The sequence below is a fragment of the Lethenteron reissneri genome, chromosome 50, assembly GCF_015708825.2.
Source record: "Lethenteron reissneri isolate LAM-NWPU_2019-01 chromosome 50, ASM1570882v1, whole genome shotgun sequence".
NCBI classification, from domain to species: Eukaryota; Metazoa; Chordata; class Hyperoartia; order Petromyzontiformes; family Petromyzontidae; genus Lethenteron; species Lethenteron reissneri.
Window position 1 is genome coordinate 4716058 of NC_083828.1, and position 128430 is coordinate 4844487.

Below are 128430 nucleotides of genomic sequence, written 5' to 3' on the forward strand. Positions count from 1 at the left end.
CCAGGCGAGGTAGTTAACATCTCACCTCTGGGAGTGCATGAGCAGGCGTGGAATCAGTACAAGCAAACTCTGGACCGATTTCGAACATTCATAGTCTCAGCGGGGCAGTGATAAAACCTAAAATCATGATCACTGTCATCATTCATATTGTTTTATTTTATTTATAGTATTACTTTTAGTAATTTTTAATTTTATTTTTTACCTACGTGACTTTACCGAAAAAAACCCAAGAGTATCATATTGTTTTGACGGAGTGCCATTGTGGGAGGTTGGCCCTCCTCCACTCTGCACGCAGAGAGCGTGCGATGATCTCACCACCACCACTCACGAGGCTGTACGCATCCGGACGCATGGGGTTGAGGGGTTGGGCCGCTTGCTGATGATGGGTTCAGAATAGTGGCCTTGCGTGACCTCTCCGAGCTTTAGAATTCACACAAAGAAGGAGGGGAGGGGGGTGGGTGGGGAGACGGTGGGCGGCGGGTTACTTAGACTGCAACCTCACGAGCCACGGTGGCGTTTTGTGTGCGGCTGTCACCGTGAAGAGTTTGCTGGCGAACGATTACGAATGACAAAACAGCCCCCCGCCCCCCCCGCCCCCCCGCCAGCCACAGCGAACCAGGGATGTTCCGCCGACGTCGGTGATGTCTCGCGCGGAACAAAACCAGGAACGGATCTCCGCTCGGTTGTCATTTCGTCCGATGCGAGAACCCTCGGCGGGTTCTTTTCTTTCTTTCTTTCTCTCTGTCGCGTCTCGCAGGGATTTCTCCACCATGACTCTGCCGAAGCACGCCGAGGAGGTGAACGCGTGCGAGGAGGACCGCCACCCCAAGCGGCCAGAGCGCATCCTGGGCTCCTGGCGTCATCGCAGGAGAGGGATTTGCTACTGCAAAAACACATTGCTCACGTTCACCATCGCCGGTGAGTCCTCCATACTCCATCCTCAAGTCCTCCATCCTCCTGGGAGTGAGTGCTCCAATTCTCCATCCTCATGAGAGTGAGTGTTCCATCCTTCTGGGAGTGAGTGCTCCATTCTCCATCCTCCTGGGGGTGAGTCCTCCAATCTCCATCCTCCTGGGAGTGAGTGCTCCAATTCTCCATCCTCATGAGAGTGAGTGTTCCATCCTTCTGGGAGTGAGTGCTCAATCCTTCTGGGAGTGAGTGCTCCATCCTTCTGGGAGTGAGTGCTCCATTCTCCATCCTCCTGAGAGTGAGTGCTCCATCCTCCTTCGAGTGAGTGCTCCATCATCCATCCTCCTGAGAGTGAGTGCTCCATCCTCCTGGGAGTGAGTCCTCCAATCTCCATCCTCCTGGGGGTGAGTGCTCCAATCCTCCATCCTCCTGAGAGTGAGTGCTCCATCCTCCTGGGAGTGAGTCCTCCAATCTCCATCCTCCTGGGAGTGAGTCCTCCAATCTCCATCCTCCTGGGAGTGAGTGCTCCATCCTTCTGGGAGTGAGTGCTCCATCCTTCTGGGAGTGAGTGCTCCATTCTCCATCCTCCTGAGAGTGAGTGCTCCATCCTCCTTCGAGTGAGTGCTCCATCATCCATCCTCCTGAGAGTGAGTGCTCCATCCTCCTGGGAGTGAGTCCTCCAATCTCCATCCTCCTGGGGGTGAGTGCTCCAATCCTCCATCCTCCTGAGAGTGAGTGCTCCATCCTCCTGGGAGTGAGTCCTCCAATCTCCATCCTCCTGGGAGTGAGTCCTCCAATCTCCATCCTCCTGGGAGTGAGTGCTCCATCCTTCTGGGAGTGAGTGCTCCATCCTTCTGGGAGTGAGTGCTCCATTCTCCATCCTCCTGAGAGTGAGTGCTCCATCCTCCTTCGAGTGAGTGCTCCATCATCCATCCTCCTGAGAGTGAGTGCTCCATCCTCCTGGGAGTGAGTCCTCCAATCTCCATCCTCCTGGGGGTGAGTGTTCCAATCCTCCATCCTCCTGAGAGTGAGTGCTCCATCCTTCTGGGAGTGAGTGCTTCAATCCTCCATCCTCCTGAGAGTGAGTGCTCCATCCTTCTGGGAGTGAGTGCTCCATTCTCCATCCTCCTTCGAGTGAGTGCTCCATCATCCAACCTCCTGGGGGTGACTCCTCCATCCTCCTGGAGTCCTGGGAGGATAATCGGAGGGTGCGGGGATATGACTACTAACTAAACACACCAAAACCAGCTTTAAAGAAATTCGTTTTCAATCTAAAGTGACCAGCCTCCTCTTGGCAACCCCTCCCTCCGCCCTCTGTTACTTACTCTGACTAATATATATATTTTTACGTGACCACCATCATCATTATAGTTTTTTTGTACGAAGTATTTTTGTTTAGAACAATAAATGTATAGGCGTGTAGAGTAATATCGTGTTTATATAGAGAGCGCGGTTTCACAAACTCCAAGCCTCGCCACCCACCGTACCATCAAATGTACAAATACAGGTTAACTCGTTCCACGCTGCACGCGCCCGATGATTGTTAACACGACCCACGTGACGCGCCCATCACTTAACTCCCTCTCTGCGTGAATAGAGCCGATGTACATTAGCATTTAGATGCCAGTGAGTGTGTCAACACGTGTTACACGCGGAGGAGCGGTAGTGTAGTAGCGATTAGAGCGCTGCGCGACGAACCTCACAGCGAACACCAGTGACGATTATCTGAATCGGTCATGGGCCTCACCTAGGTCGACTCAGCCTCAAATTAGTACCTTTTGCGGCGTGTAAACATCGCCACCCACCCCCTCGCGTGCCGTGTCGGCCTTCATAGGTGCTCGCTAACAGCACTTGCCCCAGCAGTCTGCTAAGGCTATATGGGGGGATCTTTGTCTTTGTTACACGTGCACACGCGATGTTTTACACACCGCGCCAGGTACTCATTTTAGGCTGAGTCGACCTAGGGCCAGGCCCAGCACCACGGTTCAGGTAATCGTCACGGGTGTTGGTGGCCGTGAGCGGGAATCAAATATCGTAGCGCGCTAACCGCTGCGCCACCGTTCCCCGCGTGCAGCAAACATCAGCGCACCTGGGGCGGCCTTCAGACTGACACTCGTCGAGACAGAGACGAAGACATCTTCTTGATTCTTTCGGTAAAGTCACGTAGAAGGGAAATAATAAAATAACAAAAGTAAAAAAAAAATTCTTATGTTTTATTTTTATTATTTTATCATTTCCCTTCTACGTGACTTTACCGAAAGAACCAAGAAGATTTGGCTCAAAAGTTTATTTCGCGGGGCTTCTTTGAAAGCGCGCGTTCGGCAAAGGCGGCGATGCCTCGCTAGGGGGCCACTGACCCCCGCGTCTCGCGAGGACTTCTCCTGATCGAGCCTGGGACTACTCCCACCACGGCCCCATTCACGTCCCGGTGCCGCTGCTGCTGCTGTAGGTATGGAGCGGTAGCGCAGCGGTTCCTAGCAGCGCTACGCCACCAACCCCCGGCGAACCGAGCTCACGATTGCCGCTCGCGGCTCAACGACAACCGGTGACCATTCATCTGCACCGGTCCTGACACTCGCCAAGGATTAGGTTGACTCAAACCCCAAATGAGTATCCGGTGTGCGATGTGTGAAAAAACATCGCGACGAGGGAGACAAAGGCGACCGAGTGTGGTGTTGGCCACCCACCACTTCGTGTGCCGTACCAACCTTCATAGGTGCTACTCGCTAACCGGCAATCTGCCCCCCCCCCGAAAAACACATGTTCAGGCTATACGGGGGGGGGGGGGTCTTTGTTTTGTCTGTGCTACATTTGACGTTCCAAGCATCGCCTCGTGAAACTAAATGAGGAGCGCTTAGATCGAAAACTGCGGTGACAACATCGGAGAAGCTCCCCGTGCCCACGTGAGACGAATGGGAATAATCCTCGCCCATTCACAGACGAGGTGGCGGGTGGGGGTTTCTCACGATGAGAGCCTCCCCTGTTACGTGATCTTACCCAATGGCTTTGCACCCCCCCACCACCACCCCCACCACCCTCCTACAGGCCTGGTTCTGCCCGATGTGACCGATTACCTTTGCCTCCACTCAGCAGCTTCTTGAGAGAGCGAGCGAGGCTTTCGCATTGATCGCTGCTGCTGCGCTGGCAGCTGAATCGGCGGTGACTCCGCTGTGCCGATGAGTCCGATTTTCGGGGACGCGAGCACTGCCCGCCGTTGTCTGTCACGTAGCAACATCACCCCGCCGCTGCGCGCTGTCAAATGGGATCGGTCACATTCGGCTCGGAGTTATTTTTGACGGCGACGCCGTGGGCACAGGGGACGAGAGACGCTCCTCGTCAGCAGCCTGCCGATGGATGTCTGCGGAACGCACGGATACGGCCGTGCGCGTTGTTATACGCACGTGGTTAAACGCACGTGACGAAACGCACGTGGCGAAGCGCACGTGGCGAAACGCACGTGCTTATAACAAACATCCTCCATATAGCCTTAACAGACTGTAGGGGCAAGTGCTGTTAGCGAGCACCTATGAAGGCCAGAACGGTACACGAGGGGGTTGGGTGGCCAGCACCACGCCCGACCGCCTTGGTCTCCCCAGTGGCGATGTTTACACACCGCACCAGGTACTCATTTGAGGCTTAGTCGACCTAGGGGAGGCCCAGGACCGGTTCAGATAATCGTCACTGGTGTTGGCCGTGAGCGGGAATCGAACCCGTGTCGCCGGGTTCGTAGCGCAGCGTAGCGCTAACCGCTGCACCACCGCTCCCCATATACGCACGTGTTGAAACGCACGTGGGTTTTTTTTTGTCATCGCGATTGAGAAGCAAATATTCGCGCACACCGGTGGAGGGCGCGCACGTGCAAAGCGCAGCCGGATATTTTTTTTTCAAACTTTGAAGGCAAAGGGCCCAAAACGTCAAACGGTCACCAACGATGAACAGCACTGCGGGGGGTGGTACCGAGAGGCTTTCATCCAGCAGTAGAGATAACAGGACCGACCACGACGATGAGGATGAATGGTTGTGAGCTACCAACACTTCGTTTTGCCTTCGCTCGTTTCTTTGCGAATCGCACTTTTGTCTTCAGTGTCATTTCCCAATCGATGGTTCTCCGTCAATGTTGTAGTTGAGGCGAGGCTCAGAGACGTTGCCCTGGCAACGTGCCGCGCTACACAAGATCACCCCCTTCTCGAACGTATCTGCCTTTTTTTGAGTTCTTGAATAATGAAAAAAACTTTTTTTTTAAACACGCAATAACAAGCTGCTGAACGGCAGAGTTTGAAGACGATTGTCGAGTTGATGGCGTCAAACGCTCCATGGAATGTTACAAAACAACGGGCGTGCAATCCATCTCGTCTTCCTCCTTCTTCCCAAATGTGTCTCTGCACATTAACATTCCATCAGCCACGCGGCCTTCCGGGAGAGGTTTTCTTTTTCTTTTCAGCCAGATGAGTTCAATGCAGGAAACAACTCTGGACCGGTTTTGACGTTCGTTGTCTCATCAGCAGCAGCAGTCAGGGCCCGCTGGTGCATTGCCACGTGTCTGTAGGCAAGGACACTTCAGCCGCACCGAACCTCACAATAATAATTTCCAGGGCCTACCTTGGCTCCTCCCACCCTCAACCAGTATATATACAAGGACTGTTTTCTTGGAATTTCTCTCACTTGATACAGCTATCGTGCTGTGACGGTTCCACCTGAAGACGGAAGCTTGTGTTGCCTCCGAAACGTCGTGATTTTTATTTTACTTTTATTTTACCTACGTGACTTTACCGAAAAAAACTAAGAATAAGGACACGCCCGTCTGTTAGATAATCCCACTCGACCATCACCTATTCGTATTGTTTGACATTACATTTGAGCACTTCTTGTATCTGTTGACCCACATGCCCCCCCCTTCACCCCCCCCCCCACCACCTGTCGACAGGAGTGATCATGGGGGTGCTGTTTGGAGTTGTGTTCCGTCGAAGCGGTCAGCTGCAGCCAAACACCATTCTCATCATCTCCTTCCCCGGGGAAATTCTCATGCGAATGCTCAAGATGCTCATCCTGCCGCTCATCGTCTCCAGCCTCATCACAGGTAGCGCCGCCACCCTCGAGCGTCGCGGTGTGTCACGTGGCGGTGTGTGACGTCACGGTGTGTCACGTGGCGGTGTGTGACGTCACGGTGTGTCACGTGGCGGTGTGTGACGTCACGGTGTGTCACGTGGCGGTGTGTGACGTCACGGTGTGTCACGTGGCGGTGTGTGACGTCACGGTGTGTCACGTGGCGGTGTGTGACGTCACGGTGTGTCACGTCACGGTGTGTCACGTGGCGATGTGTGACGTCACGGTTTGTCACGTGGCGGTGTGTGACGTCACGGTGTGTCACGTCACGGTGTGTCACGTGGCGGTGTGTCACGTGGCGGTGTGTCACGTCACGGTGTGTCACGTGGCGATGTGTCACGTCACGGTGTGTCACGTGGCGGTGTGTCACGTCACGGTGTGTCACGTGGCGGTGTGTCACGTCACGGTGTGTCACGTGGCGGTGTGTCACGTGGCGGTGTCACGTGGCGGTGTGTCACGTCACGGTGTGTCACGTGGTGGTGTGTCACGTGGCGGTGTGTCACGTGGCGGTGTGTCACGTGGCGGTGTGTCACGTGGCGGTGTGTCACGTCACAGTGTGTGACGTCACGGTGTGTCACGTGGCGATGTGTCACGTGGCGGTGTGTCACGTCACGTCACAGTGTGTCACGTGGCGGTGATGCCACCCCCCCAGGCTTGTCGGGCCTGGACGCGCAGTCGAGCGGCCGCATGGGCCGCCGGGCCCTGATCTACTACTTGGCCACGTCCGTGACGGCCGCCATCCTGGGCATCGTCCTGGTGCTCGCCATCCACCCGGGAGACCCCAGCGTCAAACCGGACCACGGCCACGACGAGGAGGAACTCCAGGCGGTGTCGAGCGTCGACGCGATCTTCGACCTCATTCGAAACGTCTTCCCGGAAAACCTCGTGCAGGCGTGCATCCAACAGGTGACGGATGGTGGTTGTTGTTGTTGTTGTTTCGCTCGGTGGGCGAGAGGGCAGGGGGGCAGGTGGGACGGGGGCAGGGGGTGCCCACCCCCCACTCACCCCCCCCGGTGGCTAAAGCTACGAGTTGGAGGTCCCCCCTTGACAACCACCACGAGATAGGTTGAATGTAAAATAGCAAACAAAAGACCGCATGTAATGATGTGAGCAGGCAACAGGAGCCGCGATTTGTAGCCGAAGTGTACTCCTGACTGGGTTGTTTTTTTATTTCTCTTGATATTGTTCCGTGTTGTAACTCGCTGACTCGCGCCGCCTGGACATGTGCGAAAATGGGCTCCAGAGCTCATCGAAATTTCCTCCTGCAGCCTAAATAAATATCGCCGATTCCGCGCGAGGAGTGAACGCGACGTCCCTGACCCACCGCTGGTGTCCTTCGCCCCCCCCCCCCCGCGCAAAGATCCACACGGTGACCACGACGGTGGTGGTGCCCTCTACGCTGGCCAGAGACGTTGCCAACCTGAGTTCAAGCCAAGCTCCCGTCACGGACCTCCATGATTCCACGCCGGCTCCCGCGTACAACTCGAGCAACTCCAGCGAGGCGAACGGCTTCCAGCTCCTCACCACCAAGACGTTGGTCTACACGGACGGCATGAACGTGCTGGGTAAGCCGCTGTGCGTGGGGCTGTTACTGTCCTGTTCGGCGAACGTTCGCGTGACTTTGAGCGAACGTTCATCCCACGGGGAAAGAAAAGAGATCGACAAATCAGTTAACGGAGCAACGCGGTGGCTGGCTCCATCAGTTCGGATCGAGCGATCGGACAGTTTCCAGTTCAAATCCTGATCGGGGGGGAGGGGCGTGGCGGGAGGGGGGGTTGACTCGGCTCATCATCCCTCTCTCTCGGGGGGTCTGAAGGAAGAGCGTTCCAGACGGCCGCAGAAGCGCATCTGACAGCGCGCGATGGCGGTGAGCGTCATTGTTCGATGGCTTAGCCAAAGTCCGCCGCTGCTGGCGAGCATGTTATTGGGACGGCCACGTTGCCTCCAACGAATTGGCACACGCGGACCTGGCCCCACCAAAACGAAGCACCTGCCTGGGTATTTTGAACCATCGGTGATGGGGCAGTTGTGGAGAGAGTGGAGAGTTTCCCATACCTGGGCAGTGTGCTCATGACAGGCTCCGGTTAAACAGCAGAGGTCTCAATCCGAATCAGTCGAGCGGCATTATCTTTTTATCGGTTGCGTAACGCTGTGTGGAAGCTACCTGGTCTATCACTCCGCACGAAGCTTCAGGTCTTCTCGGCCACGGTCATTCCCTCCCTTCTCTACGCTTGCGAGCTTTTAAACCGGGGCGCAGCTGCGCATCCCTGCGCATCGTCAAGCCACCAACCTCCACCGCGTGCTTCTGCGTAGGCTTGATCTGCTTTGTCATCGCCTTCGGAGTGGTGATGGGCAAGATGGGAGATGAGGCCACGCCGATGCTCAAGTTCTTCAGCGTCCTCAACGAGGTCATCATGCGACTCGTCATCATCGTCATCTGGCGAGTGCGGCGACAGGGAGCGCGCGCCTCGACCGCCGATAGCGGTGGCTCGCGACCGGTGCCCCCTCCACGGAACTGTTGTATGTGTGTGTGTGTTTGTGTGTGTTTGTGTGTGTATGTGTGTGTATGTATGTATGTATGTGTGTGCGTGTATGTGTGTATGTGTGTGTGTATGTGTGTATGTGTGTGTGTGTATGTGTGTGTGTATGTGTGTGTATGTGTGTTTAACACGTAGTAGGCTTTCGCAACTAAAATTATCCATAATAGAGGTTTTTCGGACTAGATCGCGTAGATATATAAATGTGTCGTTAAACCCGCCACCACCCGACACAGCCAATGAGTAAGGTTTGTCACGTAAACAGAACAATGCCAATTTCCTTACGAGTACAGCACACCGGTGTGTTGGAGAGTAAACCCACCAAAAAAAGCCATTTATTAAAGACACAAAAAAAAACAACAACCGCCAATGAGATAATTGTTTTTTACCCTTCTATCTGGCAACAAAACTGACACCTTTTTTTTACAAGGAGTCATGTTTGCATAGACCACAATACCTGCAGTCATGATGCAAACAAAAAACATAACTCTGATAATGTGCACTGTCCTTGAAGTTGATTGGTCCACACCCGAGACAGCTTTCCTTAGAGCCTAGTCTCACATGGGTTGGACCAGATGACGCCAAAAGGCGCACAACTCAAAGACAATGCACCATCAGAGTATTAGAGCTCGGGGTAAGCATTTACACCATTGGACTTCAAGGACAGTGCACATTATCAGAGTTATGTTTTTTTTGTTTGCATTATGACTGCAGGTATTGTGGTCTATGCAAACATGACTCCTTGTGAAAAAAAGCGTCAGTTTTGTTGCCAGATAAAAGGGTAAAAAAAACAATTATCATATTTTTTCACTTGCAAATGAGGTTCCAACCCGCCAATGAATCGCGAACTCGCCATGCATCGTCGCTTGCGGAGTCGCGGAGCGTTGGGCGCTAAAGGCGGCGGTGCCCGCGTGTCTGTGCCCGCGTGGGACAGGTACTCTCCGATCGGCATCGCGTCGCTCATCTGCGGCAAGATCGCCGAGCTCAGCGACCTGCATGTGGTCATGCGCCAGCTGGGCATGTACATGCTCACGGTCATCGTGGGCCTCCTCATCCACGGCGCCGTCATCCTGCCGCTCGTCTACTTCGTCATCACGCGCAAGAACCCCATCAAATTCTTCGTGGGCGTCTTCCAAGCGTGGCTCATGGCTCTGGGCACCGCATCCTGGTTCGGATTCTCCTCTTCCCACGCTCGCAAAGGGCGGTGATCGATGGCGCGCTTGTCGACAACTTGCGGTGTCGTCGTCGTCGTAGATTGATAAGCTCGTTCCAATTGACAAACATACGAACATCGGTAAAATAATGTTGACAGTATAGGAGGAGGAGATGATCACTATCGTCAACAACAGCATGATAATCATCAGTAGCAGCACCATGAATCTGGATAATATTTTTGAACAGCAGCAGTGTCATTAGTATTTGTATCATCAAATCTTCTTGCTGTGGATTTCACACCTGATGATGATTGCTTGTGTTGCAGTCGAAACGTCGTGAGAATTTTTATTGTTTTCTATTATTTTATTATTTCCCTTCTACGTGACTTTACCGAAAGAACCAAGAATATGAATCCCTGCAGTCACGAAAGCTTTAAATCAAAATTTGTATCATCATCACTAGGATCATCATCCATAGCACCGTAAGTTGTCAGCATCTTTGTTTATCGAATGAGCTATGAAGCTATGAAATGTTTTTGTTTTGGCACGGATGTCAAGTAGCCGTGGGTCAGTGAGTGGCAACAACAATACAAAAACACGATGGGAGTGTAATATAGAGCTAAGATGTGTTGAGCTTATGTAACCATGCATAGCCAACCGTGCTAATCGGAGGTGCCAAAAATCGGTAGGCAAGTCTCTAAAAATAAATCAGGCATATAAATACTATTCGCAGGTGCAAATAATTTGTTACCAATTTGTCCACATCAATTGCAAGCCTTGGGGCAAGGCAGCAAGACAACAACAACAACAGCAGCAGCCTCAGACCGCACCTTTCGATATTAGGAAGCCACTTGAGCAATGCACTTTCAAACTTAGATTGAAACCTAATTTCTCTAGAACTGCCTTTTGTGTGTTGCCCTTGCCCCCGTGCCTCCGATTAGCACAGTTGGCCACGTAGGGTGCAAAAGAAGTTCAACACCCAAACATCTACATAAATCTATACGAGATAATATCCAGCTTGCAAGGAAGCCTTTGCAATGTCACCTTTGATTTGAAGCTTTCGTGACTGCAGGAATCCGTACTCTTCGGCTCTTTCGGTAAAGTCGCGTAGGTAGAAAAAATAAAATATACCTACGTGACTTTACCGAAAGAACCAAAGAGTAACGTTACCATACTCTGAGGTTTTTCGGTAAAGTCACGTAGGTAAAATTTTTTAAAAAAATATTATAGAAATAATAGAAATAAAATAATAAGTCAGGACGTTTCGGAGGCAACACAAGTCTCCATCATCAGGCGGAACCGTCACAGCTCAATTTAACAGATAGGTGAAATTCCTCCCCGTAGAGTGACTTTACCGAAAAAACCTAAGAGTATGAATCCTTGCAGTCACGAAAGCTTCAAATCTAGAATGAATACCCTCTACGTGGTGGAATTTTACCTATCTGTTAAATTGAGCTGTGACGGTCCCACCTGATGACGGAGACTTGTGTTGCCTCCGAAACGTCGTGATTTTTCATTTTATTTCTATTATTTCTATTATATTTTTATTACTTTTTACCTACGTGGCTTTACCGAAAAAAACCTAAGGGTATGAATCCTTGCGTGTCACGAAAGCTTCAAATCTAGAAGTAGCGTTACCCTTTGCAGAGCACGCTTGGCTACGTACGGTGCGAACGAAGTCCAACGGTACGTACAGAGCCTAACAACAACGCACGTGCCTTGTGGGCGCAGCGCCGGAACCCTTCCCGTCACGTTCCGCTGCCTGGAGGAGAACCTGAAGATCGACAAGCGGGTGACGCGCTTCGTGCTGCCCGTTGGTGCCACCATCAACATGGACGGCACGGCACTCTACGAGGCGGTGGCCGCCATCTTTATCGCGCAGATGAACGGCGTGGCCCTCGACGGAGGACAGATCGTGATCGTCAGGTACACCACGTGACGTGGGGTGGCTGGACCACGTCACGTGGGTGGCTGGAGGGGAGGGGGTTGACAGATCGTGATCGTCAGGGACACCACGTGACGTGGCTGGCTGGACCACGTCACGTGGGGTGGCTGGAGGGGAGGGGGTTGACAGATCGTGATCGTCAGGTACACCACGTGACGTGGGGTGGCTGGACCACGTCACGTGGGGTGGCTGGAGGGGAGGGGGTTGGCAGAGCATGATCGTCAGGTACACCACGTGACGTGGGTGGCTGGACCACGTGGGTGGGTAGCTGGAGGGGAGGGGGTTGACAGTTCGTGATCGTCAGGTACACCACGTGACGTGGCTGGACCACGTCACGTGGGTGGCTGGAGGGGAGGGGGTTGACAGATCGTGATCGTCACGTGCACCACGTCACGTGGGTGGCTGGAGGGGAGAAGGGTTGACAGATGGTGATCGTCACGTGCACCAGGTCACGTGGGTGGCTGGAGGGGAGGGGGCTGACAGATCGTGATCGTCAGGGACACCACGTGACGTGGGTGACTGGAGGGGAGAAGGGTTGACAGATCGTGATCGTCACGTGCACCAGGTCACGTGGGTGGCTGGAGGAGAGAAGGGTTGACAGTTCGTGCGTGGCCGGGCGTAGCGCAGTGCGCTAACCACTGTACCACCGTTCCCCAGTATCACGAGGTCGTCTAACGCTGCCGTGCCCTCCCCCCCCAACCCTCGCCAGCATGACGGCCACGCTGGCGAGCGTGGGTGCCGCCAGCATCCCGAGTGCCGGCCTGGTCACCATGCTCATCGTCCTCACAGCCGTGGGACTCCCTACATCTGACATCAGTCTGCTGGTGGCTGTCGACTGGTTCCTGTGAGCGTTACCCCCACCCCCCCATCCCCTCTGCAGGGCAGAGTAATACTCTTAGTTCTTTCGGTAAAGTCACGTAGGTAAAAAAAATGAAATTAATAAAAAAAATCACGACGTTTCGGAGGCAACACGAGTCTCCGTCATCAGGTGGGGGACCGTCACAGCCAGATTTGCTGCATCAAGTGTGATGAAACGTCGTGATTTTATTATTTTATTTTTTATTAATTTTAATTTCATTTTTTTTTACCTACGTGACTTCACCGAAATAACTAAGAGTATGAATTCTTGCAGTCACGAAAACTTCAAATCTAGAATTAAGGGCAGAGTTAGTTCATCTGATCTCTAGGAAATTCGCAAGCGATAGGGACGCACTACTCAACCCAAACTAGTTTGTATTTACTCTTTGGTTCTTTCGGTAAAGTCACGTAGAAAATAACTAAATTAAATAATATAGTACGACGTTTCGATTGCAACACAAGCAACCGTCATCAGGTATTATTTGACCAGGTAAGGCCCACTGAACTATGGATTTTTTGGTTGTTCATTTCAGAAACGGCCTGGCTATCACAAACGACAGCTCAACGAATTGGCTTATCGCGTGAACATTTACAGTGTAGCCAAAGAGTCTAAAAGCATGTTGCTAAATGGGGAGGGGCAGAGAAATATCCACAAGGTGTGGATTTCACAGCTGATGATGATTGCTTGTGTTGCAGTCGAAACGTCGTGAGAATGTTATTGTTTTATATTTTTATTATTTATTATTTCCCTTCTACGTGACTTTACCGAAAAAAGAACCAAGACTATGAAGCCGGTTTAGTGTAAGAGTATACCTGGCGAGGTAGTTAACATCTCGCCATCGTTCACCTGTGCGGGGGGCGGGGGGGGGGTAATGGGGGTTGATCATGCAGGGACCGACTGCGCACCTCCGTAGTCAAATTAAAAAACCGGATTAGTTTTTTGATTTAAAGCTTTCGTGACTGCAGGGATTCATATTCTTGGTTCTTTCGGTAAAGTCACGTAGAAGGGAAACAATAAAATAATATAAAATATAAAACAAACAATCATCATCAGGTGTGAAATCCACACCTTGTGTTGCAGTCGAAACGTCGTGAGAATGTTATTGTTTTATATTTTCATTATGTATTATTTCCCTTCTACGTGACTTTACCGAAAAAAGAACCAAGAACATGAAGCCGGTTTAGTGTAAGAATATACCTGGCGAGGTAGTTAACATCTCGCCATCGTTCACCTGTGCGGGGGGCGGGGGGGGGTAATGGGGGTTGATCATGCAGGGACCGACTTCGCACCTCCGTAGTCAAATTAAAAAACCGGATTAGTTTTTTGATTTAAAGCTTTCGTGACTGCAGGGATTCATATTCTTGGTTCTTTCGGTAAAGTCACGTAGAAGGGAAACAATAAAATAATATAAAATATAAAACAAGCAATCATCATCAGGTGTGAAATCCACACCTTGTGTTGCAGTCGAAACGTCGTGAGAATGTTATTGTTTTATATTTTCATTATTTATTATTTCCCTTCTACGTGACTTTACCGAAAAAAGAACCAAGAACATGAAGCCGGTTTAGTGTAAGAGTATACCTGGCGAGGTAGTTAACATCTCGCCATCGTTCACCTGTGCGGCGGGGTGATGGGGGTTGATCGTGCAGGGACCGACTGCGCACCTCCGTGAACTTGCTGGGAGACGCGTTCGGAGCCGCCATCGTGCACCACCTCTCGCTCGCCGAGCTGGAGGCCGTGGACGCGGGGCGCGGGGAGGAAGGGCGCGGGGGCCTCCACCAGGAGGACGAGGAGTGGGACGAGGTGGCCGAGCTCGTGCCGCTCAAGGGCGGCGCCTCGCGGCACGGAGACGGAGTCGGTGGCGAGGTGCGGCTGGGAGCTGCGGTCACGCTCGCTGCAGTCGCGTTACCCTCCCAACACAACCAGACCCCCCCCCCCTAACCCCCCCCACCAGACCCCTCCCCCCTAACCCCCCCACCAGACCCCTCCCCCCTAACTCCCCCCACCAGACCCCCACCAGCCCCCCCCCCCCCACCACCAGCCCCCCACCAGCCCCCCCCCCGCACCAGACCCCCACCACCAACCCCCACCAGCCCCACCCCCCACCAGACCCCCCACCACCAACCCCCACCAGCCCCCCCCACACCAGACCCCCACCACCAACCCCCCCCAGCCCCCCCCCACCAACCCCCACCAGCCTCCCCCCCACACCAGACCCCCACCAGCCCCCCCCCACCAGACCCCACCACCCCCACCTCTGCCACCGCGCGCTCGCGAGCACGGGAACACCACGAGCATCACGCGCACGACTTCTATGGCAGAGGCGTGGAACTCAACATTCTCAAGTGGGAGGGGGGGAGCAGTTTCCCACCAATTATGCCACGGCGGGGGGCTGGTGGGGGGACGTTGCCCCCCCCCCCAAATTTCTATTTCAAAAGGGCTGAACGTTAATAATGCTGTGATAATAATGATACACAAATAATCATTCTAAACAGGTTCTGCGGTATCACTCGAACACACCGGCGCCCATCGTGCAGCCCGTAGTGTGTGTGGTGGCGCTGCGCAGACGAACCCGGCGACCCGAGTTCGACTCGCCACTCTCACGGCACAGCAGCGGTGACGACGATTATACGAACCGGTCCTGGGCCTCTCTCCCCACGGCCGAAAATGGTGCGGTGCCGAAATATTGTCAACGGGGAGACAAAGGTGGCTGGGCGTGGTTCTGGCCACCCACCTCCCTTCGTGTGCCTTCATGTGTGCTCGCGAAGAGCACCTGCCCCGACACTCTGTTAAGGCTACACGGGGGATCTTTGTCTTTGTGTGTGTGCAGAGTGGCCTGGGCAGGAACGGCAGCGGCGCCGCGGAGTTCACGATCGGTGCGGAGGAGCCGTGGCGAGTCGAGAGCTGAGGGTCGCGTGCGGGAGAGAGTCGGAGAGTGTGGGAGAGAGTTCGAGAGAGAGTGCAGGAGAAAGTGGGGGAGTGGTGGAGAGAGTGGGAGAGTGGTGGAGAGAGTGGGAGAGTGGTGGAGAGAGTGGTAGAGTGTCGGAGAGTTCGAGAGAGAGTGGGAGAGTGGTGGAGAGAGTGGGAGAGTGATGGAGAGAGTGGTGGGAGAGAGCGGAAGAGAGACGCGGGCTCCGGCCAACTGGACGGACCTCCACGATCAGGGACCTGGGGTCACTCAAGCCCCTTCTGTTTGAGTGAGGCCTAATTTGGGACGATGTTTTAATTTAGTTGCTTTTTGTTTGAAATATATTAACAAAAAAATACCGTCAAACTGGCATTATATGTGTTCATAAAAAGAGCTGTTGAATAAAGTTTGTAATAAAAAAAATGAACGAGTTTAAGAGCCGCGGGTGAATTTGAGCGCACGGTTATGGACACGTGGCGCACGCAACGCACGCGCGAAATTCAAATCGTCAGTGCGGGCAAAGTTCACGCAGTAGGCGCACGCCACGCTCATCTTATATATATACATTATATATAGCGCCTTAATCCAAGGCGCTTTACAACAAAGACACAATTGTACGTGAGGTGATGGCGCTTCAAAGAAAGAGTGGGGTTATGGTGACAGCAGAACAGGTGGGAGTGGTGAAGGAGGGATAGGGGTAGTGATAGTGATACTGATAGGGGTAGTGATAGGGGTTGGGGTAGTGATAAGGGTATTGATAGGGGTAGTGATAGGGGTAGTGATAGGGGGAGTGATAGGGGTAGTGACTGAGGTAGTGATAGGGGGAGTGATAGGGGTAGTGATAAGGGTAGTGATAGGGGTTGAAGTAGTGATAGGGGTAGTGATAGGGGGAGTGATCGGGGTATTGACTGAGGTAGTGATAGGGGTAGTGATAGGGGTAGTGACTGAGGTAGTGATAGGGGGAGTGATAGGGGTAGTGATAGGGGTTGGGTACTGATAGGGGTAGTGATCGGGGTAGATGGGGAGCGGGGGCAGCATGATGGGCTCGGGAGAAGAGATGGGGGTTGTTTTAAGGGAGGGACGGAATCTGTTGTGTGTGTGTGAAGATGAGTGTTGCATCATCCCTTACTGCGAACAATTGGCAGGACTCTAAAATGTCATCAATGGGATATACGGTATGGCAAATACCGGTTATATTGGATGTGTGTGTGGGGCGCTGTAGTGTAGCGGTTAGCGCACCGCGCTAGGAACCCGGCGACCCGGGTTCGATTTCCGTTTACCCTGAACAGCAGTGACGATTATCTCCCCTAGGTCGACTCAGCCTCAAATTAGTACCTGGTGCGGTGTGTAAACATCACCACTAGGGAGACAAAGGCGGCCGGGCGTGGTGCTGGCCACCCACCCCCTCGTGTACCGTTCCGGTCTTCATCGGTGGTGCTCGCTAACAGCACTTGTCCCAACAGTCTGTTAAGGCTATACAGGGGGAGCTTTGTATTTGTGTGTGGGAGGGGCGGCAATCTCGGAGGCTTGTGTTTGATCACAATTATATTATCTTTCCCCATCAAACTCCAAAAGGCAACCATGAGACAGGTTTTGTGGATTAGATCGCGTAAATAAATATGAATGTGTCGTTAAACCCGCCACCACCCGGCACAGCCAACTAGTAAGGGTTGTCACGTAAACAGAACGTGGCCAATTCGTCACTAGTACAGCACTAGTGTGTAGTGTAGAGTATAGTGTAGTGTATAGTAGTGTGTAGTGTAGAGTAATGTAGTGTATAGTGTAGTGTATAGTGTAGTGTACTAGTACATCACTAACCGGTGTGTTGGAGAGCCAAACCACAACATTTACAATCGGAGTACGACGTTTTGCCAGCAACTACAACTAGATTCATCAGGCGACAGCCAATTTGGTGGTGGCGGGTTTAACCACACATTTATATATTTACGCGATCTAACCCAAATAAAACCCTGTATTATGGATGATATTGGTCGCGAAAGCCTACGTTCAAAAGGCAAAGCGACCGTCAAAAATGACCGCACAATCGGCAGTTCCAGACACATTCGTTGTCTAGACGGTATCCAGCAACACTTGACATTTAATTTGGGGCCGCCGCGGTGGCGAGATGTTAACTACCTCGCCTGGTATACAGGAGGTCGTGGGTTCGATCCCAACCTTGACGCCTGCTGCTGTATATTTAAAGTGTGCGTGTTGCGTCGGTGTGGTGGTCTGCATGGAGTATTCTCCGGGTTTTCCCTCCACATTTACAATCAACACCACCACGCGTTTAGAGTGTTTGGCTGCGGACATAAATACTCTTTGCTTCTTTCATACTCACAGTATGGATTCCTGCAGTCACGAAAGCTGCAAATGAAGATTGCTGCTATAAATGTCCACGTGATAAGCCACTTCGTCGGGCTATCGTTTGTGGCCAGGTCGCTTCTGGCGAATTGCCCGGATGATGCTGGATGCAATTACCAGCGAAACGTCGTACTACTCAAAAATTGTAAATGTTGTGGTTTCACGCTTCAACACACCGGTGGGCTAAAGCAGTGAACTATTTGTCTTTTGTCAACGTGACACTTTTTTTACTGATTGGCCGTGTCGGGTGGTGGAGTGTTACGACACATTTATAAATAACGCGATCTAAACCCAAAAACGTTGATTATGAAGAACAACGTTGCTCAGTGGGCTTTACCTATTTGCGTGCGTACATGCATTAATTAGAGTGCTCACGGTAACGTCAGTGGGATGTAGGGTTCGGGCTGGTGACGACGAGAAGTGACGTGGGGCTCCTTTGGAAATGCCCCCGGGGCTTTGTGACGTCAATGCAACACAGAGAGTCGCGCGCGCGGAGTCACGTGGTTCACTCTGAACGTGGGGGACATCAAACCACGCCGCGTGGTGTAACGCGTGGGGGGACATCGAGGCTCAGCAACAATAGCTCGAGGTGGGGAGTGGAGGGGGGGTTAAATATAGTCCTCCTGCACCTAATTTGAATGCTATTAGTTGGGTCTTTCGGTAAAGGCACGTAGATAGGTTCAAAGAAACTACAAATATGAATCCCTGCAGCCACGAAAGCTTTCAGGCAAGATCTAATTTGAATACTTCCACCTGTAAGAATAACATTTGAATTTAAACGTTTCAGTTCGACCGTCATGTGACACATATGTTGCTCAAAGAGGCAGGGCGGGATGGGGAAGTGCTGCCCCACTTCCCGTGTCTGGACAATCGAAAGGTCATTGGACGAGGTCGTTCCAGTCATCTTCGCAGCTGATTTTGGCTGGCCATCGAACAAAGACGGCCAATGTGTCGTGAGCTTTAAGATGTGCGTCTGCGGCCGTCTGGAACGCTCTTCCTACCGATATTAGGAAGCCACTGGAGCTATGCACGTTTACATCATCTAGATCATGAAAACGAATTTCTTCATCATTGCTTTTTGTCGTTTGTTGTCCTTGCTCCCGCATCTCCGATTAGCACGGTTGGCTACGTACGGTGCGAAAAAAGTTCAGCATGCATACATACAACTCTGTGATGTCCGCTTCTGTGGGCTGGTCTCTACCACGAAGGGTTAGGTGGGGTTCAATGACACTAATATATGTGATGCGTGAAATTTACATGCGAAATGTAACATCAAATGTTTTTGCCGTTTGATGATGTATGAAAGCATGCAATGTGACTGACCTCCTGCATAACTAGATTCACTTTGGACTATACCACGATTCACGGGGGTGTTTTCAACTTTCCGTTCATAGATTCCCAATTCAAACTCCTGTATATAATTGTTACCCCCAATATAACATGGAAATAAAAGTGCTCCTGTTAGTGTCCTTTAGCCAGATATACTTGAAATCCGAGAGAATATTTAAAAAAAACCTCACAATATATATTACCTTGACATTGTATTACATTACGAAAATATCGTATTAATTTTAGCGCTCCAAATACAGGCTTGTGAGAAGAGTGTGAAAATAAAGTCCACTTCACCACGAGATAGTTTTACAGCTGCTTATGTTTAATGGGAAAGTTTTGGTGATGGGGAGGGAGGGTCCGACACATTCAGACTCGTAGGTGGCATCATAGTCTCAAGAGGCGGTCACTACACAGGAGCTAATCGTAACGTGAAGGGTAACACGCAGACACAATTACAGGGTGGCTATTGATACGATCCATTGAATGGTTAACGCGAGGCAGGTTACAAAGCCCTTCGTCAAAGTCTGTCGTTGCCGAAACGCGTGCGTTGGAAGCGTTCACGCTTGCCTCCCTCTCTCGTTCGCTACTCAATTAGTCGACGAAGTTTGGTGGCCACGTGGCAATTCCATTGGCAGCCACGAGGAGGCGGCTGCGCTGCAGCGGTCGCGAAAAAAAATGGCGGAAGCAAAGACGAGCCTTTCGAGCAAAACGTCACGTCCGGTGGCAAAAACGCGTGGCAGAATGCGTGGGATAGCCGTCGTGTCAAAACATCTCATATAGCAATGTTCTCCATTGCAAGGCCCGTGGGCCACTGTGTGGGCCTTTGTGGCCTGTAGTGCGGCCCCCCCGACAATAACACAAATGTGAAAACATCCCCATCGTGCTGTCCAAACCCAATAGTTTCAAATGTGTGGCGGCCCTCACACCGATGATGTCTTATCGGCGAAAATGCTGCCTCCCACCACCTCTGAAAATTACTGAAGAACACTGGGGGAGAGGTATTGCAAGGATGGTGAATGGGACACTTCCTGATGACACCGGCAGCGGCAGAACCAAGAACGGTTTTAACTCCGATGTATGCACAGTGGAGTTAAACATATCCGTGAGTAATTGTAAACATAGCAGTCCCACGTTTTCATTTTTTTTTATAAGCAGAAGCAAAAGTTACTCTCGAACGAAAATATAAACATTCTTCATATCGCCACCCAGGAGAGAAATTAGTCGGCAGATTATACGATTTTGTTGGGTACATTTTCACGAAATCTGTCAGTCTCACGTGGCATGAAGACAACTGTAACTTACGCTAAATACTGCGGCGTGGTGTCAATATTTGTGCACCATGCGTCATTGCAGGTAATGCGCACCGATTGAAAACTCATATTCAGGCATGACGGTGTCGCTTTTCATGATGATATAAACAACGTACAGCATGGCTCAGAAACATGGTCACCGATCAAGAAAATGGAACATCTGAAAAGTGCGCAAATAAGCATGGACAGAGAGAAAAAGAGGAACCGCACATAGACCAGAGAACAACTGCAGATCAAACGTCATATTGACTTGTTGGCGCTTGGGTAGAACACATTACTGAAAGGGACGATGGCGGATGGCTGAGATGTTCAAAGAATGGCAGGCAAAAGGGGGGAATGGATCGTTGCATCGCAAGGGCACAAGAGATGGCAACAGCGTAAAGAGGGCTATCATCCAGCAGTGGATAGATAATGGCTGACGATGTCGACTGTAGCTGGGAACATTACAAACACAGTAGTCTAAAACTATTGTCTATACAGGTGTTTATTAATGCCACGAACCTCAATGCAGAATAATGGCACCAAACAACTTTGAATGCCGTACAGGTCTATCGCCCTCCTGTACACAACCACAGACGGAAATGGACGCACACAAACCACTGTCTAGGTCAGAATAATCTACAGGCTATAGCGGCGTTGTCACATCTGTATCATAGGCACAAAGACATTTGACGTGAATATGAAAGTCCAAGGTCACATTTTTTCACATTAGCGGTCGAACTTCAGCCAGCGAATGAGCTGTGTGTACAACATATTATTTGGGTATTTCGTTAAAGCCACGTAGATAGAAGAAAATTAATAAAAATATCACGACGTTTCGATCGCAACACAAGCAATCGTCATCAGGTGAAAAAATAGCGAGAGAGCTGCTGAGGCCGGATGTTATAAACCTTTTTTTTCACCTGATGAAGATTGCTTGTGTTGCGATCGAAATGTCGTGATATTTTAAATATTTTTTCGATCTACGTAGCTTTACCGAAAGACCCAAAGAATATGAATTCCTCTTGCGTGTACGTTACTCAGCGCAAATCTCTCAATGGCTCCGGCGGATATGCGATCGAAGCCTCGTGTAGGCCTATGCCAAGCACGTGCCAGATCCGTTTCATTGAGTTCCAAGGAGACACCACACATTCTTATATATATGCATTTTTAAAAGGGACTTTATCGAAAGTCGTGTTTAAGTGTTTTAAAAGATAACGATCGATCCTACGGAGTAAGTTTTCATGCGTAAACAAAATTGTCTGATTTTGGTTACTTTTTTGCGGAAAATTTAAACCAATCGGCACATTCGACAACTTGATTTGTTTAGCTGTGTCAGGTGGTGGAGGGTTCATAGCTCTAGATTACTTAATACCCATACCTTCTACACCCAAAAAGTATATTTTTAATCCTTATTTGTTATTTTTTTTCTTTCTGGAAGTGAGCAACTCCTACGCATCTGGCCATGTTGTTCGATTAAAAGACAACGACTGGAGTTGGGGCTCACCTGTCTTTACAACAGCCACGCTCTCCTGCAATCTCCATAATTCCAAATCGGCACTTATCGTGGGAGGACGACGACACGATGAGTCGAGTTTGTCTGAAGTTGGTGGCCAAGGGGGACTTCTGGTCTTGGGATGAGACCCATAGTTGCAGTGCAGTACAACCATCAAAAGCGAAGGCAGTCTGCAGGAGTGTAAATCACACCATAGCGGAGCGGCCAATAGCGCTGATGATACCTCACCTTACCATCACTTCTTTCCTTATGCTCGATCTCCAACATCTGCTCTCACAGTCTCATCACCGCCACGTGGTTTCAGATCTTCCCCTCTGGATGTCACTCCATCTGTCTCAGTAACCGGCCCTCCTTCATCCTGCCACGTATCCCACCCGTCACCACCTCCTCTGCCTGACTACATCTACAGGTTTCCTGCCAAATCCTCTTTCCAAATTCCAAGTCGCTTACCCTATCCCGCAATTTTATTTCTAGCATCCTCAGCATGCATCCCAATGCAGAGGTTGGAGCGATGTGAACCTACGTAACAATGGCGTCTCCGAGGCAGATGAGTCTCTGGGTAGTGACTATTAGCTCCACAACCCGGGCAGAGGTGTCGTTGGGTCATCCTAGCATCAGCAGAGGCAGGATGAGTTCAGTGGCCACTAGGAACCAACCACCACATCACGCCACAAGATCCCCTGGGCAGGACCCTCCTGCGATTATTTTACTGCTATAAATGTGCAAATGATAAGCCACTTTGTTGAGCTATCATTTGTGGCCAGGTCGCTTTTGAAAAATAAGTTCATACGTCGGTGGGCTTTGCCTGGTAGGATGGGGATGGTTTAGTTGTAATTGTTTGTGTTTGGGTGATTTGTTTACCTTTCTTGGACTTTGCACTACTCTCGTGTTTTTGTACTCTTTGTTGTTGTAACGTTCCTACCCGCCCCGACTGCAACATCTGTGAAAAAGAGCTTCATAGCTCATCGAATTCCTCCAGTGTAAATAGATATTCAGAATCTGAAAACAAGAACGGCTTAAGACTCAGAGAACGTGTGGCTTTCCAGAGTGAATAATGTAGCATTAAAATTTAAACTCTCCTACCATGGTTCAACGTAGGGGTCGGCAACCTACGGCACGGGAGCCGCGCGCGGTTCGTTCAAGGAACTGCGTCGTGAAAGTCATTTATGAAGGACCGCCACCGTCTCGTGTTCACAACGTGCATTGTGCTTCTTGGTATCGTGATTTTTGTTTGACCAAATTCGATCTCATCCGCTGGCATCGCTCTGCTCAATAAACTCTCCGACGCACATGCATGTTTTTTCTTATCGCATCATCATCATCATTATCACAGCGATCGTTGTCCTTCTACGTGAGAGACCGTGGAATGATGGTTTCCCACTGGGGTTGCCCAGCGAGTGGATCTTGTTTGAGAACGCGACGCATTTTGACTTTCTCGCGGCCGACCATCTAACGGTAAAAGAGGCTAAATTCACACACGTGCGCGCTGACGTCGCTACTTTATAAAATCAAGCACCAATACGCACGCACACTCACTCGCTCGCTCGCGCACACGCTCGTGAGCTCCGGTAGCACTCGAGGAGATGGGGGACACTCCGAAGCCACGGCTCCACTCTCGATTAGCGCCCTCGCTGAAGCATGCCCAGGGCCCATTACGGGACGAGCCCCTCCTGACTTGTCGCATGGGGTTAGCGGATTCACGGGGCTCTCCGTCACCCCCCCTCCACCGCCCCCGTCTGACCGCAAAGTGAAACCGGTGCCGTTTTGAGAAAGCAAATGGATCGGCCGAGACGTCACCGCCGTTGTCTGTATAATAAATACGATTGAGAGTTGTTGTTTTTTTTATCCGGGCCACTCGCAACCCGCCACCCTGCAGATTGCCCCCAGGTAGGTAATCGAGAGCTGGTTGCGCTGTGCGGGTGTCTCGACTTCGAAGACATCGAAGGTGTCTGAGAAGTCGATCTGGTAAAACACACGAACAAAATTATAGATATATATACCGAGGACTAGATACGCACACACTTACGATGTGAAAAGGGATGTTGTGAAAACAGCGAGATAAACAATTGTCAATGCAAGAGCGATCACCTGTGTACCGAATTCTCCGGATTGTAAGACGCACTTTCACCCCCCCCCCCCCCGCTGTGTTTAAAGGCCAAAGTTTGCGCGGTACGTTTTATAATCAGGTAGCCGTGTGAGTGCGTATGGGGAGCGGTGGCGCAGTGGTTAGCGCGCTGCGCTACGACTCACCAAACCGAGTTCGTTTCCCGCTCACGGCCAATACCAGTCGTGATTATCTGAACCGGTGCTGGACCTTCCCTAGGTCGACTCAGCCTCAAATGGGTGCCTGGTAAGATGTGTAAACATCGCTACTACGGGGGGGGGGGGGGAGGCGGCCGTGCGTGGTGCTGGCCACCCACCCCCTCGTGCGCCGTGCCGGCCTGCATAAGTGCTCGCTAACAGCACTTGCCCCTACAGTCTGTTAGAGGCTACACAGGGGACATTTGCCTTTGTATCGGAGTGATTTATGTAACTTTATTGGCACTGGGCACCCTTTTCCGTTGCGTCTCATGATGCGGAGAATTTCGGTGATCGCGTTGGTGCTGCCACTTTACTATTGGCTGCTAAACCTCGGTTAATAATCACGTGAAAAATATGTTTTTGGTTGTTTAAAAACAACAACAATAACAACAAATTCCGGTTTGAGAACGTTCGTTCAGACGTCTCAAACTCCAGGCCGTTTTTCAAGGACAAAAAACACAAAAAACACAATCCGACGTTTATAGAATGAATTGGACAAATGGGGGGGGGGGGTGGAGAAAATGTAAAATTAAAAATATCACAACCAAACAGGTGCAAGGTAACTAGTATTCAGCCTAAATTATTATCAACTGGCACACCATCGTGGCGATCACTTAACGGACCCTGTAAACGCACGCACACACACAGGCGTACACACACACGCACACACACACACAGGTACACACACACGCGTACACACACGCGTACACACAGGTACACACACGCACACACAGGCATACACACACACGCACACACACACAGGCGTATACACACACACGTACACACACAGGCGTACACACACACGCGCGCATACACGCGTGTACACACACGTACACACACACGCGTACACACAGGCGTACACACACACACGTACACACACGTACACACACGCGCGTACACACACGCAAAAAAGACAAAGATCCCCCGTGCAGCTTGAACAGAGTGTTGGGGCAAGTGCTGTTAGCGAGCACCTATGAAGGCCGGCACAGCACACCAGGGGGTGGGTGGCCAGCACCACGCCCGACCGTCTTTGTCTCCCTAGTGACGATGTTTACACACCGCACCAGGTACTCATTAGAGGCTGAGTCGACCTAAGGGAGGCCCAGGACCGCTTCAGACAATCATCACTGGGTGTTGGTAAGCCGTGAGCGAGAATCGCCAACAGCTACACCGCCGCTCCCCCCCCCCAACACACACAGACACACACACACAGACACACACGCACACACACGCACGCACACATACACACTCCCTCAAACTCAAACACTCTCACAACCCTCGTATCAGGCTACGCATGCGTGCATTGCAAGCTGTTTCCTTGCGGCGCTGAAGATGTTTTCTTAATTTATTAATGTTGGTCCACTCAGCCGCAATTAGCCAACTGTGTGTGTGGTCGGCGGGGTGGATTTTGAAAAAGGCAGATGTCTGAAATAACGGGGTTATCTGAGTCCCAGGACTAAATTCTTGACTGCTCGGTTGCATTTACGTGGTGATCAAAAACGCTGTACACTGTCAGTCTGTAAGTCGTCTGGAAACCCCCATCAGAGACCGGTCAGTCGATTGTCTAGAGACCCCATCAGATACCAGCCAGTCTATTGTCTAGAGACAATAGACAGTCAGTCTATTGTCTAGAGACCCCATCAGAGACCAGCCAGTCTATTGTCTATAGACGGTCAGTCTATTGTCTAGAGACAATAGACGGTCAATCTATTGTCTAGAGACCCCATCAGACACCATTTTGTTAAGTTAATTCTCTTGAGACTCTATTATGTAGAGACCAACAAAACAATGCTACAAATATGATTCCAGATTCATACCTAGCCTAGTATCGCAAATGCATTAACAAAGACCCCCCCTTGAAAGCCTAACATAACAGTTGAGGCAAGGTCTGTTCGCGAGCACCTATTAAGTCTGGATGGGCACACAAAGGGGTAGTGTGGGCTGCACCAAGCCTGGCCGCCTTTGTCTCCCCAGTGCTGATACTTTACGCACCTGTACACCAAGTGCTCATTTACGTCCCAGTTGACCTAGGAGATGTCCAATCGGGCCACGGGTATCACTCGCCACTGAAATTAACCCTTGGTGAGTAATTGAACCAAAGTCGTTGGGTCCGAAGCACAGTGCGCTAACCACTGGACCACCACTTCCCACACACATCAAGAAAGGCAAAGGTCCCCCGTGTGCCCTCTATCAGCCTGTGGGTCAAGTGCTCTTAGCGAGCACCCAACATCAGTGGCAATTATCTGTACCAGTCCTCCACCTAGGTCGACTTAGCTATAAATGAGCAACTTACGCGGTGCGCAAACATCAGCACTGGGAATACAAAGGCGGCCGGGCATGGGGCTGGCCGAAACCACCCCCCATGTTTTGTTCACCCTGCCGGTGTTAATAGGCGCTCGCTAACTCGCACGCAGTGACGGAGCGGCGCTCTGCGCGATGAGCCCCGGTGAACCGGGAGTTTGCGTGTTTTTGTTAACTCTCTCGGCCCACGGCTAACATTGGCGGTGAGAGATTTCAGAATTAGTCTTGCCCCTTGCTCTCCCTTCCCCCCCCCCCCCCCCCCATTCAGTCAACATGAACTGACCAGCCCAGTAAATTAAAGTTCGATAATCCTACGGAATAAGAGTTGGTGGCGGAGGGGGGGCGTGGGGCTTTGGTCCATTGGTGGATTGGAAATGTATGGATTTTTATTTTTTTATGTACATACACACATTATTGACTTGGAGCTTTCGTGACTGCAGGAATTCATATTATTTGGGCCTTTCGGTAAAGTCACGTAGATAGGTTTCAAGGAATAATAAAATAAAACAACAAAAAACGACGACGTTTCGATCGCAACGCAAGCGACGGCCGCTGGCCACCCAGCCCCTTGCTGTTGGCGAGGGGCTGGGTGGCCGGCACCACGCCCGGCCACCTTTGTCTCTCCAGCAGTGATGTTTCCACATAGCACCAGGTGCTCATTTGAGGCCGAATCGACCTAGGGGAGGCCCGGGACCGGTTCAGATAATCGTCACCGGTGTTGGTGGCCAAGAGCGTGAATTGAACTCGGTTCGTCGGGTTTCGTAGCGCAGTGCGCTAACCGCTGCACTACCGCTCCCCCAAAGACAAAGATCCCCTGTGTAGCCTTTAACAGACGGCTGGGGCAAGTGCTGTTCACGAGCACCTATGAAGGCCGGCACGGCACACGAGGGGGTGGGTGGCCAACATCACACACATACCCACACACACGCAAAAGACAAAGATCCCAGCAAACATCACCGCATCTGGGGCGGCCTTCAGACTGACACTCGTCGAGACAAAGACGAAGACAAAGATCCCCCGTATAGCCTTAACAGACTATTGGGGCAAGTGCCGTTAGCACACACACACACACATGCAAGCAGGCAGGCAGGCACCAGGGATAACTCCACCACCGCTATTGTTGCTGCTGCTGCTGCTGCCGTCGATGTCCGGGGCTAGAGCAGTGGCACGATGCAGTCCGTGCCAGGGTACTCGGGCAGGTTCAGCTCCATCTTCTTGTGAATGTCCAGCGGGAGGAAGCGCCCTCCCAGGAAGTGCAGGCGCCCCGCGAAGCGCTCAGCGCACCGCTTGGGAGCCCCCAGCGAAACGAGAACATCGGGCTGCAGCTGTAGCTGCTGCAGCTGCTGCTGCTGCTGCAGTGCCCCAGCGGGCCCAGCGGTGCCAGTCGCCCCTGGGCACGCTGAGCCGTTCCCGCACAAGTCCGGGTCCCAGCCTGGGTCGGGAGCCACGGGGTGGGGGAAGGCACGATTTGTGTATTTGTTTGTTTGTTTATTTGTTTGTTTGTTTATTTGTTTGTTTGTGTATTTTTTGTTGGTGTATTTGTTTGTTTGTGTATTTGTTTGTTTGTTTGTGTATTTGTTTGTTTGTGTAGTTGTTTGTTTGTGTATTTGTTTGTTTGTGTATTTGTTTGTTTGTGTATTTGTTTGTTTGTGTATTTGTTTGTTTGTTTGTGTATTTGTTTGTTTGTGTATTTGTTTGTTTGTGTATTTGTTTTTTTATTTGTTTATTTGTGTTTTTGTTTGTTTGTGTATTTGTTTATTTGTGTATTTGTTTGTTTGTGTATTTGTTTGTTTGTTTATTTGTGTCCTTCCCCTTTCGTCACCTCGCTCACTTCCCATCCTCTCGCTACGCCCCCCCCTCACCCACCCACCCAACCTCACCTCCCACTCCTTCCTCCATTTCCACGCCACCTCTCCCACTTCCACCCTCTCCTCCACCCACCCCCATCTCCCATCCACCTCCCACCGCCTCCTCCATCCCCCACCCACCTCAGCCTCACCTCCCCTCCAGCACCCCCCTCCTACCCCACCTCCACCCCCTCCTTCCACCCTCACCTCTACCCTCTCCCCTACACCCCCACCTCCCCCCACCTCCCCCCTCCTCCCCCAACCTTCCATCCTCCCCCACTTCCACCCTCTCTTCCACCCCCCCACTCCCTCAACCCCTCTCCCCAGCCGCACCTCCATCCCCCCCTCCTCCCCCACATCCCCCCCCCCCTGATCCCCAACCTTCCATCCACCCCCACCTCCACGTCCCACCCACCTCCTCCATCCCCCCCCACCTCAGCCCCTCCTCCCCTCCAGAACCCCCCTCCCACCCCCAGCACCCCCACCCCCAGCACCCCCCCCCCCCCCTAGCACCCCCCCCCCCCCAATGCTTTCCGCGTGTGTCGAGTTCCTTGTCCTTCCCCCGCGAACAAAGTCCAACGGACGCACTCCGATTGTGGCCAATGAGGATGCGGTGTGTGGGGTGGTGGGGGAGATGGGGGGGGGTGATGAGGTGGGGGGTTGGGGTGGGGGGGGGGATGGGGGGGAGGGGCTCACCAGAGGGCACGTCCACGCTCGCGACGGGCGCCTTCACTTGGCGCAGCGTGTTCATGATGCTCAGGAAGGGCTCACGCACCTCGCCACGCAGCCCCGTGCCGAACACCGCGTCCACCACGAAGCAGTAGGCGTCGTTGATCAGCTGCACCTGCACGGGTGAGGAGGGTGAGGAGGAGGGCTGTGACGAGGAGACGACGAGGAGAAGTGCACGGCTGTGTGTGTGTTGAACTTCTTGTGCGCCGTACGTAGCCGATCGTGCTAATGGAAGGAGCGGGTGGGGACAGCGGCGAGTGTCGCTACTCACTCAGACTGAGATCTAAACTGTGTTGTTGTTTTATAGATTTGAAGCTTTCGTGACTGCAAGGATTCATACTCTTAGGTTTTTTTCGGCAAAATCACGTAGGTAAAAATAAAAAATAATAATAAAACTAATAAAAATTCGAATAGAAATAAAATAATAATGTGTTGTTGTTGTTTTTTGCCAGGCAAAGCCCACTGAGCTGAGTAGCTTTCTTTTCAGAAACCACCGTGGCCACAAACGATAGCTCAACGAAGTGGCTCATCACCATCACGTGGAAATGTACAGCAGTCAAACGCTCTAAACGCGCGATGTCGATTCTCAACGTGGAGGGAAAACCTGGAGGACCCGGAGAAAAATCCACGCGACCACGGAGAGAGAGACACGCAAACTACAAATATACAGCAGGCATCGCCAGGGTCGGGATCAAATCCACGACCTCCTGTATACCATGAGAGGTAGTTAACATCTCGCCACCGTGATGATGACGATGATGATGATGAGAAAGAGACACGCGAACTCCAAATATACAGCAGGCGTCGGGGTCGGGATCGAATCCACGACTTCATGTATATCAGGCGAGGTAGTTAACATCTCGCCACTGTGATGATGATGAGAGAGAGAGAGAGAGACGCGAACTCCAAATATACAGCAGGCATCAGGGTCGGGATCGAATCCACGACTTCATGTATACCAGGCGAGGTAGTTAACATCTCCTAGCTACCGTGATGATGATGATGAGAGAGAGACACGCAAACTCCAAATATACAGCAGGCATCAGGGTCTGGATCAAATCCACGACCTCCTGTATACCAGACGAGGTAGTTAACATCTCGCCATCGTGATGATAACGATGATGATGATGAGAAAGAGACACGCGAACTCCAAATATACAGCAGGCGTCAGGGTCGAGATCAAATCTGCAACTTCATGTATACCAGGCGAGGTAGTTAACATCTCGCCATCGTGATGATAACGATGATGATGATGATGATGAGAAAGAGACACGCGAACTCCAAATATACAGCAGGCATCAGGGTCGGAATCGAATCCGCGACTTCATGTATACCAGGCGAGGTAGTTAACATCTCGCCATCGTGATGATAACGATGATGATGATGATGAGAAAGAGACACGCGAACTCCAAATATACAGCAGGCGTCAGGGTCGAGATCAAATCTGCAACTTCATGTATACCAGGCGAGGTAGTTAACATCTCCTAGCCACCGTGATGACGATGATGATGAGAAAGAGACACGCGAACTCCAAATATACAGCAAGCATCAGGGTCGAGATCAAATCCGCGACTTCATGTATACCAGGCGAGGTAGTTAACATCTCCTAGCTATCGTGATGATGATGAGAGAGAGAGAGACACGCGAACTCCAAATATACAGCAGGCATCAGGGTCTGGATCAAATCCACGACCTCCTGTATACCAGACGAGGTAGTTAACATCTCGCCATCGTGATGATAACGATGATGATGATGCGAAAGAGACACGCGAACTCCAAATATACAGCAGGCGTCAGGGTCGAGATCAAATCTGCAACTTCATGTATACCAGGCGAGGTAGTTAACATCTCCTAGCCACCGTGATGACGATGATGATGAGAAAGAGACACGCGAACTCCAAATATACAGCAGGCGTCAGGGTCGAGATCAAATCCGCGACTTCATGTATACCAGGCGAGGTAGTTAACATCTCGCCACTGTGATGATGACGATGATGATGAGAAAGAGACACGCGAACTCTAAATATACAGGCATCGCCAGCGTCGGGATCGAATCCGCGACTTCATGTATACCAGGCGAGGTAGTTAACATCTCGCCACCGTGATGATAATGATGATGAGAAAGAGACACGCGAACTCCAAATATACAGCAGGGATCAGGGTCGAGATCGAATCCACGACTTCATGTATAGCAGGCGAGGTAGTTAACATCTCCTAGTTATCGCAGGGGCGCGCAACTCAACACGGATCGTCACCTCGGTGGGGAGGTACGAGAGGAAGGGGATGTCGAGCTTCTCGCACTGCGTGGTGAGCGCCTGGCTCAGCGGCTTCACGGACCGCTTCACGTAGAAGACGGTCGGCTCGTACCCCTGCACGCAAGGCACCGCCAACATCGTCAACATCATTATCATCACTGTCATCATCATCACCGTCATCATCATCATCGTCATTACCGTCATCATCATCGCCGTCATCATCATCACTATCATCATCACCGTCATCATCATCGCCGTCATCATCACCGCCATCATCATCGTCATCATCATCATCGTCATTACCGTCATCATCATCACCGTCATCATCATCACTATCATCATCACCGTCATCATCATCGCCGTTATCATCATCATCACCATCATCACCGTCATCATCATCGCCGTCATCATCATCACCATCATCATTACCGCCATCATCATCATCACCATCATCATCATCATCACCGCCATCATAATCATTATCACCGTCATCATCATAATCATCGTCATCATCACCATCATCATCATCATCGTCATCATCATCATCACCGTCATCATCATCATCATCACCACCGTTATCATCATCACCATCATCATCATCACCGTCATCATCATCATCACCGTCATCATCATCATCATCACCACCGTTATCATCATCACCGTCATCATCATCACCGTCATCATCATCACCGTCATCATCATCATCACCATCATCATCATCGCCATCATCATCATCACCATCATCATCACCGTCATCATCATCATCATCACCATCATCATCATCACCATCATCACCATCATCACCATCATCACCATCATCATCACCGTCATCATCATCATCACCATCATCATCATCACCATCATCACCATCATCACCATCATCATCACCGTCATCATCACCATCATCATCACCGTCATCATGATCACCATCATCATCACATGTCGCCACGTGTTTCCACTTTCCTCCGTCACGTGACAGTATGCTGACGTAGTGCGCCACGTGTCTCTGGCACCAATCTCATATGTCGTCATCGTCGTCGTCATCATCATCAAGCCATTCTCTGTTAGCTCCTCCTCTCTTTCCGATTCTTTTCATCCCATCCCATCCTATTATCATCAGCAGCAGCACCAATATCATGAGCGAAATCAGTAACAGCAGCAGTAGCAGCAGCTTGAGGATCGCTGTAGAAGCTGCATCACGATGGTGTTTATCGTCATCATCAGCAGGTGCCGGTTGTATCGTCATCATCTTGGTTCTTTCGGTAAAGTCACGTAGAAGGGAAGTAATAAAATAATATTAAATTATTTTATATTATTTTATTATGTTTTATTTTTATTATTTTATTAACCAAGAAGATGAATCCCTGCAGTCACGAAAGCTTTAAATCGAAAAAAATCATTATCATCATCATCATCGTCGTCGTCGTCATCATCGTCGTCGTCGTCGTGAGCCGCAGCACGCCGGCTCTCCTTGAGCACACGGAGCTCTCGTCCAAAGCCGCTCTCTCACGCGGCACTCACAAACATCTTGAGGTGGCGTGCCGAGGCCAGGCCGCACGCTCCGTTGTAGCCCGGCCCGCAGATCACCAGGCCCGTGGGTTGCTTGCGGGGCAACGAGGCCAAAGGGAAAGCCTGTGGGGGGGCGGGGGGGGGGCACAGTGACAAAGACAAAGATCCCCCGTGTAGCCTGTAACAGCCTGTTGGGGGCTGTGCCAACTGCCACGTTGAGTAATGTTCGTTCCGCACCGGTCGAACAGATGTAAATGAACGTTTAAAAAATCTTAGATATTTTTTTAAGCTTTCGTGACTGCAGGGATTCATCTTCTTGGTTATTTCGGTAAAGTCACGTCGAATGGAAATAATATTATTATTTTATTATTTCCATAATAAATAATAATATTATTTTCAATAATATTATTTTATTTCCATTCTACGTGACTTTACCGAAAGAACCAAGAAGATGAATCCCTGCAGTCACGAAAGCTTTAAATCGAAAGGCGACAATGACAGTGAAAATTATTTTAAAAAAACAATCAACCCTCCGCGTCGTCTCTATTATACATCCGCGCCGTGGCCACACTCCTCGAGTGGCGATGAACGAGACTCACATGGACGATGCCACCCGCTGTATATTTGGAGTTTGCGTCTCTCTCTCATCATCATCATCGCGGTGGCTAGGAGATGTTAACTACCTCGCCTGGTATACAGGAGGTCGTGGGTTCGATCCCAACACTGACGCCTGCTGCTGTATATTTGGAGTTTGCGTCTCTCTCTCTCTCATCATCATCATCGCGGTGGCTCGGAGATGTTAACTACCTCGCCTGGTGTACAGGAGGTCGTGGGTTCGATCCCGACCCTTGACGCCTGCTGCTGTATATTTGGAGTTTGCGTGTCTCTCTCATCATCACGGTGGCTCGGAGATGTTAACTACCTCGCCTGGTGTACAGGAGGTCGTGGGTTCGATCCCGACCCTTGACGCCTGCTGTATATTTGGAGTTTGCGTGTCTCATCATCATCACGGTAGCTAGGAGATGTTAACTACCTCGCCTGGTATACAGGAGGTCGTGGGTTCGATCCCGACCCTTGACGCCTGCTGCTGTATATTTGGAGTTTGCGTGTCTCTCTCTCTCTCATCATCATCACGGTGGCTCGGAGATGTTAACTACCTCGCCTGGTATACAGGAGGTCGTGGGTTCTATCCCGACCCTTGACGCCTGCTGCTGTATATTTGGAGTTTGCGTGTCTCTCTCTCTCTCATCATCATCACGGTGGCTAGGAGATGTTAACTACCTCGCCTGGTGTACAGGAGGTCGTGAGTTCGATCCCGACCCTTGACGCCTGCTGTATATTTGGAGTTTGTGTGTCTCTCTCTCTCATCATCATCACGGTGGCTCGGAGATGTTAACTACCTCGCGTGGTATACAGGAGGTCGTGGGTTCGATCCCGACCCTTGACGCCTGCTGTATATTTGGAATTTGCGTGTCTCTCTCTCTCTCTCATCATCATCACGGTGGCTCGGAGATGTTAACTACCTCGCCTGGTGTACAGGAGGTCGTGGGTTCGATCCCGACCCTTGACGCCTGCTGCTGTATATTTGGAGTTTGCGTGTCTCTCTCTCTCATCATCATCACGGTGGCTAGGAGATGTTAACTACCTCGCCTGGTGTACAGGAGGTCGTGGGTTCGATCCCGACCCTTGACGCCTGCTGCTGCATATTTGGAGTTTGCGTGTCTCTCTCCCCGTGGTCGCGGGGAATTTTTCTCCAGATCCTCCGGGATTTGTTTCCCTTCCAAGTTTAGAATCGACATCGCGCGTTTCGAGTGTTTAGATGCCATAAATTTCCACCGCGACGATTGGGCACTTTGTCGAGCTGTCATTTGTGATAACCGGGTCGCCTCTGACAAACCAGCAGTGTAGCTCAGTGGGGCCCTTACGTGGCAAAAATAAAAAAAAAACATTGTTTATAGTTTTAATAATTCAACGTAATAATTTTTTTGTGTGGCATACAAACAAATGGGCCCCCTTATTGATCTCATTCTTCTTCAAAAGGTTATTTGTGCACAGGTGGAAGCGGTGTGTGTGTGTGTGTGCTCACGGCACCTTGCCCCTGGGGTGTACAAGGCTAAACGGGGGGTCTTTATCTTTTGTTTGCCGGTGCTCGTGGGGAGCGGTGGCACAGCGGTTAGCGCACTGCGCTACAGACCCGGCAAAAAAAAACCACTACGATTCCCACTCACGAACGATAAACGGTGGCGATAATATTTGAAGCGGTCGTGGGCCTCCCCCTAGATCGACTCAGCCTTAAGCGAGTACCCGGTGTTGTGTGTAAACATCGCCACTAGGGAGACAAAAGCGGCCCGGCGTGGTGCTGGCCACCCACCGCCTCGTGTGCGGTTCCCACCTTCATAGGTGCTCGCTAACAGCACTTGCCTCAAAAGTCGGTTAAGGCTATATGGGGATCTTTGTCTTTGTTATGCGGGGTGGTGGTGGTGGTGGGGGCTCGGGGTAATGGATGGGGTTGGGGGGGGGTATGAGCGTCCCCCCCCCCTGAATATCCGCCCCTCCTTCCCTCCAAAACACAAATCAATTAGTGACATTTATTTTCGGGGTCAAAAAAAAAGTGTCAATTTACAACGCTGCATTCGAGTGCGAGCGTCAAACTCCCCCTTTCCCTCCGTCCCTCGACCTTAATTCGTGAGCCGCCAAGCCCGGGCGAGTTTCTCGCGGTTTTCGCGAAAGGTGCGGGCGGTCATCTCCTCCTGAAGCCTCCCCAAGAGGCCGCTGCCATTAGCGGGGAAACGAGAAAAAAAAACGAAGAGGACGAGCTGAGGCTGTGTGGCAGGCTGCCCCTCGCAGAGACGGTAGTGAGCGCAGCGGTTTGTGCAAGGGCCCTCCCGGTCCAAAATGAAGACCTCCGCAACTTCCCACTGCCGTGTTAACGAGGACTCGAACGCTGGTGGTGGTGGGGAGGGAGGGCGGGGGGGGTGAGGAATCCGATGAGCTATGAAGCTCGTTTTGTCCGCGGATGTCCAGTCGGGGCGTGGTCAGAATGTTACAACAAACAAACAACAACAGAAACTGTCAATTTCTCTCCCGACTTTGGTTCTTTCGGTAAAGTCACGTATCAAGAGAAAATAATAAATTAAATGCTCGCATACGACGTTTCGATTGCAACACAAGCAATCATCATCAGGTATAAATGAAATAGAAACACAAATCTAGATAACATAGCAGTCAACACCCTACCTGGTTGATTACGTTCTTCCTGAGAATGCTAAATTTGAGAGAGAGATAAAACAGAGATAAAACTATACTTGATCATGGGACCTCGCTTGCTGTTCGCCTTTTGGCGTCGTCTGGTCTCAATAGAAGCTGTCTCTGGTGTGGACCAATCAGTTTCAAATACAATGCATGAAATACTACCAGAGCATGTTTTTTATTTGCATGTACGCCACAAGTTCGTGTGGTCAACGCAGACATGATTCCCTTGTATTATGGCCAGAAAGGGTAAAACCTATCCTCAAACTATACTTCGTCGCTGTCACCACCGCACTCTGCTCGCGCTGCAGCCTGTAGCCACCTGCTATGCATGCTGGTTGCCCATGCAGGCAGGCTTTGTCAGAATATCTATTCACGCTGGAGGAATACGATGAGCTTTGAATCTCTTTTGTCCACGGATGTTCAGTACAACACACAAAAAAACACCACAGCAGTGAAGAGTCGAGGAAAGGTAAGCGAGCGACTAAATATAAATACATGCGGTGTATGAGGTGTATGAGTACGCATTGCAAAGGCACGTCAAGTCCCGTCGATTTTTTTTGTCAACAGCGCGAGAAACGATAACGCCATCGGGGCCGTCCCTAGTCAGGGGCGCGTGGGCGACTCACACTGTGGGCCCTCTTCGCCGCCTTCAAACTAAACCAGAAGTAAAACTCCATCTGACACCGTCACATCGAAGCGCGTCCCCCCCCCCCACACGGGGCCCGGGGCAGTCGCCCCGATTCGCCGTGTACCCTCGGGACGGCCTCTGGCCACAACCACCACCACCACCACAAAGGTGGCTCCGTGACGAGAGACTTTGAACTACAGAGAGGACCACCGTGGCTATTCTGAGCCCCGCGGAACACACGAAAGGGGGCGGGGGGCGGGGGGTGGCGGAGGGGGGGGCGCCCCCACGACCCCACGCCGGCGAGGGGAACGCCGCGCTGATTTGGAGCGGATCGTTTAAAATCCCATGGGGGTGTCCGGGATCGGTTCAGACGTCGCTCGTTGGCCGATGCGCGATATCTAAACCGGCACTGGGTTATCCGCTCATCACTTTGGCAACCCCGGCATTGACCGGAGCGGTGATGAATCGTCAAATAACCCCCATGAACGACACAGCGTGACGGATGGGTGGGTGGGTGGGGGGTAGGCATTCATCCAGCAGTGGATTAATAAAGGGACGCACGTTACTGTAATCTGGCCCGAGGTCTGGCTGACGAGATAAACTCTCGTCACTGCGGCACGGCTATTACTTTGCAATGCCGCTGCGGGCATCATTTACACGTCTGAGAACGACAGCACGGGGCAATACTGGCGCTGCCTGCAGACGGAAAACCAGATGTGTTGGGGACGTCTGGTACAGAACTCCACATGCCACTCAACCCGGATCATCGAGTTGCAGTCAAGTAGTGTGGAGTGTGGTGGCACGGGAGTAGCCTGCAGGAGGTTACCGAGGACCTCAATTCGTTATTTCAGGAGAAAATTCAACGCGACCAGGGGGAGAGAGACAGAGAGAGGGAGAAAACACGCAAACTTAAAATATACAGCAGCAGGCGTCAGGGTCGGGATCGAACCGACAACCTCCTGTATACCAGGCGAGGTAGTTCACATCTCCTAGCATCTGTGATGATGGAGAGAGATTGATGCAAATTCCAAATATACAGCAGGCGTCAGGGTCGGGATCGAATCCACAACCTCCTGTATACCAGGCGAGGTAGTTCACATCTCCTAGCATCTGTGATGATGATGATGAGAGAAAGAGACGCAAACTTCAAATATACAGCAGGCGTCAGGGTCGGGATCGAACCCACAACTTCCTGTATACCTGGCGAAGTAGTTAACATTTCTTAGCCACTGCGATGCCCCACGGAACCTCCTCCTCCCTGTCTCTCTCTCTCTCTTGCGGTCATCAAACCTACATTAACATCACCAGCCCAGGCCACTTATTTATGACCCTTGGGCTACATCCATTTCAAACCTTTTAATAACAGTCTGCCTCAGCAGCAGACCACGCTTTCTCACCTGATGACAGACGCTTGTGTTGCGCCCGAAACGTCGTGATTTATTTTATTTTCTACCCACGTGACTTTACCGAAAGAACCAAACAGTATTCACAATACCTGGATCGGTTCCTGTGGTTGGGTCTCAGCCGAGTCACCAATGTACGATCCAATTTTTGATCAGTCCACTGCCGGATGACCCTCCCCCATGGCGATGCTAGCCCCCTCAGCTCTCCCCGAACTGATTTCATATTTCTGTGGGGGTGGACAAAGCACTCAGGTGGTCGACGTATTTTTTGTGCTTTATACCGCACGGATGCGCAATTCCGTACAAAAGCGTGCACAGCCAATTAGGCTTCACTAAAAGGCATCTTGCCATGACAGAGACAGAGAGAGAGATGCTCCGGACACAGAGAGAGAGAGAGACAGCTCCAGACAGAGGCTCCAATTAACTTGAAAAGCGTCTCACTGTCCAAACGTGCGTGGAACTGCACCGGTCCATCTTACTTGGCAGGTATAACCCACTGAGCTGTATGGCTTCTTTTTCAGCCAAGTACTCTAACCGCGTGTTGATTCTGAATGTGGAGGGAAAACGGAGAAAAAACATTTCCATGCAAATTCCAAATATTTCGCAGATCTCCTGTGTACCAAGCGAGGTAGTTAACATCTATATCAGGGGCTAGGGAAATGCTGCATTCCGATGGTAGGGGCATTGGAGTGGAAAACTGTAGGTATTCGCCGACAGCACTTGCCCCATCGGCGTGGCAAAGGCTACACGGGGCAGCTTTGTCTTTGTGCGTACCCTGGTGATGGCGTGCGCCACCGCCATGCCCATCATCTCGACGAGCTGCTCTGGCGTGAAGCCGTAGTCTTCTCTCAGCTCCTTGTCGATCGCCACCGCCTCTTCCCGGCTGAAGCACACACGCACACATGCACACACCACACACGCACAAAGATAAAGATCCCCCGTATAGCCTTAACAGACTGTTGGGGCAAGTGCTGTTAGCGAGTAGCGCCTATGAAGGTCGGCACGGCACGCGAGGGGGTTGGTGGCCAACTCCACACACACAAACTGGCAAGACAAAGATCCCCCGTATAGCCTTAACAGACTGTTGGGGCAAGTGCTGTTAGCAGACACACACACACACAGGCAGGCACCAGCACCTACGAGTGCCCGCACAGCGCACGAGTACTGGCGGACCCAGGACAGGTTCGGGTTATCACTCGCCGCTTGTGTTGTTAGCCATGGTCGGGAATTGAACTCGGGTGGTTGGGTTGGCCGCTCTGGAAAACTAAAACAACATTCGGAGACGTCCCTCTTCAAATGTTCTAGAGGGGGGGAGGGGAGGGGAGGGGGGGCGCTGGAGAGCTGTCAACTCTCGACTTCTCGGTCTACGCTTCCACGCTCACGAGACGTCGTGGAATAGATGGCAGTCAGCCACACTTTGCCCCAGCGCACGCGACCGGAGACTCAGAGGCAAGGGTAGAGATGTCCAAGGTGGGGGGGCGGGGCCCCTCGCCCGCCCACCTCCACTCTGTAGCCCCCCCCCCCCCCATTACCCCCGCCCCCCGCGATGCCTTCAAACCGAAACGGAAGTATTACATCTGCCACCGCGACGCAGGAGCGCGGGGTCCCCCAACACGCGGGGCCCGGGGCAGTCGCCCTGATTCGTCGCACCTTGGGGACAGCCTCTGTTTGGGGTGGTACGGGGGGTGGGTGGGGGGGGGGGGCTGTGGGGGAGGGGGTCGGTTCATGAACTCGACCCGTTGTTGTAAATGCCGCGCCGAGAGATTGAATGGAAGCCGGCGGCCTCTGATTGCGAGTGCCATCAGCGCGGTGCCATTAAACGACGCGCGACCGTGGCGACATCGGCGCTCCGGGCAAACGGTAGAGAGAGGACAGGAGGCGTTGCGCACACCTGAGAAGCGGATTATGTAGGTGAGGTCTCGGTGATGGCCATGCACAAGATGATGATGATGTTGTTTGTTTCTTGATTTGAAGCTTTCGTGACTGCAAGAATCCATACTCTTTGGTTCTTTCGGTAAAGTCACGTGGGTATAAATAAAAGAAATTAAATCACGACGTTTCGGGTGCAACACAAGCGTCCGTCATCAGGTGGGACAACCACAGCCAGAAACAATTGCTGAAGTGGGCGAGAGGGACATGTGAAACACCAAAGAGCTTCATTGCTCATCGGATTCCTCCAGTAAAAATATTCCGATCCTGTTGTGCGTTTTTCTTTCTCAACCTGCTCCGTGTCGGTTTCATTTTGTACTCCGTGTAAATTCACCGTAGCGCGACCTCCCCATCCATAACCAAAATACGACGAGTAATAAACACATTACGCGTGAACCTTTTAGAGCGAGCGAAACAAAAAGGTGGGGGGCGCGCGGGGGGGGTGGAAGTGGTGGGGGGGGTGCGAAAATGATCGCGTGGCGGTGATGGAAATGAACCGACCATTGACCTCCTCTCGTTGCATTCCATTTTCACCATCAGCAGCACCATCGCGCTCCGTCTCGGGGGGGGAGTGGGGGGGGGGGGAAGGTCGGCAACCCCCGCGGCTCTTTCGTCGCACTGACCTCGTGACTTAATGTACAAAGGCAAAGATCGCCCCCCCCCCCCACCCCCCGGGTAGCCTTAACAGACTATTGGGGCAAGTGCTGTTAGCGAGCAGCACCTATGAAGGCCGGAACGGCACACGAGGGGGTGGGTGGGCCAGCACCATGCCCGACCGCCTTTGTCTCCCCAGTGGCAATGCTTACACACCGCACCGGGTACTCATTTGAGGCCGAGCCGACCTAGGGGGAGGCCCCAAGACCGATTCAGATATTCGTCACCGGTGTTGGCCGTGAGCGGGAATCGAACTCGGGTGAGTCGGGTTCGAAGCGCGGTGCGCTAACCGCTGCACCACCGCTCCCCACGTGTGTATTCACATTGCACTGCGTTTCATGCCAAATTCGACAACAACAACAAAATGGCTCGTTTTGTTATTTCTGCTTGCCGACCCCCCCTGCTCCATCCACATCTCAACGTTCAATCTCGGGGGGAGGGGGGGGGCAGCGGTGTGGAGATGCGAGGGGGTAAGGGCGGGGGGGGGGCTCTGGGGGATTGGGAGGGTGGGGTGGCGATGGGGGGGGGGGGGGCTCTGATCCGTGGACGGAAATGTGAATGAAAACTCATTTACTTGGCGTGTGTTTCACGAGTGGAGCGACGCGGCTCGGAGGCCGAGGGAGAGAGAGAGAGGGGGGAGAGTGAGAGGGGGAGAATTTTTTTAAAAATAAAATTACAAATATTACATAGAACACATAGGGGGAACATAGACATGGAGTAGGGAGAGAGGGGGTAGAGAGAGAGAAGGGGGGTAGAGAGAGGGGGTAGAGAGAGGGGGTAGAGAGAGAGAAGGGGGGTAGAGAGAGGAGATAGAGAGAGAGGGGGAAGGGGTAAGAATAGCAGAGCGTGACATCTTTCGTGAAATCTTTCATTTAAAAAGGGGGGAGGGGAGCAAATAAAGCAAAGCAATAAAAAAAATAACAAAAAAAACTAAATGATGAACGAAGCAAAGTGCCGACTACACCGAGCATCTTCTTGTTTCCTCTGATCGTAAAAATAAAAAAAAGAGAGAGAGGGGGAGAGAGAGGGGGAGAGAGAGGGCACACTTTGTGCAAGGGACGCGTGGCCTCTGAGACTGAAGGAAACCCAGGGTGAGGAAGGTGGAGCGCAACGACAAAGGTGCCCCGTGTAGCCTCCTTCAACACACTGTTGGGGGCAAGGCAAGTGCTGTTAGCGAGCAGCATCTATGAAGGCCCGCAGGTCCACACGCGGGGGTAGGTGGCCAGCACCAAAGACAAAGATACCCCCCCCCCCGTGTAGCCTTCACCGACTGTTGGGGCAAGTGCTGTTAGCGAGCAGCATCTATGAAGGCGGCAGGTCCACACGCGGGGGTAGGTGGCCAGCACCAAAGACAAAGATACCCCCCCGTGTAGCCTTCACCGACTGTTGGGGCAAGTGCTGTTAGCGAGCGGCACCTGTGAAGTCTGGAACGGCCACGCGAGGCAGTGGGTGGCCAGCACCACGCCCGGCCACCTTTGTATCCCTAGTTGCGATGTTTACGCTCCATACCAGGTACTCGTTTTGAGGCTGAGTCGACCTAGGTGAGGTCCAGGACCGGTTAAAACATTCGCCATTGGGATTCGAACTCGGATGGCCGGGTTTGTCGCGCAATGAGCTCACCACTGCACCACTGCCTCCCACACGTGCTCATATGTGCAGGGGGAAAAAACCCGGAGGACCCGGAGAAAAATCCACGTGACCACGGGAAGACAGACACGCAAACTTCAAATATGCAGCAGGCGTCAGGGTTGGGATCGAACCCACGGCCTCCTGTATGCCAGGCGTGGTAGACACCATCTCCTAGCCATGCATACAACATACATGTTCGGCGTGGTTCTGGGGGAGCGCGTTTCATATCGAATCGTTTCGCCAACACGATGGGTTGACTCTTTGGTTCTTTCGGTAAAGTCACGTATAAAGATAAAATAATAAATTAAATACTAGCATACGACGTTTCGATTGCAATACAAGCAATCATCATCAGGTCTAAATGAAATAGAAACACAAATCTAGATAACATACCAGTCAACACCCTACCCGGTTGATTACGTTATTCCTGAGAATGCTAAATTTGAGAGAGAGATAAAACACAGAACTAGAGACATATAGACAGACATATAAGCAGACATATCACAGAGATACATAGAGAGAGATACATACATAGGCACACAGAGAAACCACGCCTCTGTGTCGAGGCATTAAATAGAGAGAGGGGGCGGGGGCGGAGAGAGAGTAACGATGGGTTAACTTAATTTTTTTTACCGAGAAGGGGGGGATCTCAAAAAGGGGAGCTTTTGTAGTTGCTGAGTGAGTAACCGGCCGCGCAAATACATAAAAAGTGTTCCCAGCGATTACATACAAAAAGACCACACACACAACACGGAGCGAGACATGATGCTCATTGACCCAGACGCACCATCACCATTCATTCAATGCTACGGTTAAGACGGACGGCGGTCTCAATTATATTTGACAAATAAACATTTACGGCCCTTTTATGAATGGCACCGCCGGACAAAGGCCTCCCTATGCCTTGCAGTGTTTGGGCGTTTGTTTGACCATACTTCACCACGCCGGTCAGTGTGTGCCAGTGACGCAGTGGGCCTGGACCGGCTTGCGTTATCACTGCACTTGATGTTTTTCATGGCCAGGAATGGAACTTTTGGTCACCGGGTTCATAGTGCAGTGCTGTAAACTACAGGCTTTAGGGTGGTATTGATCCGAACCTTGGCTTCCATATGCGGTGACCGACACGTTCCACATATTTATTGATCATCGCCATCATCATTACCCTCATCATCATCACCTCCATCATCACCACCATCATCTCCATCACCATCATGATTACTGTCATCATCATAATCACCATCATTATCATTACCCTCATCATCATCACCTCCATCATCACTATCATCATTACCACCAGCGCCATCATCACCACCATCAACATCACCTCCATCATCATCACCACCATCATCTCCATCACCATCATGATTACTGTCATCATCATAATCACCATCATCATCATTATCATTACCCTCATCATCATCACCTCCATCATCACTATCATCATTACCACCAGCGCCATCATCACCACCATCAACATCACCTCCATCATCATCACCACCATCATCTCCATCACCATCATGATTACTGTCATCATCATAATCACCATCATCATCATTATCATTACCCTCATCATCATCACCTCCATCATCACTATCATCATCACCACCAGCACCATCATCACCACCATCACCTTCATCATAATCATAACCACCATCATCACCATCATCAATATCATTACCCTCATCATCATCACCTCCATCATCATCACCACAATCACCGAAATCATCATCATAATCACCACCACCACCACCACCATCATCATTACTCTCATCATCATCACCTCCATCATCACCACCATCATCTCCATCATCATCATAATCACCATCACCACCATCACTATCATTACTCTCATCATCATCACCATCATCGCTCGCTCAATGCACCACGTCGAGTATCTCAACTCAACCACCCGGCCGAAGCCTTCACCCACTAAAGATGCAACGTTGGGCCCAACGCTCCATGTTTCGGAATCAGAATCTTCACTGAGACTGCGGGAGGAGAAATCCGATGAGCTATGAAGCTCTTTGTCACAGATGTCCAGTCGGGGCACGGGGTCAGCAAGTTACACCAACGAACAATACAGAAACACGATAGGCGTACAGAACAGATCAAAGGTGAGCAAGTCACCACAAATAAATACAAATAAAGCGTGTAAGTACAGATTGCATAAACACATAAATTCCTGGAGAGTTTCCAACACAAAATGCAAGCTTGGGCAGGGCAACAACAACAACAACAGTCCCAGACCACACCAAGACGACAACACACAGTCCCTCCAGTGAATTGCACCATGAACATCACGGGTACTGGGGCTACGTAGCTCACGACACCCCGACATTCCAAGTTGAGCTTTTCACACATACACACACAATCTAGGCATGCGCCAGAAGGCGAAGCAAGATGCCTCCCCAAGCCAATTAATTAGAGAACTAATTTTGGTGATGTTGCTGCTTCCGTGTTGGCAGCGGTGCGCGCGCACAAACAACAACAACAACAACAAGCACGTCAACACACTCGTCAAATAGACTCGACATCACTGGCCTCACTTAGTGCTTGTGAAGGGCCATTGCCCGAAACGTCGCCTGTTCTATGCTTTCTTTTTCAGAGCGCAGTGTTATTGATGAATGTGTTGCAATGTATTGAGAATACGTTCGCCAGTTAGATAACGTTGCCAATCCAGCACTGTGACAATTAAAACACATTCCTGCGGAGGGAGCTGGTAGGAACGTTGGGTTGCTCGGTCAATGGCCAGGGTCAACGGCGGCGTGGTGTATTCCGCAAATATGCCCGACTGTGAGGGCGGGCACAAGCCGGCGTGAGTGGGTTAAACGTTGAGTTTTATAAGGGCACCACGGGGTGACCAGCCCCTCCCCACCCAGCCGCACCCCTCTTACCCCCAACCCAGCCCCACCCTCCCCACCCAGCCCCTCCCCACCCTCCCCTCTCCACCCAGCCCCTTCCCACCCTCCCCACCCAGACCCTCCCCACCCTCCCCTCTCCACCCAGCCCCACCCCTCCAATTTTTTGACGCACGACGGACGGACGGACACAATAATCCCCTGTGGGCTGGTGTAACCAGGAGGTTCCTACCAGTATAACAATACTAATGGCGATGATGACGATATATTTTTTGACGCGATTCCAACCGTATCGATTGAGAACATCGATCAATGCGAAGGGGATTCCAGCCAAATTAACCGGAACTTTCTGGGCAGGCCACGCATCGAGAAGCGGATCGGCGGGGCTATGAAATCACGATTGACATTTAAAAATAATCAGTACCACATAATACAATTCGTTGAAAAAATTTGTGTATTCTGAACTTCTTTCGCACCGTACGTAGCCAACCGCGATGCCGGGAGCGTGCAACGTGCCGCTGTGGTTGAAACGGCTTTATAAATAATAATTAGAAAAAATAATTAAACGTTCTAATTTTCTCGTGAACGCAAGCCAGACACGCGCGCGCACACACACACAAACTCTCAAAACCACCACCACCACCACCACAGCCGGGTGTAAAGGGGGAGGCGGTAATTGAATTTGCTGAGCGCGCGGTAGATGACCTTGCGTGCACGGAACACGTCGGTGAAATAGGGGGCAGCGCTTATTCGACAAAGGCCTGCGTGAATGGAGCCCGGATTGCATTCACTTCATTGACAAAAGTCTCAGACGAACCCCCAAACAGCAAAAAAAACATGAACAGAAAAACCCGGCGACAATCACGTCGGTGTCAATTCACGGGCGAATTTACCGCAGACATTTATTTACACACTGCCTAGGAATCTTTGCATTACCGCTTTTCAATGTGTTTTTTTATGTTAGCCGCACAAAACGAGGAGGAGGGGGTGGTTGGAATTTTAGACTCAATGGGGAACGCTGCCTGAACGCGTAAGCAACCTCGTTGGAATTTGTTGACCGTTTAATACGGGAGAGAGGCAGAGAGAGACACGCAAACTCCAAATATTACAGCAGGCGTCAGGGTCGGCATCGAACCCACGACTTCCTGTATACCACGCGAAGTAGTTAACATCTCCTAGCCACCGTGATGATGATGAGAGAGACGCAAACTCCAAATATTACAGCAGGCGCCAGGGTAGAGATCGCACCTACGCCCTCCTGTATACCAGGCGAAGTAGTTAACATCTCCTAGCCACCGTGATGATGATGAGAGAGACGCAAACTCCAAATATTACAGCAGGCGCCAGGGTAGAGATCGCACCTACGCCCTCCTGTATACCAGGCGAAGTAGTTAACATCTCCTAGCCACCGTGATGATGATGAGAGAGACACAAACTAGAAATATAGAGCAGGCGTCAGGGTAGAAATCGCACCCACGCCCTCCTGTATACCAGCCGAGGTAGTTAACATCTCCTAGCCACCGTGATGATGATGAGAGAGACACAAACTAGAAATATTACAGCAGGCGTCAGGGTTTAAATCGCACCCACGCCCTCCTGTATACCAGCCGAGGTAGTTAGCGTCTCGCCACCGTGACGCCTTGGGATGGGTAGGGGGACGGAGGGGGGCCACACATCACTCGCCACCAACGTGGAGTGTCTGTGGAAATTAAACTCAGGTCGCTGGGTTCACGGCGCAACGTGCCAATCGCTACACCACCGCTCCCCCCCCCCCGTTGCAATTACATATTATCATTCCTTCTCCTCCTGCTGCCACGGGTCACGTCCGTCTGCCCTGCGGCATCTCCGATGTGCACGGTTGGCTACGTGCGGTGCTAAAGAAGTTCAACACGTGTACACTCACACGACGGGAAGTCACTCCATCGCTGGCTGACCGTCTGTCCGTCCCGTCTGTCTGGCGTGGGCCGGTGTTTTTGACCGACGGTAACATTTGGAACTAAATTTCGATTTAAATCTTTCGTGACTGCAGGGATTCATCTTCTTGGTTCTTTGGGTAAAGTCACGTAGAAGGGAAGTAATCAAATAATAAAAATAAAACATGATAAAATGCAATTCTCACGACGTTTCGGCCACAACGCAAGCAGCCGTCCTCAGGTCACCTGCTTGCGTTGTGGCCGAAACGTCGTGAGAATTATTTTATTATGTTTTATTTTTATTATTTTATTACTTCCCTTCTACGTGACTTTACCGAAAGAACCAAGAAGATTTGGAACTCCGAACGTCGCCAAATCGTACAAATCTGGCCAGGTGGCCCGGCTTCAGAGCGAGCGGATCGCGATCGCAAGGTTAGCGAGTTCACATCCTGGCTGCGGGAGGGGACGTGGTGGGGAGCGGTAGTGTAGTAGCGGTCAGCGCGCTCTGCGCTACGAATCACCCGTTTCCCCAGTTCGATTCCCGCTCACAACCGACACGGGTGACGGTTATCTGAACCGGTCCTGGGCCTCCCCTAGATCGACTCAGCCTCAAATCAGTACCCGGTGTGATGCGTAAATATCGCCACTGGGGAAACAAAGGCGGCCGGGCGTGGTGCTGGCCACTCACCCCCTCGTGTGCCGTGCCGGCCTTTGTAGGAGCTCGCTAACAGCACTTGCCCCAATAGTCTGTTAAGGCTATACGGGGGATATGTCTTTGGTGGTTTATACAGCCCATAGTTCTTCCACGATCGATAAAATAGGTACCACTTTGTGTAGAAGTCAACAGCGGTTGTCGTCCGGATAGACCCCCCCCCCATCCCCCCGTCATAGGAATGTGGAATTTCCATCGCTCGCTCCGCAGAGCTGTAAAAGGGTAGATGCCCGCCAATGCGCCAATGCATATTTGAGTAGCGGGGAGACCACTTTGGATTTTTGATAAAATTTGTTTTAACAGCACGAGTAAATATTCCCACGAAACACAAGCGCAGACGGTAATTGCACAAAACCACATTTTTTTGTGTGTTGTTGTTGAGCTCCCGTCGCCATCATCAGAGGCTAACATTTTCCATTTTAAATCATGTCCCACGGTCCGGTAAATCTACAGCGGCGCAATCAAAACCCCCTTAATTTCCGAAAGACGGATCCAGTACAAACGCGCCACGTGTCCTTGAACGGCGCTCCGCACAGCTGACAGCGATTTTATTTATAATAATTATCACCATCGCCATCACCGCGACAAGATCGCCTTGGAAACAACATCAGCATCACCATTGACCAAGCAACCACAACCACAACAACAACCACCACCACAACCGCATTATATTTTTTCTCTTTTCTCCCGCCGCGTTTGCCGAATGGAACGGTCGCTTTGTTGGCTCGAGCTTGAGTAGAAATAAAGAACAAACCCATCCCCCCCCTCCCCAAGCCATTAGTCCGGGACAGCAGCCAACGCGAGTTACATTCATTAGCGGCCGTTCGCGATTGCTTAAGGAGGTTAATTAAGGCCTGGGAGGGAGGGTGGGTGGGGGGGGAACATTGGGCCGCACACCGCCGTCTGTGATTGGTTGTTGTTGTTGCAGCCAGCAGCATGCGGACCATCCACCCCGCAACGCTGCCTCCTGTCGCAATTAAAAAAAAACGCAACACGTCGACGCGGAAGGAATCTGATGAACCACGAAGCTCTTTATTATAAACACGCTTTTATTTAACTCCGTCTGTTGTCGTATCATTAACAAATATTGTAACTAAATTTTTACCCACTTCCCAATGTGGTATCGACTGAAAACGTGGTATAGGCATGTCGTACTGATGACAATACTATATTCTTTCATTAAAATTTTAAAATATATTTCTAAACATTTTACACGCTTTTATTTATCTCACTCTGTCTGTTGTCGTATCCTCAAATCTTGTAACTCTATTTCAACCGTCTTCCCAATGTCGTATCGACTGCAAACTTGGTATACGCATGTCATACTGATGACAATACTATATTCTATCATTCAAAATTAAAAACATATTTTTAAACGATTTTTTTACGGGTCTAATTGTCCACGCTCCACTCACGTTGCCTGTAAATCACCACGGCCCCTTACGTTATGCCAAGCTGCGGGGCCACTTCCTGGAGTCGTGGAGTTCTGCCATTACGAGTACGGTACATTTCATTAAAGCGTGTTAAAAAAAAGTTTGTTTAAATATTAAATTTTTCTCACGGGCGTCCAAATGGTTGACACCACGACCTAGGCTCGCAAGCCCCGGGTTCGTGAACCCATCTGTGCGGACCGTCACGGAGTGTGGTCCCCTCGTGTGCCTAGAGGTGATGGGAGTTTTTTTGGTTTTTTGTTTCCTCTCTATCACCGGCCACTCTGGCTTTAGCGCCCACGTGCAACAACAAAAAACAATTCGGGTTGAGAAGGCGGCATCAACAATGAGCCTTCGGACTCAGTGAGGCTTTCCTGAATGAATGGCTCTGCTGACCGATGATGCAATGTGTTACTAGTGCATGGTAACGTCATGTAAGCTCATATTTGCCGTTTTTATATGAAAGTCCAGTTATCTACTTACTGATTTAACAAAAAAAATCTAAGTGTTTTTTTAATCAAACCAACATAGGGAGAGACTCATCCGCTGTTCACAGCCTCGACCTAGTGGTGGAAATTCCACGTTCCTATGGCAGGATACCAGCTGTTATTATTCGCTACGAATGAATAAGTGTTGCGTTGATTTAAGCTCTGAAATACTGTCCAACGTGTATTTATATCCCGTATAAGCGTGCCCATCTCAAGATATTGTACGGCAAGAGTGCATTTTTGTTCTACACAGACTCACATAGAGACCTCGAGACTCACATAGAGACACAGAGGCTCACGCAAAGACCCACAGACTCGCATGTAGACTCACAGAGGACCCATAGCATTTATGAGACTCATAGACTTACACAGAGATGATCAGATCGAGATAGAGACCTGAATACATGGCAATGCAGCGGCGTTGAACAAGACCACATCTGAACGCGCTGCACAGAATGAGAATATTTATTTCTGCTGGAGGAATCCGATGAGCTATGAAGCTCATTTTCACACATGTCCAGTCGATTTCACAGATGCCCAGTGGGGGACATCAGTAGGACACGTACAGGCACGGCGGGCTCGTGTTTACTTCAGAGAGAGAGAGACCGAGGGAGCCGGTCTTAAAGGGAGAGAGGACACGCGGGAGGCATTGAACCTTGACTTGAACAAGGGGCAAACGAGCTGACATCAAGAGGTGTTTTGGAGGAAAGGGAGCCGGTTTTATTTTTTTTTTGACTGTGGGGCGCAACAGAGGAGCATGGGCGACCTCCCGCCGAGCAAAGGTTCACTTGGGGTGCGTCAACAGAACGTCTTAGCACGTGGGCTGTCGTGACCAATATCATCCATAATACAGGGGGGGTTTGGGGGGTGAGATCACATAAATATATAAACGTGTCGTTAAACCCGCCAGCACAAAACACAGCCAATTAGTAAGATGTGTCACGTACACAGAACGTGCCAATTCGTCCCGAGTACAGCCACTACGAATTGTGCGTTGGAGAGCCAAGCCACGGCATTTACAGCACGACGTTTCGCCAGTAATTACAACTAGCTTCATCAGGCGCATTAGCATGGCTTGCGGCACAACGCCGCTCAGCGAGTCTGTGTGTCTCGCCGTGCAATGGGTGTCCCCCCCTCCCCACCACGTGTTCTGCTCTTCCCCGCCAGCTCTTGCGAACCGGTTTCTGCTCCGAGCAACTCGTTGTGGCCCGTGGGCGCAACGACGGGAAGGGGGGGGGGGGGAAGTAGAGATCAAGGATGTAGTGTGTAGTGGGTGGGTGGGTGGGCAAAGCAATGAGAGAGGGAAGAGAAAAGGGGAGAAAGAATGGGGAATGAGAGGAGGAGGATTGGGAAAGGCACGGAGCTAGTGGATCAGGAGAATCAGAATAAAGGACTTGTATTTCGATTTAAAGCTTTCGTGACTGCAGGGATTCATCTTCTTGGTTCTTTCGGTAAAGTCACGTAGAACGGAAATAATAAAATAATAAAAATAAAACATAATAAAATAATGTTTTATTTTTATTATTTTATTGAAATAATAAAATAATAAAAATAACACTTAATAAAATATGTTTTTCTTTTTATTGTTTTATTTTTTCCATTCTACGTGACTTTACCGAAAGAACCAAGAAGAAGAAAAAAAAGGATTTGTATTTATACTGGAGAAATCCGATGAGCCGTGAAGCTCTTTCTGTGAAACCGGCTGGTGTAACACCGACACCTCCACGTGGCCTGTCGCGTGAGCAGCATGAAGTCTCGTGGACTTTTGAGTGTAACTTGGAACGGCCGTGGAAGGCCTCTAACCAACTTCGTGATTCTTAACCTTTAATGCAGCCCAGCACCTATTTATTAATAATGTTCATAAATACACCGGGTTTGATCAAACTAAGTGAGTCGTAGCTTAATTTGTGTTTCGATTATTTACTTTGTCCAAAAATAAAAATCTGCCCACGTCTCGCACCCCGAGGAGGTGCACCCCAGGTGGGGAGCCGCTGCCCGAGTGGAATGTTTCTTTCGCCGGCGGTTGTGCGAGCGAGCCGTCATTGCAGGGCTGCGCCTTTAACCAATAGCCGACTACAAAACGACCAACGATACAAACAATATCCTGTTCGTGCACAGACTGCCTCTGGGAGAAACAACAACTGCACAAGTGCTCCGCGTACGCAGTGAAGGATGGTGCACTGTGTCCGGAATAAATGAGAATGCACTTATCCACGGCATTAGCATCGGGGGTCGCTCATTCGTGTCGGCGCGGGTTCTTTGACAGGCTGCGCCACAAGTGTGCAGACGCAGGTGGTGTGAAGCTTTCTACTGCCATTTCCACTCCCCACACACACCCCACACACGCACCCCACACACACACCCCACACATACCCCACACACACACGCCCCACACACACACCCCGCACACACACCACACACACACACCCCACACACACACCACACACGCACCCCCTACACACACACCCACCCCACACACACCCCACACACACCCCCCCGAACACCCCCCCACCCTCTCTTATCCGTGCACACAGCTGATAAGAGGATGTATCTGGCGCTAGCAGCACACGGGGCTCGTCAACCTGCGGACGAGTAGCCGCGCGCGTCTTCAAGCAGGAGGAGCGGTGGGGGGCGAGGGGAGGGGGTGTCGAGGGGGAGGGGGGGCTGGTGGGGGGCGAGGGGAGGGGGTGTCGAGGGGGGGGGGCTGGTGGGGAGCGATGCGCTCCCCCCGTGACGACCCGGTCGGTCCTCCTCCTCTCTCCCCGCGAGCCGCGGTCTCGAGCACGAATCTGCTCCTCTTATCTCCCGGAATCCAATAAAGGATGGAAGAGACAGAGAGAGAGAGGCATGTGGGGAGGGGGTGGAGGGAGATGACGCTAATAAGGTTCTGAAGTTGTCTTCTCAAATCTCTCCCTCCCACCTCCTCCTCCTCGTCCATCCTCCAGGTGTCTCCTGTCGCCAGAGGTCGCAACCGGGTACCCGATACCCGTACCCTACCCGATACCCGGCTACCCTGGTGCGGCCGGGTACGGGTAGGCCGTGAGTCACTGGTGAGTAACCGTTTGTCACTCATTTCGGGTAGGGTACGGGTAGGGAACGGCTACCCGTACCCGGCCGGGTACGGGTACCCGTTTGCGACCCTGGTGCGGCCGGGTACGGGTACGGGTAAGGAATCAAAACCCGTTTGCGACCTCTGCCTGTCGCCTCTCGCCCCGTTCGCGACCGACCCCGGGGCACGTTCGTCGCGGGGCGCCATCGAGGGCGGCTCGAGGGAGTCGCGACTCGCGCAGGGCGCTGGGGAAGTCGCTGCGCTACGGAGAAACCCCCCGGCGAGCCGAGTTCGATTCCAAGCTCACGGCCGGTGACGGTGATCCGAATCGGTCGTGGGCCTCCGCTAGGTCTGTGTGTGTGTGAAAGTGTCTGTGTGTGTCTATGTGTGAATAAGTGTGTCTGTGTGTGTCTGTGTGTGAATAAGTGTGTCTGTGTGTGTCTGTGTAAATGAGTGTGTCTGTGTGTGTGAATGTGTGTGTGTGAATGTGTGTGTGTGAAAGTGTCTGTGTGTGTCTATGTGTGAATAAGTGTGTCTGTGTGTGTCTGTGTAAATGAGTGTGTCTGTGTGTGTGAATGTGTGTGTGTGAATGTGTGTGTGTGAAAGTGTCTGTGTGTGTCTATGTGTGAATAAGTGTGTCTGTGTGTGTCTGTGTAAATGAGTGTGTCTGTGTGTGTGAATGTGTGTGTGTGAATGTGTGTGTGTGAAAGTGTCTGTGTGTGTCTATGTGTGAATAAGTGTGTCTGTGTGTGTCTATGTGTGAATAAGTGTGTCTGTGTGTGTCTGTGTAAATGAGTGTGTCTGTGTGTGTGAATGAGTGTGTCTGTGTATGTGTGTGTGAATGAGTGTATCTGCGTGTGTCTGTGTGTGTGTCTGTGTGTGTGTCTCTGTAGGGGAGCGGTAGTGTAGTGGTTAGGGCGCTGCGCTACGACCCCGGTGACCCAAATTGGATTCCCGCTCACGACCAACACCAGCAACGATTATCTGAACCGACCCTGTACCTCCCCTAAGTCGACTCGGCCTCAAATGTGTACCTGGTGCGGTGTGTAGGAAACAGCGCCACTGGGGAGACAAAGGCGGCCGGGAGTGGTGTTGGCCACCCACCTCCTCGTGTGCTGTGCCGGACTTCGTAGGTGCTGCTCGCTAACAGCACTTGCCCCGACAGTCTGTTAAGGCTATACGGGGATACGTTGTCTTTGTTTTTCTGCGTGTGAGGAGCGGTGGTGTAGTGGTTAGCTCGCTGCGTTATGAACCCGGCTGACCCGAGATCGATTCCCGCTCACGGCCACCGGCACTGGTGACGATGATATGAACCGGTCCTGGGCCTCCCCCCCCCCTAGGTCGACTCAGTCTCAACACGACTTTTCGGATTGACCCCCAACAAACTATGACGTCACGTCCGTGCTTTTCCCAGCTGCTCACACGCGCCCGTCTGTTGTGATCGCGAATCGATGCAAAGGACACAGAGACTGCCCCCTCCCCGCACACCGCGGCAATAAATGCCAAACTGATTCCCATCGACAAACAGCGGGATATTAACAGCAAATAATAAATGAATACATACATCGACATAGATAGATCCATCAATAATGAAGGATCTCTTACATTTTACGCCGAGGCAATTAATGAGAGCGACAACCATCACGCAAAATCATTTCCGCGTGAAGGAATTACGACCGCGATGAATTACGCAAACGCGTAATACTCATCGAAAGCCGCCCGCTGATTTTGGGGTTTTCTCCCCTTGTTTATTGTTCAGAAAATGTCTCGAAGCGTTGATGTACCTCCCTGTTGTGCTTGGGGCGCAGCAGGGGTCTGTGTGTGAGTCTCTGCGTCTCTACGTGAGAAGCTGGGTGTCTGTGTGAGTCTATGGGTCTCTCTGTGAGTCTGTGGGTCTCTGTGTGAGTCTGTGGGTCTCTGTGTGAGTCTATGGGTCTCTGTGTGAGTCTATGAGTCTCTGTGTGAGTTTATGGGGCTCTATGTGAGTCTGTGGGGCTCTGTGTAAGTCTATGGGTCTCTCTATGAGTCTGTCGGGCTCTGTGTAAGTCTATGGGTCTCTGTGTGAGTCTCTGCGTCTCTACGTGAGAAGCTGGGGCTCTGTGAGTCTATGGGTGTCTCTGTGAGTCTGTGGGGCTCTGTGTAAGTTTAAGGGTCTCTCTGTGAGTCTGTCGGGCTCTGTGTAAAGTCATTTGTGACCAGGCTGAGACCATCTGCACTTGGAAATCTCGTCTCATCACGTGCGGCTGAAATCCAGATTCAAACACAAGTTCGTAGCTGAGCGCACTTCACTACAAACCCGGCCACCTGAGTTTGAGTCCCTGCGACGGCTACACATCGGCGGAGAGTGACACCTGAACCGGTGCTGGCTGATCCTATATTTTCACCAAACCACACTGACCCCACACGCTGAAGTATGATCAGACAACCTATAAATGATCATTATTATTGGTATGATTGGGTTGTCGGCTGTGTGCGTGAGAAGCCACGTGTGGAAACAGCCAACAGCCGTGAATATCCATCGTGGTGAAGTATGGTCAAACAACCCCCTGTGACCGACAGGGCATTGCGGCAGGGGTGGGGGTGAGCATGGAGAGGGCTCATCCTTCAGCGGCTTCATCTTCCTGGTTCTTTCGGTAAAGTCACGTAGAATGGAAATAATAAAATAATAAAAATACAACATAATAAAATTATTCTCACGACGTTTCGGCCACAACGCAAGCAGCCGTCCTCAGGTGAAGACCAGGTCTGTCGGGGAGACAGCGTCTGAATGAAACAACACCACGCTTGGAGCGTATATTTAAACTGGGTTGGAAGATGGGAAGGTGCGCCTTGACAAAATAATTTTCATATCAAGAGGAATTCAGCGGCTTGTTTAAAGTGCTGGAAAAAATAAACAAAAAATGTTTCGCTGAAGTCCACATCCCAACGTGGCTGTACATTTACGGGAACAGAAATCGCGAGAAGGGCAAATTGAAGCAAGCATCGAGCCATTGATGCTCGTCTCGCGTTTACAGCCCTGCAGAGCCGCTTCTGGAAATTCCACATTCCTATGGCAGCGGCGAGTCAATGCATGTACGTTGAACTTCTTTCGCACCGTACGTAGCCAACCGTGCTAATCGGAGGTGCGGGGGGAGGACAACAAACTAAACACAACAGAAAGCAGTTGTAAAGAAATGAGTTTTCAATATAGATGATTTACAAATGCATCACTTCAGTGGCTTACTCATATCGGAAGAGCGTTCCAGACGGCCGCAGAAGCGACTATGTGTTGTGTATAAATCAATCAAAGTGTATTGGTCGCATACACAGTTAAGCTGATGTCTAACAAATAAACAAACATTAGAAAGACAGATTAAAAAAATCACGAAATACCCGTGAGTGTGTGTGTACATGCCGGCCTTCATAGTCGCTATTCCCCCCCTCGCCCCCCAACACCCACAATTTGAACTCGCGACCTTCCCAATGCGAGCCGCGCCCGGCACACCACGTCCAGTATACCCCCCCCCCCTCACCCCACCGCCCCTCCACCACCCAACCCCTACTAACCGCGGCCACAAATCCCCGTGCCGCCTGCTGGAGTCCACCGTCGAACCGAAGGCGAGGAAGAGGAGGCAGGGGGGGGGGGGGGCTGGCATGGGAACGCCCCCCCCCCAACTGCCCCTGTCCCCCCCGTCCCACCCCCCCCAACTGCCCCTTGCCCTACCCCTCCCCCAAACTGCCCCCTACTCCCCCTCCCACCGCCCCAACTGCCCCCTGCACCCCCCCTACCACCTCCCCCCAACTGCCCCTTGCCCCCCCTCCCACCACCCCCCACCGCCCCCTACACCACTGGTCCCCGGGCCATGCGGTCTATTTTTAGGGGACACGGAGTGGGAGACGGAGTGGGAGACGGAGTGGGAGACGAGTGGGGGGAGATGGAGTGGGGGGAGACGGAGCGAGAGATGGAGTGGGGGGCGGAGTGGGAGACGGAGTGGGGGGAGACGGAGTGGGAGATGGAGCGAGAGACGGAGTGGGGGGCGGAGTGGGAGACGGAGCGAGAGACGGAGTGGGGGGAGACGGAATGGGGGGAGACGGAGTGGGGGGACACGGAGTTGGGGGGAGACGGAGCGGGAGTGGGAGATGGAGTGGGAGACGGAGTGGGGGGAGACGGAGTGGGAGACGGAGTGGGAGTGGGAGACGGAGCGGGAGTGGGAGATGGAGTGGGAGACGGAGTGGGGGGAGACGGAGTGGGAGACGGAGTGGCGGGACACGGAGTTGGGGGGAGACGGAGCGGGAGTGGGAGACGGAGCGAGAGACGGAGTGGGAGATGGAGTGGGAGATGGAGTGGGAGATGGAGTGGGAGGCGGAGTGGGGCGAGACGGAGTGGGGGGAGACGGAGTGGGGGGAGACGGAGCGAGAGACGGAGTGGGGGGCGGAGTGGGAGTGTGAGACGGAGCGAGAGACGGAGTGGGGGGCGGAGTGGGAGTGTGAGACGGAGCGAGAGACGGAGTGGGGGGCGGAGTGGGAGATGGAGTGGGAGACGGAGCGAGAGACGCTGCGAGCGACCGCGCTGACGAGACGGGGGGTCGCCTGCACTGGAGACGAGGCGACGGGGCGGTGACGCTCAGCACTTTTGACGGATCGCAGACGCGCCCTCGGGTCGTCGTGTGTTGGTTGTGTTGCATTCTGAATTAGAAAGTTTGTTTCGACTTTTACCGTCTAAGGCCCCAACGGAGCTGTGTAGATGATGGTTTTTTTTTAAACCAGAAGCGACCTGAATAGAATGATAGCTCAACAAAGTGTGACTTATCATCGTGTGGAAATGTATAGCGGACAAATACTCTAAACGCATAACTACGGGGGAGAGAGACACGCAGACTCCAATTATACAGCAGACGTCAGGGTCGGGATCGAACCCACGACCTCCTGCATACCAGGCGAGGTAGTTAACGTCTCCTAGCCACCGTAATGATGATGATGATGAGAGAGAGAGAAAGTCACGCGAGTTCCAAATATAAAGCATGGGTCAAGGTCGGAATCTAACCCACGACTTCATGTATATCAGGCGAGGTAGTTAACATCTCGCCACCGTGATGATGATGAGAAAGAGGGACACGCGAACTCCAATTATACAGCAGACATCGTCAGGGTCGGGATCGAACCCACGACCTCCTGTGTACCAGGCGAGGTAGTCGACATCCCGCCCCCACTCCCAACCCCCCACACAGAGTTGCTGAGCACGGTGACCCCCCCCCCCGCACCCCCCCCCGCCCACACCGTCCACAAAAAAGGCCCCAAAACGCCAAGCGGTCAGCGACAAACAGCACGAGCGAGGTTGTGAACGATGATGGGAGGAGATTCCCAGTGCGATAGGAAGAAGCAGATGAGTGTTGTGGCGTGAAGTGTGGTGAGTGCGGAGCGGGTGGGTGGGTGGGTGAGTTAGTGAGCGGATGAGTGAGTGAATAGGTGGGTGATTGGATGAGTGAGTGGGTGAGTGAGTGGGTGGGTGAGTGAGTGGGTGAGTGAGTGGGTGAGTGAGTGGGTGAGTGAGTGGGTGAATGAGTAGATGTGTGAGTGGGTGAGTGAGTGGGTGAGTGAGTGGATGAGTGAGTGGGTAAATGAGTAGATGTGTGAGTGGGTGAGTGAGTGGGTGAGTGAGTGGGTGAGTGAGTGGGTGAGTGAGTGGATGAGTGAGTGGATGAATGAGTGGATGAGTGAGTGGATGAGTGAGTGGGTGAGTGGGTGAGTGAGTGGATGAGTGAGTGGGTGAGTGAGTGGGTGAGTGAGTGGGTGAGTGAGTGAGTGGGTGAGTGAGTGGGTGAATGAGTAGATGTGTGAGTGGGTGAGTGAATGGGTGAATGAGTGGATGAGTGAGTGGGTGAATGAGTAGATGTGTGAGTGGGTGAGTGAGTGGATGAGTGAATGGATGAGTGAGTGGGTGAGTGAGTGGATGAGTGAGTGGGTGAGTGAGTGGGTGAGTGAGTGGATGAGTGAGTGAGTGGGTGAGTGAGTGGATGAGTGAGTGAGTGGGTGAGTGAGTGGATGAGTGAGTGGGTGAGTGAGTGGGTGAGTGAGTGGATGAGTGAGTGGGTGAATGAGTAGATGTGTGAGTGGATGAGTGAGTGGGTGAGTGAGTGGGTGAGTGAGTGAATGAGTGAGTGAGTGAGTGGGTGAGTGAGTGGATGAGTGAGTGAGTGAGTGAATGGATGCACTATGATGAACTTCTTTCGCACCGTGCGTAGCCAACCGTCCTAGTCGGAGGTGCGGGAATGAGTGGGTGGGTGAGTGAGAGAATGAGTGAGTGTTGTGGTGACCTGTAGTGTGGTGGTGGTGGTGGTGTAACAAAGTGTGATGGTGGTGGTGGTGTAACAAAGTGTGATGGTGGTGGTGGTGATGGTGGTGGTGTAACAAAGTGTGATGGTGATGGTGGTGATGGTGGTGTAACAAAGTGTGATGGTGGTGGTGTAACAAAGTGTGATGGTGGTGGTGGTGATGGTGGTGTAACAAAGTGTGATGGTGATGGTGGTGTAACAAAGTGTGATGGTGGTGGTGATGGTGGTGGTGTAACAAAGTGTGATGGTGGTGGTGGTGTAACAAAGTGTGATGGTGATGGTGGTGTAACAAAGTGTGATGGTGGTGGTGATGGTGGTGGTGTAACAAAGTGTGATGGTGGTGGTGGTGATGGTGGTGGTGTAACAAAGTGTGATGGTGATGGTGGTGTAACAAAGTGTGATGGTGGTGTAACAAAGTGTGATGGTGATGGTGGTGTAACAAAGTGTGATGGTGGTGGTGGTGTAACAAAGTGTGATGGTGGTGGTGGTGGTGATGGTAGTGGTGTAACACAGTGTGGGGGTGGTGTAACAGTGTGGATAAGATGACGAGTCCACCACGTGAGTGGAAGAATGAATGAGCGAAGTCCATGCGTCAACCAATCGTGGTGGATTCAATCAGTCAAGCAGTAGAGAGAGAATGGTTGCGGCTTTAAAACAAATTATGTTTTGAAGTGCATTTTTTACGTGTTCAATCTTGCTCCAATATAACATTGTTCACGTATCGGACGACTTTATGTTGTTGATGTTAATTTACGAAAATGTAATATTGCCCCGATAACCTTTCGTGAAGAGCAACTGCTTTGGATCGGTGGTTCCTGTAATGTGCGTGGGGGTGTTGGCGATGGCGGTGGGTGGGAATCACACCTCTGGATGCTCGGTGCATATTTACAACAACAAAGGACAAAGATCCCCTCCCCGCCGTACAGCCTACGCAGACTTTTGGGGCAAGTGCTGTTGGTAGCGAGTTGCACCTACAAGGCGCACGAGGGGGTGGCTGGACCAACACCACGCCCGGCCGCCTTTGTCTCCCCCAGTGGCGATGTTTACACACCGCACCAGGTACTCATTTGAGGCTGAGTCGACCTAGGGGAGGCACAGAGTCGGTTCAGATAATCATCACTGGTGTTGGTCGTGAGTGGGAATTCAATTTGTGTCACCGGGGTCGTAGCGCAGCGCCCTAACCACTACACTACCGCTCCCCTACAGAGACACACACACAGACACACACAGACACACACAAAGACACACACACACAGACACACACTCAGACACAGACACACAGACACACACAGATACACTCATTCACACACACAGACACACTCATTTACACAGACACACACACACACACTCATTTACACAGACAGACACAGACACACTTATTCACACATAGACACACACAGACACTTTCACACACACACAGACACACACACAGACACATACAGACACACACACAGACACACCCACACACAGACACACACACAGACACACACACAGACACACACACACAGACACACACACACACAGACACACACACAGACACACACACAGACACACACACACACACTAATTCACACACACACACTAATTCACACACACACAGACACACACACAGACACACACACACTAATTCACACACACACAGACACACACAGACACACACACAGACACACACACAGACACACACTAATTCACCCACACCTGCGCGCGCTCGCGGCTCAAGAGTTGCCCACGCCACCCTCGAGCGCGACACTTTGCCCCCCCGCCCCTCCACCCCTCGTCAATCGCCTTCCGATCGTTGCGATCGAGACGTCGTGTTCATTCATTATTTATTCCACCCACGTGACTTCACCGAGAGAAGCAGCGAGGATGGATTCCTGCCGTCACGAAAGCTTCAAATCGAGATGGAACTCTGCAATAGGCCATACTCGAGCAGGTGCGATGACCCCCCCCCCCCCCAAGTCACTCGGGTTCAGAGGTCGCAACCGGGTACCCGATACCCGTACCCTAACCGATACCCGGCTACCCGTACCCGGCCGGGTACGGGTACGGGTAGACGTTTGCGACCCTGGTGCGGCCGGGTACGGGTACGGGTAAGGAATCAAAACCCGTTTGCGACCTCTGCGAGGGTTCGATTTCAAGCGGTGATTTGTGATCACCGGCAAACTCCTCGGATTGTCAACGTCGTGTGCGTCCACTCTCCAACACGCCACAGTTTTGCGGGAACTGGCAATCCCATTGGCACGATTCGTTTACCGTTGACAAACCTTGCTACGTGACTTCACCGAACGAACCAAGAAGATAAACACAGATGTGTTTAGTGGCAATCTGCTTCCCTTTACTCTGCACTCCCATCGTGGTTTTTTGTTGTTGTTTGTTGTTGTTGTGGCTTAGTGACTCGTCCCTACTGGACATCTGTGAGAAAAAATATCTTCATAGCTCCTATCGGTGGCAATGATTGATTACTGGATGAGTGATCACCCACGTGTACCCTGCCGTTGTTTCTGGAGTTTCCAAAGTAAAGGGATGATGATGATGATACCGGAGGAGAACAGAATCATAGTGATATTTAGTTATCCTCGAGAAATCCGATGAGCTATGAAGCTCTTTTTAGTTTCTCACAGATGCCCGGTAGGGGCGAGTCACAAAGCCACAACAACAAACAACAACAACAACAACAAAACACGACGGGAGTGCAGAGTGAAGGAAAGTAGATCGCCACTAAGCACATCTGTGGTTGTTTGACCGAGTCTCCATACTGCGCAGCGGGTGACGGTCACGTGGCGGGCGATATGACCATACTTCACCTCGGCGGTCAGTGCGGATGGGCGAAGAGAGAGAGAGACGGGGAGGTCTTCTTTTGCCGTGACGTCTTAGAATCGCCGCTCACTCATCGAGTAAATCAGCAAGTCTGGGTTCGTTTTAAAGCAGTTTTTTAGTTTTTTGTTCCAGTTAGATGGCGTACGTATAATTGTGTCGTCAAAACCCGCCACCACCCGACACAGCCAATTAAGTTCGTGTGAAAGTAAACAAAGCGTGCTGATAAAGTTACCACTTCAGCAACACCGCTGCGTTGGAGAGTGAAGCCACATTGTTATTTATATATGTGTCGTAACCCTCCACCACCCGACAATGCCAAACAAACCGGGAGCAAGAGGAGAGCCTCACCATTCTGTCAAATCTCCCGATAAAGCTGGATGTATTTACCAGCGAAACGTCGTACTCAAATTTTCAAATGATGTTGATTCACTCTTCAACACACCGGTGGGCTAAAGTAGTGAACTATTTGTCCTTTTGATTTAAAGCTTTCGTGACTGCAGTGATGCATAACCTTGGTTCGTTCGCTAAAGTCACGTAGAAGGGAAAAGTGGTGAGAATTTTATTGTTTTATGTGTTTATTATTTTATTATTTCCCTTCTACGTGACTTTACCCAAAAAGCCAAGAATATATTTGTCCTTTGTAAACGTGACACATTTTTTGCTGTTTGGCCGTGTCGGGTGGTGGAGGGTTACGACACATTTATAAATAACGCGATCTTACAAAAAAAAACTTTATTATGCATAATATCGCTCGCGAAAGCCTCCGTGTTAAACTAAAGCCACGGCATTTACAATTCGACGTTTTCGCTGGTGGTTACAACCGGCAGGCGATTAGCCAGAAGGAAACACAACAAACTTTATTTGTACAGATAATATTGGTCGCGAAAGCCCTAGGACGTGTTCAACTGAGCCTGGGTTAGCTCTAAATGTTGTTGTTTCAGGGTTAGATCCAAATATACAGCAGGCGTCATGGTCGGAATCGAACCCACAACCTCCTGTATACCTGGCGAGGTAGTTAACATCTCTTAATTCTAGATTTGAAGCTTTCGTGACTGCAAGGATTCATACTCTTAGTTCTTTCGGTAAAGTCACGTAGGTAAAAAATGAAATTAAAATGAATAAAAACTAAATAAAAAATAAATAAAAATCACGATTTGCAGCAAATCTGGCTGTGACGGTCCCATCTGATGACGGAGACTTGTGTTGCCTCCGAAACGTCGTGATTTTTGGTTTATTTTTATTTTTAATTTTTATTAATTTTAATTTCATTTTTTACCTACGTGACTTTACCGAAAGAACTAAGAGTATAGCTTAACATCTCCTAGCCACCGTGACGCCCCACGACACGTCCTCTCTGTCCCTCTGTCTCTCTCTCTTGCTTGCGTTCACAAAACCTCCACAATAGAGGTGTTGGGAGAATGCAGCAGATCTCGGCGAAACTTGGCAAATTAAAATAATAATAAATGAAAATAAATCAATTAAATCACAACGTTTCGGAGGCAACACAAGCTTCCTTCATCAGGTGTAAAACAAAGGCACAGCAAAATAACTGGGGATGAGATCGCGTAAATATAAATGCGCCGCTAAAACCCCACCACCACCCGACACAGCCAATTAGTAAGATTCGTCACGTCAACAGAACGGTGGCCAATTCGTTACGGGTACAGCAACGCCCCGTTGCGTTGCTGGAGAGTGAACCCACGACGTCTGTGAATGTTGCTCTGAAGCAGCAACGAATTTGCCACGTTCCGTTCACGTGACAAACCTCACTAATTGGCCGCGTCTGGCGGCGCGGGCGGCGTTTTAACGACGCATTTCTATTTTTACGCGAACTGACCCAACCAAACCTCCCCCCACCCCCTTCTCTATCACAATATTGGCCTGCGCCAGCCGTACGACTGCGCGTCAAGCTTCGCCTGTTGCCCGTTACCTGATGCATCGCCTCTGTGACGGCGCGGAGCTCACGACGAGATGATCTTCCGTCGACTTGCCAAGTTTCGCCAAGATCTGCTGCATTCTCCCTCCCCCGTCCCGCACGCTGCTTTACCCCCACGCGTCCACTTTCGAGCGAGCGGAGAATTTCTCCCACGCGCGGAACTGTGCTGCTTGATACCGCCGACGTTGCTGCTGATGATGCTGCTGATGATGATGCTGATGATGATGTTGCTGTTGTTGTTGAGTGAAGCCCAGAAAGAAATGAATTCAGTGCGCCCGATTCTAAATTTACAACGGCAATGTGTGTGCGTGCGTGTCTCTAGTAGTAGTACAATAAATGTTGATTCTATTTTCTCTCTCTCACTCTCTCTCCACAATTCAACATGAATGCGTTCCTGTTTTAAAAAGATAATCTCCACCGCAATATTTCGTCGTTATTATTTATGTTGCTCCTATTGTCGTCGTCGTTGTTGTTGTTGTTATTTACATTTTTAAAAAATTGCAATCGGTTCCGAAACGCTCCGATGTCTCCGCAAACCCGGGGCGCTCGGAGTGGTGCTCGCTCTTTCAAGCTCGACCGCGCGCGGCCAGCAAAATAATAAATGAAACACAAACCGTTCCCCACGAGAGAGAGAGACGGACACGATTTTCTGCCGCCAGCTTCAATGTAAATTTTGATTTATTTTTTATCGAAGCCCATTGCGTGCGTGTGCGTCTGTGCGTGTGTGTCTGTGCGTGTGCGCGTGTCTGTGCGTGCACGTGTGTGTCTGTGCGTGTGTGTCTGTGCGTGTGCGCGTGTGTGTCAGTGCGTGTGCGCGCGTGTCAGTGCGTGTGCGCGCATGTTAGTGCGTGCACGTGTCTGTGCGTGCACGTTTGTGTCTGTGCGTGTGCGCGTTTCTGTGCGTGCACGTCTGTGCGTGTGCGCGTTTCTGTGCGTGCGTGTGTCTGTGCGTGCACGCGCGTATCTGTGCGTGCGCGCGTGTCTGTGCGTGTGCGCGTGTGTGTCTGTGCGTGCGCGCGCGTATCTGTGCGCGCGTGTCAGTACGTGCACGCGCGTATCTGTTCGTGCGTGTCTGTGCGTGTGTGTCTGTGCGTGCACGCGCGTATCTATGCGTGCGCGCGCGTGTCTGTGCGTGCGCGCGTGTGTGTCTGTGCGTGCGCGCGTGTGTGTCTGTGCGTGCGCGCGTGTGTGTCTGTGCGTGCGCGCGCGTGTCTGTGCGTGCGTGTCTGTGCGTGCACGCGCGCGTGTCTGTGCGTGCGCGCCTGTCTGTGCGTGCGCGTCCCGGTGCGTGCACGTGTGCGCGCGCGTGTGATTATATGCGTACGAGCGTTTCGCGTGCGCTTTGCCGTCGCACAGGGCTGTGTGCTGCGTGTCTGGCCGCGCGAGCACGAGAGAGAGAGAGAGATGCAGAGCACGCCGGGAGGTGCCGTGTCACGGATTGTCGACTCGGAGCCACGGGCTCCTCGCTCGCTCGCTCACGCACGCGGGATGTATTTACGCTCCAAGCGCGGTGTGATGATCAATACGCACGCATCACCACCACCATCATCACCACCCATTCACTTATTTCAATATGAAGCATGCAGCCAGGGGTAAAAAAAACAAGTACGTCTCGGAAATTGGCTATAAGCAGTCTGACCCTAAACACTGCTCTCGGCTCTGTGTGTGTGTGAGGTGTGGGGGAGCGGTGGTGGAGCGGTTAGCGCGCTGCGCTGCGAACTCGGTTGACCCGAGTTCAATTCCCGCTCGCGACCAACACCAGTGGCGATTATCTGAACCGGTCTTGGGCCTCCCCTAGGTCGACTCAGCCCCAAATAAGTGCCCGGTGCGGTGTGTAAACATCACCGCGAGGAAGACAAAGGCGGCCGGGTGAAGTGCTGGCCACCCACCCCCTCGTGTACCCTGCCGGCCTTCATAGGTGCTCGCTAACAGCACTTGTCCCAACAGTCTGTTAAGGCTATACGGGGGATTTTTGTCTTTGTGCATGTGTGGTGGATCGGTTAATGCTTCTCGCGATCTTCACCCCCCCCCCCCCCCCACTCTCATTTATTCTCTCTCCCTCTCATTTACTCTCTCTCACTGCCACTTACATGTAGGGATGCATCTCTATCAAGGTCCATCTGCCTTCTCGCTGCATCGCGTCTCATCTCCCTGCAGGTGTCCTAAGTGTCTCTCTCCATGTCCCTACAGGTGTCTCTCTCTCTCCATCCCCCTGCAGGTGTCTCTCTCTCTCGATCTCTCTTCGTCTCCCGAGTGTCTCTCTCTCCATCCCCCTGCAGGTGTCCCAAGTGTCTCTCTCCATCCCCCTGCAGGTGTCTCTCTCTCTCGATCTCTCTTCGTCTCCCGAGTGTCTCTCTCTCCATCCCCCTGCAGGTGTCCCAAGTGTCTCTCTCCATGTCCCTACAGGTGTCTCTCTCTTCATCTCCCTGCAGGTGTCTCTCTTTCCACCTCTCTCCATCCCCCTACAGGCAGGTGTCTCTCTCTCCATCTCTTCGTCTCCCAAGTGTCTCTCTCCATGTATCTGCAGGTGTCTTTCTCTCCTTCTCCCAAGTGTCTCTCTCCATCTCCCTGCAGGTGTCTCTCTCTCTCGATCTCTCTTCGTCTCCCAAGTGTCTCTCTCCATCCCCCTGCAGGTGTCTCTCTCTCTCGATCTCTCTTCGTCTCCCGAGTGTCTCTCTCCATCCCCCTGCAGGTGTCCCAAGTGTCTCTCTCCATGTCCCTACAGGTGTCTCTCTCTCCATCCCCCTGCAGGTGTCCCAAGTGTCTCTCTCCATCCCCCTGCAGGTGTCTCTCTCGATCTCTCTTCGTCTTCCGAGTGTCTCTCTCTCCATCCCCCTGCAGGTGTCCCAAGTGTCTCTCTCCATCCCCCTGCAGGTGTCTCTCTCGATCTCTCTTCGTCTCCCGAGTGTCTCTCTCCATGTCCCTACAGGTGTCTCTCTCTCCATCCCCCTGCAGGTGTCCCAAGTGTCTCTCTCCATCCCCCTGCAGGTGTCTCTCTCGATCTCTCTTCGTCTTCCGAGTGTCTCTCTCTCCATCCCCCTGCAGGTGTCCCAAGTGTCTCTCTCCATCCCCCTGCAGGTGTCTCTCTCGATCTCTCTTCGTCTCCCGAGTGTCTCTCTCCATGTCCCTACAGGTGTCTCTCTCTTCATCTCCCTACAGGTGTCCCTCTTTCCACCTCTCTCCATCCCCCTGCAGGTGTCTCTCTTTCCACCTCTCTCCATCCCCCTACAGGCAGGTGTCTCTCTCTCCATCTCTTCGTCTCCCAAGTGTCTCTCTCTCCATGTATCTGCAGGTGTCTTTCTCTCCTTCTCCCAAGTGTCTCTCTCCATCCCCCTGCAGGTGTCTCTCTCCCTCCATCTCTCTTCGTTTTCAAAGTGTCTCTCCATCCCCCTACAGGTCTCTCTCTCTATCGATCTCTCTCCATCTCCCAAGTGTCTCTCTCTCCATGTCTCTACAGGTGTCTCTCTCTCTCTCCATCTCTCTTCGTCTCCCATGTGTCTCTCTCTCTCCATCCCCCTACAGGTGTCTCTCCTCCAGCGACCACCGTCTCTCTCGTGTCATGCATCTCTCCTCTCTCTCTCTCTCCATCTCTCCTCTCCTCTCTCTCCCTCCGTGTCTCCCTCGCGCTCAGCGCTGCTGTCAATCATCAACGCTCACATCGTCGTCAGCGTCACACTCGCCCACGATTCAAGTGGTTCCACGTACATTGACCGTGCAAGCAACCCTCTTCAACGCCACCACCACCATCACTACTGTCACCACCAGCAGCATTGCCTTCAAAGCCACCACCATTACCACTCTCAACACCACCACTAACATTGCCTTCAAAGCCACCACCATCACCACTCTCAACACCACCACTAACATTGCCTTCAAAGCCACCACCATCACCACTCTCAACACCACCACTAACATTGCCTTCAAAGCCACCACCATTACCACTCTCAACACCACCACTAACATTGCCTTCAAAGCCACCACCATCACCACTCTCAACACCACCACTAACATTGCCTTCAAAGCCACCACCATCACCACTCTCAACACCACCACCACTAACATTGCCTTTAAAGCCACCACCATCACCACTCTCAACACCACCACTAACAATGCCTTCAAAGCCACCACCATCACCACTGTCAGTACAACCACCAACCACCACCAACATTGCCTTCAATATCACCACCAGGACAAAGATCCCCCGTGTAGCCTTAACAAACTGTTGGGGCAAGTGCTGTTAGCGAGTAGCGCCTATGAAGGCCGGCACGGCACACGAGGGGGTGGTGGGTGGCCAGCACCACGCCCCACGGACTTTGTCGATGTTTGCACACCAAACCAGCTACTCATTTGAGGCTACCTTGGGGGAAGCCCAGCACCGGTTCAGATAATCGTCACTGGTCTTGGCCGCGAGCGGGAATCAAACTCGGGTCGCCGGGGAACGTAGCGCAGCGTGGCGCTAACCACCACCACCAACACAACCGCTGCGAACACCACCGCAATTACCGAATCCAACGTCGTATCCATTATAATCACTGCCGCTCTCATCCCTGTCAACATCAACATCTCCACCACCACCGTTGCGACCACCATCAACACCACCGGCACCATTATCAGCACCGTCAACATCACCATCATCACTGCAACCACCAGCACCACTGCAACCACCACCAACTCCGACCACCACCACCAAAATCACCCCCCTCCCCTCCCCCCACCCTGTCCACGTCCCTTTACGCTAAGCGTGCCTATAGGCAGTGGTTGCCGGGGCAACGCGGAGAAATGAGATGGAGAGAGGCAGTTGCCATGGTGACGGGCGATGCACGTGCAGGGAGGGAGGCGCGTGCCGTCTCCGGGCCCCGCATTGCCGAGGTCGCGAGGGGGGGGGCGAGGGGGGGCGGCGAGGGGGGGGGGCGGGGGGGGGCGAGGGGGGGGCGAGGGGGGGGCGAGGGGGGGGGCGAGAGGGGGCGAGAGGGGGCGAGAGGGGGCGAGGGGGGGGTGTTTGTGGCTCACAATGGCCAGGCTCACTGACACTGAGCAGCCACTGCTGGGAGCCTGGGTCACGTGTCTGGGATTTCAGTCGCCGACCAGCGATTGAACCGAATTGCCAGGTGTACTGAGTTGATGGTCTCAGCCCCGTCAAAGATGACTCACACAGAGACCCGTAGACTCACACAGAGACCCATAGACTCACATAGAGGCCCATAGACTCAGACAGAGACCCGTAGACTCACACAGAGACCCATAGACTCACACAGAGACCCGTAGACTCACACAGAGACCCATAGACTCACACAGAGACCCATAAACTCATACAGAGACCGATAGACTCAGACAGAGACTCATAGACTCACACATAGACCCATAGATTCACACAGAGACCGATAGACTCAGACAGAGACCGATAGACACACACAGAGACCTATAGACTCACACAGAGAACCATAGACTCACACAGAGACCCGTAGACTCTCACAGAGACCCATAGACTCACACAGAGACCCATAGACTCAGACAGAGGCCCTTAGACTCACACAGAGACCCATAGACTCAGACAGAGACCCGTAGACCGATAGACTCACACAGAGACCCATAGACTCACACAGAGACCCATAGACTCACACAGAGACCCATAGACTCACACAGAGACCCATAGACTCAGACAGAGACCCATAGATTCACATAGAGACCTATAGAGTCGCATAGACCTAAGTGTGATGAAACTGGGTTCTCAAGTGTAGCGAGCTGATTTTCGCAGCTCGATCACCGATGATGACCGCACCTGAACACAGAACGCAACCGTCACACGAACATTTGTCTCACTCACTCAATCCCACCGAATCGCGTCCGTGAGTTACGAAGCGCGGTTGGGTTTCGGTTGGCAGGCGACGTGGGCAAGCAGTGACCGAGGCGACATCACAGACACCGCGCCCGGCATCTGACGTAGATCCGGTCACACACCTTAATGGCGGTCGTCACGTGGCAGTCGAAGCAACAGAGGCTGTTGATTCTCGGAGTCGCGTGCAGCGAGTAACGGGCTCTAAGGGGCCGTCCATAAATGACGTCACGCGATTTTGGACGATTTTTGACCCCCCCCCCCCCTCTTCGTCACACGGCGTCACAAAAAGTCAGACCCCCCCCCTCAAATATGACGTCACAAAGCTCTGCCCCCCCCCCCCCGAAAAAATATAAAACATGCTTCAAATCGCTTTAAACTTTGTCATTGTAGCGCGTATTTAATGTGGCGCTGCACTCTGATGTCGTAGGAGAAAACATTTATTTAAGAGTCAATTTAATTAAGTAGAACGTGTTGTCTATATTCATTTAAAGTTGCGCATTTTGATGCTGACGTCACATTTCTCAAACCCCCCCCCCCCCTCGTCACACATCGTCACAAATGTCTGAAACCCCCCCCCCAGGTGCGTGACGTCATTTATGGACGGCCCCTAATGCAATTCGGTGCTTTAATAGTAATAATCATTTACATTTGTATACAGAGCGCGCCTTCACTCACGAGGCGCTCTATGACAGCTTACAACACGGTGACGCGGAAGGGAATGATGTAGTTGACACAGAGGGAGTGCTACAACGTATCGAGTTCACGAGTGGCAGCGATAGAGGGGCACTTCGAGGCATCACGAATGAGTAGGAGAGGGACGGGAAGGAGTGGAGGGGCGAGTGGAGAGAATAAAAAATTAACCCGTAAAAACAAAGTTTTTCACTATAAATCCTTTATATGCGTGGCATCGGTTTTATTGTATTATTCATTTCTGTTTTTATTGAGTAAGAGTTTCATTTTTATCACATTGGTATTTTAAATTAAATATGAAAAAAAAAATTCCTAAAAAGTGGAAAATTTAGGAAAATTTTTTTCACGAAAATAAATTGTCACGCACAACGAGTCTGTGTGCAAAATGTCAGCTTGATTGGATCACGGGAAGTGGGTTAAAAAACGACCGAAAGATTTGCACGGTCGTAAGCGCGCAAGCAAGCAAGTGAACTTAATAAAAAGGATTTAAAAATAAAAATAATCCAAAAATAATAAATAAATAGATATTTTTTTTCTCTTAATTTTTATTTAATTTTTTTCACCTACGTGACTTTACCGAAATAACCAAAGAATATGAATCCTTGCAGTCACGAAAACTTCAAATCTAGAAAGAGTTGATCAAATCAAGCCTGAATCTGCTGATGAGCCACTGAGTGTCGAAACCGACGCAGAGTTTGGCTCGTCCTGGAATCAATGCTGATGAAATGATACACTCGCTAAAGGCTGCGTGGCCCATAGGTTTTGTAAGAAACTGTCGTGAAATTTGTCGGTGTTGCAGCGACAGCTATTTGCAGGGAACATTTAATATTGTCTGCTTATCTACTCTGTAATTTTTTTGAAAACAATTTCCAATTCTAAGCTCAAAAAATATATTGCAGAGAGATGCTTCGAAAATTTCTAAACAGTGGATAGCATGAAAAAAGTGTTATGATGTAGGTCAAAGGTTACAGGTCATGGGTCAAATATAGCTCACAATCAATACAGTCCGGTCGTTGATTCCCTTCTGGTCAGAATCCGAATGAGCCTCCGCCTGTCCGCACAACGCGCGTCGCTCGAGAGCTTTGACTGACAGACTCACAGACGAACAAAGCTGAGAAAGTTCAATATTTAATGCCGACGCTCAATAATGCACGGTGATTTCCCACTCAAATGAGCACGGAACAGCAATAATCTTCCGTCCCTGAGCTAGTGATAGAAATTCTCCATTATTACGGCAGGACAGATGCTCTCCATATGCAACAGCCGCTTAACTTCCCAGAGTGTGGTACCCGTTTTCACGACCCTGCAAAGATAATTGGCTGAGCCAGAACCAACCCAGACCGGTATTCGTACTCGCAACCTGAGTCTCGTGATGTTCAATGTACAGCTCTTGTGTCTCTCCATGGCTGGACCAAGGCCTCCTCCCACGCCACGTCAGTCACGGAGATTGTTTGACCATACTTCACCGCTCTGGTCAGTGCGGGTCGATGAAGGAAGAGAGGGTGAGGGGGGAGAGTGGTCAGACATCATTGACGTCAGCCAGTCGCGCAGTGCGCTAACCGCCGCGCCACCGCTCCACCAACGTGAATGTTAATCTCGACCATTGTCTTTGCGGGAAGGGGCACAACACCCAGAGCAGTGTTCTTCACGTGTACGGCCAAGACATATTTCGGGTAGCGGTGGCGCGTTGTGAGGCTGTACATCCATGGATGTGGCCGCTACTGGCATCCACGACGTGGGTTCCTTGGATAGCGAGGACGTGAACGTCACGTGGGTGTTCACTGTGTCACGTGGGTGTTCACTGGGGGGGGTGGTTGGGGTGGGGGTGGTGGGGGTGGGGGTGGGGGGGTGGTGGGGGTGGTGGGGGGGGGGTGGGGTGGGGTGGTGGGGGTGGTGGGGGTGGTGGTGGGGTTGGGGGTGGTGGGGGTGGTGGTGGTGGGGGTGGTGGGGGTGGTGGGGGGGTGGGGGTGGTGGGGGTGGGGGTGGTGTGGGTGGTGGTGGTGGCGATGATAATGGTTATTAGAGTAATATCCACAACATAATCCCATTGCTTGGATGTTGATAGCGTAATGCATTATGCATAGCAGATTCCGAATCCACAATCCGCGCATGAATAGTAATGGTTGGGGGCATGAGGAATGACATTTATTTAAATAAACTTTGCATTTAATCCTAATCATTCCTAAACACAAATAATTACAAGCCCCTCTGTTGTGAACATAGAAAATCTAATTAGAATATGAATGTGCAAATTAGCACTTTTCTATTCAGCAGATAAACAAGGGCTCGCAAAGCAGCCGTTTATAGATATTTTTGGTGTTTGCCACTCAAAGTTTCCGGGTGGTCCAGGAGTCAGAGATGCTGAGCCGGCACCGCTGGGTTCAAGCCCAGGTTTGAGTCGCCAAGCTGTGGTTAAACCAGGATCCGATCCTGGGTCTAACTCACCCACCCACCCACCCACGCACACACGCACGCAGGCACGCACCCAAGTCATCGACCCACCCACCAATCCACCCACCCACCCACGCACGTACCCACTAACCAACCCATCCATCCACCCACTAACCAACCCATCCATCCACCAACCCGCAATGGCCATCGTGGTGAAGTATGGCCAAACGACCCCCACATGGCCCTCACCCATCCACGGATTGAAGCATTCATTTAAACGCATACAACAACACAAACACACACACAACCCCCCCCCACCAACCCCCCCACATAAACGAACACAAAGTCTCGAGATCGCAACATCAAATATGAACGACGCTTTTTGCCGTTGATATTCGTGGCTGAGTCGGGCTTGGCAAGGGGACACGCTTGTGAATTAAACGCCAAACAATGAGGATTTGCGATTCATGATGTCGAGCTAAAGCCTGCTAGGGGAAGGGGGGGGGGTAAGGGGGGGTAAGGGTGGGTAAGCGGGAGGCACGATTTGCCCCCCCCCCCGTTCGGTGTGTCGACGCCACTGCCGGATGGGGAAGGCACAAGGGGTGTGCGTGGAGGACACAGAAGTGCAGTACAACGATGGAGGTTGCCGCTCGCGCTGCAGCCTGTCGGCCAACTGTTACGTACGCTGGTCGCTCATCCAGGCAGGTTTTGTCAGAATCAGAATATGTACTGGTAGGAACCACCTGGTTCCACCAGCCCACATGGGATTATTGTGTCCGTCCGTCCGTCCGTCGTGAAGGGAGGGGCTGGGTGGGGAGGGAGGGGCTGGATGGGGAGGGGAGGGTGAGAGCTAGCGGGTGACGAATTTGGGGCCGTCCATAAATGACGTCACGCGATTTTGGACGATTTTTGACCCCCCTCCCCCCCTCGTCACACGGCGTCACAAAAAGTCAGACGCCCACTCAAATATGACGTCACAAAGCTCTGCCCCCCACCCCCCAAAACCATATTTCCATTTTGAAAGTAAAACATGCTGCAAATCGCTTTAAACTATTGTCATTGTAGTGCGTATTTAATGCGGCGCTGCACTCTGATGTTGTAGGAGTGTCGTTATAAACATTTAGTGTTGTCTTCTTGGTTCTTTCGGTAAAGTCACGTAGAAGGGAAGTAATAAAATAATAAAAATAAAACATAATAAAACAATTCTCACGACGTTTCGGCCACAACGCAAAAGCTTTAAATCGAAATTTAGTGTTGTTATAACAATTCCATATTGATTTAAAGTTGCGCATTTTTACGTGACGTCACATTTCTCAACCCCCCCCCTCCCCTCGTCACACATCGTCACAAATGTCTGACCTCCCCCCCACCCCCTCTAGGTGCGTGACGTCATTTATGGACGGCCCTTTTGCACGCGGGTGTGACCACACGAGGTTTAGCCCCACAGTGACATCTGCTGTTCGCGTCGTTTATAGCAGCACGGAGCTTACTCGTTGGGTACCGGGAGGCGCGTGGACATTATTAGCGAATTAACGAAATACTCCTCTTCTTGGTTCTTTCGGTAAAGTCACGTAGAATGGAAATAATAAAATAATGTCGGGAAGACAGCGTCTGACGCTGTCTTCCCGGCAGACCTGTTCTTCACCTGAGGACGGCTGCTTGCGTTGTGGCCGAAACGTCGTGAGAATTATTCTATTATGTTTTATTTTTATTATTTTATTATTTCCCTTCTACGTGACTTTACCGAAAGAACCAAGAAGATGAATCCCTGCAGTCACGAAAGCTTTAAATCGAAATTTAACGATATACTTTTTATTTTATTTCATCAGGTCAGGCCTGGTGAAATTTTTTTATCGGGTACTCCATATCTCTTCTTTTTTTTCCCCCCCAGAAGCGATTTGGCCACAAATGATAGCTCAACGAAGTGCCTTGCGGTCACGTGGAAATGTACAGCAGCCAAATGCTCTAAACACGTGATGTTGATTCTCAATGTGGATGAAAAAACCGGAGGGCGCCGAGGAAAATCCACGCGACCACGGGGAGAGAGACACGCAAAGTCAAAATATACAGCTTGCGTCAGGGTCGTGATCGAACCCACGACCTCCTGTATACCAGGCGAGGTAGTTAACATCTCCTAGCCACCGTGATGATGATGATGAGAGAGAGACACGCAAACTCCAAATATACAGCAGCATGCGTCAGTGTCGTGATCGAACACCCGACCTCCTGTATACCAGGCGAAGTATTTAACATCTCCTAGCCACCGTGATGATGATGATGAGAGAGAGACGCAAGCTCCAAATATACAGCAGGCGTCAGGGTCGGCATCAAATACACAACTTCTTGTATACCAGGCGAGGTAGTTAACATCTCCTAGCCACCACGGCGCCCATGGATCGATGGGACTGATGGGGGTAATCGAGCGGTAGGCGCAGCAGTTAGCGCACTCTGATGTGGGCCAAGCGAGACGAAAAAAACACACGCACATTTGGTACGAATCAAACCTTTCAAACGCAGCAATAAAACGTCGAACACTTAAACGTACTTACGTTTTTTTTTATACTGCCACATTGTAAAACCACGTCGGTCAAAACATACGCTCCGAACGATTGGCCTCGCGCAAGAAACGCGTCTGGAAGATTGGCGATCGACAGCGGGACCGCGAAGAACAACAACGGAGCGACGGCCGAGGCATGGAACGCGTCCGACTGGAGATGGAACGATGAAACCGGACTGTGCGCTGCAGGTGCCGGATGGATCATTTGCACCGCAGGATCACGAGAGGTGACGGCGTCGGCTTGCGGAGAGACCTTCATCCAGCAGTGGATTGCCCGTGGCTGATGATGATGACGATGTTGATATTAAGCCATCGTCGGTCAATGCTACATCTACAAATGGCCAGTGATGGTATAAGAATGGTAACTAGTGGCGATTGCTCAGTGATCCACCTTTGTAACCGCTGTGACTTGTGGTCCGCTTCATGTAAACCACCCTACCGTGTACACAGACACACACATACACTGTAATCACGTGCACGGCTTCATTTTGGCCGGGGCTGTGTGTCTGCGCCGGCGACTCGGCACCCCACATCCAGTATACTTGCGTGCGTCCGCCAAATTAGCAGCACAAATAGCGCGTGCGTCCAACGCGCATAGCCTCAAGTGCTGTTAGCGAGCAGCACCTATGAAGGCCATCACAGCACACGAGGGGGTGGGGGGTGGCCAACACCACGCCCGGCCGCCTTTGTCTCCCCAGTGGCGATGTTTACACAAGCGCACCAGGTACTCATTTGAGGCAGAGTCGACCTAGAGGAGGCCCAGGACCGGTTCAGATAATCGTCAGTGGACACACACAGGCGCACTGCCACCCATCTCTGCTCCTCCTCCTCCAAGGGCGAGATGCGACTTGGCCAGCCCTCGGCTGACATTTCCCTGCAGAGAGAGGAGGCGACGTCGCTATCTCGCGGTCTCTCCGCGCCGGGGATTAAAGTGGCTCGCTCGCTCGGCGTGCGCGCGCGTGTGCGCGTCTGTGTGTGCGTCTGTGTGCGTCTATGTGTGTGTGTGCGTGTGCGTCTGTGTGTGTGTCTGTGTGCGTGCGTCTGTGTGCGTGCGTGTGTGCGTCTGTGTGCGTGTGTGCGTCTGTGCGCACGCGTGTGTGTCTGTGCGCGCGCATGTGTGTCTGTGTGCGTCTGTGCGCGTGTGTGTGCACGTGTGTGTGTGCGTGCGTGTGTGTGTCTGTGTGCGTCTGTGCGTGTGTCTGTGTGCGCACGTGCGTGTGTGCGTCTGTGTGCGTGCGTGTGTATCTGTGTGTGTGCACATGTGTGTGTGTGCACGTGTGTGTGTGCGTGCGCGCGTGTGTCTGTGTGCGCGCGCGTGTGTCTGTGCGCGTGTGTGTCTGTGTGTGTGCGTGTGTGTGTGTCTGTGCGCGTGTGTGTCTGTGTCTGTGCGCGTGCGTGTGTGTCTGTGCGCACGCGTGTGTGTGTGTGCGCGCGTGTGTGTGTATTATGTGCGTGTCTGTGTGTGTGTGCGTCTGTGTGTGTGCGTGTGTCTGTGTGCGCGCGCGCGCTGCGTAATCCCCCCGCCGTGCGCTTAATCCACTCGCCTTGAGCCGTCCACGGGAGGCAGCGGGACAATCCGCTGCTTCATTGTTTTTATGCAAAACAGTTTCATCGGGTTGTGTTTGTTTTTGTTCAATCGCTGAATAAGTTTCATTGTTGGGGAATCTTGAACGCTCATCGCCCAAAGGGCAGCGACGATCGGTGCCTTGCGATTGTTTGTGTATTTGTTAATTGCCATTGCCGTTTAAAGGCAATGGCTTGGCATGTTATGGAAATGGCATCAACGTGCGGAGAGGCGAGTTCTAAGGAACCAAAGGCATGCTTGCCGCACAGGGACAGCTGGCACTGGAGGTGCCCCCATTACAATCGATGTATCTCGAACTTCTGTCGCAACTCTACGTAGCCCACCGTGCTAATCGAAGGTGCGGGGGGGGGGGCACAAACTAAACACGAAAAGCAGCTCTAAAGAAATGGGATTTCAATCCAGATCATTTAAAAGTGCGTTGTAGCTCCAGCGGGCTTCCCAACATCGGAAGGAAGAGCGTTCCAGACGGCCGCATAATCAACATCGCCACCATTAACGTGAACATCATCCACCGCCTCATCATGCAGGTAACCTCCTCAACATCACCACCATCACGTATACATGTTGGACTTCTTTCGCACCGTACACGGCCAACCGTGCGAATCGGAGGTGCTTGTGAAAGGACAACAAACTAAAGCAGCTCGAAAGGAACGAGCTTTCAATCGAGATGATGATTTCAAAGTGCATAGCAGCTCCAGCGGGCTTCCCAATATCGGAAGGAAGAGCGTTGCAGACGGCAGTCTTTGTTCCACAGCGTGGTTGTTGTCTGTTGCGAGAAGTGCAGCGGCCTAGCGGTCGTGAATTCCGTGACCACCACCCCCCCCACCACCACCATCATCGAGTTCACTCGGAACGCGCCGGGTTTGATCGTCACGCTCCGTCCGCGGACAAACGCACGGCGATCCGAACATTCACAACTCCTCCATTCCCTGTGTCTCGTACTCCAAGTCGTCTTAAAAAAGAAACAACTTCTATACCAGATTTGAAGCTTTCGTGACTGCAAGGATTCATATTCTTAGCGTTTTTCGGTAAAGTCACGTAGGTAAAAATGTTAAAGTAATGAAAGTACAATAAAAATAAAATAAAAATCACGACGTTTCGGAGGCAACACAAGCTTCCGTCTTCAGGTGGAAGCGTCCGAAACGTCGTGATTTTTATTTTATTTTTTATTTTACTTTTATTCATTTTAATTTTTTACCTACGTGACTTTACCGAAAAAACCTAAGAATATAACTTCTATACCCAGTGATTGCGTGCGCGCGCGCGTGCGTGTGGAAAAATGCAGCAAGTTGCCACAGTATGGGGAGAGGGGGGTACAAGCTGGTGCATTTGCCAGTCATCTCAGTCAGCCGCACCACGGCCCCCTGCTGGGTCTGTCCCGTGACCTCCTTGCCAGCGAGCCCTCGACAATGGCACGTGGCCTCAAAGTGCACCTAGCCTGGCACAGGCACCGTGGTGACGACACCGTCAATGAGTGGCGAATGGCGGGTATCGGTGCACGTGTGTGTGTGCTCGCGCACATAGGTGCTCGCTAACAGCACTTGACCCAAACAGTCTGTTACAGGCTATACGGGGGATCTTTGTCTTTGTGCGCACGTGTGAGGGAGCGGTAGTGTAGTGATTAGCGTGCCGCGCTACGAACCCGGTGACCCGAGTTCGATTCCGGCCACTAACACCGGTGACGATTATCTGAACTGGTCCTGGGCCTTCCCTAGGTCGACTCAGCCTCAAATTAGTCCCTGGTGCTGTATGTAAACATCGCCACTGGGGAGACAAAGGCGGCCGGGCGTGGTGCTTGCCATCGTGTGGCCGTGCATGCCTTCGTAGTTGCTACTCGCTAACGGCCCTTGTCCCAAACGTCTGTTGCAGGCTATACGGGGGATCTTTGTCTTGTGTGTGTGTGTGTCTTACCAATGTGTGGTGCATGGAAAAGTGACCGTACATTTGCAGACAATTGGAAACGTGTGCAGGATGGAGGAGAATAGGGCGAGCAACTCGGACGTTTATATTAGAGAGTGGCAAGTGATGTGGATGTAATCAGGAACGGGAGGAGGTTGTGATGGGCGGGACAGGATGCAGGATGTGGGAGGAAGGGTGACCGAGACGGGCGGTGGAGTGGTGGCCAAGGGGGAGACCTCGGATCAGATCCTGCCGACTGCGTTTGACCTTAAGAGGTCAGATGGCTCTATCAGGAGGAAGGCAGCAATGGCCTAACGCAGCAACCAGGGCTTTGGTGGTGACATCAACGGCCAGCAGCGGAGAGGTCATCGTCGATGGTTTCAGAGTTTGCCGCTCACTCTGGCTCGAGACAAACCAAACGCTGAGCCCCGTGGACAACCGCGCATCGGGAAATCTCACGGAATTCGCTGTGCCCGGGGCAGCTCGTACACGAAGGGTCAACCACGCGTCCACACAGAGCGAAAGACGTCCCCCAAAGACCGCCTCCACTCCCGCCCCGTACCGCCTTGACAGGCGGTGTTGTTGGCAAGTGCTGTTGGCAAGTGCTGTTAGCGAGTAGCACGTACGAAGGCCGGTGCGGCACACACAAAGGGATGGCGATGTTGACTGCGCGCGCGCACACGCACACGTGCACACACACATAGCTATAGGTACACGAGCACACACACACACATCTTCTTGGTTCTTTCGGTAAAGTCACGTAGAAGGGAAATAATAAAATAATAAAAAATAAAACATAATAAAATAATTCTCACGACGTTTCCGCCACAACGCAAGCAGCCGTCCTCAGGTGGAGAACAGGTCTGTCGAGAAGGCAGAGTCTGAATGGCACGCTCCAGGCTTGGAGCGACTATTTATGCTGGGATGGAGGGGCGAAGAGCGTCTTGACAAAATAATTTGCATATCACACACACATAGCGATAGGTACACGAGCACACACACACACACACGTGTCCGCCCTGGGGATTTGCCACGTGGAGTGTAGCATTCAGCTCTGAGCCTTGGCGGTGCCAATTACTGTCGGGCAGCAGCAGCAGCAGTGGGATGACCCTCGTCCCCAAGCGGGACAGCGTCCGCGTGGCCTGCACCGGCCCCACGCGTGGCCCGATGCAGGGCCACCCCCCACCCCTCCCCTCTCGATTCCCCCACAGCAAAAGTCGGCGCTAAAGGTGGGGCCCTGCTGGGGTTGGCTCTGCTGGGTTGGGCCCTGCTGGGTTGGACCCTGCTGGGTTGGACCCTGCTGGGGTTGGACCCTGCTGGGTTGGACCCTGCTGGGTTGGACCCTGCTGGGGTTGGACCCTGCTGGGTTGGACCCTGCTGGGTTGGGCCCTGCTGGGGTTGGACCCTGCTGGGGTTGGACCCTGCTTGGTTGGGGCCTGCTGGGGATGGGCTCTGCTGGGGTTGGACCCTGCTGGGGTTGGGCCCTGCTGGGTTGGGTCCTGCTGGGTTGGGCCCTGCTGGGTTGGGCCCTGCTGGGTTGGGGCCTGCTGGGGTTGGGCCTGCTGGGGATGGGCCCTGCTGGGGTTGGGCCTGCTGGGGATGGGGCCTGCTGGGGTTGGCTCTGCTGGGATGGGCTCTGCTGGGTTGGCCCTGCTGGAGTTGGCCCTGCTGGGATGGGGCCTGCTGGGTTGGCTCTGCTGGGGTGGGCCCTACACCACCACGCGTCTCTGTGTCCCACCCAAGTTCACTCTCCTTCTGAGCCGCGTGTATCACAGCTAGCCACCCCTCCCCCTCCTCCCACACACGTAACACATTTACTGACCCTAATTTGATTCGCGCTCACTGCCAACACCAGCGACGATTATCGTTATCTGAACCGGCCCTGGGCCTCCCCTAGGTCGATTCGGCCTCAAATAAGTAAACCTGGTGCGGTGTGTAAACATCGCCACTAGGGAGACAAAGGCGGCCGGGCGTGGTGCTCATAACCCATCCACCTCGTGTGCTGTGGCAGCCTTCATAGGTCCCTCGTGAACAGCACTTGCCCCAACAGTCTTGATATTGATCTACGGGGAATGTTGTTTTTCTTGTTTGGGGAGTGGTAGTGTTGTTGTTGTTAGCCCACTTCGCTACGAAGCCGGTGCTCTCAGAGTTCTATTCCTGCTCAGGAAAAATATTTGAACAGGTACAAAGCCTCCCCTAGGTCGCCTCAGTCTTTTAAAAAACGAGTACCTGACGTGGCGTTGACCACACTACCCCCTCGTGTGTGCCGTGTCGTCCTTAAGTGAGTGCTCGCTCGCAGAACTTGCCCTAAAAGTCTGTGGAGGCTACACGGGGGATATTTGCCTGTGTGTGTGTTGTGGGGAGCGTTGTTGTAAGCGGTTAGGGTGATGCACTACGAACCCAGCGATCAAGAGTTCGATTCCAACTCTACGGCCAACACCAGTGTGACCATTATCTGAACCGGTCCTGAGCCCCCCCCCCCCTAGATCGAGTACCTGGTGCGGTGTGTAAACATCGCCGCTGGGGAGACAAAGGCGGCCGGGAGTGGTGCCTTCACATGTGCTCACTAACAGCATTTACCCCCAACAGTCTGTGCAGGCTATACGGGGGATTTTTGTATCTTTAAAACCATCAAACAATAAAACACGGGGGGGGGGGGGAACAAGACGATGCGATCTGCCCCCCTCCCTCCCCAGGATTAAGGCTGTAAATTTCCACAGAATGTCTGTGAGGTCTTTGGGGAGGGGGGGGGGAGCTTAAGGGGAAACCCCTTGGCCCAAACTACATGTGGCCACAGAGCCACAAAGGTGGAGGAGGAAGTTGCCACCACGTCCTCCGCGAGTGTGGCTGGCTGATGCGCCATCTGATGTGCCATCTGCCGCGGAGGTGCCAAGGGGCGTCGCGAGGAGGGTGGTACAGGGGGGTGCCCAACCCCAAGCGCGCTGTTGACGTGACAGTCAACCCGCACTTGTTGTTGAAATTCTCAGAGCTGGCATCGAACGAATGAAACATTACCCGCAGATCCAACGGTGGGGGTGATGGGGTTCATTTTTCACCATCCCGCATCATCAACATCAACGTGGACATTCCCACTTCCTCATTATGCAGGTACATCCGCAACATCACCACCATCAACATCACCATCATCTTCTTGGTTCTGTCGCTAAAGTCACGTATATCAAAGAGTACCACATCCGAGAAGCAGCGAGCATCATCACGGGGCGGCTGCGTAACGCCACCACGACACCACGACGCTACGCCACGCGAGTGTGTGTGTGTTTGAGTGTGTGTTTTGTGTGTGTGTTTGAGTGTGTGTTTGTGTGTGTTTAAGTGTGTTTGAGTGTGTGTTTGAGTGTGTGTTTGAGTGTGTGTGTGTGTGTGTTTGTGTTTGAGTGTGTGTTTGAAAAAAAAAATCTAAATTTGAAAACGAATTTCCAGCCATTTTTTGCCTAAAATATTTTAAAAATCACTAACACATGGGATGGACTTTTTTTTATTTGTTACAATAATGTCTAATAGTGTATTGTATTACATTGCTGTGTTTTTACGTATTTACCTTTTCTTGTTTCTTTGTATGTAATGGCAGAGATTAGGGATTAATAAAGTACAACCATAACCACAATCACATAAACAGAAATCTATGCATTGTTATATGAAGACAAGTCCAGATATTGTGGCCAAGGTTTATAAAATTGTTGTTTTTATTTAAATAGCATAGCAATTATGGGTGGGGGGGGTGGTTGGGGGGGGGGGTGCAGGACTAAAGGAGATGAGGTAGCAAGGCACCGTGGCTCAGAATCAGATTGATGTAAACTGGAGGCAACCCGTCGAGCTATGAAGCTCTTTTAAATCCTTTATATTAAGTTCACTTGCTTGCACGCTTGCGCGCTTACGACCGTGCACATTTTTCGGTCGTTTTTTAACCCACTTCCCGTGATCCAATCGAGCTGACATTTTTTGCACACAGACTCGTTGTGCGTGACAATTTATTTTCGTGAAAATTTTTTCTCCAAAATTTTACACTTTTTAGGAATTTTTTAAAATATTTAATTACCAATTGCTTAATGGTGGCAGGCAATCATCTGACCCATAGGTGGCAGCCATCTCAAGCCAGAGGACGAGAGGACTCTAGCCGCCACGCATATAAAGGATTTATAGTGAAAAACTTTGTTTTTACGGGTTAATTTTTTCACAGATGTCCAGTAAAGGGAGGGGGTGAAGGGGGGAGGGTGACAAATGTCAGCTCCCATTGTTACAACAACAAAAACACCCCCCCCCTTCCCCAACATTTTTTTTTCAAAACGCGTAAGAATTTGCGGCCGGCTGTAGCCCGCCACCTCCTCCGGAGTTGTCGTCCACCAAACCTCCGGAGTCGTCCACCAAACCTCTGGAGTCCACCTCCCAAGCGAAGGCGCGCGACCTCTCGCCGGGTTCCTCTGCGCGCGCGTTGCGCCGTGCGGCGATCTCCCTCGGGGCGGGGGCCACGATTAATTGTCTTGCTACCGTCTCGTCCACGCGACATCATCCTTCATTGCCCGTGATCTCGCGGCGTGCGTGCTAAAAATACGGCGAGCGCGCGGCTGGCGGGCGGGCGGGCGGGCGGACAATTGAGTGAGTTGGAGAGCGAGATGATGGGTGAGAGAGTGAGCGAGCAGGTGAGTGAGTGAGCGAGTTTCAGAATCTCCTCCCGCTGCCCCGAACGCCTCTCACGGTCGCGGAAAATAAAATGCAACAATCTAAAGGTAAAGGTCGAACCACCCCGTAGAGCCTCAACAGACGTTTTTGGGGCAAGTGCTGTTCGCGAAAGCAGAAAAGGTTTGATTTGCTGGAGCGGAGAGTGTGTGTGGAGGGGGAGCAGAGTGAGATGAGAGGTGGGAGAGTGCGTGGAGGGAGAGCAGAGTGAGATGAGAGGGGGGAGGTAGGAGAGTGCGTGGTGGGGAGTAGAGTGAGATGAGAGGGGAGAGGTAGGAGAGTGCGTGGAGGGGAGTAGAGTGAGATGAGAGGGGTGAGAGGCAGGAGAGTGCGTGGAGGGGAGTAGAGTGAGATGAGAGGGGTGAGAGGCAGGAGAGTGCGTGGAGGGGAGTAGAGTGAGATGAGAGGGGAGAGGTAGGAGAGTGCGTGGAGGGGAGTAGAGTGAGATGAGAGGGGAGAGGTAGGAGAGTGCGTGGAGGGGAGTAGAGTGAGATGAGGATGAGAGGGGTGAGAGGCAGGAGAGTGCGTGGAGGGGAGTAGAGTGAGATGAAAGGGGAGAGGCAGGAGAGTGTGTGGAGGGGAGTAGAGTGAGATGAGAGGGGAGGGGAGAGGTAGGAGAGTGCGTGGAGGGAGAGCGGGGTAAGATGAGAGGGGAGAGGCAGGCAGGGACGATCGTGAAATCGATCCGAGGGTTGGATTGGGAGCCAACGGGAGATGGATTGTGGTGTCGGGGGGAGACGCGGTGGGGGGGTGATGAGTCTGGACCACGTGCGTGCTGGGGGCGAGAGATCCCATCGTGAGTTTGGCGGCACGAAACTTCGCTATCACGATGAAGAAGCTCCCACCTCGTCCGCCCTGTGTGAGATGCCTGCCATGTGCGGGAGAGACTCCAATTAACCTCGGCGAGTGTCTCCCCTTGCTCGAGCAATCACTCGGGGAGAGGTAATTACAGCCTTGGTACCACCCCTCTATCCACTCGCCCGCAAATTACAAATTGGCTATGCAGATTCAACACGCAGCACCCTTACTCACGCACGCTCAAAGACAAAGATCCCCCGTGTAGCCTTAACAGACTGTTGGGGCAAGTGCTGTTAGCGAGCACCTATGAAGGCCGCCACGGTACACGAGGGGGATGGGTGGCCAACACCACGCCCGGCCGCCTTTGTCTCCCTAGTGGTGATGTTTACACACTAGATTTGAAGCTTTCGTGACTGCAAGGATTCATACTCTTAGGTTTTTTCGCTAAAGTCACGTAGGTAATAAATAAATAAATCAGGTACTCTTTTTGAGATTGAGTCGACCTAGGGGCGGCCCAGGACCGGTTCAGATAATCGTTACTGGTATTGACCGTGAGCGGAAATCGACACACACACAAATACAAAGATCCCCCGTATAGCCTTAACAGACTTTTGGGGCAAGTGCCCTTAGCGAGTAGCTGTCAAGGCCAGTATGGCACACGGGGTGGGTGGCCATTTCCACGCCGGGCCGCCTTTGTCTCCCCACCACACCAGGATACTCAAATACTTAAGGCTGAGTCGACCTAGGGGGTGTCCCACGACCGGTTCAGATATTCGTCACCGACGTTGTGCCGTGAGCGGGAATCCAACTCGGGTCGTCGGAGGCTGCAGCGCGACGCGCTAACCACTGCACCCACCGCTCCCCACGCGCGCGCACGCAAACGCACGCGCACGCGCGCTCGATCACGCGCGCGCTTTGTGCGGGTCCCATGTTCATTGTGAGAGCGACGCGAGTTTAGTTATTTTAGAGGGGTTCCCCAGGGAGCGTGGCTTACGCGTGCTGCGGAGTGACCTTTCCATCGACGCGGACCACCTCCCTAATCCCGCCTCCCCCCCCCCACCACCACTCTCCACGCTCCCTCCCTCCAGCTACCTCCACCTCCTCCCTCCTGCTCCCTCCCTCCAGCTACCTCCTCTTCCCTTCTCCTCCTCCTCCCTCCTCCCTTCTGCTCCCTCCTGCTCCCTCCTCTGCTACCTCCTCCTCTTCCCTCCTGCTCCCTCCTACACTCTCCACCTCCCTCCTCCTACTCCCTCCTCCCTCCTCCCCCCTTCTCCAGCTCCCTCCACCTCCCTCCTCCTCCCGCCTCCTCCTCCCTCCCTCCTGCTCTCCCCTCTTCTCCCCTGCTCCCTCCTCCTCCCTCCTCCTCCTCCCTCCCTCCTCCTTCCTCCCTCCTCCTCCTCCCTCCCTCCCTCCCTCCCTCCTCCTCTTCCCTCCTCCTTCCTTCTCCAGCTCTCTCCTCCTCCCTCTTCCTCCCTCCTGCTCCCCCCTTCTCCCCTGCTCCCTGCCTCCTCCTCCTCCCTCCCTCCCTCCTCCTCCTCCCTCCTCCTCCCTTCTCCAGCTCCCTCCTCCTCCCTCCTCCTCCCTCCTGCTCCCTCCTGCTCTCCCCTCCTCTCCCCTGCTCCCTCCTCCTGCCTCCTCCTCCCTCCCAGGCTGGATCGTAGACAAGGCCTCCAGACGCGCGAGACAAAGACAAAATTCCCCGTGTAGCCTTTAACAGGCTGTGGGGGCAAGTGCTGCTAGCGAGTCGCACCGATGAAGGCCGACACCAGGGGGTGAGTGGCCGGCACCACGCCCGGCCGCCTTTGTCTCCCTAGTGGTGATGTTCACACACAGCACCAGGTACTCGTTTTTAGATTGAGTCGACCTAGGGGAGGCCCAGAACCGGTGCAGATAATCGTCACTGGTGTTGGCTGTGAGCAGGAATCGACACACACACACAAATACAAAGATCCCCCTTATAGCCTTAACAGACTGTTGGGGCAAGTGCTGTTAGCGAAGGCGCACAGACGCACAGACACCCAAACAAAGAACACATCAACAGACGCACAGAAAGCTCCATACAGAACACAGCCACACAGACAGCCGCACACATAACACACACAGACACGCAGTCACACACTAAACAGACTCGCTCTCTCTCTCGCTCGCTCTCACAGTTCGATACATAAATTAATTAATTTCGTGCTTTGTGGGGCGAAGATTGCCCCAATTAGCGGGAGAAGCAGCTGCGTTCGCTAACAACCCACTGAGCTCACCGCCAGCGATCGCTCGCACACGGCACGATAAGCGACGCAGTACAGCAAGTAGGTCGCTCAGCGCCGGGGACCCATCATCCGGGGACTGAGAATGTCTCCACCGAGTGATTTGGCCCGAGCGTCTCTCGGGCTGGAGCAAGAGACGCGGCGCGTGGCGTCAGAAGAGGGGCGACACGGCGGCTAGGAGATGTTCACTACCTCGCCTGGTATACAGGAGGACGTGGGTTCGATCCCGACTCTGACGCCTGCTGCTGCATATTTATAATTGGAGTTTGCGTGTCTCTCTCTCTCATCATCACGGTGGCTAGGAGATGTTAACTACCTCGCCTGGTATACAGGAGGTCGTGGGTTCGATCCCGACCCTGACGCCTGCTGCTGTCTATTTGGAGTTTTGCGTTTCTCTCTCTCATCATCATCATCACGGTGGCTAGGAGATGTTAACTACCTCGCCTGGTACACAGGAGGGCGTGGGTTCGATCCTGACTGACGCCTGCTGTATATTTGGAGTTTGCGTCTCTCTCTCCCCGTGGTCGCGTGGATTTTTCTCCGGGTCCTCCGTTTTTTTCCCCTCCACAAACAAGCAGATGATTTGGCTGCTATAAATGTCCGATAAGCCATGTTCGTTGAGCTCTCATTTGTGCCAGCCAAATCGCTTCTGAAAAATAGTCTACATAGCTCAGTGGGCCTTACCTGTTAAAATAAAAACAATAGTTTAGTTTTAGTATAGTTAGAAAATGAGTTGTTCACAAACGTTCCTGTGACCCTCCAACACCCCTCCCCGCTGCTGTCTCCGCCATGCTGGGTTACTACAGGCCACGTGCGGCACAGCCACAGCGGGTTCGTTTGCACTCGACGTTTCGGACAACCGCCCCTCTTCAGAGAAGTCCACGTGACGGCCGGCTCAACCGCGCGCCCCTGGCAGTGAGCCCTGCACCCACCGCGTGAACCCCGCGTGAACCCCAGCGGGAAGTCTCACTCACTCACTCTCACTCTGTCGCACTCACTCACGCTCTCACTCACCCGCTTCATCGCTCTCACTCACCCACTCACCCACTCTCTCACTCACTCTCACTCTGTCGCGCTCTCTATCGCACTCACTCACTCACTCACCCGCTCCATCACTCTCTTACTCTCTCACTGAGACACACTCTCTCTCACTCACTCGCTCTCTATCGCACTCACTCACTCTCTATCTCTCACGCTCTCTCTCTCACTCACCCGCTCCATCACTCACCCTCTCAGCCGCTCCATCACTCTCTCACTCAGACACTGTCTCTCTCACTCACCCGCTCCATCACTCTCTCACTCAGACACTGTCTCTCTCACTCACCCGCTCCATCACTCTCTCACTCTCTCTCTCACTCTCTCTGTCACTCAGTCGGGGCTACTGCCCCGGGCCCCGCGCTTTGGGGGGAGGAGGGGAGGAGGGGGGCCCACTTCGACATCACAGTGTCAGACGTAATGCTTCCAGTTTAGTTTGAAGGCAAAGGGGGGAGGGGGGGGGTACACAGTGGGGTTTGCCCCGGACCCCCCCCCCCCCCCCATGGACGACTCTGTCTCTGTGGTCTTCGTGCCCTGCGCACGAACACCGCGGGGCGAGAGGACGCGGCGTGGGGGGTGGAGGAGGTCGCCGCGATCCGAGATCTCGGCCGACGGTTCGCTCTCCCCGCAGTGACGTAAACAAGAAAACACATCGCCACTCGGAAGACGAAGGACTTAGCCAACCGATTAGCACGGTGCGAAAGAAGTTCGCACACACACACGCATACTCACACGCATACACACACACGCGCACACACACACGCGCACACACACACACACGCATACACGCACACACACACGCATACACACACACACGCATACACACGCACACGCACGCATACACACGCACACGCACACACACACGCACGCATACACACACACACGCATACACACACACACGCATACACACACACACACACGCATACACACACACACACGCATACACACACGCGCACACACACACACACGCATACACGCACACACACACACGCATACACACACACACGCACGCATACACACACACGCACGCATACACACGAACACACACACGCATACACGCATACACACACACGCACGCATACACAGACACACACGCACACACGCACACACACACGCACACACGCACACACATACACACACACACACGCACACACGCACACACACACACACGCACACACACATACGGTTGATGCAGTGTCCTGGCTCACACCACCAGCGGACTCGCTCCGCTCGAGAATCAATGTAAATTCACAGACAGCGGAGCTCCAGTAGCTGGTTTCGAACCCAGGATTTTCGAGTTACCAATGCGGCGCACTGACCCGCTGGGGATCGAGTAGCAAGCACCCTATGAAGGCCGACAGGGCACACGAGGGTGTGGGTGGCCAGGATCACGCCCGGCCGCCTTTGTCTCCCTCGTGGCGATGTTGAATACACACCGCAGCAGGTACTAGTTTGCGGCCGAGTCAACCTAGGAGAGACCCAGGGGTCGCCGGGATTCGTAAACGCGGCACGCTAACGTCTTACCCACACAAACAAGACAAAGATCCCCCGTGTAGCCTGTAACAGACTGTTGGGGCAAGTGCTGTTAGCGAGCACCTACGAAGGCCGGCACGGCACACGAGGGGGTGGGTGGCCAACACCACGCCCGGCCGCCTTTGTCTCCCTAGTGCCGATGTTTTTTTAGGCACCGCACCAGGTTTTCATTTGTGGCTGAGTCGACCTAGAGGAGGCACAGGACCGGGTCAGATAATCGTCACTGGGGTGTTGATGGCCGTCAGCGGGAATCGAACCCCGGGTCGCTGGGTTCGTAGCGCAGCGCGCTAACCGCTACACCACCGCTCCCACTACACCCACACACAGACACCATGCACACACACACATATATATAAATATTATGTAAGTATGGGCTACACAGTACTTGCGTAACCATTGCGGCTGACGAGGCGATCCTTGTGAAACGTTCCTTTCTCTGCTGTTGGCTCACATCCTGCACCCAATTATAATATTCCCACTGCGTTGCGAACAGCCAACTCTCAGGATGACACGCGGGGGGGGGGGGGGCGTCCTCTCGGTGTTCTTCTCAAAGTTCGCAACGAGTCGCGTGACACCGACTTCGTGCCAGACAGCTGTCCTGCAAATATGATGCCCTCTTCATTAAAACTCACGAAAACATTTCACCAAGTAAAGCCTTACCGAGCTATACAAGAAAGTTTTTTTTGCTTGAGGAAGCGAGCTGCCAATCGCAGATGAGAGGAGCTCAACGAACTGGCTTACAGCTGACGGAGGATCCGGGGAAAAAAACACGAGACCACGGGGAGAGAGACACGCAAACTCCAAATATACAGCAGCAGGCGTCAGGGTAGGGATTGAACCCACGACCTCCTGTATACCAGGCGAGGTAGTTGACATCTCCTAGCCACCGTGACGATGATGATGATGACGAGAGCAGACACACAAACTCCAATTATACAACAGGGGTAAGGATAGGGCTCGAACTCACGACCTCCTGTATACCAGGCAAGGTAGTTAACATCTCCTAGCCACCGTGATGACGATGAGAGAGAGAGACACGTCAACTCCAAATGTACAGCAGGCGTCAGGGTCGGGATCGAACCCACAACCTCCTGTAGACCAGGCGAGGTAGTTAACATCATTTGCCACCGTGATGATGATGATGAGAGAGAGAGAGAGACAACAGGGGTAAGGGTCGGGCTCGAACCCACGACCTCCTGTATACCAGGCGAGGTAGTTAACATCTCCTAGCCACTATTAGAGCCCCACCACCAGCAGTGCGCCTGTACGCCCTCTAAAGAGTGAATTCCCTCGATTTCAATCATCTGAGTGGTCATCGTTCTCCTTGTTCCGCGTCGCCACGAGCCGTGGAATCCCTTTGGATACAAAAAAACACCCCGAAACACACAGTACTGTGCTGTGTAGATGATCTCATGCACGCCCTCTCTGCACTCGCCCTCCAGCTACGACAAGATTTACCCCCAATCCCTATCACGGCCACGGTCGCAATATCCCTATCGCTACACCAACCCCTACTCCAACCCCTATCACTGCACCAGCCCCTATCACTGCACCAACCCCTACTCCAACCCCTATCACTGCACCAGCCCCTATCACTGCACCAACCCCTACTCCAACCCCTATCGCTACACCAGCCCCTATCACTGCACCAACCCCTACTCCAACCCCTATCACTGCACCAGCCCCTATCACTACCCCTACCACCACCCCTATCACTACACCAACCTCTATCACTGCACCAGCCCCTATCACTACCCCTACTCCTATCACTACCCCTACCACCTACCCTATCACCACCCCTACCACCACCCCTATCTCTACCACCACCCCTACCACCACCCCTTACCCCTATCACTACCCCTACCACCACCCCTACCCCTATCACTACCCCTACCACCAATCCTATCACCACTCCTATCTTTATCACTACGCCTACCACCACCCCTATCACTACCCCTACCACCACCCCTTACCCCTATCACTACCCCTACCACCACCCCTACCCCTATCACTACCCCTACCACCAATCCTATCACCACTCCTATCTTTATCACTACGCCTACCACCACCCCTATCACTACCCCTACCACCACCCCTTACCCCTATCACTACCCCTACCACCACCCCTTACCCCTATCACTACCCCTACCGCCACCCCTATCTCTATCACTACCCCTACCACCAACCCTATCACCACCCCTATCTCTATCACTACCCCTACCACCACCCCTACCCCAGCCCCTCGTGAACCACTCCAACCTGATCTCCTGTCACCATAACCACACCACCACAGCCCGTAACAAGCGCACACTCTGTCTTAACGACTAGTCACACCTCGTGTGACACAGTTGCAGCCTCCACGGGTGCTACTCGCTAACAGCACTTGCCCATACAGTCTGTTAAGGCTATACGGGTGTTCTTTGCCTTTGTTACATGCGTCGCAGGACCGCGTGAGAGATGGTGACGGATTGGGGAGGCCTTCATCCAGCGGCAGAGGTCGCAACCGGGTACCCGATACCCGTACCCTACCCGATACCCGGCTACCCGTACCCGGCCGGGTACGGGTACCCGTTTGCGACCCTGGTGCGGCCGGGTACGGGTACGGGTAGACCGTGAGTCACTGGTGAGTAACCGTTTGTCACTCATTTCCCAACGTCTTGTCTCTTCTCACAATTCAAGTTCCTAGAATCAACCCACACGCGCCTGCAACATGGCTTCATCCCAGAGGTCGCAATCAGGTACCCGATACCCGTACCCTACCCGATACCCGGCTACCCGTACCCGGCCGGGTACGGGTACCCGTTTGCGACCCTGGTGCGGCCGGGTATGGGTACGGGTAGACCGTGAGTCACTGGTGAGTCACCGTTTGTCACTCATTTCCCAACGTCTTGTCTCTTCTCACAATTCAAGTTCCTAGAATCAACCCACCCGCGCCTGCAACATGGCTTCATCCCAGAGGTCGCAAACGGGTACCCGATACCCGTACCCTACCCGTACCCAGTCGGGTACGGGTAGGGTACGGGTACGGGTACCCGTTTGCGACCCTGGTGCGGCCGGGTACGGGTAAGAAATCAAAACCCGTTTGCGACCTCTGTCCAGCGGTGGATCGATGAGTGCTGATGGTGACCTTGGCGTACGCGGTGCCGAACGCTCCGTCGAAATACATCCAAACACCTCCATGGCCGAAGGAGGAGGAGGCGGTGGCGGTGGTGGTGGTGATGGTGGTGGTGGTGGCGTCTCCACACGTGGTCTCTAATCCAGCACCGTGGAGGCGACAGCGATGAGGGTGGTGGATCACTGCGCAGACGTTGTGCGGAAACTCGAGGCAGAGCCCCGTACCCCTGGCTCGCTAAGGAGACGGCGGTGCAGCAAGAGTGCGGACTAATCCCCATCTGTTACATCCGTGTGGGATCGAGCGTTTCTTCCTCGCACGCGTGGGTGTTCCCCGAGTGCTCCGGTTTCCCGCCACGCGTACGCAACGCTCATTCGTTGGCTGAAAACGTGTTCGTGTGTGTATATGTCAAGGACCGCAGAACTTGGGCAATTGTTGGTAGCGTTGGTTCACCGCCTGTTGTTGCATTCCGGCCCGTGTCTGCGGTTCCCTGGCGGATCGCGAGCGATGCAATTTGCACGAAAGACGACGACACTGCTATATATATAAATCTAACACATTTTTGTTTTTTTTACACTGCACAGATATAGATTAAACAAATTCAGCGACTAGGGAATTACCCCACGGGCAGGCGATGTTAGGCGCGATGCTGCATAAATTCAAGTGAGAATACCTCGTCGAGTAGGCGCAAGAAAGGCCGGCTGAGCTACACGTTAGAGACGCGACACCGAAGAGAGAGCGAGAGAGCTTGGACTGGACTTGACATGGAGTCACTCTTTGCGAATGACACGCACAGGAGATCTTTAACGTCCTTGTATTTTTTGCATTTACGGTTGCTAGACTCGGAGTAATAACACTGGTCAACACACTTTTTCTGGCATAAGGTATTCCAACGGATTTAAGGTAATTTTGGAGGGTGCTGATTCCAAATCTGACGTCAGTTTGTGTCTATCGCATCAGATTTTTGAGATATCAAATATTGCATTTTCAATAAAAACTGCAGAAGAAAAATATTAAATAAATGTGGATATCTACATAAAATTATATTATAAACACACTATTCTAAAAATGCAGCACCATATTTCAACACTAAAGCAGTCACTGACTCGCAACAACTTGCAATCGTAAGTGACAGAGTTAATTTCGGGTAAAATCAATTAAAATGGGGATAGCATGAAATGAGATGTGATAGAGCAAATCTGAGATCAGATTTGGAATCAGCACCCTGAAATCAGTCTAGAACAGCTGCAAAAGTCCAGGCCAGAAAAAAATGTGTTTTTGTTTGTTGACCAGTGTAATCAGGGCAGCTGATTAAGTAAGTTGTTTACCTTCCCTAAACATTGCACTTCTATCGAGTTTTTGCATTGTGTGTTGTGACGGAGTATTAATCAGGGCAGCTGATAGGTTCGAACCACAAACCTTTCGCAACGTGTCACACGTGCACCGTGTAATAATGTTACACGTGCAATATTATTACACGTGCAATATTATTACACTCCAGCTTTAATGTGCATTACAGAGTCTAAGGGTTCCATATTCGGTACATCACAGCCTTGTGTTTATGACTGCGTACGGAACGCACCATATATATACACGCGCGAGTGGGTTGGTCCACGCTGCACTTGGCCGCCTTTGTCACTCCAGTGGCGATGTTTACACATTGCACCAGCTCCTCTTGTTTATATTCTTAGATTTTTTTCGGTAAAGTCACGTAGGTCACCGTGAGCGGGAATCGAACCCGTGTCGCCGGGTTCATAGCGCTGCGCACTGACCGCTACACCACCGCTCCCCACTATATATAGGAACACACACACACATACGTGTCCGTGCGTCCATACATAAAACATTGTTTTTATCCATCATAAAATAATGGAATAGCAAATGGCCATTGATCCACATCAACGGTCGGCATATGGCCAATAGCATCTGATTTGAAAATGAAAGCTCCAAACCCCTGCAGAGAGCAGTCCCCGGATGGTTCATTACTAAAACATTGACGCAGCGAGCGAGACAGCGAGGCACCGAAATGATCGATTACACCCGACAAGAACGAGGGATACGATTGTGTCCCTGTGAATGTATGCGGCTCTCCGTGTACAGCGTGCAGTAGACTTTGACTTTTAAACAACTTTTATTGCGTCAGCAGCAAAAGAACTGGAGGCGATTTCAATATGAAATACAGTCACCAGCAAACAAATGAAAATAAACACTACAAATCGACGCGCTGTGGCGCTGAAAGCACCGCGCACAATACAAAAGAAAAGTCATGTGGTGGTGGTGGTCATCGCGCACGCCACGGTGACGAGCGAGCGCTTCAGAAGGTGAACACCACGAGGGTGCCGTCCACGCTGGTACAGAGAGGGGCCTTTCCGGCTCCCCAGCGTTCGAAGAAGACGTGCACATCACCAACGTGTGTGTGGTATGCGTGCTCCAGCCGGAGCCGCGCCTTAAGCAGGCCTCTGAACACTGAAAGCACAGAGCAGCCGTCAGTAGAGTGCGAACGCGTCTGTGGTGTATACGTGAGTGTGTGTGTTGCTGCGGGGAGCGGTGGTGCAGCGGTTAGCGCGCTGCGCTACGAACCTGGCTCGCCGGGTTCGAATCCCGCTCACGGCACAACACCGGTGACGATTATCTGAAGCGATCCTGGCCGTGGTGTTGGCCAGCTCGTGTGCCGTGCCGGCCTTCACAGGTGCTACTCGCTAACAGCACTTGCCCCAACAGTCTGTTGAGGCTATACGGGGGATCTTTGTCTTGTATCAACTGGATGAGTGGTGGCGCGGTTATTTGCCTGCGAAGCCGAGTTCAATTCCTGACTTTGATCCGAGGTCAAGGACTCACGAAATCGCTTTTTACGCAACTACTCATTCGTCCAATCCAACCCCGTAGCTATTGACGCCTCACTCATCCACGCAGCCCACTCTCTAACTTACTCACTTTACTATCTCACAGATTCACTCACACGCTCCATCACTCTGTCGTTCGCCCTCTGGCTCGCTGGCTCGCTCACCCGCCCGTACTCTCGCTCACTCTCCCCTATGTTAAAGCTCAGCGCAGACACGGCAATGCATTGTACACCGCCGCGTGACATAAGTGTATGATTTGCATCGGGCAGAATCAGCACTTGATATTTCTAGATTTGAAGCTTCTGTGACTGCAAGGATTCATACTCTTAGGTTTTTTTTTCTTTTTCGATAAAGTCACGTAGGTAAAATTTAAATTAATTAAAGTAATCATAAAATGAAATAAAACAATAAAGTACGACGTTTCGGAGGCAACACAAGTCTCCGTCATCAGGTGGGACCGTCACAGCTAGATTTAGGAAGGCCAGCATCTCGAGAAGCTGTGACTTCTTGTCTCGTCTGTTAAAAACTCTAACAGATAGGTGAAATTCCTCCCTGTAGAGGGTATTAATTCTAGATTTTAAGCTTTCGTGACTGCAAGGATTCATACTGTTAGGTTTTTTTTATATTGTCGCGTTAATAAATATCATAACGTTACCCTCCTAACCCTGTTCCAACCCAACCAAATCATCGTGGCAGGAGGGACACATGTAGGGACGTGGGACGTGGAACGAGTCACTGGGAGATGGTAAACAATGGAATTAGGGGTAGCAGCAGCCCGTTCTACCACTTGGACATGTGGACAAGGCACGGAGCCACCTGGGGGATCCAGAGGGGTGCGGGGCCGTGGGCGGAGCCTGGCCACTCCGGGGAGGATAAAAGGACGAGCTCCGACTCGCAATCGGGGCTGCTGCGAGCTGGAGTGGAACTCGTGGTGCCGTCGGCGTCGTCGTCGTGATCTTAACCCTCTTCAAGCTTCTTGGTTATTTCGGTAAAGTCACGTAGAAGGGAAGTAATAAAATAATAAAAATTAAACATAATAAAATAATGCTCACGACGTTTCGATCGCAACACAAGCGGTCGTCCTCAGGTGGTTGTCCCGAGCCGGTGTGTGGTTATCCCCTAAGGCTGTGAAGGCCGGAATGAAAGAGAGCACCTCCTACTAGTGTCTGTGAATCACTGCACTACACATTCACCACGTTCTCCCGATTATTACAAGACGCGCTGGAAAGTAAGACGCATGCCGCACACAAACCGTTCAAATGTGGTGGCGATGCAGCTGCTACTGAGAGCCGTGACGTCGAAGCGCGCACGCCCACCCCCCAAAACGCGGGGCCTGGGGCGGTCCCCCTCCCCCCCCCCGATTCGCCAGAGACGGGTCTGATCGCTACGGCGGCAGGAACGCACGGTGTTGTCACTTCCCACCCTCCTCCCAACCACATCCAACACCACGGCCAGGGCATTCATCCAGCAGTGGAGGGACAGCGCACGCCGGTCTGCGGTTGCGTGCGCGCGCGTGTACGCGATTCACACGCCAGCCTTGCCCTCGGCAAGCTCCGTGAGCCACCGCCCGTCTGGTCGTGTCGCCCAGAGGAAGCGACATTGTCAAGGAAGCATCGCACACCCCTCGGTTGGTGTTGTCGGGGCAGAGGGGAGCGGGGCGTGTGGGTGGATGGGGGTGGACCGCGCGCGTGTCTCTGTCTGTGTGTGTGTTAGGGCTGAACGATGAATCGATTTAAATTGAAATCGCAACTTGAAACAATGCGATTGGTAAATCACAAAGGCTGCGATTTTTTTGTGATTTGAAAAGTCATTTTACTTTCTTATTGGAATTATTTTGTTTTATTATAACTTTACTTGTTTAACTTAACAATTGTTCTATCTTCTTGGTTCTTTCGGTAAAGTCACATAGAAGGGAGATAATAAAATAATAAAAATAAAACATAATAACATAATACAATTTTATTATGTTTTATTTTTATTATTTTATTATTTCCCTTCTACGTGACTTTACCGAAAGAACCAAGAAGATGAATCCCTGCAGTCACGAAAGCTTTAAATCGAAAATTGTTCTATGTTTTATTTTTCTAGTTCAATTAAGACATTTTCATTAGAACATGTTGGAAGCAATTCATTTATTTTAAGTTCTCATCCTTGCATTAGAATATATGGAGCAGTTCATATTTTGATGGCATCATGTGGCAATGCTCCATCACACGTTTTAAATCTATTACGCAGTGAATGTTGAACTGAAGCTTGCCTTAAAAAAAATGTAATCGCAAATCAAATCGCAATATCTGTCAGGAAATCGCAATTAGATATTTCCCCAAAATCGTTCAGCCCTAGTGCTGCTCGCTAACAGCACTTGCCACAAACAGTTTGTTAAGGCTACACGGGGGATCTTTGTCTTTGCAGCATGCACTGCACACACTACATGTGTGCGTGCGTGTAGATGCAAATGAAGGAATCTAAAAGCAGAAAGAGCAAAGGAACTGAACCAGTCAAATCCATTATAACAATTTTTTTGATTTGAGAAGATAATTTGTGCTCGGGGGGTGAAAATAACCCGCGGTAGACACGGCAATTATTTTGTTGCTATAAATGTCGATGTGGCGATAAGCCACGTTTGTTGAGCCATCACTCGTGGCCAGATCGCTTCCTTCAAAGAAGTTCGTATACCTTCAGTGAGCGTTACCTTGTAAGGTGAAACATACAATCAACGTCGTTGTATTTGTAGATTTTTTTTAAGTGATCTGTTTACCTCCCCTATACTCTGCACTCATGTCGCGTCTTTGCATTGATTTTTTTTGTGACGTTCTGACCCCGTGCCCCGATTGGACATTTGTAAAACAAACAAGCAAAGAGCTTCATAGCTCATCGGATTCCTCCTGCAGTTTAAAATATAACTGGTAGGAACCACCTGGTTTCATCAGCCCACAGGGGATTATTGTGTCAGTCCGTCGTGCATCCAAAAATGGGAGGGGTCGGGCTGGGTGGAGAGGGGAGGGTGGGGAGGGGCTGGGTGGGGAGGGGAGGGTGGTGGAGGTACTGGGTGGGGAGGGTGGGGCTGGGTGGGAGGTGGGAGGGGTGGGGCTGGGTGGGGAGGGGCTGGGTGGGGAGGGTGGGGCTGGGTGGGAGGGGTGGGGCTGGGTGGGGAGGGGCTGGTCACCCCGTGGTACCCTTATAAAACTCAACGTTTAACCTACTCACGCCGGCTTGTGCCCGCCCTCACAGTCGGGCATATTTGCGGAATACACCACGCCGCCGTTGACCCTGCAGGCCATTGACCGAGCAACCCAACGTTCCTACCAGCTCCCTCCGCAGGAATGTGTTATTCCGACTCCGATCATTCATCCCCTCAATCCACGATTCTCCTATTAGAGATGTATTCTTTATGGGATAACTCCTACGAAGACATATCCTGGAGGGGGTGGGTGGTTCATGATTTGCTGAACACCTGCAGATATAAAACCCAGAGCGCAAAGATGAACTATTTGGAAGTACGCGGATACTGTTGTTGTTGTTTTGTTGTTGTTGTTTTGTTGTTTTTGGTTTGTTGTTGTTGTTGCTTTGTTGTTGTTTGTTGTTGTTTGTTGTTGTTGCTTTGTTGTTGTTTTGTTGTTGTTGCTGTGTTGTTGTTTTGTTGTTGTTTTGTTGTTGTTATCATAAAAGTAGTGCGCCCGCACCCACAGCTTAAACCCTCGGAAACGATACAACCCAATTGCAGAGTCCATGCGCTTGCACGGCTTTTCTTTCTTAAAATAGTTTCTGCACACAAGTTTGCCGGGGTTTTTTGTTTTGTTTAATCATCACAAATCGCACAAACTTTAAATGCTATCTTGGGAAGCGATTTTATATGTTCTTGTTTTGCTGATTCAGCACTAACCCCCGGTGTGATTATGGAGGGGGGAATTGAAATAGTGATTCATAACCATGGTTAAATTGTTACTTGATTGAAGAAGGCATTTTTTCCTTCTCCATTAAAAAGAGGAAATGTTTTTTATTACGTTTTATATTTTAATTTTTTTTTTTGAACGCACACACACTTTGAATTCGTGTTCACACGCACGCCTTACGTATGTACGTAGAACTTCTTTCGCACCGTACTAGCCAACCGTGCTAATCGGAAGTCCGGGTGAATTGAAAAATGCGTGTGTGCGAAGCACGCACATTATGCACCCGTGGCACCTGCTGGGTCTGCCCCGTGACCTCCTGTTCGACACTTCACGTGGCCTCAAGGTGCACATGGCCTGGCACAAGCATCGTGGTGAGGTCACCGCCACTTAGTAGCGAATGGTGGTGGTTGTTGTTGTGCGAAACACCAGTGACGATTTCTCTGGACCAGCCTCCCCTAGATCGTGTCACTCAAATGAGTTCCCAGTGTGGTGTAAGCATCTGCTACTGGGGAGACAAAGGCGGCCGGGCGTGGTGCTGGCCACCCACCCCCTCGTGTACCGTGCCGGCCTTCATAGGTGCTCGCTAACAGCACTTGCCCCAACAGTCTGCCGAAGGCTATACGGGGGATCTTTGTCTTTGTGTGCGAAAAAGCGCGCACGGCTAACATCAGTGGCGAGCGATATCTGAAACGTATCCATGCCCTCCCCTCGACTCGGCCTTAATTTAACACGTGGTATTACACACACACGTGTCTCAGTATATACACGGAGGCTAATTCAATACGGATAAAACGTCCGTAACCGCTCGAAATCATCGCCTAAGTTGTGAATCCAGCTGCTGGTTTGAGAGCACGCCGAGTGTGACTCGAATTATTCGTGCCCTCGGGGGAACGCGCACAATGACCCTGAGTTCATCACAGAGACCACACAGACTCACACAGACACAGACTCACACAGACTCACACAAAAAGAGACATCCAGACTCACACAGAGAGACATTCAGACTCACGCAGACACAGACTTACACAGAGACATCCAGACTCACACAGACACAAACTCACACAGACCCACAGACTCACACAGAGAGGATCATCCAGACTCACACAGACACAGACTCACACAGAGAGACATCCAGACTCACACAGACTCAGACTCACACAGACTCACAAACTCACACAGACACAGACTCACACAGACACAGACTCACACAGAGAGACATCCAGACTCACACAGACACAGACTCACACAGACTCACAAACTCACACAGACACAGACTCACACAGATAGATCTAAATCCTCACACATATACACAGGCACGTATACATAGACACATATACTCACACAGAAACCTATAAGCATACACACAAAGACTGGCACAGTGAGTCATAAGCTCACACAGAAACGAAGATGCTATCACAAAAACCCATAGGCTCACACAGAGAGACATAGACTCACACAAGATCCATAAACTCACACAGAGAGGCATAGACTCACACCGGGACCCACAGACTCACACAGAGACTCATAACGCTCACACAGTGTCCTCAAGACAATCACAGAGACACACAACATACTCACATCGGGACCCACAGACTCACACAGAGACCCACAGACGCACACAGAGACCCACAGACTCACACAGAGACCCACAGACTCACACAGAGACCCACAGACGCACACAGAGACCCACAGACGCACACAGAGACGCAGCTTCTCACGTAGAGACGCAGAGACTCACACAGAGACCCATAGACTTAAACAGAGCCCGACATACTCACAGAGAGACCCATGGACTTACACAGAGCCCGACAGACTCACAGAGACCCATAGACTCACACAGAGACCCACAGACTAATAATGTAACCCACAGACTCACACAGAGACCCACAGACTAATAATGTGACCCACAGACCCACACAGAGACCCACAGGCTCACACAGAGACCCACAGGCTCACACTGGGACCCACAGACTCACACTGGGACCCACAGACTCACAATGTGTCCCACAGACTCACACAGAGACCCACAGACTCACAATATATGTGTGTGTGTCACACTGTGCACGGCAGTGGACCCAAGGAGATCCCCGCTGTGTGCTCCGTTTGTAAAATCGGTAGCTGCATCTGCCACGGCCACGGTTCACTCATTCGCAATAACACGATTGGGGCACGATTATCAGTGACTCATACACACACTACACACTGTAGACAGACTACACACTCTAGACACACACACACTACACACTGTAGACACACACACTACATGTAGACACACACACTACATGTAAACACACACACTACACACTGTAGACACACACACACTACACACTGTAGACACACACACTACATGTAGACACACACACTACATGTAGACACACACACTACACACTGTAGACACACACACACTACACACTGTAGACACACACACACTACATGTAGACACACACACTACACACTGTACACACACTACACACTGTAGACACACACACTACATGTAGACACACACACTACACACTGTACACACACACACTACATGTAGACACACACGCACCCACCCACACACACGCGCACACACACGCACCCACACGCACACACGCGCACGCACTCACTCACACACGCGCACACACTCACACACACACGCGCACACACTCACACACACACGCGCACACACTCACACACACACGCGCACACACTCACACACTCACACACACACGCGCACACACTCACACACACACGCGCACACACACACGCGTACACACACACACACACACGCGCACACACACACGCGCACACACACACACGCGCACCCACACACGTGTCACACACTTGACACACACACACACACGCGCACACACACACTTGACACACGCACACGCGCACACACACTTGACACACGCACCCACACGCACACACACACGCGCACACACACACTTGACACACGCACACACACACACGCACACACGCGCACACACTCACACGCGCACACACACACACGCGCACCCACACACGCGCACTCACTCACACACGCGCACACACTCACACACACACGCGCACACACTCACGCGCACACACTCACACTCACACGCGCACACACACACACGCGCACCCACACACACGCGCACTCACTCACACACGCGCACACACTCACACACACACGCGCACACACTCACACTCACACGCGCACACACTCACACACACACGCGCACACACACACACGCGCACCCACACACACACACGTGTCACACACTTGACACACACACACACGCGCACACACACACTTGACACACGCACACACGCACACACACACACGCACACACACACGCACACACACGCACCCACACACACTTGATACACACACACGCGCACACACACACGCACACGTGTCACACACAGTGACCGTGACGCGCCACCGTGGGCCGCGTCACGGATGCGAGCCGCGCCTGCTGACTCGAGATAAAGATGCGGCGTGCAGCGGGGGGAGGGGCCGGGGGGCAAGTGGTGGTGGGGGGAGGGGCGAATGGGGGGAGGGGGGAGGGGCGAATGGGGGGGGAGGGGCGCGGGGGGCAAGTGGTGGTGGGGGGAGGGGCGAATGAGGGAAGGGGGGAGGGGCGAATGGGGGGAGGGGCGCGGGGGGCAAGTGGTGTTTGGGGGGAGGGGCGTGGGGGGAGGGGCCGGGGGGCAAGTGGTGGTTGGGGGGAGGGGGGAATGGGGGGAGGGGCGCGGGGGGCAAGTGGTGTTTGGGGGGAGGGGCGTGGGGGGAGGGGCCGGGGGGCAAGTGGTGGTTGGGGGGAGGGGGGAATGGGGGGAGGGGCGCGGGGGGCAAGTGGTGGTTGGGGGGAGGGGCGTGGGGGGAGGGGCCGGGGGGCAAGTGGTGGTTGGGGGGAGGGGCGAATGGGGGGAGGGGCGCGGGGGGCAAGTGGTGGTTGGGGGGAGGGGCGAATGGGGGCTGGCTCGAGGGTGCTGCTGGTGGTGGTGGAATTAGAGGGGGGGAGCGGTGGCGCAGCGGTTAGCACGTTGCACTACGAAACCCGGCGAAAACCCCGGGTTCAATTGCCGGCTCACGGTCGAGAGCAGCGACGATTATCTGAAGCAGCACTCGGCCTCTCTCCCCCTAGGTCGACTCAGCCTCAAATGAGCACGTAAACATCGCCACTGGCAAGACAAAGGCGGCCGGGCACGGTGTCACCCACCCACCCAACCCCTCGTGCGCAGTTCCTCGCTAACAGCACTTGCCCCAGCTGTCTGTTACAGGCTACCTGGGGGAGCTTTGCAGTGGTGTCCACACCCCCCCCCCCCACTCCTCCTCGTGAACCGTGGCCGACCTTAAGAGGCGCTCGCCCACTGACTGACTGCACTTTGCTCACCGCGCCTGTAAAAGGGCCACGGGAAAGACGAAGTCTGTTTCCGTGGCAGACTTTGGGAAAGGCATCTCGAGAGAGAGAGAGAGAGACGGGGAGTTCATCCGACTGTCCCACCCACGCACAAAACTCTCCCGCTCCCCCCCCCTGCCTAAACCCGGGTGGAGGAGCGGTGGCGCAGCGGTTAGCGCACAGGCGCTACGAACTCGCGGTGAACCGGTTCGTTTCCTCCCTCCGGTCTCGGCTCCACGTCAGTGGCAGCAAGCAAGGGGCGCGTGGGGGTGAACATTGGAGCCGCTACTCGAGACCCGATCACTTCACCAGTAAAAAGACAAAGATCCCCCGTATAGCCTTAACAGACTGTTGGGGCAAGTGCTGTAACACACACACACAAAGCAGTTCTAAAGACAATCGAGTTATTCAATCTAGACGACGATTTAACACATTCCTGCGGAGGGAGCTGGTAGGAACGTTGAGTTGCTCGGTCAAGGGTCAGAGTCAACGGCGGCGTGGTGTATTCCGCAAATATGGCCGACTGTGAGGGCGGGCACAAGCCGGCGTGAGTAGGTTAAACGTTGAGTTTTATAAGGGCACTACGGAGTGACCAGCCCCTCCCCACCCAGCCCTGCCCCTCCCACCCCCCACCCAGCCCCACCCTCCCCACCCAGCCCCTCCCTGCATGACGGACGGACGGACACAATAATCCCCTGTGGGCTGGTGGAACCAGTGGGTTCCTACCGGTAAAAGTGGATAGCTCCAGTGGTGTCCTAATATCGCGAGGAAGAGCGTTCCAGACCGCCGCAGAAGCGCATTTGAAAGGGCGACTATGCGCCGTGTATGTGTCTACGTGCCGCCCTTAATCGGGCGCTCCTCTCTAAACAGCACTTGCTCTAACAGGCTATACTGGGGACCTTTGTCTCCCTATGTATGTATGTTGAACTTCTTTCGCACCATACGTAGCCATCCGTACTAATCGGATGTGCGAGGGAAGGGCAACACAAAACAAAGTACGCGAACTCTCTCTCTCCCTCTCTCTTGAAGCTCTCTCGTCGTGGCGAGCAAACCTCGGAGATAGCACTTTATTGAAGACGCGTTTCACTTGACATCAGGCGGAGGTCCCACCGCATCTCCCCCTTGTATACCAGCACGAGGACCACGCCCCATTTCTCGATCATTCTCGCTGATTCTGGACGCTCGCTCCACCGGCAGAGCTACCGTGCTCTTTCGTCACCTGACCATGGCTCCCTTCTAGATCATTCCCGTAGTCCCTTTGCACTCACAACTGAAACTCCTGCCATTACCTCCCGTGGCCACTAGTCCATTCGAACTGCAGACTGACTCCCCTGTCATTACAATAGCACAAGAGAACGCACCTCCAATTAGCACGTTTGGCTACGTACGGTGCGAAAGAAGATCAACATACAAGAATAGAATCTCATCTGTACAAAAGGTTTTTTTTTGGTGGGAAAACACTCTAAACGCGTGTTTCTAAATGTGTATGAAAAAAAACGGAGGACCCGGAGAAAAATCCACTCGACCACGGGGAGAGAGACACGCAAACTCCAAATATACAGCAGCAGGCGTCAGGGTCGGGATCGAACCCATGACCTTCTGTACACTAGGCGAGGTAGTTAACATCTCATAGCCACCGTGATGCTGAAGAGAGAGAGACACAAACTCCAAATATAAAACAGGCGTCGGTGTCGGGATCGAACCCACGACCTCCTGTAGACCAGGCGAGGTAGTTAACATCTCATAGCCACCGTGATGCTGAAGAGAGAAAGACACAAACTCCAAATATAAAACAGGCGTCGGTGTCGGGATCGAACCCACGACCTCATGTAGACCAGGCGAGGTAGTTAACATCTCATAGCCACCGCAGGGGCGCCCACTAATTCGAGTACTGCGACGTTTCGCTGGTAAATACAACAACAACAGCAATCACCAGCAGCAGCATCATCAGACGATCAGCCCGAAATCGTGAACACGTCTTCATGTTTCGGTCTTCAATAGAGAGGGTTGAGGGGGTGGGGAGGTTTACAAAATGATGCCACCATCACTTTGAGATCCTCATCCCAAACATTGGAAGGGCACCACCTGCCCCCCTCTCCCCGGTGGAAGCAGCTACCCCGTACGGCCCAAGGTGGTCTGGGCCGCGAGTTTCAATTGAAATGATTAAATCGTAGAGCCCCCCCCTCCGCCCTCCCAAATGGGGGTTTTCGTGAGTGGCTGTCCAGTAGCTACGCGCTCACCGCCGCGTCGCGCATGAATAATGCAATCTGCGTCTGCTAATTAATCCGGCAGGTAATTTTGCCCGTGGCATCTTAAGTGCACTCCTCCGTGCAATGCGCACGAGTGTGTGTACACACCACACACATCACGCACGCGCACGCACGCGCACGCAACAACAACGACACACAGGCAAAGATCCCTTCCACGCCCCGTATAGCCTTCAACAGATTGTTGGGGCAAGTGCTGTTGGCGAGAAGCACCTGTGAAAGTTGGCACGGCACACAACACGAGGTGGGGGGTGGGGTGATCATGTTTACAACTACAGCACCAGGTACTCGTTTGAGGCTGAGTCGACCTTAGGGGAGAGCCAGGACCGCCGGGTCAGATCATCGTCACTGGGTGTTGGTGGCCGTGAGCGGGGTCTCTAACTCGGGTCACCCAGCTTCGTAGCGCGGGGTGCTAACCACTGCGCCACCGCTCCCCACCCACCACACACAGGCAAAATTAAATACAAAAGAGACAAGTTCCCCGGGTAGCCGTGCGCACTGTTAGGGGCCAAGTGCTGCTGTTGAACCACAGCGTGGGCAAGAACCACTGCTGGCCGCCTCCGTCTCCTTCCGGCCCGCGCTGCTGTTTCCACGACGCATCAAGGTGCTCAGTTTAGGCCGAGTCAACCTAAAGGGAGCCCGGAACAGTGCACGCCCTGTACCCTGCACATCACGCACACACCCTGCGCTTGGCACCCCCTGCACCGTACGCCCTGCACTTTGCACACCATGGACATTGCACCCCCCTACACCCTTACACCATGCACATTACGCTCCGCGCACATTGGCACACCCTACACCCTGCACAACGCACATTGCACTACCCCCTACACCCTACACCCTGCACCGTGCACATTGGCACACCCTACACCCTACACCCTGCACAACGCACATTGCACTACCCCCTACACCCTACACCCTGCACTACGCACATTGCACTACCCCCTAGACCGTACACCCTGCACTACGCATATTGCACTACCTCCTAGACCGTACACCCTGCACAACGCACATTGCACTACCCCCTACACCCTACACCCTGCACAACGCATATTGCACTACCCCCTAGACCGTACACCCTGCACAACGCACATTGCACTACCTCCTACACTCCATCCCGTACCGCAGGAATCCTGCGTACTCCCGCACGATCGGCAGGAGGATGCTGCGTCGTGGGGGTTGCTGGGCCATACTTCACCACGCTGGTCACGGCGCGTTCGTGAAGGGGATTGGTTGGAGGTGGGGGGGGTGGGTGAGGAGCTGGGGCGTTCACTCCCGGGCCACTGACGTTAGCCGTGGCCCGTTCATTGCATCGCATGTTGTGTAAGCGGTATAGTGCTCGAGCAATATACAACAAGACGAAGTCCCCCGTGTAGCCTTAACAGACTGTTGGGGCAAGTGCTGTTAGCGAGCACCAATGAAGGCCGCCACGGTACACGAGCGGGTGGGTGGCCAGCACCACGCCCGGTCGCCTTTGTCTCCCCAAGCGGCGATGTTTTTTTTACACATTGCACCAGGTGCGCATTTGAGGCCGAGTCGACCTAGGGGAGGAGGCACAGGACCGGTGCAAACAATCGTCTTCGATGTTGGTCGTGAGTCGGAATCCAACTCGTGGTCGCTGCTCACAACAAGACAAAGGTTCCCCGGGAAGGCTTACAGGAGCGCGGGGCAAGTGCGGCCTCTGACGTGCGGTGTATCCCCACCCCCCACGACACAACCCACAACGAGTGACCCCCCCCCCACGACACACAACGAGTGACCCCCCCCCCCACGACACACAACGAGTGACCCCCCCCCCCCACGACACACAACGAGTGACACCCCCCCACCACCCATAATCATCATGCTGCTGCCAAACCCAACAATGGTTTAACACAGCGGTCGGGAACCTATGGCTCGCGAGCCATATATGGCTCTTCCAGTGACGGCATATGGCTCCCAGACAATTTTGAGTTGAAAAAATAATAAAAAGTAATAAAAAATCAGTTTGGAACTGATTTTAAAATACTTGTGATATTGCTTAATAATACTGTGTCATTTTAAAGTAAACAGAAATTAGTTTTGAAGATACATTTCACGGGTCACGCCCTGCATGAAGCTCAACCTCACCACGTATGAACCAGACTACACAAGGCCATCAGCAAAACCATGCAGCACCAGAAGTCGCATTAAAAGTAAAACGTATTTAATTTATTATACGTTAAAAATACTATATGGCTTTCAATGAAATATATTTCGAAATATTTGGCTTTTATGGCTCTCCCAGTCAAAAAGGTTCCCGACCCCTGGTTTAATATGTAGTGTCGGCACTCGCACTCACGATGTCTTGTCGGCGAAAGTGGCGCCCTCCTCCTAACCACCCTACCCACCCACCCACCCCCTCTAGAAATGAGTGAAGAAACACCGCCGACTTAGGACGTGTCGCTCTGCAGTGCTCGACGCAGCTTCACACACGGAGTCGCCCTAGGGGGGTGACGCGGCGCAGGTCGCCGGCCTTAATAGGCGCTCGCTGACACCACTCTTGTGGCAGCGGGCAATACAGAACCATCACATACACACCACACACACACCATGCACACACACTACACATCACACACACCACACACACACACCACGCACACCACACACACACACCATGCACACACCACACACACACACCACATACACACCACGCACGCACCACACACACACCACACACACCCACACACAGCACACACACAACACACACACCACACACACACACCACACACACCACACACACACACCACACACACCACATACACCACACACCACATACACACCACACACACACACCACACCACACACACACACCACACACACCACATACACCACACACCACATACACACCACACACACACACACCACACCACACACGCACCACACACACCACACACACCACACACACACCACACACACCACACACACACCACACACACACATCACACACACACCACACACAGACAACACACACACCCCACACACACACCACACACATCACATCCCACACACACACCACACACGTCACACACACCACACACATCACACACACGCCACACACACCACACACACACCACACACACACACACGCCACACAGACACCCCACACACACACATCACACCACACACACCACACACACACCACACACACACCGCACAAACACACCACACACACACCACACACACCATACACACACACACCACACATACACCACACACACATCACACACACACCACACATACACCACACAACACACACACACTACACACACACAGAGGGAGAGTAATTAACCCCAGAGGGGTTAATTAAGCTGAGGCTCCGAACAGGTCGCATTGATTTTGTGTTCGTTTTTAGTGGAGGAAATTCCACATTATGGTGGCGGGGTCCGGTAGATCCCCGATGAACGAGCCCGCCTGACTGCTCACAAAGTGGCAATGCCGCTCGTTGTATATGAAGACCGCGGGCAAATGAAGATGATTCTTCGATTTTGTTTTTTACTCACGCAGCTGCTGTTACTGCTGCTCGTGATTTTCGTGTTGCTGTTACTCCTGCGATCGTTACTCACACAGCTGCTGTTACTCAAGCAGCAGCTGCTGCTGCTAGCAAGCCGGACGGCTAATACATGAACGGGTGAGCGAATGAGTGAGTCCACGCTTGAGCATCGGGTCACACGAGCAACTGAGACGTCGCTGGTCTCATGAGATCTCAGCCTCTCACCTGCATTAAACAGGCGCAGTTGGGTGAATGAGTGAGCGAATGGACGAGTGAGCGAATGGACGAGTGAGTGATTGAGTGAGTGAATGGACGAGTGAATGAGTGAGTGAGTGAGCCAATGAATGAGTGAGTGAATGAGTGAGCGAATGGACGAGTGAGTGAATGAGTGAGTGAATGGACGAGTGAGTGAATGAGTGAGTGAATGGACGAGTGAGTGAATGAGTGAATGGATGAGCGAATGGACGAGTGAGTGAATGAGTGAATGGATGAGTGAGTGAATGAGTGAGCGAATGGACGAGTGAGTGAATGAGTGAGCGAATGGACGAGTGAGTGAATTAGTGAGCGAATGGACGAGTGAGTGAATGAGTGAGTGAATGGACGAGTGAGTGAATGAGTGAGCGAATGGACGAGTGAGTGAATGAGTGAGCGAATGGACGAGTGAGTGAATGAGTGAATGGACGAGTGAGTAAATGAGTGAGCGAATGGACGAGTGAGTGAATGAATGGACGAGTGAGTGAATGAGTGAGTGGACGAGCGAGTGAATGATTGAGTGGACGAGTGAGTGAATGAGTGAATGGACGAGTGAGTGAATGAGTGAGTGAATTGGTGAGCGCGTCGAGTTACGCGAATGGATAAATGAGAGAGAACGAATTAGCAAATGAGCGAGTGCATACGAACGAGAGTGAATCCGTGAGCGAGTAGGTGAACGAGTGAACGAGCGAATGCGCACGCGCGCGCGCGTTGAACGAGTACGCGAATGAGTTCGCGAATGAGTTCGCGAACGAACGCGCCGGCTGTCAGCGGTCTCTCTCTCTCACCTGATAAACTTGAGGGCAGGCGACTCCTCACGCTGCTTGCCGTTGTTCGCGCTCGCCATGGCTGGACGACTCTTGTGTGGGCGAGCGAGTGAGCGAGCGAATCGATTCCTGGCTTTGTTCACCAATTAGGACTCCACCAAAGACACGCACGGCGACGGCGGGTGTGTGTGTGTGTGCGGTGTGGTCTACGATATCAATACACTCCACGATGTGTATGCATGCAGCCTGTATCTCTGTGTGGTGTGTGTGTGTGCGCGCACTCTATTTAATTCGTAATATCCGTCCCGTTGGTGGTGTTTGTCGCAGCGATGGTTGCAAACTCGACGAATTCAGCAAAGTCTATTTTTGTAACCTGCGCCGTCGTCACTTGGTGCCTTTTGTGTCTGTGCGTGTTGTGTGTACGTCGATGTGTGTCTGTGTGTCTGCACACGCCACGTGTCTGTCTAATAATAGGTGGTTGCTAACAGCACTTGCCTCCCGGTGTATAGATCGTGTGCGTCTGTGCAATTTGTCTTTGTGCGTTCGTGTGTGTCTGCGCGTCTCTCTAGGTCTCTGTGTGTCTCTGTGTGTGTCTGCGCGTATCTCTAGGTCTCTGTGTATGTGTGTCTCTCTGTGTGTGTGTCTGCGCGTCTTTCTAGGTCTCTGTGTGTGTATTTGTCCCCGACTCTCTGTCTCGTGTCCCTGTGTGTCCTTGCGTATCTGTAGCTCTGTGTGTTTCTCTACGTCTCTGGGTGCCTCTGCGTGTATGTGTAATGTCTAAGCCTCTCGCCGTATTTCTATCTCCGAGTCTCTATGATGTGTCTCTGTGTTATCTCTCTGTCTCCGTGTGGCTCTGTGTGTGCCGTTGCCTCGTGTGTATGTCTGTGTGAATCTCGAAGTGTGTATCTTTGTATCTCTCTCTATGTGAATCTCTGTGTGTGTGAATCTGTGAGAATTTGTGTGAATGTATCTCTGTGTGTGTAAATCAGTCGGTGTGACAATTTATGTGTGAATCTCTGTGTGTGAATCTCTGTGTGTGTGAGTCTCTGTGTGTGTAAATCTGTCTGTGACAATTTACGTGTGAATCTCTGTGTGTGTGAATCTCTGTGTGTGTGTGGATCTCTCTCGGAGTCGCTCTGAGCAGTAAGCGTGCGGGTCTTCGCTCTGCGCTCTAAACGCGAAGTGGCACGAACGCCGCCCAACCGAGATCCGCACTCACAACTCCACCCCTACCCCCCGCCTCCTCCTCCTCCTCTCATCCTCCCAGCACCAGGACCCGCCCTCTCCCCTCCCTCTCCCCCCACCCTCTCTCTCTTTTCCACCCTCTCTCTTCCCCTTCCCCTCTCTCCCTTCCCATCCCTCTCTTCCCAACCCTCTTTTTTTTGTTACGATCAGTGTAAACAAGAAGATGCTCGGTGTAGTCGGCACTTTGCTTCGTTCATCATTTCGTAATTTTTTTTTTTATAATAACTTTGCTTTATGTAAACCCCCACCTCTCGCTCACGCTCTCGCTCACTCTCTCGTTCTACACGCAGCCCTTCTCGCGGTCCGACAGCCCCCCATGGGTAGATCATAACAGCATGCAGAGCTCCCCATCATCTGCCACCGAGCACACGACCTCCTCCATCGCCCACTGCTCCTTGAAGGCCGGCACGGCGTGGGTCAGCCGCGCCGCATGGCGGAACTCCAGCCACACCCTGGCTCCGACCAAAGCGCGGAAGATGCCCAGGCTGCTGGCCGGACGTTTCCCATCCAGGGCCACCTTCCTCGCCCTGTAAATGGCGAGCTTGGCATCGCCTCTCTCTCTCTCTCTCACACTTCGTTTGGCATGGGAAGCACTGGCTCAGGCCGGGCGTTCTCTGCCTGCCGGTGGGTGAGGGTGACCAGAGTCTGGTGGACGTCACCGCCAGGGTCATGAGCTTCAGGCTCATGGCCGTCAGGCGGCTGATGTACCACCGGGAGGAGCTACTCTGGAAGTCTCCGGCCCTCACCCTGATGACGAATGCAGGGGGGTGCCTGGGGTACGGTCAGGAGCTCTTCCTGATGGACCTGAGCCTGGTCGACTACACGAGGCTGCCAGGTTATCACCAGAGCCTCTTGTACGCAGTGGCGGAGCTTCGAGTGGAGCAGAACACGCGTGCGCCCTACGACCTCGCACAGATTCCTGAACGAGCCCTTGTCCTGCAACGGCCTCTTCCAGGGGATCAGAGGAGAGAGGACCCTGCCTCTGCGCCTCACATCAGCAGGGCTGCGGACAGTCTTCCACCTCGTGCAGGCCCACCAGCCCAGGTGGAAGACGGCAGCTGAGATCGCCGGCACCACTAGGGGACTCCGCTCCACGCTCGCCGGGGAGAAGCTGCTGCGGGATGTCGCTCCGCGCCATGCAGGAGCTGCGCCTGAAGCTGGAGGTGCCGGGGGATGGTGGCAGCCCTCCCCCACTCCTCCTCCTCCTTCTCGGAGTTTTGCTTCTCCTGCATGCAGCCTCCTGGCCACAGCGACTCCGGCAAGCTACTGAAGCTCCGAGGCTGAAGGAACTTGCCCCTGAAGAGTGCCCCAAACACAGTGCTCTACACGTGATCTGTGTCAAGGTGCTCTTCACGTGATCTGTGTCAAGGTGCTCTACACGTGCTGTGTCAAGGCGCTCTACACGTGGCTGTGTCAAGGCGCTCTACACGTGCTGTGTCAAGGCGCTCTACACGTGCTGAGTCAAGGCGCCCTACACGTGCTGTGTCAAGGCGCTCTACACGTGCTGTGTCAAGGCGCTCTACACGTGCTGTGTCAAGGCGCTCTACACGTGGTCTGTGTCAAGGCGCTCTACACGTGCTGCGTCAAAGCGCTCTACACGTGCTGCGTCAAGGCGCTCTACACGTGCTGCGTCAAGGCGCTCTACACGTGCTGTGTCAAGGCGCTCTACACGTGTTGTGTCAAGGCGCTCTACACGTGCTGTGTCAAGGCGCTCTACACGTGTTGTGTCAAGGCGCTCTACACGTGCTGTGTCAAGGCGCTCTACACGTGCTGTGTCAAGGCGCTCTACACGTGATCTGTGTCAAGGCGCTCTACACGTGATCTGTGTCAAGGCGCTCTACACGTGCTGTGTCAAGGCGCTCTACACGTGCTGTGTCAAGGCGCTCTACACGTGCTGTGTCAAGGCGCTCTACACGTGCTGTGTCAAGGCGCTCTACACGTGCTGCGTCAAGGTGCTGCTTTCCCGGGACCTGGCCGACCTACCGGCCACAAAACGGAGAGATCATTTCTCTCCCCTCATTGCGGCCGCCCCCCAGTGGAAACAAATGTACAAGTCTCCCAGTAGCCAAACGCTGCGGTGACCTCCAGTGGAGGTCTGCACACTGCACGTTGCCATCGGCCGTGTAGCTCAGCCGAATCTCGCCAGGGGTAACAGACTTTTGCATTTTATGCAGTGCTAGGGAGGATCTGCCCCACCAGTACTTACGCTGCCAGCGGCTCAAACCAATGTTCCGCCTTTTGGGGAACATCTTCAGGAAACTGGGGGTGCCCTTCTACAACAGCAGCTTCGTATATGGGGTGGTGCCTTACCTGGCTACCAAGCGCCATGACCTCGCCAACTTCACCTGTGCGCAGGCGAAGTTGGCGGTGTACAAGATGAGAAAAAAGATGCTGGAATGTGACACTGACGGCTGCTCTGTGCTGCTTCCAGTGTTCAGGGGCCTGCTCAAGGCGCGGCTCCGGCTGGAGCACGCCATGTACCACACACACGTGTCGGTGATGTGTCTCTGTCTCTCTCTGTGTCTCTGTCTCTCTCTGTGTCTCTGTCTCTCTCTCTCTGTGTCTCTGTCTCTCTCTCTGTGTCTCTGTCTCTCTCTCTGTCTCTGTCTCTCTGCTCAAGGCGCGGCTCCGGCTGGAGCACGCCATGTACCACACACACGTGTCGGTGATGTGTCTCTGTCTCTCTCTGTGTCTCTGTCTCTCTCTGCTCAAGGCGCGGCTCCGGCTGGAGCACGCCATGTACCACACACACGTGTCGGTGATGTGTCTCTGTCTCTCTCTGTGTCTCTGTCTCTCTCTGCTCAAGGCGCGGCTCCGGCTGGAGCACGCCATGTACCACACACGTGTCGGTGATGTGCAGCGCGTCTTCTTCGAACGCTGGGGAGCCGGACAAGCCCCTCTCTGCACCAGCGTGGACGGCACCCTCGTGGTGTTCACCTTCTGAAGCGCTCGCTCGTCACCGTGGCGTGCGCGATGACCACCACCACCACCACGTGACTTTTCTTTCGTGTTGTGCGCGGCGCATCTAGCGCCACTGCGCCTGTGTTGTTTATTGTGTCATTGTGTTATTTGTAGCTGGTGACTGTTTCGTATCAAAATCGCCTCCAGTGCTGTTGCTGCTGGCGGCAATAAAAGTGGTTTAAAAGTCGTCTCTCTCTCCCTCTGTCTCCCTCTCTCTTCCCCACCCTCTCTCTTCCCTGCCCCCCATTCCCTCCATATCCACCCCCACCCCCTCTCCCGCCATCTCTATCTTCCTCTCTCGCCCCCCTAAACCACGCCCGCCTTTCTCACCATTATTCTCGTCCATCTCGCCCCACTGTCTCCCTCTCCCATCCTTCCCGAACTCTCTCTCTCCCATCTCAAAACAGCCCCAAATGTTCCTTTCATTTCCTCCGGGCCCCTCCCCCTCCCCCGCTCACTCCACGTCTTCCCCCCCTCCCATCTCTGCTGATTATCTCTCCCCCTTACCGCCTCCTCCCCATCTCCCTCCATTTCCTCTCCCTGCCTCTTTCTTCACTCCCTCCTCATGCTCCCTATCCCCCCACCCTCCCTCCACTATCTCCACCCTGCCCCCACTATCTCCAACCTCCCCCCACTCTCATCCTCCCCCCACTATCTCCACCTCCCCCCCACTCTCTCCACCCTCCCCACTCTCTCCAACCTCCCCCCACTCTCTCTTTTTTTCCCAACATTTTATTTTAAACTGTAAACACATAGACTTTGATGAAGGCCTGGCCATAACCAATTTTTTTTAAATAATAACCCTAACCCTATCCCTAATTTTAACCCTATCCCACCCTCCCCCACTCTCTCCAGCCACCCTATGTCTTTCACACTCCCCCCCCACTCCCTGCCTCTCCTCCACTCTCGACGACGCCCAGGCAACGAAGAGCGTCACACTCTCTCCCCACTCTCTCCCCACTCTCTCCCCACTCCGCCCCCCACGCACCCCATTAGTCTGTGTAATTTCTCCCCACTCTTGAGTTTCCACGTACACATTGATGCGAGAGTTTTTCAAGACGACGTCATGATTACTATTTTCAAAGTAATTTTCGGGTAAAAAAATTGAGCAATTTTCATTTGAAAGGTCGCATTTACAAAACGTTAATTATGAACGCGATTAAAATTCACTTTGTGCACGTATAAAAAGAGGAGACTTCAACAGTTCAACAATTCAAGATGAGCAGCCGGGAATACATAAATAAGGGGCACTGCGCAGGATATGTAAACTATTGTTTATTTGACCAGGTAAAGCCCACTAGCCCTTTTTTCAGAAGTGACCTGGCCACAAATGATAGCTCAACGAAGTGGCTTATCATCATCAACGTCGTCGTGGACATTCAAAGCAGCCAAATACTCTAGAACGTGTGTTGATTCTCAATGTGAATGGAGAAATAAGTATAACCCGTAAAAACAAAGTTTTTCACTCTAAAAGCGTTATATGCGTGGCGGCTAGAGTCCTCTCGTCCTCTGGCTTGAGATGGCTGCCACCTATGGGTCAGATAATTGTCTGCAGTATTAAACAATTGGTAATTAAATATTTAATTTGTTTTCCCTAAACAATGTAAAATTTTGGAAAAAAATTTTCACGAACATTAATTGTCTCGCACAACGAGTCTGCGTGCAAAAATGTCAGCTCGATTGGATCACGGGAAGTGGGTTAAAAAACGACCGAAATGTTTGCACGGTCGTAAGCAAGCAAGCAAGCACGCAAGCACGCAAGCACGCAAGCAAGCAAGCGAACTTAATATAAAGGATTTAAAAACGGATGACCCGTAAGAAAAAAACCCACGCCATCACGGATAGAGAGAGATGACACGCAAACTCCAAATATACAGGTATCAGGGTCGGGATCGAACCCATGAGCTCCTGTATACCAGGCGAGGACGTTAACATCTCACCACCATCTCTGACCATCCACACAGAAGCGTTTAAGTTGCGCATTTGTCAAATAAAAAAAATTGGCTCAATTTTTCTGACCCACGCTAACAAATTAAAATCAATCAATCATCAATCTTTCTTGGCCCGTCTAGCACCCTCATCAGAACCGACACGGGTCGCCTCCTTCCCGTTATTACAAGACTTGTCGAGCTTCTACGAAAATCTCAATTGGAATTTCACACCGTCCATCCACACCAGCCGTACTAACGCAAGTGTAAATGCGTTGGGGACATCATGAAGACTTCACAGCCGTACGTAGCAGTGATTGTGCCTGGTGCGATGTATGATATGTTACGATGGATCAGCAACCCCCCCCCCCCGCCCCCCTTCATTTCGTGTGTTCTCTCTCCGCACCGAGATCCCGTCATGTTCCTCCCGGGTACCGGAGCCAGACGTCGTCATTCGGGGGGCTTGTTGATGGTTAGAATTACAGATTTCCCGTCGCTCGCTGTGTGTGTGCGGTCGTGGTGTAGTGAGTTCTCAGTGAGTCAGACGACGTAGTTGAGGCACACTCTTTTATTTAACCAAAGGCGGTAACAACACTTGAAGGGGTAACGGCCCCTTCACCCGTACTCAATGGGAAACACCCCTAGCACTATCGCCCTGACTGTCCTATTGCCAGTCCTCCGCTACGAGTGCTAGGGGAGGCGATCTGATCCGGCCCTGGTCAAGCACGGATCCCGGCACCCAGCTAACCAGACCGTGCTCTTACAAGAACAGCTGTCCTGAAGCTTTCGTGACTGCAGGGATTCATCTTCTTGGTTCTGTCGGTAAAGTCACGTAGAATGGAAATAAAAAATAATAAAAAATAAAACAATAAAATTATTCTCACGACGTTTCAGCCACAACGCAAGCATGACTTCATTCAGACTCTGTCTTCTCGACAGACCTGTTCTTCACCTGAGGACGGCTGCTTGCGTTGTGGCCGAAACGTCGTGAGAATTATTTTATTGGTTTATTTTTATTATTTTATTATTTCCACTCTACGTGACTTTACCGAAAGAACCAAGAAGATGAGGTCCTGGAGCTCTTGGGGCCGCGTCACTGGCTTGCCCTGCTCGGCCCTGACAAGGACAGCGAGCCAGGGGAGACCCAGGGCCTATTCTGCCGGTCTTCAGTCTTCACTGGTAAGCTTCTAACACACTGGCCCGGAGCCCTCTGGCTCCCCGCCTTTTATAGGAATCCTCCCCGAGGGGTGGGGCTATGGGGGATCACAGCGCCCCCCATGGCCCCCCAGGGTTAACCGATGCGGACGTGGATGTAGACACCCGTGTGTGGGAGCAGACACCCTTGTGTTTCTGTCCGCCTTTCTCCCCATAATAACCCCTACAGTGGTAAGCAGTGGCAGCCGATGTGTAATGCGAGCGTAAATGGGTTGTTGTTGGGCTCGGGTCCAATCACACGGCCCGGGGTATTAGGGGGCGGAGCCTGGTCTGTGGGGCGTGTGGGAGGGGCCACCGTTCACCTCGGCTCCAATGGGAGGCGAGGTGAATGGGAGCGGAGCCAGCGGGGCAGTATGGGAAGGCCGGATGTGAGGATCCGGAAGGGGAGGAGTCAGGGTCACGTGGGGGGAATGTATATAAGTGGGAGCCCGGAAGAGATCAGGGCAATCGGGGAAGTTAAGAGGCTGAGCCACGTTGGGTGGTGAGGAAAGATCTGCGCCATCGGCCACGTGGCCAAAGGACCTCAGCACGCCGTCGGCCAGCGGTGTGCGGAGTGCGGGAGTAGAGGAGCTAACGGAGGAGCGTGCGGGGCACGCGAGAGGGAGCGTGTGCGGGGTACGCGCGAGACGACACTGGTCCGAGAGGAGGTCAGTGGGGGGTGCGGAGAAGAACCTAAATAAAAGACAAGCGGAGACCAGCAGTGCCTGACGGAGTCTTTTATTACAGATGCAATGCCGAGGAGCCGCGCACGGTCTGGGCAGAACCTCGCACAACGGCAATTCGTTATAGCGTGTTGTTCATGCCATTTATTGTGAGAATTCTGTCACAGTTCCTATGATCACTGTTTCATTGCTTTCGTGGCTTTATTTTGGTGATTTCGAAAAGTGTATTGGTTTGGCCATGTTTGTTTGTTGGAGTACAGAGTTAGACTGATGGCCTTAATCTAAGTTGTCTTGTGGTTGTTGTTGGTTGTTTGACTTGCATCCCACTGGGATTTTTGCACACAGCGTTGGTGTACGGTGTTTTTTCTGCAATATTTTGCTGTCTTTTCTTTGATTTTCTGTTTGCACTCAGTCACATATTCACTTAAAAATGTTTTTTGTTCGTGTTTTTGTTTTTTGTTTGTTGCAGTTGCACCTGATTCAAGAGCCGAATGGCTCACAGGGCTATACCTAATAAATTAACTTGAGTCCGCGACACTTGTTAGATGGCGTCTCAAGGCTCACCCTGTTTGGTGCAGGCTTACTTCGTAACTTAGCATTGTATGCAAATCGCTTTGAGGCCTTGTGGGAAGTGCGGTATGTAATAGTTATTTTTTTCACTTCTCTGGGAACACATCTTGAGCACTAAGCGAGGTCTGGCCTGTAACACACACAACGTTTAACACGTCGGCTTTCGTGACGATGAAGCCGGTTGTAATTACTGGCGAAACGTCGTACTCAGATTGTAAATGTTGTGGCTTGGCTCTCCAACACACCGGTTAGTGCTGTACTAGTATACTACACTATACATTACATTACTCTACACTACACACTAGTGCTGTACTAGTGACGAATTGGTCACGTTCTGTTGATGTGACAACCCTTCCTTACTAGTTGGCTGTGTCGGGTGGTGGTGGGTTTTAACGACACATTTATTATATTTACACGATCTAACACAACAAACCTCTATTATGAACACGCAACGTTGTCGCACATCTGGCCGCATGGCCATATGTCGGGGTCCCGGACGCTGCCGGTCTGCGTCGTGCGAGAAGAAGCTTCGACGAGCAGGGCGGTTATGTTTTGTACGTTTATTGAAAAAAAGAGACACCTCAAAAAGGTAAAAAACCAGTAAACCAAGCAGAAAAATAAACATAGGGTGCTAAAATGACGTACTAACGAATTTGCGGACTTGTATATGTACACACACGTCAACACACAGGCTCAAGGTATATAACTGCATGTGTTAACAAGTGAATCTTATTATTATTTACTTTCCATAGGCTGTCCGACAATCACTCAAAACTACAAATATTATGAAAACAGCCTTTTTAAAAATACAACACACAGTATATTATGTACTTAGCAAAGTCGAGGTGAAGTCGTGCATCGTCTGCCTGTTTTTGCTCGTTTTGTTGAAATCGTTTAACCACCCCTTTGCGTACAAAAATTGTTTCATTAATTATTATCATCATCATCATCTCGTTTGCCATTACAAAACGACGGGTGGGCCAACCGAGGCCTGGTTGGGGCGTCCCACACGCGCGCGCAAGCGAGCGAGCGAACCCCTAAGCCTCGCGTTCTCTCTGCAAGTCACGAACCCCTGCGGTTGCCTGCGTGGTCACGCTATCTACTGGACGTCAATGGTGGGTTTGTGTGTGGGGGGGGGGGGGTGGTGGTGGGGGTGGTACGTTGGGCTTGCTGACCGTTCGTCACCGGGCAACAGACGACGATAAGTGGATGTGAACGGTGGCGCCGCGCGCGTGTTAAAAGCGCCCGGTTCGCACGATCCGGCAGTACCCGCCCTGGGTTAACGCCGCGGGGGGGGGGGGCGTTAGTACCGACCGTGTGTTTTAAAAACAGTGAGGGGGGGGGGGCACCACTCGCTCCCGTGGCGATTTCGGTGACGTCGTTTCGCGAAGACTCTGGAGGCCGCCCACCGCTGCGTTGGTTCGGCGTCGGGGTCCGAATTTGAAAAGTTACGTTGCGAGTCAGTCGACTGGGGGGAGATGAGACGAAGCGGCATCCGTCGCCGCGACAGCGCAATACTGGCAGGACCCTTCTGCAAAAAGAGTCACGAGACTCAGTGAGGCCCTCCCTTGGTGAACAAGCATAGTAATAATTGGATGGTTGAGTTAAATCCCAATTGGGGGGGGGGGGGCGGCAACATTTTATCTTCATACCTCCTCCGGGTTAGACTAAAGCGAGCTAATGCTTCTGGTTAAGTTAACAGCTGTCGTCCAATGGATCTACTGGCACCTGCCATAGGAATGTGGAATGTCCACCACTGGCAGGAGCCAATCGATCAACGGGGACAAGCGCTGTGGACGCAAACGGCGGTGCAGGCCCACGGCTCTCAAACGTTTCATCCCACGGAGCCCCGGCGCTGTGGCTGCGTCACCGCAGCACAACGCGGGATGGAGAGGGGGGGGGGTGACACAAACCAGCCATGGCGCACCTCTGGTTAATTGCGTTCACCAATTTGATGGCCGGTCACGGTCAAGCCGGTTCACGCGGTGATGACTGCCGGTTATTTTGGGTTGGGTGTTCACCCCACCCACGCAGTTAACGTCGTGGGGTGAGAAACGCACAACTGTCACCACGACCACCACCGCCTCCGCCACCACCATCATCGTTGACGCCAGCTTTAACAGAGACGTGAAATTCTGCGGTGCAGCGCCGGACGGGGGCTCTTCTTCAGGAGTAGGCGGCCAAGAAAATCCATTGCCACAGAGACAACAGCTCCAGCAGCGGATTGACAAAAGGTGAAAGCGCAGCCGTGCAAGTGCTCGCTCACACCAAAGCTGGCGGGAGGGCCTCACCGATAGAAGGAGCTCTAGAGAAGAGCCCCCCTCGAGGAGAATTTTGCCTACTCTTCCACGCTGGCCAGATGTCACCGAGGATGTGAGAATGCTCACAATTCACACCACCGCGCACGATGGGTGGACAGAAGCGGGGATGGGTGGTGGTGGTGGTGGGTGGGGGGGAGGAGCATTTAAAGAAACGGCCCCCAATGTTTCAACCGGCGACCTCTGCGATGATTGCAAGTCCAGTGTGCTGCCCGTTACATCACGGCAGGAGAGTGGATTGCTATATGCGTTCTATATATAAATATACTGTTTCATTGTAAGGCGGCGATAATGACGGCGGTGGAGAAGCGTTTCCAGCGTCCGCGGTTTCTCTCGCCACCCGCGGTAGCGACAACATCCCCGCCAAGTTCAATTCACGTACGTGGCGGAGGTTTTTTTTTTTGTGTGTGTCCACCAGCCAGAGCGCCCGCTCCAAACTAGACTTGTAAATACCAACGCTAAGTTGCTTCACGCTACAACAGCCGTAAGCACGTGTGTGTTCAAGAGACAAATAAAAATAACACCTCCCCCCCCCTCCGCTTTGCGTTACGCTTATTTGTGTTTGTCGAGCGCACCTGAACACCGTCTCAAGACTAATTATTATATGAACAAACATTACGAGCTGCCCGGCGTGCCGTTTCAATCCTGTACATGACAGACGTCCGGGCAGATCGAGAGACTCTTGAACGCAACCCTTGGATTCGGGTGGCTTTGTTTTAGTTTGTACAAGTAAAAAACAATCCCGGTGTGCCTAGCCCACATGCCCCCCACCCCCACCACCCATAACCTAACCAAATACCCCTTTCCCTGCTCGAGTTACCCCCAAAATCCTGCAACATGTACTATACAACTCAGGCAAATCTATAAACAATTACAAATTTGACGTTGTGTCTCGAATATGTACACGCACAATTACCTTTGTGCAATTAATTTTTGTACTTTTTTTTTTAAATCGGGTTTTTTATAATAACGAGAAGAAAATACATCTGAGCATAAAGTTTAGCACTAATCCATTCTCCACCAGCCTTAGCCCATGCCCCCCCCCCCCCCCCCATGCCAATCAGCAATGCGTGGCCATCGCCACACACTCCCCCGCTCCTGTAGTGACCACAGGACAGCATTAACGATAAATATCTCATCCCTATTACTTACATCGTTCATAAACCAGAGCAGGGGGAAACTGCGCGCCATGCCTTGCCACAGCGGGCTCCTACGCGTGAGAGTGATCCAAGAAACGTCTTCAACAGGTAAACGCACACATGACGACTCTTCTCGCCAAACGGAGCGAGGCTACTCGACAGCGGTTTGGAAATGCCCTCCGGTTGAAACCTATTTTTCTTTTCCAAACGCCACAGACGGTCACATTTTCAACCGGACGACCCCTTTGCCACAATGCACGGCAACCCACGTATCCCGAGGCCGGTGTTCTTAGTCACGGCTCGGCTCAGGCTCGGGTTCTGGGCGCATATCGTAGGCGGCTTAGAGCCATGCTTAATAAACTCAAGCCGGGCAGCCTCAGGATTTCCGTGAGTCGAGTCGGAGCCACGCCCCGAGCCGTTATGTTTGGAAGCCGAGGCAGAACTGAGCTGTCACTACAGACACGGCCCTTGGACCTTTGGTTTCCACACACAAGGTTCAAGATTCAGCGAGCAAACTTCAACCCGGGAAGGAAATTCACGTGGCGTAACGAGCACGAGACAGAGTAACTAGTTATATCTCCAAATGAAGAATCCCAGTTTCGTCCCATCCCACCCTGAGAGAGAGAGAGTACCTGAAACGTTTAGGCGACCACTCTCGCATTCTGGGGTTCGAGTTTAAGTGTTCGTCGAATGTCGTGGAGAAAATATTTCCAGATCTTGCAAGCTCCGCTCTGAACAACAATGTAGGCGTTAAGTGAGTGTTGTGTGCACGCGATTGCATGGGCGTGTGTGCGCGCATGTGATTGCGTGCGTGAGTATGGATGTCGTTAGATCTGCGTGTGATTGCATGGGTGCGTGTGTGTGTTTCTATGTATGCATATGATTGTGTGGTTGCGTGTGGTTGTGTGCGTTTTGCGTGCGAAGCGTTTAACACACTGCGTTTTATGAATCCCGGCCACGTGAGTTTGATTCCCGGTCGTGGCTAACATCGGTGGCGAGCGATACCTGAACCAGTTCCTGGCACCCCATTCGGCAAGCGCGGTGAAGTATGGTCAAACAACCCCCGTGACTCAGTCGGCCTGGGGATTGCAAGTACACTAACGCTACAGTGTTGTTTTATTGCATTAGAAACATGACGCAACAGGGACTGTTCAACAGCGTCTCTGTGAAAGTAAAAGGAGCTGCGTTCTTGCACGACGTTTGTCAACTTAAAATAGCACTGCTCTGTGAGCAAACGGAGAGTAACGAAGACAGCAGGAACAAGAGTTGTAATCGTAACGTCGGATGTTATAGCATAACCCCTACGGACAAACCACCTGAAATGCAGACCATCATCTCGTCAAGATCTCGTAAGCCAAGCAGGCTTTTGGGCCTGGCTAATGCTTGGATGGGCGAACACTACCATGCATACGAGTGGCTACAGGATGCTTGCTGCTGCAAATTTACGCTATGGGCAGCACCGCGCACGGCAAATAAAACACTTTGTTGTACTGCACTATGCCCCCCCCGCCTTCACCGACCCGCGATGCGCAGCGTGGTGGAATACGGCCAAACATCCGCCACGGTGCGGGGACGGGAGCGGCGGAGGGGGAGCCTTCATCCAGCAGTCAATTGATTGGCACAATGGTGGCACGTCTACGTGTTGGGAGTACGGTAGGGCCAATGCGTTTGTCCTTTGGAGGATGTTAAAAAATGTACCCGTAAAAACAAAGTTTTTCACTATAAATCCTTTATATGCGTGGCGGCTAGAGTCCTCTCGTCCTCTGGCTTGAGATGGCTGCCACCTATGGGTCAGATGATTGTCTGCCAGTATTAAGCAATTGGTAATTAAATATTTAATTTGTTTTCCCTAAACAGTGTAAAATTTTGGAAAATAATTTTCACGAACATTAATTGTCTCGCACAACGAGTCTGTGTGCAAAATGTCAGCTCGATTGGATCACGGGAAGTGGGTTAAAAAACGACCGAAAGATTTGCACGGTCGTAAGCAAGCACGCAAGCAAGCAAGTGAACTTAATATAAAGGATTTAAAAATCCAGTGCGACGGGTTAACGTGCGCCGTCTGTCACGCTCGCTGAGGACTTGGACGGGGGGAGCGTAGGGGAAGCATGATGATGAAGGGAGTTTTACAAGAAAGAAAAACCACCGACACCTTCCGACGTAAACAAAGCATTAGAAGCAGCTACCCACCACACTCTTATCACCGACACTCGGCCCGCCTGCTTCGCTGCTCTGAACGAGTCTTCTCAATGCGATCGTTATCCTGTTCCTACTTCTGCGCGCTTCCCACTGCAAAACTGGAGGCAACCCATCCCAAAATTGTCGAGGAATATTCAGATTTTTGCTTCCGTGCGTGTTGTCATTTTGTTTCCGTTTGCGCAGTTATAGCCCCCCCTAAAACAACCTCTTAGAAAAATAATGGCCGTTTCTTTTCTCTCGCGCATATACATTTTATTTTATTTAGCCCATTTCCTTATTTGGCTTTTTTCTCATCGTTGTTGTCGCTGCAAACGTTAACAAAGTGAAATACGACGCCGCCGCTTGGCCACGGTAACGAGCAGAGGCGATGCAGAATCCCAACTTGGGGCGTGAAATCGGCAGGGTTTGCGCGCAGCGACCCTAAACAAACATCGCACGACCTCCCGCGGGGTTGCTGCTGCCCCCGTCTTCCAAATCTCTCCCAACGCGTTCTCGGGTTGTGCCGCGCTGGCGTTGTCGTTCGCAATTTAAAAAACAAAAAGTCCGTGATCGTCCCGGCGTTCCCGCTAACACGTGGTGGCAGAGAGTTCAGGAAGCGGCGATTTGAGTTGTACGCAAGAAGCTCCAAAGGGTTCCCCAAACCGCCAGCACGTTGCACAAAAGCGTCGGGAAACCGCGCAGAAAGGGCACGCGGCTGCAACCACAGCTCGGAAAGACGGCGGAGAGAGAGAGAGAGACACCGAGCTCGATCGAGCCGTGTTTGCTGAGCACAGCAAAAGTTATTCCCTTCGTCTGGGTCAGTGGTTCCCAAACAGCGATTGTTGCTTTGCTCTGGGCGCCACGGGGTAAAAGCTGCCAAAGCACACAGGGGAAAAACGATAATGCGCAAAAAAAACTGCAACGCGACAGCCTGCGTGCCATTTATAACCATCACGTTGTTACTGTTGGAAGTCGTTAAAAATTAGAGTGACGGAGTGGTAAATTGTCAGTTGACATTCGGCATTAATACACGAGAGATAGATGACCTATATTTAAACTCACATGAGAGCCGAGGACACCCGGAGTCTTATTTTAAAGGGATGTGATGATTTATGGCTTTGGATTAAAAGATCTGCTATTCCCAACGATCGCTACACGCACGCTGCCGATTCGTTCGTTGATTCGTCCGTGCCCGCGGCGTCACGCTGCCGTGCGCCGGTGTACATTGCCGGCTACGACTCACGGGATCGGAAAACCATGGGCACAGAGACGAAGATAAGAGAACACACACGTGATGACAGGTGTGCAAAGCAGCACGGAGAGATGCACGCACGGTAGTAGGCCAGGATACACGAAGAGGAACGCAGTAAGTGACTGGGCTTGGGCAGAGCGCATTGTGACGAGAAGGGGCGATGGCTGGAGGTGGAGATTGGCGATGGACGTATTGTTGTGTACGTTGAACTTCTTTCGCAAACGACGTAGCCAACCGTGTTAATTGGAGGTGCGGGGGGAAAGGATAACAAAGTAACACACAAAAAGCAGTTCTAAAGAAATTAGCTTTAAATCTAGATTCAAAAGTGCATAGGCTCCAGTGGCTTCCTAATATCGGAAGGGCATTCCAGACGGCCGCAGAAGGGTGTCTCTAAAAGCTCGCAATGCGGTGACCGGAGGTCATGGGTTGAGGCAATGCTCCTCCGTGAGGATATCCACCTCGGAAACGGAGCGACGAAAGTGAAAGCAGGTCGTGTTAGCGGGGCGCCAGGTGGATCATTACATCGTAAGACTGAGAGATGGTGGTGACAGCTTGGGGTAGGTTTGGGGGAGGGGGGGGGCATTTAATCCAGCAGTGGGCGAGGTGTTTTCAAAGCTGGCATGACCGGGATGGGTCTACCCCCGTGATACGACTAAGCCATTGGAAGGATGTTTTCAGAATTTTATTTTAGCCTCTGGATAATGGGGGCGCCGCTGTGAACGGTAATTCACAGCGGCATGGGCGGCGGTGTTGCTCTCTTTCGTTGCTTTGCCGCTAAATAGAATCATCGAGCCTCGAGTGAATTCTCCTGCGATAGGAGAGATCTCCCTCGAGCAATTTTTAAAAATTCGCCGTCCTCCCAAGAGAGACGTAAACACTTTCTAATAATTCACGTGCTGAAATATTAAAATGCCCGGCACTAGTTCCCCCCCCCCCCCCCCACCCCGATGCGCGACTGTTGTGCGGGCGCGTTCAGGCAAGCGTGCGCAGCCACGAATTGTTCCAGCGGAAGAAAAAACACAACCTTGCCCGAGCGGAAGGTGAGTCAACACAACTTTAATGACCACGTGCTTTTCTTATTTATAAAGGAGGTGTTTTTTTTGGGTCATATAATTACTAAGGTTATTATGGGATCCGTTTACTAACGGCAGATTATTATTCAAAACGCAGGCCCCCACTGTAATCACAACCGCCCATTAACGTGCCAGGTACCAAAGGTGTTCGGCAGAATCCCCCCCCCCCCCCCATCTCAACTTTCTACATATGTGCCAAGATAATCCAATCGGACTTTCTCCTGTCTTACGCACGCGCAGAAGTTTACAATTTGAGAAGACTAAAATTATTTTTTTTTACAAATCATGTTCCCCTACCCCACCCCTCCCAGTTGTATCGGGCGACTGGTTTAACACGTCTGGGGCGAGGCATCAATTCAACAACTCTCAAGGAGCAGCGCATATCACGCGGAAGGAGATATCAAAGAACTACTTCCGAGATACCTTCCGGTGAAATGTATTCTCCACTCGAGGTCCGCTGTGCTTTCCCAAGCGCCCCGCTAGAGCAACGCTTCGTTGCTTGACAATTGGCTTAATCTGTGACTAGTTTTTCGTTGCTGCAGTCCCAGGCGACCACACCGAGCCCAACATCTCACTACATTCGGGAACCCGCTTCAAATTGCAGACAGCTGAAACAAAAACATAGAATTTTTTTTACCCAGAATCTCAAAGGTGCCAACTCCACACTCGGCCACCTCAAAGGCATTTTTTTTTTATCCAAACGATCCCCACTGCTTTAAATGAATTATGCTACCTTCAGTCAGCAGGAGTAATAATAAAAAATGACGTATTTAAATCCGTTAATGGAAAGAGACAGTTGGCAGAATAAAGTACACAATCTTTTGCATCTAGCGAAAAAATTTGTCTAACCGATTGGTAAAGTCCACCATATATACACAGTATATTTACAGCATAAATACAGATACACGTACGTGTGTGTATGTACACAGAAGTATAGAAACACACATGTGCAGACACATATATACATTGGGACAGTATGTACACCAAGACACGAATTACACACACATAAATAAGAGAAAACGGAAAGAGGACGAGTTTTAATTAGGATGAATTCTACCATAACCAGTTTATAATAATAATAAAACTAAACAATTAAATAAGAAAATATATTTGTTATTACAGGCAGCATGGGCTGGCAATATCCATACTGTTTGCTCAACAAAGTGGTCCTAATTTTATAAACCCCCAGGAGGGATGATGGGCTGAAAATCGACCCCTCGGACCGATTGGTGAGTCAGGTGCCACGTCAACCCCGATGGAGTTTGAAACGATTCATGAAAACGAATAATTTACAGCACGGTGTTAAATCCACTGCTGGGCTGAGGGCCTGCCCCCACACCTTGACAAGAACGGGAGCCGTTTGACCATACTTCACCACACTTGGCGAAGGAAGGAAGGGCTGGTTAAGATGTCACTCGCCGCTGACGTTAGTAGCATTGTCTGGGAATACGTGCGTAGGTTATAGGTACCGGAGTTCATAGCGCAGCGCAGTAATCACCGCGCCACCGCTCTACCCGGACGGTACACAAGATGTACGCACGTTACCGTATTAACCCTTTCCCGTTCCGATGACATAAGCATGGCGCACGTCATCAGCTTTTCTTCGGATTCCATTCCGATGACGGAATCGATTCCAGACGGGGAATCGCATCCGCCATCGGAATCAGAAGTATAAGGCCCATTGCGGAGGGCGCATGGCACAGTTTGGCATCAGCTATCGTAGAGTTGCGGTC

General features: G+C 52.1%; 2 protein-coding genes across 5 annotated transcripts in view; one reads left to right on the plus strand and one right to left on the minus strand.

Moving 5' to 3' along the window:
• The window catches only part of LOC133355168 (excitatory amino acid transporter 2-like), an 18054-nt gene extending 2221 nt beyond the window's left edge, over positions 1 to 15833 (plus strand). Inside the window, exons 2-11 of one of the 3 annotated variants that reach the window (XM_061572510.1) lie at positions 758 to 918; positions 5834 to 5986; positions 6665 to 6918; positions 7373 to 7577; positions 8326 to 8452; positions 9484 to 9717; positions 11435 to 11629; positions 12358 to 12492; positions 14157 to 14373; positions 15338 to 15833. In XM_061572510.1, the coding sequence (XP_061428494.1) occupies positions 771 to 918; positions 5834 to 5986; positions 6665 to 6918; positions 7373 to 7577; positions 8326 to 8452; positions 9484 to 9717; positions 11435 to 11629; positions 12358 to 12492; positions 14157 to 14373; positions 15338 to 15415 (1746 nt within the window). In that variant the 5' untranslated portion in view covers positions 758 to 770 and the 3' untranslated portion in view covers positions 15416 to 15833. Of the gene's footprint in view, positions 1 to 624; positions 919 to 4856; positions 4930 to 5833; positions 5987 to 6664; positions 6919 to 7372; positions 7578 to 8325; positions 8453 to 9483; positions 9718 to 11434; positions 11630 to 12357; positions 12493 to 14156; positions 14374 to 15337 lie in introns of those variants that run through there. The other 2 variants (XM_061572509.1, XM_061572511.1) reach the window with 2 other exon arrangements.
• An 8573-nt stretch (positions 15834 to 24406) lies between these two features.
• Positions 24407 to 111364, minus strand: LOC133355205 (yjeF N-terminal domain-containing 3-like). Of its 2 annotated transcripts, none has more exons than XM_061572565.1 (6): positions 110178 to 111364; positions 38913 to 39021; positions 32868 to 32978; positions 31347 to 31460; positions 29059 to 29206; positions 24407 to 27947 (listed from the first exon to the last, which is right to left on the minus strand). In XM_061572565.1, exons 1-6 carry the CDS (start codon positions 110234 to 110236, stop codon positions 27670 to 27672), a joined length of 819 nt encoding a protein of 272 aa, XP_061428549.1. In that variant the 5' UTR covers positions 110237 to 111364; the 3' UTR covers positions 24407 to 27669. The 2 variants fall into 2 exon arrangements, with proteins under 2 accessions (XP_061428549.1, XP_061428548.1); XM_061572564.1 differs by lacking the exon at positions 110178 to 111364 and adding an exon at positions 63859 to 64480.
• Positions 111365 to 128430: the final 17066 nt, after the last annotated feature.

What these genes read in the sequence shown, in the direction of transcription:
- LOC133355205 (XM_061572564.1), bottom strand. Translation starts at nt 63,944, where the DNA reads ATGCAGCAGATCTTGGCGAAACTTGGCAAGTCGACGGAAGATCATCTC. An exon ending in CACGCCACCTCAAGATGTTT is followed by an intron (nt 31,461 to 32,867) that starts GTGAGTGCCGCG and finishes CCTTGCGTGCAG; the next exon opens with GGGTACGAGCCGACCGTCTT. An exon ending in TCTCGTACCTCCCCACCGAG is followed by an intron (nt 29,207 to 31,346) that starts GTGACGATCCGT and finishes TCACCCGTGCAG; the next exon opens with GTGCAGCTGATCAACGACGC.